Consider the following 121,896-nt stretch of genomic DNA (forward strand, 5'->3'; position numbering starts at 1 on the left):
TTCTGCTTCCTGTGTGACATATGTATTTAACATACCGTGACTCATTATGCAACACTACTTTCCAGTTTATCTGAACACGTTTCATCATTCCACAGGTTGTCTGTACCTGGTCCACTATAGCTATTGATTGGGCACAGGTGTCATGCGGGATAACTTAACCCACAAGGATAACTAAATACTGGAAACTCGGACACTACACCGTGAGCTGTGCACAGCTGCACCCCTGCCCAGAGATTCCCACAGTCCCTACCCACCGCACCTCTCCTCACCCACACCCCACCCTCCATCCGACCTCAGTCCCAGCCCATCCATTCCTACAGCCAGGTCAGGGTTTATTCCTTTCTATGCATTCTTATTCCAGGTTTGCATGTTTCTCTAGTCCACAGAATTTTTAAGGATTGGCTGCAATGAAACATTTCCACATGGCATCCCTGTTATATACCACAAATACAAAGTTGAAAAAGAATTTCTTTACTTAGCGAATAGTTTGCCTTGCTGGTAGAAATTTATTTATACTCGTTAACGCATATATGTGGAATCTAGAAAAATGGTGTAACTGAACTTGTTTGCAGAGCAGAAACGGAGACACAGATGTAGAGAACAAACGTACGGATGCCAAGGGGGAAGGGGGGTGGGATGGAGTGGGAGATTGGGATTGACATATATACACTAGTATGTATGAAATGGTTGACCGATGAGAACCTACTGTGTGGCACAGGGAACTCTACTCAGTGCACTGTGGTGACCTGGATGGGAAGGAGATCCAAGGAAGAGGGGATATATTGTGTCTGTGTGGCCAATTCACTTTGCTGTACAGCAGAAACTAACACAACATTGTAAAGCAGCTATACTCCAATTAAAAAAAAAGTTTATGCTCAAATATTGTTGGATATATTCCGGTATACCTTCTCACTGTGTTCACATTGGCAGTCATCCTAGCCATTGCTTTAAAGTGGAATGTGTGGACACCAATTACCAACATGATTTGTTTCAGCACATTGATTCCTCTTATCAGTTACTTCAAAGAAAAGTTTGATCACTTCTTTGCAGGTGGGTTTGTTCCCACACAGCTCAGCCTCTTCCCACAGGTACCTCCTAAACATATTACTGGGCATTTTAATACGTAAATAGAGTCCTTGGCTGCTTCTCCGCATAGAGGCCACCGAATAAGGGGAGGCTGGTACACACTCAGTCTTTCCTAAATATTAGGGTGTATCAGATAGTTAAAAAGTCATGCCATCTCTGAGAGAGGGAAGAGTCTCTCCTAGATATGATACATGGAAGTCCAGCCTTGAAGAGTAGCTGCTATTATCAAGAGGATCAGGAAAACATACTGGAAAAGGAAAATAAAGGATCAACTTAAAAGGTTGCCAGATCTTAAGTTATGTTTACCATACATTCTTTTATCTTGCATGTTCGGTACTACTTGACCATTAATTTTGCACTTTGTGGCTTAGTTCCTAGATAGTTCATTTGGACAAAGCGAAGTTTCCCTTTTTACCTAAATCTTTTTGGCACATGATAAGTTGTGAATTCTTATTCTGGTTTATTCGGTAGATTGCTATCAAATTGTTTCCCTGGTTTATGTAAACAAAAATGTGTAAGACTAAGCAAGTAAAGTTTGATTCTAATCTGAATAATGAATGATAAACATCAAGTCCATCAACTTTGTTAAAAATGGTTAGTAACTCAGTATTTGGTATGTGTTTTGTTTTTGTTTAATTGATGTAGAAAAATAATACACTAAGTAAATTTAAAACCCTTGTTTCTATTTTTTCTTTACCCAAGAGTTACAGTTGACCCTTGAACAACAGGGTTTGAACTGTGTGGGTTCACCTATATGCAGATTCTTTTCAATAAATATACAAAAATATACATGGAGAACAAAGTGTGTAAGACTTGTATTGAAGTGGATAGCCTATCCTTACATAGGCATAAGGTAAGTGATATTTAATATTTCCTTACTGTTTTATAACTTTGCTTTCAAAGGATTACAGTACAGTATGCCTCTCTGTCATAATTGGAAGAACTGCATGTCAGCCTACCATCACGAGTAAGTGTTCTTTTTTAAAGTGTAACAATATTTCCAGTACTGTATTATGAATTTGACTGTAATTCTGTGTGCCATGAGATTTTTATAAAGATTCATTAGTGTACAGGCTGAGCTACTGTGAAGCAATCGTACTGATTTCATGAGGCTACAATAGAGCAGTCATATTGCTGCTGCTTCGTTATCAGTGCTTGAATCGTTATACTTGTAAATATGAGTATTTTTCTCATATTATAATACAAAACACTGCATGTTATATGTATCATCCAAGACTATTGATATAGGTACTGACAGATGATCATTTTGTAAACAGAGGATGTAAACTTACTGTATCCATAAATACAGTTCAGCACTGTGTGTTTTCTCTTATGATTTTCTTAACACTTTCTTGTCTCCAGCTTTATTGTAAGAATACAGTATATAATACATATAACACAAAAAATATGTATTAATCTACTGTTTATGTTATCGGTAAGGCTCCTGGTCGATAGGAGGCTATTAGTAGTTAAGTTTTGGGGGTGTCAAAAGTTACATGTAGAGTTTTGACTGAGTTGGGGGTCAGCACCACATTGTTCAAGGATTAACTGTTTAAAAGGATGATTGTAAGTCTTCAAAAGGAAGAGGTGTGTTTTGTTTTGATTTATTATTTTGTTGTGAATTTCCACATTTTCTGCATTGTGGTCAGAAAATGTGATCTTTTATGAATTCTGTTTTTAGGGCTCTGTTTAAATTTTTTCAGTGTGGCCTAATCATCAGTTTGGTGAGTACTCCATGTGGATTTCATAATAAAGTACTATATATTTTTACACATTAAGAGTAAGTTCTGGGCTTCCGTGGTGGCACAGTGGTTGGGGGTCCGCCTGCCGATGCAGGGGATGCGGGTTCGTGCCCCGGTCTGGGAGGGTCCCACATGCTGCGGAGCAGCTGGGCCCGTGAGCCATGGCCGCTGGGCCTGCGTGTCCGGAGCCTGTGCTCTGCGGCGGGAGAGGCCACAGCAGTGAGAGGCCTGTATACCAAAAAAAAAAAAAAAATAGGTTCTATATGTCTTTTAATAAGAATTATTAATTATACTAAATTTTTTAATATCCTTTGATATTTTGATATCTGAGTTATAATAACCTTTCCTACTGTGGTTGAAGATTTTTCAATTTCTCCTCATTGTTCTGTCAGTTTTTGGTTGCTGTATATTTGAAGCTGTGTTGATAGGTATATTCAACTAGCCTTCAGTATCCATGGGTTTTGCAACTGTGGAATCAAATAGCCTGGATCGAAAATAATTGAAATAAAAATTCCAGAAAGTTCGAAAAGCAAAACTTGAATTTGCATACTGCCATAGCATTTACATTGTATTTATAACTATTTACATAGCTTTTATATTGTATCAGGTATCACAGGTAATCTAGAGATGATTTAAAGTATATGGGAGGATGTATGTAGATTATATGCAAATACTATGTCATTTTATATGAGACTTGAGCATCTGCGGATTTTGGTATCCATGAGGGGTCCTGGAACCTGTCCCCAGTGGATACCCAGGGACAAATGAATAGGTTCATGATTAAGGAATGACTATCTCATTAATAAAAGCTTTCTGCTGTATAGTCTAATTAGTTTTATATTTATGTTACTAACCTATCTTCTTTATATCAGTGTTTGCCTTGAATATCTTTTCCATGCTTACAATTTATAATTTTTTAATGTGTGGTTTTTAAAGACCAAAGAGCTGAAATTCGGTTTTTATCACAGTATGAATGAGAGCTTCTGTCTTTTAACAGAATGAAACTATCCTTTTCATGTTTATTTTGGTTTCTCATATGTGTCCATTCTACTTTTTATTTGTCCATCCTATGTTTTATTTTCCAGTTATCACTTTATTTCTTATCCCCTTCCTACCTTTATTGGCTTGAGGGGTTTTTTCCCCTCTATATTTAATTTTCATTCTCTTGTGGCATAGAAGATATGTAGGTATATATGCACATATATGTATTTGAAATTATGTATATTTGAAATAATGTATATATTATTGAAATTATATATAAGGAGAATATAGACATAGAAGCAAACCTCCAGGATTATGTCCTAATAGTTCTGTATTCCAATTCTTATACCTAGAAGCAACCTGCTCTTTCAGATGTTCACTTACTTTTAACAGCTAAAATATATATCTGTATGTTAATATATTAGCTATTAGGAATTGATGTTTCAGTGTTAGTGGTGCTCTCTTGCTTCTTGGATTTACTTACTTGGGCTTGGAGTTGCTGTGAAATGTGCTTGCCTTCATATCAGCTGTTCTGCCTATGTTTTGGGCTAACATTTCCTTCAGGCCTTTTTTCTGGTGGGGCAAAAAGCAGTTCGGCACCTGTGCACGTTGCCTACGTGCTTCTGAGTGTCTCAGAGGGAGGGGTCTGTTCCACTAGGACCTGCTTCAGTGAATTCCCAGCAGCAGACGGCCTGCCAGTTGAGTCACAGGTGGCCATGGGGAGTGGTGTCCAAGGCAGGAAGCTAAACAATCTGTTTTCACAGAGGCCACGTGTGCTAGGGTGGTGTAGTAGCCAGAACAACGACCTCCCAAAGACGTCCACGTTCCAATCCCCAGAACTTGAGAATGTGCACAGGCAACGTGCACAGATGCTGAGCTGCTTTTTTGCCCCACCAGAAAAAAAAGGCCTGAAGGAAATGTTAGCCCAGAACATAGGCAGAACAGCTGATTTGAAGGCAGGCACATTTCACAGCAACTCCAAGCCCAAGTAAGTAAATACAAGAAGCAAGAGAGCACCACTAACATTGGAAAGGGATTTTGCAGGTGCTGTTAAGTGAATGATCATGAGATGGAAAGCCTATTGCGTAATCCCAGGGTCCTCATAAGAGGGAGGGGACAGGTAGGTGTGGTGGCAGAAGCAGAGTTTAGAGGGATGTACTGAAGACGGAGGAAGGACCCCTGAGCCAAGGGATGCAGGCACCCTCCCGAAGGGGAAGGAAACGACGTCTCCCCCGGAGCCTCCACAAGGGATACAACTCTGCCAGCACCCTGAGTTCAGCCCATAAAACCCATCTCTGACTTCTGACCTCCAGAGCAGCAAGATAATAAATCTGTGCTGTCTTAAGTCACTAAGTTTGTCATACTTTGCTACAGCAGCGACAGGACACTAAGGCAGGTGGCATCTTTCTCCAGTAGTAGTGATCTCTGGGTGTGGTTTACCTGTTCTCCATGCCACCTTCAGTGAAAGGTGGTCCCAGCCAAACCGGCCAGAGCTCTTCAGGTAAACCTGCTTCCTCCTTCCCTGCCCCAGACTCAAGAGAACAGACAGGCGCCAGTCACTGCACAGATGGGGCAGCGTGGAGGTTTGCGTGCGCTTCCCTGGAACAGTGCTGTTGCGTTCTATTGGCTGCTGGAAATGCAAAACAGCCCAGGCATGGAGCTGGGGCTGGTGAAAGATGAAATATGGTTCAGAAAGGTGGGGGAAACGAAGCAAGCAAAGAAGGACCCTCTGCCCTGAGGGACCCATGCCTGCGAGCTGGGAGGAAGGCCTGGTCCTCCTGGCTCCCCCAGGGACTCTTGGCAGTGGGTCTACAGGGGAAGGAAATCTCTGGGATTATGTCTTTCCAGTTCTGCACCCGAGCTCCTACATCTAGAAACAACAGGCTCTTTCAGATGGGTGGGTGCTTCCCAATCACAAGGTGCCTTCTGGAGACAGGGCCCAGATGCACCATCCCTTCACCACTTCTCTCTGACTCAGTATCAGAGCTGGTCCCCCCTCTAACTTTGCAGTAACTCTATTTGATGGGGGGGCATTTTCTATACCTAGCCCTGAAATTTTATCTAAGTCATCATTTTGATTCTAGAAGACTCCATAACTTCAAATCTTAGAGGATTAGAGTATAGCTTCCTCTCCTCCAAGAAGTCTCTGACTTCTTTAACTGAACTTGAACTGGGTCTTCCTCCTGTGTAAGAAATCTGCTTCAAGATGATTTTTCCGTCCCTGGCTGTGACTGGAAATCAAGTGGCAATCTCTCTATATAAAGAGAAAAGTTAAACAAGTGTGGGTTTTGGTGGTACACCCATGATTGGGCTTAAATCCTCATCGTGTGACTTACCATGAATTTTTATGACTAACTTTGCACATCATATTCATTATCTCTAGTGACAGCAACCAAGTTTTACTTACCTTTGACAGTTTCTGACATTAAAAATGCTCAGTACACATTAAATATTTTGAAGTAATACTGTGGCAAAGAATGCCAATTGCCTGTCAAGATCCATTCTCCCTTCTTCTTTAATGTCAAAACCCTAGGAAATGTGCTTGGCTACAAGACGCTATTTCTTAGACCCTTCTGCAACTAGATGTGGCCAGTGAGATATAATTTAAGTGGTCTCTGAACTTTCTCAGAAGGCTTCTGTTGGGTAAGTGTGCCTCACGTGGCATATTGATTATTTTGAATTCAAGTTACTTAGGAAATGGCCAACACAGGAGGAATACTCTGACCCTCCCTTCTGTCTACCCAAAAGCAGGAAATATACTCATGTGAAAGGTGCTGTCCCTGCATATGGAGGTGGAAGGCCACGCTTGCCATCGAAGATCTGGATCTCAGGGCTGAGAAGCCTCTGTAAGTAAACCTTGTTACTTCTGTAATTGACGACTGCAAGCCCAAACTGAGTTTACATTCTTCACTAATTGGGCACCCAAATCTAAGCTTATTTGTCCTGTCAATTCCTCACAAATGTATTGTTTATTTGTCTAGAAAGTATAAAAGCTGCCTGCTTTGGCCACTTCTTAGGCCCCATTTCTATGAGGCCTCTGTGTGCACAATGAAAATTTTTCTTTTCCTCCTGTTAATCTGTCTTGTGCCAGTTTTATTGAGTCCAGCCACAAGAACTTGAGAGGGGCGGAGGGGGAAATTTCCCATTCCCCAACACTTCATAAAAAAGGGGGGCTTTTAGGCCCATCTGCTCTTCCTCTTCTTTCTGTCTGGGATGTGGATGTGATGGCTGGAGCACAGCAGGAATTTTGTATTATGAGATGATCTTAGTTCTGAATTTCTTTTATGTGAGAAAAAGTTAATGTCTATCTTATTTAAGCTACTTTATTTTAGGTTTCTGTTTACAGCTGAACACAATACTACTAAAGCCTTTTTTCTTTTTTCTTTTTGGCTTGTAGAGCAAAAAAGAAAAGAAACATGGAGAGAGGATTGAGGAAACAGGATGCAAAAAAACAAACCAAAACAGGGTTAAGATTCTAGGGGTGGTGTTTGCCCTAAAGTCTTTCAAAGGACAAAATGTATGGTTTGTTTTGCTATCACATGTTTTGGGAATGGGAATTAGCTCCTACACAATTGATAAATGCGGGGTGATATCAGTGTAATGATGCTGATGTGGGATTTCCAAGAGACCGGGAGCAAACTTTCCTCACAATTAAAAAGCAAGCCATAGCAATATGCAAACACCTTAAGAAAGAAATCCTACAGAGGTACCTTCCTTTAGTGAAAGCAAGGACTGGGTTAGTGGTTTCAGGAACTGCTATGCATTTCCCAATGTTAAGTTATCTGGTAAAGCCATGAAGACAGCAGGAAGTTACAAAAGTGTTTTCCTTTGTGTTTAAAAAAAAAAAAAAATGAAGGCTCCTAAATCAGATTGCTAATTTTGAGAAATCTGGTCTCTTAGAAACAAATGCCCCTATATCTCAAAGGGGAAAATGCAGGCCCTCAAGTTCAAAGGCTGCATAGGGCAGGCTCTAGTGGAGATTGACTGAGCTTTTTTTCTTTTGAATAGTTGTTTGTTGTTTTTGTTGGTGCTCGTGTTATAAAGTTGCGTGGTGTGGTCTGCCCCAACCCTGTTTATCCCATGTGCCCTGTTATTTTTAGTGGATGCTTTTGGAGAATGCAAAGCTTTAAATGAATGCACGTATGACTTTATAAAGAACTGGCTGTTCAAAGGAAATAGTAAGAATAGCATCAGAGCAAAGTATAACCAAAAAAAGACTCTTGTCACATCTCAACACTAATTCTTCAGTCAAGGTTGGCTTTCCAAACTGCCACTTCCCATGATTTTATTCTTTTGTCATCGAGAATAAAATCTTGAAAAATGCAAAGCCTTAAACACTTTACCCTTCACACTCCTTTTCTCAGGAAGCTACTGGAGGATGTAGCTCTTCCAAAGCCAGGAGGGTGTGTGAAGGAAGGGGTGCAGGAGGCCGGGATGCAGGAGACCAGGGGTGTAAGGACCAGAGCGATGGTGATGGAGAGTCCCCAGAAAACAGCTCTGAGGCTGACAGAGGAGTAAATTACTCAGATGGGGCTTGGGAAGGGAGGTCTCAGGGGAAATGGAGAGGCTGTGCAGATGCGAAAGTCACGCCGTAAGGTCTGTTGCAGCTGGATTGGGGAAACCAGGAAGAGTTAGCTGGAAGACCACTCGGAACCAGTTCCAACTTGATTTAGAAACGAGATAGGATGGTACTTGCGGGTCACACATCCTGCGTCGGCTCTTAGGATTTCAGAATGAAAAAAGCCATGTCATCTTGTCCCTTTTCAAGAGTTCCAGTAACAACCCTGTTCTTCAAATAGGAGATTTACTTGTACTACGCACGTGGAATATTTCCTGCTGTTGTGCTAGTGGCCAAGCACAGAGTGCGACTCCGTCTCCCAGAATCCTGGCTGGAGAGCCCCATCTCTGCACCTTCCCACGGGCGTAAAATTCTGATCGTTCCTGTGGCTCTTCCTGAGTATCCTTATCCAGACCTTTGGCTTCAGGTAACAACGGTGCACCTCCTTCGCCCAGTTTCCCAAGTCCAGCCTAGACCTGACACCTCAAAGTGTCCCCTGCTTGTTTGATCCACCTCTTTTACAGATGTTAGGTTTACGGTCACATATGCCCCCCTTGCAGAGGGTGGGCCTTCTTAGGGTCAATCTCTGGAGAAGAGGCTAATTGGAGGAAACGAGACCCTCTAAAAACTGCCCAGTGTGACAGAAAGGAATTCTGGCCTTTACATTCTCTCTGGCCTTGTTTTGTTGCCTTTAATTGCACAAGCCATCTGCTTCTCCCCTAGTGGTTTTGAGTTACTTCTCTGAGTAATCTTTTTGAAGGCATTTTCAGTGACAACGAGGAATCCAAATTTAAGTTAAAAATGTAACAGTTGGAGTGCTAATAATGCAACTAGGTGACTGTTCACAGGGTTGCCTGTGGAGCTGAAGGGAACACTGAGCTGGCAAAGAAAACTGTCTCAACTTCTTTTCTCCCGGCAGCTGAAATATTCCACTGACATTGATTATTACAGAAATCTGAAGTTCTGAGTTGTTAAAAATGTGGAAAACAATGTGGCTCATAGAACCAGGAAAATACGGTAATTCCAGAACTCCAGAAAACGTTTTTGTTTCTTGGGAATTGTGCCAGGCATCAAAGACGTTTTAAAGCATAGCCCTAGCCCTCAGGAAGTTTCTATAAGATGAAGTAATGATTAATACAGAAGAAACCACAGGGGAGAAAAGCAAAGACCACTGCTGATCACATGTAAAATATGGTAAGGACTGTAACAAGAGCTGCAGGACAAGGGTGAGGTCCAAAGGTCAAGTTAATACAATTGCCCTATTATCCACACACACACGGAACTAAATGAATGAAAATAGGGTTCAGAAGTTGTGCATTTTCCTGGCTGTGTAAACACAACTAATATGGTTGATTCTGAACATCTGGAACACTTTTGGCCACGTGTAACTTGGAACAGAACATTTGGCATCCTTTCTAAGGGTGTGTGTATTCACAACTTGGGAAGGAATCTCAACTAGAATTCCACAGTTCAAAGCAAATACAATTTTTAACATACTGAAAGAGAACTATCCTGTGTGGTAGAGAAACACCAGCCAATAAATGATGGAACCCAGGGCAACACAAATGTCCACGTGGCACATGTCCTGTGGAATGTGGATGTATTCAGAGACTTCAGTGACTTTAAATTCTTAATGGAACCCAGATGCTCTTAAGTATTCCAGATATTATTAAAAATTAAATGGAATAAGAAGTGGCCACAAAATACTGTAGTGTTCCTATAATAATTGTTTTGAACAGTGATGTACAAAGAGCTGCCTCCCTTTACCAACATGGCTGTTTCAAACCTGCACTAGTAAAATTTTATGTATTATTGATTACTTTTTTATATTTCCTGTTATAGAAATCCTGTACCAAGGGGGGTTAAGATATATTTAAATTTCTTCTAATTATTATCCATCATGGCCAATGCAAGAAGGTAGAAAATAGAACCTTGAAAATGACCCAAATGACAATTGAAGCTCCTTGTTTTTAAAGTCGCATGTTATTTTACCTTTGCTTTAAAATTTTACAGCAGCCCCACAAAATATTTTGTGGTGGAAAGAAATTTCTAAATATCATAAGATTTGTTTTAATTTTTTAAGAAAGCAGAATTCAACATACACCTTTGAAAGGGGAGACAAATGCCATACGATAAGTTAATTTAACTTATATTTGCAAGTTATGTTTGAACTTAATGGGATGTCAACCAACCATATTTGTATCAAATGTCAGAGTCATGGCTCATGACTGTGATGGAATCTTTAGAACAATAGATCACTTCACGAGGGGCAAAATAATCTCTGATGAAAGAACTTTACAAATAGCTTCGTAAAAATGTAAATACATGGGGAAATGGTAATTTAGGATGAGAGACTATCATCGTTTACAGAGGAATGTTTCTATTATTAAATAACCAGCTACACTCGATCCAAACTTAAAAAGTAATATTTACTAAGGAATAATTACTTGCCGTTCACAAATGTCTAGGCTGTACAAAATGATTTGCTTCAATGTTCTTTTTAAACAGCGAGCAGGCCTTGTGCATTTAAAAAGTGATCGAGTTGCCAAAATATCATTTACATTTCTTTTTCCAGGGACATATTCCCTTTTAAGTGAGATTCTCTAGAAGGTACATAAATTTGTTCCAGGAAAGTCAGCTGAGGAGTGTTTTGAGTGGCAGTTTCACTTCTGAACAAAGCATTGTTCATGACCTTGTTGATATAAAACCCTGAGGAGGGAAATGTATTCCGGAACAAAGGCTAACGTCATGAGTTTAGGGCAGTCTGGTTTGTCATGTGGCTGAGATTTTTAAAAGGAAGAAAAAGTTACATAATTCAAGTAGATCAAGTGGTCTGCAAGGGTTTGACTATTTTTGGTCTTGATGGTGAAGTTAAATCTTGAGAAATAACAACACTACTAATTAAGATAGTGTTCCTATTTCAGGAACCTTAAAAAGACAAAATTCTCAGTTCTGAAAATTGAATACAAATGTATTCGCCTCTTTACTCCTTCCCAGAGCAACATTATCAACCAGAAAGATATCTAAGAGGCATCCTTTTAAGTAAGAGGCACTGTACTTCAGGTTTCCACTATACATGGAATAGTAAAGAGATGTTAATGTGCAGTAATATCCTTGGGTAGTCATACCCTCCCATGGTAATTGTTAGCGTATATTCATATTTGTGGGTCTATTTTTGTATCAGACCACTGAAAGTTCTAAAGAAAGTAACATGTTCTGGAAAATAACTACATTTGAGCTGTAGCTAATATATTTATCACGGTTTGACTCTAAACCAATAATATTTTGATCTTACTATGTCTACACAAATACTATTCAAAGATGAGTCATGTAGAGTGATATGATTATGTCTTGGTCAGTTTTCCTCACTTATTTTTTCACTGCTTTGTACTCTAATTTCGTATCATTAATTCACCTCCCTGCTCCCAGAAGCAAGAATCCCTCCCAGCGCGCAAATTATTACTCTTTGGGGAATTCCCTGGTGGTTCAGGGGTTAAGACTCTGCACTGTCACTGCTGAGGGCGTGGGTTCCATCCCTGGTCAGGGAACTAAAATCCTGCAGTCTGTGTGGCATGGCCCCCCAAAAACAAAAACAAGTGATTGCTTTTTCTGGAGACATTCCTCTTAGAGGCTTCTATCACCCAGTTTCATGTGGGACTGCAAAGCCATCATCCGAGAATCTCCCTTCAACATCGTCCCTTTAACTCTTTGGGCCTCTCTCCAGTGCTCTGGGAACCTTCTCATCCCGTTTTCCTTTACTGTAGTGTTCTAAGTGCAGCAAAGTGTACATTTCCTTTGTCATTTACTTCCTGACAGAGGGAACATGAGAGAGAAGCTTGTTGATTCCTTGGTTGATATCAAAGTGTCTTCATTCTATCAAAGTGGAATGACATAGTTTAGCCCAGTAGAGACTTCCAGGTTAGACATCACTTTCCCTCATAATTTTGAAGGCATTGCTCCATTGTTTTCTAGCTTCAGGCATTTCTGTTGAGAAGTCCAATCTATTCTGATTCTCAGTCATGGGTATATGGCCTGTTTCTTCTACCTGGGAACTTTTAGGATCTTCTCTTTAATGTTTAAAATTTCACATCTTCAAATTTGCCTTCCTTGAACTCTTAGACTAATTTTTGTTCCCTTGTATCTTTCCATAGTCCCTTGACCTTTTTTGTTTTTTAATTTATTTTACTGAAGTACAGTTGATTTATAATGTTCATTTCTACAGTACAGCAAAGTGATTCAGTTATACATATATCTATTATTTTTCATATTTTCCTTTATCACAGGATATTGAATATAGTTCCCTGTGCTATACAGTAGGACCTTGTTTATCCATTCTCTATATGCCCTTGAGCTTTTTCTTTTTTTTTTTTTTTTTTTTTTTGCTGTACGCGGGCCTCTCACTGCTGTGGCCTCTCCCGTTGCGGAGCACAGGCTCCGGACACACAGGCTCCGCGGCCATGGCTCGCGGGCCCAGCCGCTGCGCGGCATGTGGGATCTTCCGGGATAGGGGCACGAACCCGTGTCCCCTGCATCGGCAGGCGGACTCTCAACCACTGCGCCACCAGGGAAGCCCGAGCTTTTTCTTAAACACCCATCACAGCTCTATTTGTAATTATTATATTTTAAATTAATAGACTTTATTTCTTAGAAGTTTTAGGTTCACAGAAAAATTGAGCAAATAGTACAGAGTTCTCAAGTACTCCCATCTCCCCACAGTTCACCCTTAATCTCTTGTATTAGTGTTGTACATCTGTTACAAATGATGAACCCATATTGATACATTGTTGCACATCAGGGTTCACCCTTGGCATTGTACAGTGTGTTCCATTCCATCAACAATTCTTTGGCACCACCTGGGTGTCCTACAATTTCATTCAATCTGGCCCTAGCTACCCAGAGTGAGTGTCAGATCCTACAGGTTAAGGACAAGGTCTCTAACAAGACTGCACCCATATCACACAGGAGCCACAGATGGCATCCTCATGATGTCAGCACTTCTGTCCAGCTTGGTTATAAATTCGGTGATTCCCACAATGCACCTTCAAATTTGGTGCTTAGAGTGACTCACTGGAAACACTGTACTTTGGATTACGGTTTTATTATAAAGTACACAAATAGCCAGATGAAGAGATACACAGGGCAAGGTCTGGAAGAGTCCCAAGCGCAGAAGCCTCAGTCTCTTGAGTTGGAGGTGCATCACTCTCCTGGTACACGGATATGTTCGCTAATCAGGAAGCTCCATCAAGCACTGGTGTTCAGACTTTTTATTTGGGGTTTCATGACATAGGCGTGATTGAGTACATTACTGGCCCATAGAGGAACTCAGTCTTCAGCACCCTCCCCTTCCTGAAGGTTGGGGAGTGGGGCTGAAAGTACCAACCCTGTAATCTTGTGCTTGGTCTTTCTGGTGACCAGCCTCCATCATGAAGCTTTCTAGGGCCGCTGTTCCCCCACTCACATTTCAGCCATGAGCTACCTCCTTAGCATAACAAGGACAAACTGGCACTCATGAAACTCCAAGGGTTTTTGAAAGACTAAATATATATATATATATATAAAATTATACCACGTATTGTCCGTAATGTCATGTATCTACCATTATAGTATCATACAGAATAGCTTCACCATCCAAAAAAAAAAAAAAATCCCCTGTGCTTCACCTACCTTATCCTTTCCTGTATTTTCCAACCCCCTGGCAACCACTGATTTTTTTTTTTTTTTTTTTTTTTTTACTGCTGCTATCATTTTGCCTTTTTCCAGAACAGCACATGGTTGGAATCATATAAGAGGTAGCCTTTTCAACTGGTTTCTTTCACACACAATATGCATTTAAGGTTCCTCCATGTCCTCCACGGCTGCAAGTCTTTGAGCAGATACGTATTTTGCAAATATTTTCTCCCAGTTTGTGGCTTGTCTTTTCGTTCTCTAAACAGTGTCTTTCATAAAGAAGAATTTTTAAATTTTAATGAAGTCTAACTTGTCAGTTTTTTCTGTCATGGATTGTGCTTTTGATGTTGTACCTAAAAAGTTATCATCAAACCAGAGGTCACCTAGATTTCCTCCTATGTTACCTTCCAGAAATTTTATTGTTTTGAGTTATAAATTTAGGCCTATGATCTATTTCATGTTAATTTTTGTGAAAGTGGTAAGTTCTGTGTCTAGATTCTTTAAAAAAATTTTTTTTTCTTTTGCATGGGGAGGTCCAGTTGTCCCAGTACCATTTGTTGAAAAGACTACCCTTTGTCTATTGAATACGTTTGCTCCTTTGCCAAAGATTCATTGAATGTATTTGTGAGAGTCTATTTCTGGGCTCTGTATTCTGTTCCATTGATCGATTTTTCTAGTCTTTTGCTGATACCCCACAGTCTTGATTACTGCAGCTTTTTTTTTTTTTTTTTTTTGGCAGGCAGATTCTCAACCACTGCGCCACCAGGGAAGCCCTGCATTGGGTCTTTGTTACTGTGCGCGGGCTTTCTCTAGTTGTGGCGAGCAGGGGCTACTCTTCGTTGCGGTGTGCAAGCTTCTCATTGCGGTGGCTTCTCTTGTTGTGGAGCACGGGCTCTAGGTGTGCAGGCCTCAGTAGTTGTGGCTCGCGGGCTCAGAAGTTGTGGCTCACGGCCTCTAGGGCGCAGGCTCAGTAGTTGTGGCACACGGGCTCTGCAACATGTGGGATCTTTCCAGACCAGGGCTCAAACCCACGTCCCCTGCATTGGCAGGCAGATTCTTAACTACTGCGCCACCAGGGAAGTCCCTACTGCAGCCTTACAGTAAGTTTGGATGTTGGGCACACACAGGCCCGTGACTTTGTTCTTCTTCTTCCAGTTTGGGTTGGCTCTTCTGGACTTCTGTCTTTCCATACAAACTTTCGAATCAGTTTGTTGATATCCAAAATATAACTTGCCGGGATTTTGACTGTGATTGTGTCAAATCTATCAGGTTGGGAAAAACTGATATCTTGACAATAACAAGTCTTCCTATTCATAAACATGGACTATCTTTGCATTTATTTGTATCTTTGATTTCTTTCATCAGAATCTTAGTTTTTCTCATAAATTTTGTACATATTTTGTTAGAGTTATACCTAAGTATTGTTTTATTTTTTTGTGCTAATATCAGTGATATTGTGTCCTTAATCTCAAATTCCAATTGTTTATTGCTGTTATATAGGAAAGTGGTTGGCTTTTGTATGTTAACCTTGAATCCTCAACCTTGCTATAATTGCTTATTAGTTTTAGGGGGTTTTTTTTGTCAATTCTTTGGGACTTTCTACATAACCATGTCACCTGTGAACAAAACCAGTTTTGTTTCTTCCTTCCCATTGCAATTATTTTTTTTCCATTGCAATTATTTTAAAATGTCTATCAGACCACATTCTCTCTGAGGGCAAAGTTTTCATCTTATTGTCATCTCTTTTATGCTCAGATTTTTATTTTACCATAGATTAAATTATTATGGCACTAAATAACTTAGCTAGAAATAAAATGCTTCTAAGTTAATGCTATTTTGTCAAGTACTCTGTTACTCCATGGTAAGTACAGAAAGCTTAGGCAAACTGTGCCTCAGTGTCTTTGCATGTTAAAGTTGTTGTATCTGTCTTTGATGTAAGGACCAAATAAGACTGCTCTATACATCAAGTTCTTCGAACAGTGCTTGGAGCGTAGTCCTTAAGAAATACAGTTTTTCAGTTTTTGCATTAGGATAAAGCTATTATTTTTGTGCACTACCACACATAACCTTCAACAACCGGCAAACTTCAGCTCAGACGGACAAAGAGTAATAAATGCCAAAAGTTGTAACGCAAAGAAGGCAGGAGTCGAGAAGGGTTAGCGGGAGGAACGTTGCAGAGCCCGTGGGTGTGGTGGAAGTTTAGGGCTGGCTGGGAAATGGGCGAACAGTAGGGTCTCGGGACTCTCGATGTGTCGGAGGTGACGGGGGACTAAGTGACCGTGAGTGCGGATGAACAGCAGTGAGCTGGGGGGCTCCCGGCCTTTAGGCAGGGAACTGTCTGGAGAGCGGAACAGGTGGGCGGGAGCGGCGGAGCAGGCGCACGCCTCGCCCCGCCCCCGCCCTGTTACCATGGGGAGCGGGTCACCTGACCGAGCGCGGAGACAGAAGGCGTTGGGGGAAGGCGCGGGCGGAAGGCGGGGACGCGCGGCTGCGGGCGGTTCTCGGGCGCGCACTGTCCTCTTCTCTCTGGGTCTCGGAAGTCTGAGCCAGTGACCGGCGGCGGCTGCTGCAGCGCGTGAGTCCCTGCGGCCTCGGTGAGCAGCCCTGGGGGGAACGGGAGACCCTCACGCGGCGTCCCGGGCGTGGGGCCGCTGGGCGGAGGGCGTCTCGGCGCCGCCTTCCCCTCTGTGGGCTCCGCTCCGCGCCCTTCCCGGCGCCCGGCTGGGCCCGGGGCGAAAGTTTGCGCGAGCGGCGTCCTTCGAGCGCCCACTACCCTGTGGGTTTCGGGGTCCCGTCCGGGGGTAGAGGGCGAGCCTGGGGCCCGGCCGGGGGCGCCGCCCCCAGTCCCCGTCCGCCTCGACCCTTTTTGTTCGTGTCGGGTGAGCTCCTCGGGGCCGGGGAGGGGAGAGTCGCCGGCCGCGGGCCGTCCCGGTGCCGCGTTCCCGGGCTGGGCTGCGTCGCCTTCCTCGGTGGCCGCTTCGGAACGTCGGGACGTGGACGGAGGAAGGTGGTGTTCGTTACGCGGGCGAAGCCTTCCCTTTAGGGAGGGGGAGGGGGAGAGGTGTTCGCGGGGCGCTGGCTTCTGGAGAAGTTGGAGGAAAGGGAGAAACGCCCCCAGCAGGGTGCGCTCAGCAGGAATCCTCCCTCGAGGGTCGCGATTCTCAGCTTTCGTTTCAGGATTCGCTTGTAATACGAGGCAGGCGGAGGCATGTAGATGTGGATAAAGTTTTCCCTTTTTACCAAAATGGATTTATTTAAATAGGGAGTCTCTGAAGGTGCTAGTGTTCAACGGGAGATTTCTAGGTTTACCTGGTCTGTGTATATTATCTGTACAGCTGTTCACGGTTATTTTTAATATTATATACTTCTCTTAGGAAGTACGTTTGGTTTACGAAACTCACAACATCCAGTTGTTTCAAAGAAGAAACAGTTGATTAAAAAGGAAAATTACAGGGGAACGCAGCCGCAGCCTGGTTAGCTTTATCGCCAGTATATACAAATGGTGAAATAAAATGTGTCCATTCTTTTAAGTTTTTCTCTTTGAGGTTGAGGGCAAATGGTAAAAATGTGTTTGTTTTTTATTTTCTGTTACCAATTTCGTTCTACGAACTTCTGTTCTTTGAATTGTGTGTAAATATTATAGATTAGATAGTTTGTGCTGCAGAATAAAAATAAGGATGTGGACTTTTTTTTACATCTTTATTGGAGTATAATTGCTTTACAATGGTGTTGGAATGTCTTTTAATAGGTTCAGGAAAGAGTCATTCTATTATAATCCACATTTAACTTTGGCACCATTAATTTTTAGTTACGTTTGGGCATTATAAGAAAGGATATGAAAATCGTGACTAAAACAGGAAGCATTTACTAATAGTTGGCGGTTGAGTGTGCTATTCAGTAAACAGTTCCTTTAATTGAGCATGACTCAACTATTTTTTCTTCCCTGTTTTTTTTCGTATTTAGGTACTTCTTTAGGTAGTAAATGCCATAAGTTTCTAAAAAGAAAGATTCCCCCCACAAAACAACTGTTACATCTAGTCATAGTTATATTCACATTTATTCATTTCTCTCCAAGTGCTGCCAAGATTTTTTGCACATTTATTTAGTTTTTGAGGAGGTAAGCAGTTACAGCGTTCAACATTTAAGCAAAAAAAGGGTATACAGTGTAAATTTTCCTTCCTTCAAGGTCCTCTAGCCAACCGTATTCGCTTCCTGTAGGAGCCAACTGTTCGGCATTCCTTAGGTATCGTTCCAGGGATATTTTTATTTTTTTATACCTGTACAAACATATAAATATATTTTCCCCCTTCTGTTTTTTTTTTTATTGTGGTAAAGTACACGTAAATTTTACCATCTTAACCATTGTTAAGTGTACAGTTCAGAGATACTAAATACACTGACATTGCTGTGCAGCCATCACCACCGTCCATCCCCTTGAGTCTTTTCATCTTGTAACACTGGAAGTCTCTGCGCATTAAACAGTAACGCCCCATTCTCTCCTCCCCCCAGCCCCTGGCAACCATCCCTGTACTTTGTGTCTTTATGATTTTGATACTGCAAGTACCTCATGTAAGTGGGATCACAGTATTTGTCTTGCTTGTGTTTGGCTTATTTCGCTTCGCATGGTGTCCTCAAGGTTCATCCATGTTGTATCAATAGCACATTGCAGAGTTTCCTTCCATTTTTTAGGCAGGATAAAGTTCCATTGTGTGTGTGTGTGTGTGTGTGCACGCATATATATGTGTTGACATTTTTTATCCATTCATCTGTCGATAGACACTTGGGTTGCTTCCACGTTTGAGCTGTTGCGAATTATGCTGCTGTGAGGGTAGGTATACAGGGCTTCCCTAGTGGCGCAGTGGTGTCCCGGTCCGGGAAGATCCCACATGCCGTGGAGCGGCTGGGCCCGTGAGCCATGGCCGCTGAGCCGGCGCGTCCGGAGCCTGTGCTCCGCAACGGGAGAGGCCCCAGCAGTGAGAGGCCCGCGTACTGCAAAAAAACAAAAAGAAAACAAAAAAAACCTTTTGTATATATTGTGTTAGGTAAGGGTCCACCTTCATTCTTTTGCATGTGGATATCCAATTTTCCCAGCGCCATTTGTTGAAAAGACTGTCTTATCCATTGAATGGTCTTGGCACCCTTGTCAAAAATCATTTGACCATGTATACGAGGGTTTATTTTAGGCTGTCTGTTCTGTTCCATTGGTCTGTTTGTCTTTATGCTAATACTATACCATTTTGATTGTTTTTTTTTTTAATTTTTTTAATTTTTGGCTGTGTTGGGTCTGTTGCTGCAGGTGGGCTTTCTCTAGTTGCGGTGAGCGGGGGCTACTCTTCGTTGCGATGCGCGGGCTTCTCATTGCAGTCGGTGGCTTCTCGTTGCGGAGCACGGGCTCTAGGCGTGCGGGCTTCAGTAGTTACCATTTTGAATACTCTAGCTTTATAGTAAATTTTGAAATCAGGAAGTGTGAGTTTTCCAGCTTTGTTTCTAAGATTGTTTTCAATTTCTTTCAGCAGTGTTTTGTGGTTTTCATTGTACAAGTCTTTTACCTTGTTGATTAGATTCGTTACGTAGTTTATTCTTTTTGATGCTATTGTAAATGGATTTGGTTTTGTGTTTTCCTTTTCAGATTGTTTGTTATTTATGTATAACAATGCAACTGATTTTTGTGCATTGACTGTATCCTGTTACATTGCTGAATTTGTTTTTTAGTTTTATTGCTTTTTTGTGGAGTCTTTAAGGTTTTCTAAACCCTAAACATATAAGGTCATATCTGAAAACAGAGATAATTTTACTTATTTTCCAGTTTGGATGCCTTTTATTTCTTTTTCTTGCTCTGGCTAGAACTTCCAGTACTGTGTTGAAGAGTAGTGTTGAAAGTGGGCATGCTTGCCTTCTTCCTGACCTTAGTGGAAAAATATTCAGTCTTTCACCATTGAGTATGATGTTTGCTGTGGGTTTTGCATATATGGCTTTTATTATGTGGAAGTTGTTTTTTTCTACTCCTGTTATGTTGTGTGTTTTTATCATAAAGCGGTGAATTTTGTCAAATGCTTTCCCTACATCAATTCAGATAATCTTGTGTTTTTTTCACTTCATTTTGTTGATATGTATTACTTTGAACAATTTTCATATGTTGAACCATCTTTGTATTCCAGAAATAAATCCTATTTGTTAAAAGGTGTCTAATCCTTTTAACATGCTGTTGAATTCTGTTTGCTAGTATTTTGTTGAGGATTGCATCAGTGTTCATAAGGGGTATTGGTCTGTAGTTTTCTTTCTTGTGTCTTTGTCTGGCTTTGGTATCAGGGTAATGCTGTCCTCATAGAATGAAAGTGTCCCCTTTTCAATTTTTTTGCAAAATTTTTGAGAAGGATTGGTATTCTTCTTTAAATGTTTAAATGTTCACCAATGAAGCTATCAGGTTCAGGGCTTTTCCTTGTTGAGAGATTTTTGATTACTGATTCAGTCTCTTTATTAGTTTTGGGTCTATTTAGATTTTCTATTTCTTTCTGAGTTAGTCTTGATAGGTTTTGCGTTTCTAGGAATGTGTCCATTTCATCTAGTTTATCCAATTTTTCAGTGTACAGTTGTTTATAGTGCTCTTTTGTAGAGAGACTTAATGTTTTAATTCTATAGAAACTCTGATAGTATTCCCACTTTCATTTTACCATGTTGAGTTTTCTCTTTTTATTTCTTAGTCCATTTAGCTAAAGGTTTGTCAATTTTGTTGATCTTTTTAAAGAACCAAATTTAGTTTTCACTGATTTTTCTTTATTATTTCTATTCTCTATTTTATTTATCTCTGTTCTAATCTCTGTTACTTCCTTACTTCTGCTAGCTTTGGGTTTAGTTTGTGTTTCTTTTTCTGGCTCCTTAAGTTCCCCCTTCCTTTTAACACAAATTTGAGCATACTTTATATACTGCACTAAATAATGCTTTGTTTTTTCCAGTTAATGTGATAATATTTTGGACCTCGTTCACTATTTTCTGTATCTAGTACTTCCTCCATTGTTTAAAGAATTTTGCTATTATAGTTGGTGCTTCAGTGAATAAAATTTTACATTTGTCGCTTTTTGTATGTAGGTATATTTATAGACTAAAACCTGAGTGGTATTGCTGGGTTGGAGGGTATCTGCATATACGATTTTAGTAGATATTGCAAACTCACTCTTTGTGGAAATTACACTACTTTACACTTTGACCAGTAATGTATGAGTGTTTCTCAAAGCCTCATTATCAGAGAGTGTTGTCCAGCCTTGGATTTTTGCTAGTTCAGTAGATGGGAAATGGAATCTTACGGGTAAAAAGAAGTTATACTTAGAGTAGACTTCATATGACCATATTTCTTAATTGCTTATCATCATAGTCTCCTGGGATATTTATTAAAAGAATAATTCCTACGTCCTTCCATGAAATCTGTGTCAGCTTGGTAAAGTATTTTTAATTAGTGCCCAAATAATTCTGATCTGGTGGTGAGCCAAGTTTGAGAAACACTGCCATGAAGACTGTTTAGGACTTTATCAAAGTGTGTTGCTTGACACCATATGTGAGTCGTCTGGAATGCTTATGAATCCACAGTGTGCTAGAAAACATCATTACTATTTATCCTCTGGGTCCAGTGGATATTTTTATTTTTTATAATTTAGGTCATTTTATGAATAAGTTGCAGAAGTGAAAATAAAGGCATAGGGAAACACGGTTTTACTAGAAACAGAATTTTAATAACAGCTTGAACATGAGAAACCGAAAATTTTATTCTAAGTTTTCCTGGTTTTGAAGGTATATATAGCTGAAACGGGCAACATCTTTGAGTACAACTAATTGCTCATCAACTGTCATCCATACAGTTGGGAGATATCCTTTTTATAAATACTGTTCCAGATTTCAGTTACATCTCTAGTATATCTTAGCTTATCATTACTTTTAGTTTTTTTTCATGCACTTGGTTGTAAAAACACAATACTGATTTTAGATTTCACATCCATCTCTAATAGGTTCTAACGTTACTGTTCGGTAATTTTTGTACTTGCGTTGTCAAAATGCAGTATTTTTGCAAACTTTCATGGTTCATGATTTTGCAGGGATGACCATCTAACTTAACATTTGCAAAGAATTTTCATTTATACTTTTATAAATACCAATTAGAATAGCCAGTGCAACAGATTTTTAAAATTTTCCCTACATTGCTGTTTTCATCTGGTCACCTTTGTTTAAATACCTGCCTTCATTTGGCTACTTACAAACCAAATCAAGTAAGTTTTGCTGTAGAGATATAAAAGAGGAAAGAAGATGTTAAATATCCCTTTAAAGAGGATCTAGGGACTTGTTTCAAAATATTGCATGATAAAGTGCTTCCTTCGGGATGACTAACTGAAAAATTGTATTTTTTAATTAAGTATAGGCATATTGTTTACTCATTGATCTGTAAGTTTGAGGAATCTCAATTAGGATATTTTCATCTGAAAACTCATAGTCTGAGGTTTGCTTTTGATCAATTCCCTCATCATAAAAGTCTAGAGTACAGCTATTTGTTTCTTTGTATTCATTTCTGATTTGTCTAATAAATGTTTTCCTCCAGTTTAGTCTCTGTGCCATCATGGGTGAAAAATGAAAAATCCCACATTTTCTACTGTGTTCAAAGAATACAGTTTAGAAAAAAGGCTGCAGGGCTTCCCTGGTGGCGCAGTGGTTGAGAGTCCACCTGCCGATGCAGGGGACACGGGTTCGTGCCCCTGTCTGGGAAGATCCCACATGCCGTGGAGTGGCTGGGCCCGTGAGCCATGGCCACTGAGCCTGCGCGTCCAGAGCCTGTGCTCCGCAACGGGAGAGGCCACAACAGTGAGAGGCCCGTGTACCGCAAAAAAAAAAAAAAGGCTACAAAGATGGTGTCTCCAGACTTTATACATTTTTGGAAGAGGATGCAGTACTTTGGGCAACACATACTGAAGGATGACATAATGTATTGCCAGAATGAATAAGAATGTTTCTACTTTTTGTTCCTATTGTCATTTTAGTTTTTTTTTTTTTTTTTAGCATACTTGGGAATAAGGGATGGATAATGATTAAGTAATCCCTAGATAAAGTAGCAAAACTGTTTCAAGATATGGGAAAAATAAGTTCACTAAGATTCCATAACAGATCTTAGATTTATAAAGGAGTCCAGTTGAACCCTTGTGATATTTTTTTTCCAGTTCATCCTTCCCTCCCTTTCTTTTATCTAAGAAAGAATAAAAGTCGTGAAATAGAACTTCTGAAAAAAGAAACTCAAATTTTAAAATTGTGTCCATTGGACGCTGATGGTATACAAAGGGTTAAAGGGCAGATTTCTGGACTCTATTCCAGACTCACTCTTTTAGTTTCTGGGGCCAGGACTCAAGAATCTGTGTTATTAACAAGATTTCCAGGTTATCCTTATGGACTTGAAGACACGATGTTTTAGGACCTTAAGAAGGTTTTTACTTTACTACCATATGGAAGTACTTTAGATTTCTTCTCTGATAGAGCATTTCAGTTGTTGCCTGTGCTGTGAGGTGTTATCTCACTGTGGTTTTGATTTGCGTTTCCCTGAGGATGTTGAACACCATTTCATGTATCTGTTGACCATCTGTGTCTTCTTTGGGAACATGTCTGTTCAGCTCCTCTGCCCTTTGTTTAATTGGATTTTTTATTTTATTTTTTTCGTTGTGGAGTTATATGAGTTCCTTTTTTAGCTTGGCTGTTAATCCTTATCAGATGCGTGATTTGCAAATATTTTCTACCATTTGGTAGGTTGTCTTTTCAATGTATTGTTTCCTTTGCTGTACAGAACCTTTTTAGTTTGATGTAGTACCACTTGTTTATTTTTCTTCTGTTGCCTTTGCTTTGGGTGTTAAATCCAAATAGTCATTACCAAGACTAAGGTCAAGTGGCTTATTGCCAACGTTTCCTTCTAGAAATTTTATGGTTTCAGGTCTTATGTTCAAGTTTTAATACACTTTGAGTTGATATTTGTGTATGGTGTAAGCGAGGGGTCAGATTTCATTCTTTTCCATGTGGTTGTCCAGTTTTCCCACTTACTGAAGAGAATGTACTTTTCCCATTGTATATTTTTGACACCTTTGTCACAAATTAATTGACCATACATGGGTGGGTTTGTTTTGGGGCTCTTTATTCTCTTCTGTTGGTCTATGTGTGTGTTTTTATGCAGTATCATACTGTTTCAATTACTATAGTTCTGTAATATAGTTCGAAGTGAAAGTGTGATGCTTCTAGCTTTGTTTTTTCCCTCAAGTTTGCTTTGACTATTTGGGGTTTTCTATGATTGCATACAAATTTTAGGGTCGTTTATTTTCTTTCTTTTAAAAATGCCTTTGGAACTTTGACAGAGATTGCATTAAATCGTTAGATTACTTTGGATAGTATGGACATTTTAACAATATTAATTCCTCCAGTCCAGGAGCATGGAATATCTTTCCATTTATTTGTGTTGTCTTTCATTTCTTTCATCAGTGTGCTATAGTTTCAGTGTACAGGTCTTTCACCTCCTTATTTAAATTAATTTCTCTGATGCAATTGTAAATGGAATTGTTTTCTTAATTTCTGTTTCTGGTAGTTAATTGTTAGTGTATAGAGAGGCAACAGATTTTTGTGTATTGGTTTTGTATCTTCCAGCTTTACTGAATTTATTAGTTCTAACATTTTTTTGGTGATTCTTTCAGTTTTTCTACATATTAGTAACATTTCACCTGCAAATACTGACAATATTACTTATTCCTTTCCAATTTGGGTGCCTTTTATTTCTTTTTCTTGCCTAGTTGCTCTGGCTGGGACTTCCAAGAGTATGTTGAATAAAAGTGGCAAGGTGGGCATCCTTGTGACTACATTTTTACATCCCCCACCCCCGTTTATACTTTTGATGTCACAGTTTACATCCTTTTATCTGTGTTTTCCTTAACAAATGGTTGTCGTTAGTTGTGTTTTGTTTTGTTTTTAACTTTTGTCTTTTAACCTTTATTCAAGCTTTGTGATTAATCCACCATGTTTACAGCCTTAGGTTACTCTGAATTTTTTTTATATATTTACTTTTACCATTGAGATTTATACTTTATATTTTCCTGTTACTAATTAGCATCTTTTTGTTTCAACTTAAATCTCTATAAAATTTCTTATAAGGCTGGTCTAGTGGTGATGAACTCTGTTAGCTTTTGCTTGTCTGAGAAACTCTTTACCTTGCCTTCAAATCTGAAGGTCAACTTTTCTGAGTGGAGGTTTTTTTTTTAAAGATTTAATTTATTTTTGGCTGTGTTGGGTCTTCGTTGTGGTACGCAGGCTTCTCCTTGCGGTGGCTTCTCTTGTTGCGGAGCACAGGCTCTAGGCGTGTGGGCTTCAGTAGTTGTGGCACACGGGCTCAGTAGTTGTGGCTCGCGAGCTCTAGAGCGCAGGCTCACTAGTTGTGGTGCACGGGCTTAGTTGCTCCGCGGGATGTGGGACCTTCCCGGACCGGGGCTCAAACCCATGTTCCCTGCATTGGCAGGTGGATTCTTAACCACTGTGCCACCAGGGAAGTCCCCTGAGTGGAGTAGTCCTGGTGGCAGTTTTTTCCTTTCAGCGCTTTGAGTTCTATCCTGCCACTTGCTTCTGACCTGCGGTTTCTGCTGAAAAATCTGCTCAGAGTCTCTTGGGAGTTCTCTTGTACATATTAAGTTGTTTTCTCCTGTCACTTTTTAAGGTTCAATCCTCGTTTTGATATTTTAATAATACGTATTGGTGTGGGTATCTTCATCTCTTTTTTGGAACTCCCTGAACTTCCTGGATCTAGATGTCTGTTTCCTTCCCAAAATTAGGGAAATTTTCAGCCATTGTTTCTTATGTGAAGGAAACTTTCTTCACGTAAGTTTTCTGCCTCTTTCTCTCCTTTCCTTCAGAGAACCTTACGATGCAGATGTTGGTTACATGGTGTCTCCTAAGTCTCTTAAGCTATCTTCACTCTTTTTGCTGCTCTGATCAGATGAGTGACGCTGCCCTGTCTTTTGGTTTGTTTCTTCCTTTCTTCAGATTCATTTCTTCCTTTATTCTGCGTTGTCTAATCTGCTGTTGAACTCCGTGTTTTTTAGTTAAGTTATTGTATTTTTTAGCCCTATGATTTCTACTTGGTGCCTTCTTGTATTTTCAGTGTCTTCTGAAATTCTTACTTTGTTCATCCATTGTTCTTCCGAGCTTGGTGAGCATCTTTATGACTGTAATTTAAAACTCTTTATCAGGTAAATCACTTTCATTAAGGTCTTTTTTACTGAGCTTTTATCTTGGTCTTTCGTTTGGGTCATATTCTTCTGTTTCTTCATTTTCCTTGACTCTCTTTGTTTAGATAAAACAACCACCTCTCCTAGTCTTAAACGACTGGCCCTCATGTAGACCAGCCTTCTCGTTGGGCCCTGCACTAGCTCTTGGTTGTATCTCATAAGCTTTCGGCTTTCCCAGCAGCCTACTTTATTGCTTTTGGCTCCCAGTAGTTGAGGGTGTGTCAAGGTCTGTCACTGGCCCAAAGGGGAGGATCGCGGTTGGTCAGCACCTAGATTCAGGCCGTTGGGAAGCCACACTCTCAGGCATCAGTTTTAAAAGTATGCGAATTTACCTGTTTCAGGGCAATATTGGGAAATAGGCATTTTTGTCTGCTCCCTCTGCACTGAGCCCTGTTAAGACTGCCAGTTAACTGAGGCTTTGTTTGCTACAGTCCTGTTGAACTGGTGAATACAAGCCCCACTGGCCACCAGGGCCAGGCTAGCCAGGGATGTCCCCTGTGGGCGGCAGACGTGTACACTGGCACTAGGTCCTTCCTCAGAGACGCTGGCTGCCTTGGGTGGGACGGAGGGAGAGTGCACAGATGGTACCTGCTGGCGCTTCCAGTTTCTGGAGAGAATTATAGCCCCTGGGGTGTGTTTAATTACAAGCCTGCTTGCTCTTCAGGCCCCAGCTTTGAAGATAAGGTAATCGACCTCTTTTATAGGGAGTCTGGGGTGCATTTCAGTCTGCTGTCTTTACACTGTGCCCTGGGGGAGAACCTGTTAAGAACTGTTTTCTCGGTAGGCCAGCTGGTGGGGCACCAACTTGTATGGGTTCCACAGTTAGACCATCACTGGGCCACACCTTTGGGCCGACGGAGCCAGATGATGGCGCCGTTGTCCTCTCCACAGATGCAGCACACTGTTGGCTTGTTGGTGGTGGAGGGGACTCAGGTCGGGTCTTCCTCACACCTGAAGCTGCCTTCGGGGTGAGCGTATCATACAGCTCCAGCCCCTTCCATGCAGCCGTCAGTAGGAGCCCTGTAGTCCTGTGGGACCTGTGAATGTACGCCCTGCTGGCAGCCAGAGCCAGGCGACCAAGGGGTTGTCCCCTGGGCGGCAGCTACAAAGACCGGAGCACCAGATGTGTTGCGCTGTATTTTTTTTTTTTTTTTTTTTAAGATCAGTGGTTCTGCAGTCCTGAATTTTCATCATCCCAAGATTTTTTTAAAAACAACTCAGACTAAATAAGCTGAGAAACATTATTTTAACTTGAACGATCGCACCATTTTTAAGAGGGGAGGCCAGTTGTAGTGGGTGGTTTGAGAGAAGGAATGAGTGAGTCGCTGAGAAAATGATAAGGGCTGCCATTTAGGTGACATTAACTGGACATCTTTACGAGCACGTTTTCTACTTTGTTAATCAGAGCATTGCTGCCAGAAAGCAAATTAACTAGTTGTTCCAAAACAACACATACAGTATCTGAATTTCAGAGTTCTTTGGCCTGTGCACATATTTAAGGACTAAGGAAGTTACCCTGACATTGCCCTGAGGAGGTGGAGGGTGAGATGGAAAACTTGATACTGAGGCAGAATAGTCAAAATTGTTTTGTCTTCAGTTGTTCTGGAAGAACCCTGAAACTGTTCTAAGCACTGAGAAATCTCTTAGCAGTAATTGATTTGGGGGGTTATTTTCTAAAGGCCTGCACCCCGGCGTGCAGAGGCGGTCAGTGAGGTGTGAGATGCAAGGCGGTTGCCGGAAGCATAGAGTGGGCCAAGCCTGGGTTTAGGGGTCAGTGAAGAGCACCGGTTCTTTCCAGGAATTAGACCAATGAAACAAAGTTGTTACTGTGTCAGGAATGTTGGGAGCAGACTGTTAGAGTAGCTGGCAAAGGTGCTGTGCCTGCTGATCTCAGGAGCAGCGGGAGCTGTAAGCTCTCCCTTCTCACTGGTTGCTCCGTCAGCTGAAGGGAAGGCCTGCAAAGAGAATTTTGTCTTTAGTTGGTACAGTCATAGTGTTTGATAGAGTTTTAAGTGAGAGTAAGATGGGAATTCTCACGCTGATGTAATGGAATTATTTTCAGAGTTCTCTTAAATCTCATTATTGATCATTGTGAAATTCCAAACATAATTGAAAGGATTTCGAGAGTAGCTTTGTGGTTCTTCAAAAAGGGCTAAGTATTTTTTCAAATATTTATTTATTTATTTGGTTGTATTGGGTCTTAGTTGTGGCAGGCAGGCTCCCCAGTTGCGGCTCATGGGCTCCTAAGCTGCGGCACGCGGTCTTCCTAGTTGTGGCATGTGAACTCTTAGTTGCAGCATGCATGTGGGATCTAGTTCCCTGACCAGGGATTGAACCCGGGCCCCCTGCATTGGGAGTGTGGAGTCTTATCCACTGCGCCACCAGGGAAGTCCCCAGGGCTAAGTATTTTTGACACTTAGCTTTAGGTCAAAGGTTTAAATATACCATACAAGTGAGTTAATGGAGTCCTTCAAGAAAAATAATACAAAAATTTATTATTTTCCGGGAACGCTTTTAACAGTGTTGTTCGAAGTAGTAGATTTCTTGGGAGTTCCCTGGTGGCTTAGTGGTTAGGATTCCAGGCTTTCATGGCCCTGGCCTGGATTTAATCCCTGTTCTGGGAACTGAGATCCCATAAGCTGCATAAGCTGGCAAAAACAAAGCAAAACAAAGCAAAAAAAAAAAAAAAAAAAACCCAAAAACAGAACAAAAAAAACAAACCCAACAAAGTAGTAGACTTGCAAGGTGAGACAGAACTTTCCAATAAAAGTTTAACCATATTTTATTTACTGTAATTTTGATACTGTTGGCTAAAATATTTAATAAACATTTGTTTCCTGTCAGGATAAGGTATTGTGTTAGATAAATAAAAAATTAAATGTGGGCCTTGATCTCAAGTAGTAGAGTTAAACATAAACTAGCTGTAATGAAAGGCAGAGTGAAACTGCTAAACTGAGAGAAACAAATAATGTCAGACTGAAGTCATCAAAGGTGACCTCACAGAAGTCACTAAGATTTTGATAGAAAAGTCCTGGGAGAATATTCCAGGAAAAAGACAAAGCTTTTATAAAGATGTGGAGACACAGAAACACTTGACCTGAGTAGGAAATGGCAAGTCATTCGTGGCTGGAACGTTGTAATGTTTGGAAAGAAGCTGGATGGAATGAGACCAAGAAATAGTTTGAAGTAAAAACATTGAGGAGTCCTTTGTACTTTAGAAGAATGATGAGATTTAATTAAGGTCAACATACTTAAAATGAACAAACTAAATTTTTTAAAAAGTATAAGTTGGTGATATTTGTTATTTTTTTTAGAATTCTGGAAAGCCTATTTCTTTTCTTGGCCTGAGTGTGTGGGTATGAGTGACCTCAGAGTTGTTGAGACAACTTCAGTTAATATTAGTTTGAAGAAAAGCTTCTATGGGGAAAAAAATTGAGAAAACTACTCCGTGAGTTTTGAAATGAGCCACTCATCCAGTTCATTTTTCATGAGGAAAAATGGGATCTTGTAGTGACCAGTGGCAGAACCAAAAATAGAAATAGCACCTGGATTACTGGTCAACATTAGTTACAGTGAATTTAAAATGATTGTGTTTATGATGTTGATAAAATGGTTGAAAGTTTAAATAAAATGTGTTTAAGGAGGAAGCTTCTAGGGAAGTGATCTTCTGAGACACAAAAGGTACTTCATTTTGTTTCCCCGGATTATTAGAGTTAAGCCATGTTTGTGCTTTCTCAAGAACTTGCGTTTTATTCACAAACCTAGGCCCTATTTTCCTCTTCAAAACTGTATCAGGCTACTGCTATTCAGCATTTTATTGGAGGTTCTACCATCCCAGGGCAATTAGGCAAGAAAAAGAAAGAACATGGGCAGAGGATTTAAGTAGACGTTTCTCCAAAGAAGATATAAAATAGCTCCTAGGCACATGGAAGATGCTCAACGTTATTAGTCATTAGGGAAATTCAGATCAAAACCTTGATGAGATGCTGCTTCACATGCAGTAGGATTGCTGTAATAAAAAACAGGCGAGAGCGAGTATGTACTATGCCGTTTTATGGAAGGGCCTTGAGCCTTCACAGATTTTAGTGTATGTGGGGCGGGGGGCGGGGGAGAGGAGCTCTGAGAACCAGTGCCCCCTGCAGATGCCGAGAGACAGCCGCACTGGCCAAGACAGAGGGAACCTGGAACCTCTCGTGCGCTGGTGGGAGTGTCACGTGGCGCAGTCACTTCAGAGACCAGTTCAGCTCCTCAGAACGTCAGAGTATGCCCGTGTAACCTGGCACGTTTACTCTTAGCTGTGTACCAAGACAGTTGAGCATTACATGTGTACACACACATTTGGATATACATGCTCATTAGCATTATTAGCAGCATTGTTCATAAGTCAAAGTGTAAAGCCATCCAACATGTTGTCATCGACCGATACCCAGAAGTGTCATATCCATACAATGGAATATTGTTCAGCCATTGAGAAGGAGTGAAGTATTGGTACCTGCTCCAGCATGAATGGACTTTGGAAGCATGATACTAAGTGAAAGAAACTAGACCCAAAAGGCCACATGTCCTGTGACTCCAAGTTAAATGTCCAGAACAGGCAAATCGAGAGGCAGAAAGTAGATTCATGCTTGCTGGGAGCTGGAGGGACGGGAGAATGGGTGGGCATGGGGTTTCCTTCTGGGGTGATGGAAATGTTGTAATATTAGACGATAGGGACGGTTGCACAACTCGGAATGTACTAAAAACTGTCAAATTGTATACTTTAAAAGAGTGAATTTTGTGGTATGTGAAGTGTATCAGTTTTAAAAAGAACTGTCATTTAGTATCCAACTAGGAGACAGAAACCATATAGTAATTTGAACAGTGAAAGTTTAGTGTACAGAATTTTTAACGATACCATGATTGAAGAAACAGGGATTGGCCGGTCAGAAGTAAAGAGGACTTTAAAGAATACAGGAAGAGCACATTTAGTGAGTGTCTGCTCACCCCAGGGCTGAGACAAGTGCCCCAGGATGAGCTGTCCTCTTCCTGTATCGGGATCCAGGCTTTGTTGGAGAGAGTGCAGCCGTCACTCAGTGGACGGTGAAGTTGCTGAGATACCAAACTTACTGGATAAGTCTCCTTTTGGGGTGCTGCACCTTGGAACTCGCTTCAAGCCACAGGAAGGGGTGCCAGGGAAAGCTACTCACGGGGGATGCCTTGCTGGCGACACCATTGCTGGGAACGTGCTCGACAGAGTATTGGGGACGGTTGGCTGCTGTGCACAGCAGAGGCTGGGTGCTTAGGCTGCTCCACGCTGGCGCCTGGCTGGAGCCGTGCACTGGAACTTAGAGAAGAAAACACCCCTTCTCCTGCGGTGTGCCTCCAGCTTCCTCTGCTGGCAGAGCTCAGCATCTTGCCACCTGGCAGAAGAGCAGATAATTAGAGGGCCCACCTCCATTTCCACAGAGCAGCCAATTATGGGTGGATTTTGATTGGGAGGTAATAAATTGATAGGTCAAACCCTGTACCAATTTAGAACATATTCTGTTTTGTTGGGTTTAAAGGAAGTGTTCATCTCAAAACAGCTAAACAAAATTTTGGAGTGTATATCCCTGTAATTCTTTTAGAGAATTTTGTTTTAAATTACTACAAAAAGCAATTCATGGTCACTAAAAGTCACTGAACAATATAGGAATGTTTAAAATATAAAAATGCCCCTCTTATCCCTCAGTCCCTTACCATCTATTTCATTCATTTCTCTTAAAGGTAGAACTATTGTTAACAGTTGTTGTGTGTTGTTTTTTTACCTATACATGCTTATGTAATATGTGTATATATATATTTTCCTAATAATAGAGGTTTTATACATAGATAACACGTATGAGCTGTTGCAGATTTTTGTTAGAAGGATGTAATAATACTGGCCCAGTTGCCAAGCCCTTGTGTAAGCTAGATGAGTCACATAATCGTTCTCTTTGACTTTCTAAACTTCAGAAATGAAGGGGCTTTTTACTAAGGGAAGTTTAAGATCTGTAATGGATGTAGTTTGATCACAGAAGGGAGGGAGAGGTAGTTTGGCAACCATTCATCAGCCAGCAGTTTTTAGTATAGCTGCACGCTCATATTTTTCCATGTGTTTTTGCGAATTAAATGTCCCTTGTGTTAAACATTTATACACGTTTATGTGAATGTTGCTGGCTGCATGTACTGTTTAAATTTCAATAAAATCTGAATCATAGAAATTTTTTATTTTTTCTTTAGGAAAATCCTGCAAAAATGTCTCTGTACCCATCTCTTGAAGACCTGAAGGTAGACAAGGTGATTCAGGTATGTTTAAGACCTTTAATTTAAGTACTTTTTTTTCCCATGTACTCTGCCATACGTTCTGGTTATAGGTGAAGTGAAGCAAGAAACTTAAATAGTAGATGTATTTGTCCGTTTTTACACTTTATAAACTTTTCAATTTTTTCTAAAGTTTTTCTAACTAAAAAGTTAGAAAAGCTAGAGATTCTTCATTTTACTGTGGATTAATGCGTACAGGTTATTATTTCTTTGAAACGGGACTTAATCTCTTCAAAGGTAGCTTGCTTTTATAACTAAGGTTTAAATTAAATACATTTTTAAGTTGGTAAAATATACTCCAACTTCTTAGACGTTCATTGTCTTGTTTAAAATTTGTACATTGTTCTTTTGGGTCTTTAACATAATTGTCTTCTCTGAAGTTAAAAATCATAGAAATAGGTACATGCTGCTTTAGGAAGAGTAGTAGTGTAAATGCAAAAGTGTAGTGATTTGTTTCTTTTTTTTTTTTTTAATAAATTATTTATTTATTTATTTATTTATTTATGGCTGTGTTGGGTCTTCGTTTCTGTGCGAGGGCTTTCTCTAGTTGCGGCGAGCGGGGGCCACTCTTCATCGCGGTGCGCGGGCCTCTCACTGTCGCGGCCTCTTGTTGCGGAGCACAGGCTCCAGACGCGCAGGCTCAGTAGTCATGGCTCACGGGGCCTAGTTGCTCCGCGGCATGTGGGATCCTCCCAGACCAGGGCTCGAACCCGTGTCCCCTGCATTAGCAGGCAGATTCTCAACCACTGCGCCACCAGGGAAGCCCGATTTGTTTCTTTTTAAATGTAAGCAGCAGTTTACTTGTTCCTGCTCTAAGTGGCTGTATTAGTACAGTTTTTCTAATTTCATTAAGTCAGAAATTTTTGTATTCCTTTATGTAAGTATTAGTTTTGAAGATAGATGCTTCTCCTTAAGTGAAAGTTTGCGATTGGGATCAATTCTTGCTGTTCTGTAAATTTTTATTTTTCTTTTTAACTAGAGATAATTGTATTTAATGAACCCATTGTGTTTCCAGTTTACTTTCAACTTGTTCTCTCAAAGTCAGAATTTTTTCAGCTGTCGTTTGTTCTTCTAATTTGACAAGATAAACTGAACTCCCGGTTATACTTCTTTATTCCTAAAATCTTTCTGATATGATAAATGTGATGAAATTCTTTCATTTTGAGTTGTTTAGTACTTCAGAGCTTCTTCCCCTAAAGATCATTTTACTTGAGGTCTTGACCTCAGTTTACTCTAAATGAGATATACTTTTTAACAATTATTTAATGAGCATAAAAACGTTTATTAGAAACTTATGAGAATACAAGAATACAAGTGTTTTTTAGGCAAAATGTTGGCCCTTTTAGGGTGAAACCCCCCCCCCAGCAAAAATAGTAACAAATGTGTAGCTGAAATTGTTAGCCGTGTAGCAGTGATTGGATAAAAAAGGTGGGGGGGGAGATCATGAGCACTTGTTTTCCATCATAGCTCCCCTATGGATGTTGATGGGTGGTTTGTAAAATCTCTGACATCCGTTCAGCTGCAAAGGCTTTGATGCCGGACTGTTTTAAGTGAACTGTTCGGTCATCTGAAATCTCTGGTTTTTTCTTTGGTATTTTGTCATTGTTTTTCTCATGGTTTTTATTTCCACAAAGTTCATCTGAACAGGCACTTTCTTTTTAAAAAGCTTTTATTTGAAATATTTACCCTTCAAGAGTAACAGTTAAGCCATTAATGTGATATCAGAGCAGTAAGTGATAGGATTTGCAGGTGGGTCTGAGAAAACGACTAATTTCTTTTTCTTCCTTTTTTTTTTTTTTTGGTTTTTATGGAATTGAACTTTAAATTAACCATAGTAGACTTTGAGCAGAGGTTTTTTTCTTTTGAAAGCAGCAGAAAGAGAAGGAACCAGTTGATACTGGCAAATGTTAGATTGGAAGATAAAGAGGGCTACAGTCTACATCAGGCTGACCTCTTTAAGGAGAAGCAAATTATATGGGTATTTCCATTAGAAGACTTTTTCTGTCCTGAGCAGAAAGCTAGCTGCCTGGAGATGTAACAGCAAGTAAGGAGGGGGACACACGGTTGTTAAATTCTCACCGGATTTAAAAAGACTCCTAACCCAGCCACTGCAGTCTGGGGCTGGTTTTGTTTTATTTTTTTTCTTCATTTTATATGGGAGGTGATACTCGGGTTTTTGTTTGTGAGATGCCCCTGTGAAGGTGGTATTCATTTTCTCATCTTCTGGCCTCCTCTACCACGGCAAGACTACATTGCAGCAGTGAACCGGCAGTTTCTGTTTTGTAAACTGTTTTACAATAACCATTAGGCTTGTGGCTTTCAGTATCATACAGTCCCTGCACCTCCCTGCCCACTATGAGTCTTTGACAGGAGCCTGTGGTTGCCACACCTACGCAAAATAAGCTGGTAAGAAACCGTGATTTCATCAGTTTCCTGTCACAGTGAGCAGAGATTGACCCTGCTGGCTCCACGAGCGTGGTGTCTCCACATGCTTTCTGTAATGGCAGAAACAACACGCTCTGGCATAACTGTGCGCTCCGTGGGGGCCCCCCTGCTTCCAGACACCATCCCCCTCCCACCCTTTTTTTAAAAATAGTTTGAGATTTCAAGTATGTGTGAAATGATGTGCTACATTCAGTGGCTTATAATCCTTAAGCCCTTATTGTACCATCTTTCTTTTGTTTTTACTACAGGATATATAGTAAGTATATAACTTTGTTTGCAGAGAGCTTTCTATATGTGTTCTTACTTCAGTATTCCTTGGATGAGAACAATAGCAGTGAACGAAAGAACAGAAAATAATAGATTGGTGTAAAAAAGGAGTAACTTTTTAAAATTAGTCAATTCTGTTTTTTCAGAGCAGTTTTTAGGTTCACAGCAAAATTGAATGGAAGGTGGTTTCCATGCCAGTGACCCCTCCCATGCACCTCCCCCCCACCGACTCCACCTACACAGTGCATACAGTGCCGCCTTCCCCACTGCAGCATCCTCACCAGAGCCGTGTATTTGTTACAGTTGATTAACCTGCCCTGACACAGCGTTGCCACCCCAAGTCCAGAGTTACACTTGACGTTCACTCTTGAGGTTGTTCGCTCTGTTGGTTTGGACAGGTGTGTGGTGACATACGGCCACTGTTGTAGTGTCGTGTAGAGTATTTTCACTGCCCTCACAGTCCTCTGTGCTCCGTCCATCCCCCCTCCTTTTTTTCAGATTGGTGTCTTTTGCTTAGTGACGTGCATTTAAGGTTCCTGCGTGCCTGTTCACGGCCAGCTCATTTCTTTTCAGTGCTGAACAGTATTTTTTTCTTAGAGATCAGCCAGGAAGCAGTCCACTGGCCACTAGCTCCTTTTAGCTGATAGTTGGTGAAAGAATTTTCGTAATTCAGCATACTTTGAGTCTGTGGATATGTTTAAAATTATAAAGATTTTCATGCTGCATTTTATTTCAGTTTAGATTGTGACAAATTATGAAACAGTAAATGTTAAAGAATGACTCAATAACAAGCATATCAGAACATTTACAGTCCAGAGAGTGAAGCACCTTCAGTGGTTTTGCAGACTTTCCTTATTTAATTAAGCTTCCATCTCTCCAGGCATCTTTGGGACTACTCGTAGCATTAATTTCAGTGCTAGGTTGATATGTAGGTATAAACTTCATTACTTAATCGACATATTTCTGACTAAGTAAAAAATGGTATTAGAGATGGATCTTACAACTTACTGCCAACCAATGCCATGTGTCTATTTTAGAAAGTCAGATGTATCTGTAAAGGAAAAAGGAGTTCCTTCAGTGGAACACTTAAAACGACACAGGCTGCAAAGGCAGCCCTGGGAGGAGTTCCTGGCGTGCTTGCGCATGAGTCGTACCGATAAGTGTACGCACTGGCAAAGTTTCTGCAAGTTTGACAGTTATAAATTACATTACTTTACCGTCATTTTTATGTCCGTGATACAGTATGTGTTTTGCATACTTTGTATTATTTATGTATTTAGTATAACATAACCCCTTCTCGTACTTGCTAAAATGTAGATAAAGGTTATTTCAGTGGGATATGCTAAAATGGCAAAATAAATATAAGTAACTTAATAAATATTTAAATTTTTAGGTGTTTTTCTGATATATGACGTTTTATATAAATACGGTTAAGCTTTTTTCATATGTAAATAAGATACTTAGACTAATTAGCAAAAGAATAATGAAAACGTAATGTCTGTAACCTTCATTTTATAATGCATTTTGAAAATATTAATTTGCAGTAGCACTGTGAAATATTGATTATATGTAGAATGGTGCTAAGTCACATTTTATACGATAGTGTTAAATATTTATAACATGAAATACATTTTTGATTTGTGGATTTTCTTTGAAAAATATATTGCTGAAAGTGTTTGGAATTAAAATTTCTTGAATAAAACTAAAGTGTTTTTAGTTTCTTTTTGGAATTACTGGATTTAACTTATAAATTATATAAGAAGTTTAAGTATCTGTATAGCATTGGTGTTAGAATTTTCTTCTTTGCTTTTTCAGGCTCAAACTGCCTTTTCTGCAAACCCTGCCAATCCAGCAATTCTATCTGAAGCTTCTGCGCCCATCTCTCAAGATGGAAGTAGGTTTATATTTTGGGTTCATTCTCCTTGAACAGAGATACTTGTTAGGCCTTCTTTTGCTGAAATAGGGAATCCAAGATTTTTTTTTTTTTTTTTTAACACATACAGCATGAAATGGTGGTTAAAGCTCTAATAGTAAGAAGAAAAAAAATGTTCATTTCAAAAAATAACCCTTTAATCAGGAAAGTGAACTGTGAATATGAAGGTGTGTTTTATGACTTAATGAAAATTAAGTTAAATGGAATTCGCTGGCTGAACTGTCCTCTGTCTTTGCAGGGCTCGGGGGTTGGTAGAGTTGAAATTTCCAGCCACCTCCTTTTGAGGGAACTTCCCAAATCCTGGAATCTCTCCCTGGGTTTCATATCCTTCTTCCTGGTCCCTTTTCCTTCTAAGTTCATAGGGATTCAGGACAGAACTCTTAAATAACATGACTTAAGATACAAAAGGAGTGTTAAGTGGGTTTTTATGGCCTGTCATCTTACAACATTGTTTCTTTTAGAAAATTAATTTTAAGTCACAAAGCATGTCAAAAAGAGCTTTTGGAAATAGTACCTGACTTTTACTACTCAGTTAAATACTGTCAGTATTTAAATGTACTGTTTCCAAGATTTCATTGGTGTGTGGTTAACATTCTTAAAATGATATGACACTAAATAAATTTACAAGGTTTCAGTTTGTTTTTTTGTAGTTCAGAAGGATCATTTCATAGCTGTGTCTCCTGGATGAATTTAAAAAGTAGCTGACTGGACAGTGTACATTTTGGTCAGTTGTTCTTAAGTGGAGAATCAGTGGTATGTTTACAAAATTCCTAATCAAATAGGTTTAAGAAAAAGAAAAGGCAAGGTAATTTGGAAAAATTATTTCTACTCGAGTATTGTGAAATCTGAGGTTTCAGTTCAAATGTCTTATTTTACTTTCATCTTTAACTTTTTCTGTATTTTCCGTTTCTAATTGTCATTACAGAGAGTGGGATTCTCCAAATTGCTAATTTAAATCCATCTTAGATTTTATAAGTTAAATGTAATTTTTTAACACAAGTAAAAGTCCATAATAACAACAGTTTTTGAATATTCTACCAATGTTTTTTCTTTATTCATTTATTCGTTTATATTAGATCTCTATCCTAAATTGTATCCGGAGCTCTCTCAGTACATGGGCCTGAGTTTAAATGAAGAAGAAATACGTGCAAATATGGCCATGGTCCCTGGAGCACCAAGTCAGGGGGTATGTATAGTGTGATTTTGAATTACTTTACACATCGATATAAGCTAACTCGTCTTTGTGGTTAACTCACAAATTTATAACTTTCGCATTGACCTCTTCTCAGGAATTTTAGATTGCCTTCTGGATATCACTTAGTCTACTTATGTGCTATGACCGCTTTTCTAATTTATTAGGAGTGAAAGATTCAGATGCCTCTGACTGGTCCATTCTCCTTCATCTTCTGCATTTAGTCAGTTGAAGACCTAGTGATTCTGTTTCTGCTGTGTTTCTTCTATTCATGTAATCCATTCCAGTCCTGGTATAACCCTATTCAGGGTTTCTGTACTTGTAACCTAGATTATTACAGTAGTCTCTGACTTCTCTAGTAACTTCTTATATCAAACAGTGTTAGGCTGTGCTGGACTCATCATTCTGAAATATAGGTCTGTCATACCTTCTTTTTGCTCGTAATCATCTAACATTAGTCTAAAGTTCCTTGTAATTAGACACCAAATTCTTGGCTTAAATATAGTGTATCTCGGTCTTTTGTTAAGGTTATTGCGATAAGACCATAGAACTTTATAGCACTTGTTATAATTATAGGTAAATGCTTAACTTCATGAAGATGGGTCCATGTCTGTGTTGTTGCCATGACCCCAGTGCTTAACACAGTATCTGGCTTTTATTTATTCACCAGATGTTTATTAGAAACTTACTTACATCAGTCAGGACAGTTGGGACAATAGAAGCCACACTAGATTTTTCAACAGAGATAACTTAAGAAATCACAGACAGGTTGTAGAATTTAAAAAAGCAAAAGTGGAACACAGATGTAATTGCAGAAAGTAGCTGCTTCTCCTAGGGCTGGGGCGCTACACAGGGTGGAGGTTGGAATTACCAGAGCTGACGAGCATGGTGGAAGAGCCCCGTGACCTGGGCCTTGGAGGCGGGGACCCTGGCTGTGGGTACTGGTGCCTCTGAGGGGTTGTACCAGGGAGGCTGGTCCTGGGAGTGTCAATAAAATCTGGAGAATGGAATCAACTGCTGTCGGCAGCATTAAGGGCTAGACCCAGGCAGTGCTGCCAGGAGCCAGGGGGCAGGCAGGAGGAACGAGACACTTGCCCTCTTCCGCGTGTGCTGGGGTGCTAACCAGAAAGCCCCGGCAGAGGAGTATGTCATTTGCACGGTCAGGGCCCAGCCGCGCCAGCTAGGGTGGGTTTGCAGCTGACAGTAGCTTACACCTGGTGCTGCCCACTCCTGTGACCATTCGGTACATCCACACGCTTCCTTATAGTTTCCCCTGAAAAGATGCAGTTCTTCCTAAGGTTGAGGTTCAGCAAATATTTCCTATTAAGGGAACCATGGTAAGTATTTTAGGCTTTGCTAGCCACATGTCAGTACAGAGAACTCGAAGGCCTTCAGGCAGAAGTGAACTTGGCAGACCCGAGAGACAAGGCCTAGGAGATGGGCAGACAGGGCGGAGCGTGGTAGCAGATGGCGTTGGCGGGGTGGGCGTTGGAACGGTGGCCAGGGCCAGCTGGTCTGCAGCCTTGTAGACCATGGTAAGGGATCGGTCGGGCTCTGAGTTGTGGGAGTGACATAATCGGATTTACTTAAAAAAGGTTTCTGCGCTTGCTGTGTGGCGAATGAACCGAGGGCAAGATGGAAGCAGGGAGACTATCTGGAAGGTTACCGTAGCTGCCCGTGGCAGGAGCAGGCAGGGGTCACGTGGTGGTGATCGTGCGGTCTCAGTAAGAACACTAGGCAAGTGCTTAACAGAACTTGCTGGAAAGAATGAAGATTGCTAAAGTAAAGCCACTCCAGAGCTGCTCCTTGTCTTGTCCTATATTCCAGCTAAACTAAATAATTCATTTGCTTCTTAAGTTTTTCTTTTTCTATCCTATTACCTCATTTTCCTGTGCTCTTATAGCTGTAATCATTGACTTCTTGTAACTCTTAAAGTTATATTTTCTGGTATTGTGTTCTAATTTGTAGTATAGCTCTGTGTGTGTGTTACTCTGATAGACCATCAACTTTAGAATATGGTATCATAATTACCATGAATTCTGAACGAACCAATTTGCAGTCTGTGGTACGTGTGTAACTGAGGTTCCCTCTTTCCCTGTCATTGCTGCTCTGAGCATTGCAATTATTAGGTACATCAGAGCTTTTTATGACAGATTCCAATTAAGAAGCCTTGATAGGGCTTCCCTGGTGGCGCAGTGGTTGAGAGTCCGCCTGCCGATGTAGGGGACACGGGTTCGTGCCCCGGTCCGGGAGGATCCCACATGCCGCGGAGCGGCTGGGCCCGTGAGCCATGGCCACTGGGCCTGCGCGTCCGGAGCCTGTGCTCCCCAACGGGGGAGGCCACAACAGTGAGAGGCCCATGTACCGCAAAAAAAAAAAAAAAAAAAAAAAAGAAGCCTCGATAATAAATAAGCTCTTCCCTCACTGTCTCTGGTAGAGGAAAGGGTCCACTTAAAACAATAAACCGATTTTGGTCAAGAAAACTTGGAAAAAATGAGGAACTTGAAACAGTGGTACCTGACGGAGTCCCTAGTATAGCTATTCTAGGGCTGTTTGGTGTGTCTATACAGTTGGTTAATCCATAGATGTTTATCACTGGGGACGACAAATACCATTTGACTGTCTTGTGTGTCCGCACTCGTATAACGTGCACTTTTCATCCTCACAGTGGAGCTGGGAGCTAAGAAGTTTTCCCCTTTTATAGAAATTCTGAAAGCGTAAGTAGATTGTTGAAGATCAGGCCCTATAAAAGAACCCTCTGGAAAATGCTGAGCGAATTTCAAAAGCATGATATGGCCTTTATAACGTACAAAGATAATTTGAGTTGAAGACAAGCCAAAGTACGCATGAAATAAATGCCAGTGAATTCAAGGCAGCAGACAGAGAGAGTCCCTTGGAGACATATATGTGGGAATAAGTTACCTGAAGAATTAGTTTTTAAAAAAAAAGTCATTTTTGCAAAAAATCAAATTTTATCTGAAGGAAATAATTTTCAGATTATATTTTGGGAAGCCACAACTGAATATATTCAAGTAAATGATCATTTTAGATATTTTCAGGGAGAATGTTTCTAAATATTAACAGGTTGTGTATGTTTCTGCCAGCAGGTGGTAGCAAGAGCTTCCAGTGTGAACTACATGGTGGCTCCTGTAACTGGTAATGATACTGGACTCCGCAGAGCAGAAATTAAGCAGGGGATTCGGGAGGTCATTTTGTGTAAGGATCAAGATGGAAAACTTGGGCTCAGGCTTAAATCCATAGATAATGTAAGTATTTTTTTTTTTTACTATTTCTTTGAATTTGTCTCAATAGTTATTAAGTGATCAACGTTAGAATAATTTAAAATGTAGATGCTTTAACTGGTTTTAATGGTGCTCCGTGATCGAGAATGTTTTAAATCTGACTTTCCACTTGGAGATGCCGCCCTGTTCTGAAGAGGCAGTTGGCACTTCCAGCTTTACCTTGAATGAAATTGTTTTTTTCTTTTTTGAGTCCTTTTCTTGGAATAAAGTTGACTAGTCTGCATGTAAACACAACATAGTTTATACAGGTGGAATTCTGGCACTGAAATAGGGCAACACGTGTGGAAGTTAAGGGAAGACTGACCAGTGGGAATCAGTGGTCTCGTGATGTGTGTTTTTCAACTAAATGAAGATCATGTACCTTGTTGTAACGTGGTTTTACAGGTCTGTTATTTCCATCCTTCAGTTTGGGTTTAATGAGGCATTTTCTAGGCACCAGTGACTTTCAGAAGTACTTTGGAGTTACTTTTGCCTCTCACCTTACCAGATGGAAGAAATGAAACCCAGTTACTCTGAGGAAACATTTAGGAATGTTGAGGATGTGCCGAGTCTTTACCCTGATTTGTGGGTTTATGCGTTATTTATTGGATTCCTTTTCAGTCTTCGGTCTTCTTAGCTCAGTGTGACCACCTTTGCACATAGAAGAGGATGGTGTGGCCCATGGCAGAAGGGGGCTGAGGGCATTGTGTTTGTCTTCGCACACTCGTGGCTTGTGCAGGACACGTGAACTTGCTGCTCTGGGAAGCTCGGACTTCTCTGCTCTCCCTTCCTGTTCGGTGGATAGAGTACAATGCTGCCCTTTCCTCTGTCCTAAAGGAGGACCACACTCTTCACAGCCCGTCCCCCACAGCAGTTATCCTTGCAGCCGGTTTGTCCACTTGGCCGAAGCTCGTTGGTCCAGCCACTTCGCTGGGTGCCGCCTAGTTTTCAGGCACTGCCCTAAAGTGTAAGACATGCGACATCACGTCTGACCCAGCTTAAGATGAGAGAAAGGATCTAGCCTTATAAATGCTTCCTTTTCCTTTATGCTTACTTATTTATATTGTGCTCAACATCTGAGACTGAGAGTTTACATAAGTAAAAATATCCCTGTGGGTTTAGTTCTCAGTTAATTGTACAGTTTTCTGTATTTACTTCATAGTAGATTCCTTTAAGAACTGGAATGGTATTGAATGTGCCCACCTTTTTAGGCTGTTAAATCTAATTGTAGTGATTATGCATCATTTAGCAAGTGGGTAAAGGAATTCTTCAGCTCAAAAGGTAGAGTTCTGACCTTAGACTCTCATTTTTTAAACTGTAAGAGAAATCACATAACTTCTAACACTTCACTCCCTTTCCCCTAAATAATGATCAGGTGCTAATTACCTGTTTGGTATTCTATCAAACTCATAGAAGCTTACCTTTATTATAGTAATCTGACTTTATTTTCCTTGGTCTTTTTATTCCAAGATGGAGGGGGTGATGGAGGTTGGTTGGCTGGGTCATGATTTGAGGTAGAAATTACCATTGAGATCTCACTTTTTTACCTATTTCTTAGGGTACTGCCTTGATAAAATTTTTAGTTTTGTTCTTGGGGATAATGACACAATACTCATGTAATTTTTTTTTTAATAGGGTAGATTCCTAACCAGTTGGTTCCTAATTTTCCAGCATTTTTAAACATGCAGCAGTGGTAAATGACCAGTGATTTTCCTCTTCTCTAGGGTGTATTTGTTCAGCTAGTCCAGGCAAATTCTCCGTCCTCGCTGGTTGGTCTGCGATTCGGGGACCAGGTGCTCCAGATCAACGGGGAGAACTGTGCTGGCTGGAGCTCCGACCGGGCACACAAGGTGCTCAAGCAGGCTTTTGGAGAGAAGATTACTATGACCATTCGTGACAGGTGAGCTGGCTAAACCGTTCACCGGGAAACTCAAAACTGGTTTTCCTTTTCTTGGGCTTTTAAGATTCTGTGAATATAATATTTTGTTGCAGAAAATGATCAAATGTTATTGATTAGCCTTATACTCTTGCAGTTGTGCAGTGCAGATTGTTCTTTCATAGTTTGACTTTTTTAAAATAGCATTCTGGTTTAGCATACACTTTATTTCAGAGCTTATAGAAATTTGTCCTCTAAGAAGTACTTTCTGTTTCTCTAGAAAACAGAAAAGAAGGATAGAAAGGTAAGTAAGCAGCAGGCAGGCTTCTCAGCCTTGCTTTCCGGTGTTCTGCTCAGGGTAGACACGTGGTGCAGGGCCCCTGCAGAACTCCACAGGGTCTGCCGGTTCAGAAAACCCAATCTGGCTTTTTGGGTGGATGAGGCTCTAGTTGTGAGGTGGGAGGATGGAACGCTTTCTTTAGCTTGTTTATTTATAATGGAAACATTCAGCACATGTACTGTGGGCTTCCTTCCTGGCCACAGGGGTGTTGAGGGTGGACCTGTATCAGGTTTGGGGGTTTTATTTGTCTTAGTTAAACTTGTTTTATCTACCTGTGTGTTTCCATTTCTCACACATGGTAGGTGTTGAGTAAACATTTTGTAGACGAATGCCACCTTTGCTTATATCTAAGGGAAATTTCAAAAAGTAACTTGGACTAACACGAAGACATAACTGTTGTGATGTTTATAACGTGCAGTTGGTATTTTGTCGTGAAACCTGTGCAGTCACGTGGCAGAGTTGTAGAGTGGGCAGGTGCGGCTGGTGGGCGGCGCGTGCAAGCACACGGCCCTCTTTCTGAACCGCCTTTTCTCCTAAGGGGCTGGGGAGCTTCCGTGGTTCTTCTAAAACAGAGCAAAAATATCTTCTATAAAGTTTTCAAAATCAAGATGTGAGAAATATTTTAAAGGTTCTAAATAAGTATTTCCTAAGAAAAATTAAGCTCCGGGAAATATTAAGGAGTTAAAAAAGATAAAAATTCATTTTTAAGACTGATTTTTGTTCAAACCTGTCTTCATGTTAAATTACAGTGAGTACTGTAATGTCAAGGAAAGAGCATATTGATAAACTGCATGAAGCGTTAAGTCTTTGATGCTTATAAGAAGGAAATTGTAAGTTAGGCAAACCATAATGGAGAGAATTTCTTAGAAAGTCATCTTTTGCACTAAATCCGTGCCATACGTACTAAGTAGCTCTTACTGGAAACAGTGAGTTTATTGTGACAAAGTATCCAGTATGTCAGAGTGGAAATCCATGAAAATGCTTACTTTGGAATTAAAGTTTTAATTGAAGCCATTATGTTTACAGGCCCTTTGAACGGACAATTACCATGCATAAGGACAGTACTGGACACGTTGGCTTTGTCTTTAAAAATGGAAAAATCACATCCATAGTGAAAGATAGTTCTGCAGCTAGAAACGGTCTTCTCACGGAACACAACATCTGTGAGGTCAACGGACAGAATGTCATTGGACTGAAGGTCAGGAGCAGAACTTACGACTCATTCTACTGCGGTTTTATTTTAGCAGGCGTCTTTCATGTCTATTTCACTGGTGCTGTTATTGACCAAAATGTAGAACTTCCGTGGGGTCCTGGGCTCTGGCTGTGCTCTCAGGCTGGCACTACCAACCTGGAATTGTGGCTTCTGTAGCGGTGGGGGGGGGCTAGGCTAGATCTCTGAAGTCCCTCGACCTAGAACTGTGGAGACCTGAGAGCATTGAAGATTTTGAGGACACTCTGGATGAATGATTGCTTTTTTCAATCCAGGAGTTGTAGGAAATGCGTAATAGCTTATGTTCAGATTAGTACTTCATTCTTATGGCTTATTCCCTCTACCTGTTCCTAAATTATAGAACTATTTTGAGGTCTAAAGGTTTTCATTAAGACCTGCTCGTTTCATTAACCTGGGTTAAGAATACACAGTCAGCCGAGGGACTATGGTAATACTGTATATGGGGACAGTGATTAATTGTAAGTAATGAAAACAATGATTTGTTGACTGATATTTTCAACTCAGTTTACTTAACAGTTACCACTGATGAAATTGTGATTCTGTTGAATTAAAACTTGGTAAAGAAACTAGAAAAACTATAAATACCAAGGGTCAGGATTTTAGAGACATTAGCAAAACCTGAAAGGACATTATATATATATATACTTTTTACCAAGAATAACTTACGTTTTATATGTATTTAATAAAGCCTCAGTAGAATTAATTTTCATTGTTTTCTCAACAGGACTCTCAAATCGCAGACATACTGTCAACAGCTGGGAATGTAGTTACTATTACAATCATGCCTGCTTTTATATTTGAACATATTATTAAACGGTAAGTAGACAAATTCTTCAGCTTGATGCTGCGTTCATGTGACTTCCTAGAAGCACTGTGCTGCTTGTAATTCTCAAACCTTTGGGTTTTTTTACCTAAGCCATGACATTGGCATTATCTAGACACTTGAAGTAAATTATTTAAATCAGAGGAGTTGGTTGGTGAGGATGACCCCTCACAGATTCCCAAGTATGGGATAAAATGCACTTCCTACATTCTGATGTTTCCTAGTAGACAAAGGTACACAGTAGTGGCGGGCAGGCTCCCGTCTCCGTTTTCAGTGACGTCGTGGATTGTGGTCTGCCTGCAGCTCCTCCACACCTGCTTGTGGTTCACGAAGAATTCTTGCATGTGGGGTGCTGGAGGAACAGTCGTCTGTTTTGTTTTTTGGCTGCGTTGGGTCTCCGTTGCTGCGCGCGGCCTTTCTCTAGTTGCGGTGAGCGGGGGCTACTCTTCGTTGCGGAGCATGGGCTCTAGGCACGCAGGCTTCAGTAGTTGTGGCTCGGGGGCTCAAGAGCCCAGGCTCAGTAATTGTGGCTCATGGGCTCAGTAGTTGTGGCACACGGCCTTAGTTGCTCGGTGGCATGTGGAATCTTCCCAGACCAGGGCTCAAACCCGTGTCCCTGCACTGGCAGGTAGATTCTTAACCCCTGTGCCACCAGGGAAGCCCTGGGGGAACAGTCTTGATTCCCGGGAGCATCTCAGGAGGCGGCAGAGCGTGTGGGGGGTGCTGTCCGTCCTCAGGAACGGGGACTGGAAAGCTGAGGAGGGAGAACAGGAAGGGGGCGGCGGCCAGGGCTGTCTGCCCAGCAGCGTTTACACTCTGGCTTGGCTAAGCCAGTGTAGAATTCTTCTGTCAGAATCTACCTTGCATGTGGAAATAGAATTTAAAATATTAAAAACATACCACCTGTAAATGGTTTGTTTCAGCTTCTGGGTAGAATGCAGCTAGCCGCTCTTGGGGTCTTCACGGGGAGAGTTGTCAGGACTGATCCTGCAAGAGCTCACTTTTCTTAAATGTAATAGCTCCCACCCACTTGCTGCCAACAATAGTGGCATTGTCGTTTTCTGTCTTTCTTCTTAACTATCCAGCCTTACTATACAAAGATACAAGGACTTTTCTGTATCTTATCTAACTTCACTAGCGAGGATGCAGATAGCTTTTCACACTGGGTATTTTGCAAACAACTAGATTACCTGAAACCCTTAGATCTGAACTCATTAAGAAAAAAAAAAACCTTCCCCCCGCATTCCAACTTGATGCTAACAGTGCTAGTTTGGATTGGAGTTTTCTGGGAACCCAAACCTCAGTATTTAATGAAAGTGACTCTCTTGTAGGATGGCACCAAGCATTATGAAAAGCTTGATGGATCACACCATTCCTGAGGTTTAGAAGTCACGGCACAGTGGAAACTTCACTGAAGTCCTCCCGTTTACGTCTCTGGCAACTTACCTTATATTATGCACATGAAGCTTTCTAGGAGCCAGCAAGCATATGCTGCATGAGGACCTTCCTGTCTTACAGTAGGGCTGGGAATCTTACTGTTTGATCTGATATCTTGTTCCGACTTCAAGATAGTTGTAGCCTTATCCTGATTTTACAGTTGAAAGACTTACTTTCATAGACTAGTGTCTTTACTGGAATCCAGATGCTTTTACAACCCGTGGCATTAGGATGACTGATGCTTTGCTGGAACCTGGGTATCCAGGTAGTGCTGTTCATATCACTTTTTAGTTCTATGGTATATGTGCATTTTTACTGTTACCATAGTACATTTAGAATGATTTTTTTCTTTCAGTTCTGTTTGTATAAAACACCAATTAAGTAACACTGGTTTCATTCCATGTAAGCATTATACAGTGTATGTATGTAGGCTGCAAGAGAATTGACTATCATTACGTTTTAACTACCTTTACTTAATATGCTTGGACTGTCCCCTTAACAAACAACGTTAAGCATCTAGAATAAAGCCAAACTCTTGCTGCCTTTCTAAAACCCCAAATGCAGTTCTCTGTTAAACTGAAATGGACACTAGCCCAGAGCAGTGTAACGGGTCCATACTGAGCAAAGAGCACAGTTGCATTTGAGATTTTCTAGTCCTCGTGTAACGGAAGCTTTTCCTCTGAAAGTTACTGGTATCACTTTCTGAGAAATGAGTCACTATACGTAACGTAAAAATTCTTGTACTAAATAGGATAAACTTTGACTTCTTTTTCATGTGTAGATTAAGCGGGATCATACCTGGTTTGGCACTTACATGTAACCTAGCTGCTCTGGGATGTCTTACAATGCTGGCCTGGGAATTTGTTCCATTTCCTGACCCTTCTCTGCAAACAGAATGACAGTGACACTTCATCCTGATTTGTTTTCCCTTCTCTTTGGTTTATGCCTATTCTATTTTAATTGAAGATGTATAAATAAACTTAGATTTTAGTCTGTCTGTTATTTGCATCATTGGAAACACTAGGCCTGTGGGAGAGCGTCATCTCCCAGAGCGGCCGCCACCCGGGAGCCTGAGGAACGCCCCTCTGTACTGAGAGGGCCTGAGTGTTGGGAGAAGGGCCTCCAGCCGGGAAGCCCAGCCCCACTTACAGCTGAGCAGCGGGACCGCACCGAGCCTATTGATTCTCCCTGGAGGCACCCAGGCCGAGTCACAGTTAACATTCAAGATCCACCAGGGTTTTTAAACAGTGTAGAAAAATCTTACGTCGCATACTTTCTGTGGTTCAGAGGTGGTCAGTGCTACTGCTGCACAGCTTACCTCGTGCGAAATGCAGAGAAGCCAAGCACGGCACGTGTCTCAGTTTGATTCTCTACCTCGTTATCTGGACCGGTCTGAAGATAGTTACAAAAGTACAGGATGATGTTCACGATACTCAATATGGTTTTCTAGAAGGATCAGTACTTAAAGTACCCAGTACTTTGTTAATAAATCATTTAAATGAGAAAATGAAAACTGCTTTCATTACAGAAAAATATTTTTAATGTCATAGAAAAGATAAGCATTAATAGCTATAATGAAATAAACTGTTCCCATACACAGTAAACTGTTCTAAGAACTGCTAATCCTTCCCCAGGTTCTTAGAATCTGGGGCCAGTCGGTTATAGAAAAACCACTCTGTGGAAGCACACATCCCAAAACCCAGTGAGCAGCAACTGTGTCGATTAGGAAGACATAACAGAGTGACTGGGCAGCAGAGAATACTCACATTTTCTTGGAAAGTCCTTAAATTGTTCGGTGCTTTGGGAATTCCCCAGCTGGTTTCGTATCTCTCAGCTACGCTCTTTGCCACCCAAACTTGTCTTCTGACTGTCGTCCTGGGAGGACCACCTGCCTCACAAACGTTAAGTTTTTCTCCCCAGTGCTGCCACAGCTGCATCTGCCTTAGAGGATGACAACTAATGGCTTTCAGTGAAGTCACCATGATTTATAAAGTTTAAAACCACAGATTTCTCATGTGGTAAGACTTCTAATTACTATAATTGCACATTCACCAGTTCATTTAAAAGTTTGGTTTAAAAATGCATTACATAGAGTTCAATAATATTCGAGGAAAAGGCACTTAATACTGCAATTTCCAGAACATAATTTGTCTGTCTTCCCCTCCCGTGATGACACTGCTGCACTGTTCGTTCATCCACATACACGTTACGGCACCTGCGAAAAGAGACGTGTGGTTAGGGGGTGAGCTGACCAGGAGCTACCACGTGGTCTTGTCCTATAATACAATCTGCATGAACCCAGAATAACTACTCAGTACAAGGAACTTCGGAGGAATAAGAAACTATTTGAATGTAAAGCTAAAGCAACTGGGAATTGCAGAACAGAATACAAATATTATATACACCTGTGACAAAAGTCAGGCAGCAGATGAGAAGTAGGGAATTGGTGTGAGTTTGCCGGTTTACTTCCATTTCTATCAGGAGTCAAAGTGTTATTTAAAGCTTGTGAGCTGGGGAAGAAAGGCATAGACAAGTCACTTTAATGTATAATGTAACGAAGTAATAACCACAGACAACAGTGACAGAGGGAACAGAGTAAGGTGGGCAGTCAGTAGATACTTAGAACCGTAGCCATTACAAGAATTAACCATAAATCCTCCAAGGGCTCTAGAGGAGAGGAAGATGTGCAAATGTAAGCAGAGTGAAAACCCGACGGGCAGGACGATGACGCACACAGCAGCGCGTCCTTCAATAACACGAGACACCTCCAGAAACCCAGCTGCAGAGTCTTCCCAGGAGGAGGCCCGGGAGGGGGGGGGGGTCTGTGGGAGGAAGACTTCATTTCCACTGTAATTCATTACTTTTGTACTGTTTCTACCCTGTGCATGTATTAAATGTACATGCAGCTTTTACTTAGCTTTTAATTCTCCACGTGGAAGTTAAAAACTTCCATTCTGGAGTCTAATGTCTCTCAACCCAAGAGATGCAGATGGCCTGGCCAGCCAGGCTCCGGAGGGGAACGTCCACAGCACAGAGGACACACGGGGAGTTTTCTGCTTGAGAAGGGCACGTCCGCTGGTGGGAAAAGCAGGTTTGGTGGAGCCAGGTCAGCGGCAGACAGCTTACCTGTGTGGCCCTGGATTCTCTCCCTGATCTTCCCCCCGAGAAGGTCCCAGACAAGCAGCTCACCGGACTGACTCCCGGATAAAACAGAATTTCCGTCCCAGAGAAAGCACCTGCAAGAAGGATTCAGAAATCATCGTTGGTCGTGAAGGAAAGGCCAGAGCAGGCCCTGCGCCGTGATCGTGAGCCTGTCCGTAAATGTCTGCACCCCGAGTAACTCGAGAAAGTGCACCTCTGGGGCTCGTCCGAAGTCACAGAAGAGATGAGCATTCCTGTCTGCACATCGACGACATTTAGACAGCCGTCTTCTCCTGCGCTGAGGACGTGGCGACTGTCTGTAACACAAGGCGGAACGTGGATACGGGTTACAGCCTCACAAGTGTGGTTTAGATTAATCTGAGATTTTACTTCTGAACCCAGGGGCCAAATGTTCACTTGAGCTGCAGCTACTTGTTGTATTTAACCAATGATGACTAGCCTCTCCCTGAAATGCTTCTGTTCTTAAGACACTGGGCTGATGACCCTTTGGTGTGAATTCATTTACACCTTATAAATTAATTTCTCCAGTGAGGTGAGGAATTAAGAACAGTACCCAATACTGCTTTTCTAATAGATACAAATACCACATAGACCGTATTTTACCACGAAGCAGCCTTACCCATAGGCAAAACCTTTTATCAGCAAACAGTGCTTTTCTTTTTATATTCTTATATATTTCAAAATAATAATTCCAGTTCCCCTGGTGTTATCTGTATTAAAAAGGCTAATATTACCTGGGCTGAAAGCAGTATCACATACAGTCCCTGAGTGACATGGAATCTGGTGCAATATGGTGGCTGCAATAAGGTCCCAAATAGTCACTGTGCCTTCTTTGGTGCCTGAAACCAACAGTGTGCTTGCGGCGCTTAAACTGATTGTATCGACCTAGAGAAGAAAACGGACGGTACTCCAGTTAGAGTCATGGTCATTGAGCTGCGTTTCCCCAGCCCATTCTTTTAACACCACCTACTGAATGATAATTCATTTAAAAGTGAAATTCTTCATATGTCAGTGAATACAATGAAGTACTGCTGGGGTAAATGTAACACTGTTTTAAAAAGAGCCTAAAATTGACAGTCTCAGAATGATAACTCCATGAGTAATAACTGGTGGCAGGGTGCAAGACTGCCTGAAGCCCAGCGGCTCCACGATCATCTGGGGAGGTGGGGACCTCTCCGGGTTATACTCGCATGCCCTTCTTGAACTACACAGTAAATAATACGTCTCAACCCCAGTCTGCTGACCGTGCAGATCAGGCACCAGTTCACAACCTCAGAGGAAAGGCAGTACTGCAGGCCACGGTATGTGGCCATGACCTCGTGAAGACAGAGTGGGTGAAGAGGACGCGGTGCCAGCCTTGTGCGCCCACTGCATGCACCATGCAGACAGGTTGGTGTCCTCACCCTAGACAGAGGGCCCCCTTCTCCACCCTTGGTGTCAGAAAACACATCTAGTTGCCCCAATAGTGTGAGGATACCCAGGTATTCAACGTCGTGCTCAGACACTGGTCTTTTGGAAGTCTAGCTGGATGGTAGCTAATTCTCAAAGAAACAGCAAACTGGAGGAAAAAAGACAAAGAAGACTTGGAAGCCCAAAGAGTCAGCTCCAAGAAAAGAGCTGAGAGTTCGCCTGTGCTCTCCCCTCTGATGAGCAGAATAAGCAAAGCAAAAGATCATAAACACACAAGTGAAGCCAAGAACCTCCACCACCCTGGACGGTTCAGCTGGGCTCCCGTGTGGCTCTGTTGCCGGTACTCACACCGACGTCGTGCTCCAGCTCGGCCAGCAGGTCAAACTGGTGTCTCCTGGAGCCTGGCGTCTCTGCAGGAACCCCGGACCACACCTAGGACGGGACCCATAGCAGAAGGTAGTTGCAGACACTATAAAAGCATTTCTAACACGTGCAGGAAAAACTCTCCTGACTGACCAACTCCCCAGCTGCCAACAAAATGAAATGCCGTGAGGCTCGGTCCCTCTGCCACCTGCCTGAGCTTTTATTCCCACCACCACGTGCTTCCCGAGAGTCCGCTGTACCCGTGTCTGCTTCCGTCTCTTGCACTTGCTGCTGTGACTTAAGGATTGTGTGAACTAAAGAAATCAGAGTGCGGAAGTGTTGTGTCTTAAGGTTTTGAGAAAACTCAAAAAGGCAAGTCACCAAAAAAAATTAACTGAAATCACACGTAGGCAAGAAAACTTAACCTACAAGAATGCCCCCCTCAGGGGTGGGGGCACAGAGATGATGAAAACCTCTTGAAGGAATTCTAATGGTTTTAGGTTCTTGCTTTCTGTTTATATAAATGCAAATTGGAAACCAAAGAGGATGAATACTGCTGTGGTTTATGCAATAAAGTTGTGCAGAATTCCGAAGAAAAGGCCAAGTATGGTCCTACGTCAATAATGGTGAAGGAATGTGTGTTTCTGTGTTCTGACTTTAAATACAGTGTCTTGCCTTTCAGTGATTCTCCACTTTAACTTGATATTCACTGATCAACTGCTAGTTCCGTAGCTGCTGCGTGAGGTAAGAGGGGCTGCTGTATGTTTCCCTCTAAGTCTGCTGTCTAATGAGCCACCCAACCCCCAGTGGAACACACAAGACAAACTCAGGAAAACGTCCTCTTATATTAAGACGTGCACACACTAAACACAGGCAGTAACCTTCCACATCCTTATACATCATTCACACTTTGTGAAAAAGTGACTGAACAGCAGGGAGCTGAATGGCTTATGATATTTGTATTATCCAAACATTTTAATTTAGAAATTGTATATAGACCTTCACGGTAGAGTCCCATGACGCAGAATACAGCCTGTTGTCACGCCAACAGATCTTACTAACAGCATCATCATGTCCCATTAATGTGTCTTGGCGTCTTCCAAATGCAATGGAATAAAAATAGCTAACATAAAAGATAATGAGAACTATTAAGACAGCATTCCAGCTTCATGTTAAGACTCTTAAATACATTTTCAAGAAACTTTAGATCATTTAATTCTATACTTATTAAGGCCCACTGGAATTACAGATTACTTGTTCTCATGTTATTAAACCAAATACTCAAAATATGAATTTAAAACTAGAAATTTCCAGGTCTGCCTCATCTGTGTCTTCACCTCAATTTAAAAGCTTAGAGGAAAATAGAGTCCGGCTGGAGAAATTACTAGACTCAGATAATCGCGTCCAAATCCAACTGTCCTCATCGGCTCCCTTTGAAAACAACGGGAGACCCACCCTCTCCTGCTTCACATCCACACAGGGAGCTGCGCTGCGTGTGGGGTCGCGAGGGGGCCCGCACAGATACATACATGTTGTTATCCCACGAAGAGCTTACGACGGTGGCATCTCCCGGTAAAAGTAAACACGATGATAAAGCCTGAAATACAAATGATCCACCATTAATAATTTACAAAACTTAGTGAATCCTTAACGGGGTAAAGCTATCTTACAAGTTCCCCCAAAATTAATGCTCAAATTCCGTTTATGTTGGCCTTCCTCATATTCATGAAGTGTCTTTTCATCTGGCTAATTCCAGATGCCTAGTTTCTTCCCAAATGTAGGAAAGTTAAAGGGTGTCGAGTGCATGAGGACCTAGCCTGACGGTCCTCACTGCCCTGGGCTGAGGGACCCCTACTTACATCAGAGCGAGTCGGGAGGGGTGCAGGTGGGGACTGTCCTCAAGAATCCAAACACCGGCTCTGGGTTACAGACTCAGGTGGGGAAGGAAAGCTTCCAAAAGTCCTTAGGGAATTTCAAAATCTTTCGGATGCTTTACATTAACAATAAAATGTATTTTTTCAGAAGAACTGATTTTCTAGTATTAGGTATCCTATCAACTCAGAAATGCATTAAGTTATATAAGCAGCACACAGACATTTAGTCTGACAGTTCCAAAAAAGGCAAGATTTACTAAGGAGAATTCTACTTTTTAGGTTACAAATAAAACCACAATAACATGAGAAAGAGGCAACTTGAAAAAATTTCTAGTTTAGAAGGAATCTAAGGCATTTGGAACAGAAATAAACCCGACTGTTTGGGAAGAAACAAAGTGTCATATATGTGTGTATATAAAACAAACTGCTACATGAAATTCCACCATAACACTGATGTAAAATTAAAATGAACTCACCATATTTGAAAATGATATACTTCTTTGTAGCATCTTGGATTCTTTGGAAAACATCTTCAAGGTGGAATCTAATTTAATAATGACAAAGCAAACATATAAGAAAGATTTCCTGACCCTTACAGATGACCAGCACACGCAGAGGTAACAGGTGAGGTGACCGAGGGCCATGTCCCCGACGAGGACGCTACGGTCTGTGGAGTTCTGTGATCTGTGGCTCCACCACAAGGAGGTCAACTTAAAGCCATGACTGAAGGCAGAATGAAGCCTAATTACTGACAGAAGCTAAAGAGGAAGAAAAGAGCAATTTTAATATTAAAGAAAACAAAAGGATTTGGGCAGTGTAAGTTTCTCTTTTTCACATAGCCCAATCATGGTGTGATATCCTTGTCGCGCATGACCATTTATGGAAGAGAAGCACTAACTTTCTAAATAATAATAAACTAGGGATTACAACGTCCAAGCTCTTAATTTCCTTGCCTAACAGAAGCTTTTAGAAGTGCATCAAGGTAAACCTCTTAAACGACAAGACTGCAAATTACAGTGTGCTCCAAACATCCCATATTTGCAATATGTAACATTACGTTTCCTAATTTGAAAACACACAGCATGATAAATAAAAGGTCAGATGAGCTTTAAATAATGTCTTCTGTATAGTAAAATCTAACATTTCCACCTAATTTTTGCCAACACCAACACGCAGACATGCACCGGGACGTCCTACAGAAAACGGTCAGCCAGCCTGGTGTGTAAAGCTGCTTTTCTCAAAATCAGAGGTTCCCTCTTGTACTAGAGGTAATCACGTCAGAGGCTGCTGAGAGCTGGTCCCCCAGGTGATGGGGTCACCCGTGGGGTCGCCCATAAGCCTGGATACACACCACCTCTGAGGAAGAACCGTAACTCTGGGGTGATCATCAGGGTATACATAAGTCAGTAATGCAGGTGTAAACAAAAATGCATATAAATCGGCAACATGAGTTATTAACAGTGAAGAAACAAACAGAAAAAAGACCCAAAAGCTTTTGACTGAAAAGAACCCCCCCATGCCCCCTTATCTGGCAAGTTCACAAAGAAGTGCTAGGCTTAATAAGCCTCAGAGGATTAAAGCCCTGATGCTCGTAAAACTCAGGTTTACAAGGTCAGACCAGTACAGGGAACGGAGGGATTTAACAAACCATGACAGACAAATCCAGCCAAGAATGCCGGCTTTGCTAACAGGTCAGGGTCTCGTCTCGGGTGGTGGCGCTGGCAGGAGCCCTGGCAAAGCGCGACTGCTCGCTCGTGCCACCGCGTTGTCGTCTCGGTGACCCTGGAGCGGCCCCGTGTGTACGCTGCGTGTGAACCAACTCTGGTCCACAGTGGGATCATTTTCTGTGCTTTGTGGAAAACTCTGGTTTACGAAATCTGAGCTCATATTTGAAAGAGAAAGGAAGGACGCTACGGATGTGAAGCCACGATCCCAGAACCTAAGAGCAGTAACTGACTTACCCGGAGGTGTGCAGTTGGACAGCACCTTCCCTTAACTTAATGGATGAAAAGTAGAATTTCCTACGATGACGACCAAAGCGCCAGTAGCCAGCCACTCACAGCCAGGTACGAACCCTGTCCAAACCAGGTGTCTTAAAGCTCAAACAGGGCAGCTAAGCTACTCGCTTCTCATCTCCGCTGCCCCCGGCGCGCCTGTCAGCACGCTTCAAACAGGACGGGGACGAGATAAAGAATGACTTATGGTGTAGACGGCCGGGAAAGGCAGCGCTGTGGCTGCCAGCAGAGGCTTGACGCTTAGCCCTCTTGTAGGATCAAAACAGTGAAGTTCCGGTGTGTCATCAAGCTACAGTTACAAGTCCTATCAACCAGCCGCTGCAGGGCTTCTGCGTGATTTTGGTAACGTGTAAGACATTAACAATGTGTGAGTTAGCTTCTGAGCTAAATCCTCCAGTCAACACCCAGAAGCACACACCAAGTGACGAGTGAAAAGCTGACAGCACGTGTGCCCTGTGCCGGCGACGCCCCGTGTGTGGCTCGGCCCTCAGGGCGGGAAAGGTCCCAGCACACGCTCTCGCCGCCCCAAATCCTGGGAAACCTTCTCAGCAACAGAGAGGCATTTTTCATTACTGTTTTTAGCTAATCACAGTGGAATGTTACGCAATACACCACAAACTAACTGCTCAAAGTTTATTTTATGTGGAGGCGGCACATGAAGGTACAGTCCTGGACCGAGTGAGGAAACTTGGATATTTGTGATTCCAGGTAACCCTCCTTTCAGGTAGGAAAACCTACCTTGTGAGGTTGTAAAGACGGACGACCCACTGCGAGAGACTGCTATGCCCGTGACTGCCCTGTTGGAAAACAAGGTTTCATAAATTACCGTCAACCACGTGCTAGGACACCGGTCTCCTTCAAGGCCTTGATTTAATTTAATTCAGCCCAAGTTTCTGTCATCTTTTTCGTCACAGCTTGTTCTGCGGGACCTGTCCCACCTTCCAGGAAGTCATGGCTTGGCAACTCCTAATTCTGTCCTGGCAACGCCTGCGGCTGGAAAACACCCCGACCCTTAGCTCCCGGGCTGCCCTGCCCAAAGGCTGCCTGCCCACGTCTGCCCCCTGGATAACCAGTAATGCTAGGTGACCGCCACCCAAACCACTGACGCCCCCCGAGCAGTCACTGCACTCGCTTCATCACTTAGCATCTGGCCAATGACGATGTCACCGTCTGGTCCTGAGGCAGGCTGGGACCGGGGACCCTTTGCTGCAGTGCCTGCACCTGGACAAACGTCTCCTCCAGCCACAGATACAAAGAAACTGTGAAACTATAAGGGACTGAAAATAACTGCATGCGTGCCCAGCTGGGGCACATTATGGGCAGCAAGATACAAAGACCAAAAAACCCAAAGGCCACTTCTGAAGAGCTGGGAGCAAAAGCAGGGCACCGCCCGTGCCCCCTGCACACAGCACCACCCAAGGGGTGGGCACGCCACCTAAGCCCCACTCCAGCCGACCCCTGGACACGCCCCTGCCCTCACCCCAAAGAGGGGACCAGCTTGCCACTGCCTGGTGGGCCCAGCAAGGGCACCTGCTGTTTGTTCCCCTTGCCCCGCGACAGCAGGAGCCCCAATAAAGCCTTGCCTGAATCTCCTGTCTGGCCTCTTATCAATTTCTATTGATTAAGGAGGCCATGGACCCTGCCTGGCATCAGTCCCGGCACGTCCTCTTAAAGGTTCACTCGTCTTCACTGCCTCGGGTGACAAGGCCCCTTTCTACGGGCCGTTTAGAGAAGGTGACAAAGGAAAGCCGTTGTTACAACGAATAAGGTGGGACTTTGGGTTGCTTTGCAGGAGGCTGTGCTCTGATTTGGAGCCACCGATCGGAAGGGGACCGGCCCGTTCCGTTCCACCCATGACCAAGTGTACGTGATATCAGACAGGACGTCGGTGGCCCTGGAGCAGAACAGTGGGCCTCGTCCCTGGCCCTGAGTTTTCTTTTCTGGAACAGGATGGGTCAGCGAGGTCAGTGCTTCCCCAGCCTTCCCACCAAAGTCCATCACTATCCCTGCAGACAGGGGACCAGGGACACTCATGATCCCTCTAGGGCCAACAGCAAGCCTGATTTTGGGGAAGAAAAGGTTTGTTTGTTTTTTTAATAGATCTTTATTGGAGTATAATTGCTTCACAATAGTGTGTTAGTTTCTGTTGCACAACAAAGCGAATCGGCCACATGCATACACATGTCCGCATATCCCCTCCCTCTTGAGCCTCCCTCCCACCCTCCCTATCCCACCCCGCTAGGTCATCGCAAAGCACCGAGCTGATCTCCCTGTGCTATGCGGCTGCTTCCCACCAGTGAACTATTTTACACATGATAGTGTATATACATTGATGTCACTCTCACTTCGCCCCAGCTTCGCCCTCCCACCCCATGTCCTCAAGTCCATTTTCTACGTCTGCGTCTTTATTCCTGCCCTGCAACTAGGTTCATCATAACTTTTTTTTTTTTTAGATTCCATATATATGCGTTAGCACACGGTATTTGTTTTTCTCTTTCTGACTTACTTCACTCTGTATGACAGACTCTAGGTCCATCCACCTCACTACAAATAACTCAATTTCGTTTCTTTTTATGGCTGAGTCATATTCCATTGTATATATGTGCCACATCTTCTTTATCCATTCATCTGTCGATGGACACTTAGGTTGCTTCCATGTCCCAGCTACTGTAAATAGTGCTGCAATGGACTTTGCAATGTTCTGTGTGTGTATACACACACATCTGTTACCATGTTTTAAAAAAGATACATCTTCCCTGACAATATCAGTAAATGCAACACGTGGGTAAGACATATCCTGTTCCTCCCCGAAGGTTCCCACCATCAAGGACTGGAGGGCCGTGTACTTCTCTGAGAGGCGCACAGCCGCCTGCTGTCTGCAGACCCCATCCCGTGCTCTAGAATGACCGACAGCAGAAATGACACCCATTTTGTGCCAAGCCTTCCCGTGCCACGCTGACCCCTGGTGGCTGATCACTACTATGGACAGTTTAGGGGGATAAAAACCAATCAAGACCCCCAGGCCAAGACCCCGGCATGTGCAAAGCCGCGGCCGAGATGTTCTTACTCTTTGTGGATTTTGTGCTGCTCGTGGAGCTGCAGTCGCGTGATGTTACTCCAGGCCAGCGTTCTGCTTTCTTCAGTCAGGTCTTCAAAAGACTCTTCACCTGGAGAGACTACGTTAAATTGCAGCTCAGTCAGTCAGCTAAATTTCTGACCAGTGTCGGAGACGACAAGCGTCAGAGGCACAAGATTTTCTATTAAAATCAAATAACCAAGAAAGCAAAATGCCCACCGAAACAGAACTGCTTCGAAAGGTACTTGTTAGATAGCTCCATGTTAGTCAAGGGAGAAGAATGAGGTGCATGATCGAAATAAAATAGCAATCATTGGGAGAAAGATTAAAAAGTATCTTTGAATACTGTGGGTCTTTGTATACTTTTATCAATGTTTGCAGAGTTTTCACTCCGTCCCTAAACTGGGAACTTCAGGAACTATGTAGCCATTTCCTTGTCAGCAATCTTTGTAACCACCTGACAGTTCCCTAAGAACACTGCCCTTTGCTTTTGGTTTCCAGACAGAGAAAGAAGAGATGAAACCAATTACTACCGCGCTCCTGGACAGGACTAGCTAAGCAGTCCCTTCACTTCTGTTTTAAGAAAGGCTGGAACAATTTCCCTTTTAAGCTAATCCTCGTGGATGGGCCTGGTGACTAAGCAGAGCACGGGTTTAAGGGCATCACGAGATAATCTCCAGCCTTCATGACTTAACCTGTGGGGCTTTCTCCCCAGAGAAGCGCTGCCGGCCAGCCCTGGGTCGCGTGACCGCGAGAGGCCCAGCTGTGTGGCCCAAGAAGGCTGGACGCTCCTGGGACACAGCGCAGAGCGGGAGAAAATGAGAAATCCAGCGATCTGCTCCCGAGGTTCCAGACAGTGTCAGACACCTGGGAGCCTGGGGGGCTGAGGCTGTCTTGTGTGAAATGTAAAACGTGGATTGACTGGATGAAGGCGAGCATCTCCTCCTCCCTTTCCAAATACCAGATGTGAGACGGAGTCAAGTTCATTCTAGCACCTGGCATAGACACTCTGTAAATGTCTGTCAAGTGACTGAATAAGAAAAGAGAATCAAATGAAGAAAACAGAGCACCCCGAATTCAACCTCTGTGTGTCGGGGCAGAAGAGGAGAGTGAGGACGCCAGAAGTCATTCCTGGGCAAGAGCAGGAAAGAGCAGGGTGCCGGGGAGCTACAGCAGCCACGGCCAGGGCGGGCCAACAAGAACACAAGAATGGCTAGGAATCAACCACCAGCCGGGCAAACCTCCGAAGAGAAAGAACATAACAACAACAGTGAAAAATACTGCCAAGTCTCATTAAATTACCAGGAAGTAAAAGTGATTTGATTCCTTTAAGGTCAAAAGTTAAACAAAACAACAAAACAACAAATAATAAAACAGAAAAGATTTGTTTGTTTGCAGGAGAAATGCAGTGAGACAGGAAAACAGAATCATCTCTAAGCTGCCCAGGGTTCATGACTGGTCTTCTCTCCAGAATCCACAGAAACGTCTTAATCAGACAAGAGAAACAGAAGGTGCTCACACTGTTTATTCTCTTTTCAAAATTTACCTGGAGAATCTGCCGTGGAAGCGTTATAACTGGAGGGCTGGGACAAGCTTTTAAACTTTGGGGCGATCCTTCGAGGATGCGGGGTCACGAAGAGCTGCTTCGGTGTCTGCCCAAACTCCAAGATCTGGGTGAGCATGGCTACCTTCTCGTCAGGATCCTCAATGCTTCAGGACAGAGCACAGACCACGTGGTGACCTCTAGGTGCAAAGCTCCTTGATCGGTATCACTTGAAATTCGTGCACTCGACAGGAGAGAGATTAACCCTCAAACAGTAATAGACGCTACGTGCCGGGACTGTCTAGACCCTATCACACATCTTTAATTTCTGAGGCTCGGTAATTTACATAGTGGTGAAAGCAAGCTGTAATTCACTGTAACATTTCCATACCTTAATATCATCAAATGACTGCACTAATCATTTAGACAAAGAGGTCATTTATCCTCAAGTAGAAACTCCTTACTGACATATAAATACCTGTTCAAGTCGACACCTCCTTCGTAGGTCAGGGGATGAAACACTGAAAAAAAGAGATGTAAAACACTATTGAAAGATATACTGTTTTGTTATAATATACAGTCTTTATTTTAAAAACTCAACAACTTTAAACTTTTATTCAAAGAAACTGATTTTCACTTTGCGAAACAGCCTAATAATATCCAGCTTGGGTAAATATCAAGCTGAACTATTATCTTTTCTGAGCAGCGATCTAACTGGCCGTGAGACGGTCCGCTCCCTCGGTGTACTTCTCGGTCAGCATGCCTCTCCCCGGGAGAGCACAAAGCACCCTGTGCGGCGTGTGAGGGGTCAGGTCCACACCCATCCCCTGTCGCCAACACTGAGAAGCCTGGCGGAGGAAGGACGGGCCCCGAAGAGGAGAGGGCGACCGCGGGCTTCTCTCTGCTCAGTCACAAAGACGCTCTGGGGCCTCGTGGGAACCAAGGCCACCGTTCCATCCTACGCTGACTGAGCTTTAGTAAAAGTGATGGAATGGGATGGAGAGTACATGCTAAAATTAGAAGACTCTAGCAAAAGACCTCCTGGGACCACGGCGAAGCGGGTATTTTTAGACAAAAGCACTTTCTCTCCCGCCTTTTATTCAGTATCTAATCTGGGGTCGCTGAGCCAGGAGGCACCGCCTGCTGAGACAAGATGCTTCTGCTAAGGAAATAAGCTGCTCTGAGCTCCGTTTGGGGGTTGCTTTTGTTTCCATCAAACGCTAAATGGAGTTTCAGCGGCTGCTACACACCATTGTGGGCTCCAACAGCATGCCTCCCCTCCTGCTTGTAGCCAAACACGAGGTCGATCCACTCGTGAAGGTGCTCTGACACGTAATCGCTTTCCAGTGCGTCTCTGCTCTTCTGGAGAAAGTCCTCGGGACCTAGTAGGTTAGACCCGATCAAAACACCCCAAGTCGCCACTTTACTTTCTCCCGTTCCTTTCATCTATTCATGTGCAGACAGAGCTTCTGGGACAGGCACGAGGGACATATTTCTTAATGAGTCTCCCCCCAATCATATAAAATATAAATTTGGGGGGTGGGCGGAGAGGCAAAAACCACTGTTACAACACTGAGCTCTCTGGAATGCATAATTATGGTTTTACATCACAGACGCATAGAATACTTATAATTTGGAATAAGACTTTACCATCTCATTTAGATAGAGGATTATACCGTTATTTTGAAAAATCTAAGCAACTAAATAATAATGCTGAAATTGCACGACTAAGCAGAGAATTTCTGTAATTCAGTGCTTCCAAGGTGGTACTCACTCCGGGCCCAAGGGGGGAGTTCTACGTCATCAACCATCTGCCCTCCTTGTCTCTTTCCCAAATCCAGCTTCAGACTATTGACTAAAAAGCTGACATCATCACCATAGAATTCCGGAATCAGCTGAAAGTTTCAGGGGAAGGAAAAAAGAAGAACAGTAACAAACATTTTTTAAAGCAGTTACAAACCACAAGCCCAGTGAATCATTGGCTTGGTAACTGCTTACCTCTTTAAAATCAGTTGCACCATCCAAACAGTTTTTCCAAGTTTCTGCAATACTAAATATGAAAAAAAAAAATTCAACTGATTTTAAATCCAGGGTATGGAAACAGCAACAGCAGCACTTTCGAGGCTCCTGGGTGCTATTCTACACTTGACCTAAATTACGTCATCTCGCTCATTAATTCACAATCCCCAGTATTCACATGAGCTGCCCCACCGGAGGAGCTCGTGTGGATATTGGAGATTCACAGAAAACTCTGGGCCCACATAGGGAGTGAGCAAGGAGTCGGGATGTGGACCTGGGGGGTGTCCCCAAGTCCAGGCCGGGGACCTCCCCCAGACATGGCCTTATCGAAGGGCCACTCGGGGCAGGTGCTTAAACATGAAAAATCAGCAGTTCTTTTAAGGACTCATTTCGAAAATGGATTATAAACAGACATGTGCAGAGCTTAGAAAAAGACTGGAAAGACACAGACCAAAAGATGAACAATGAGTGTTATCTCAGTGTGGTCAGGTGCCACATGAAATTTATTTTCTTCTTCATATTCTGATTTTTGGGGGTAAGAAAAGATTACCTTTATAATAAAAAATATTATTTAAACACTGACAGGGATTGTATTCAATTCACAGCAAGATTATTTAGAATAATGAGATGTTGGAAACAGCCTAGGTGTCCAACCATAGAGAAATAGTTAAAATAGTTAAATTATGGCATATGTTAGGATGTGATACATTAAATTAAAAAAAATCACCATTTTGAAGAACATCCAATAATATGGGGGAAAACTTCAAGATCTAACAAAAGGCTATAAAATACAAAAGGCAGGACAAAAATACTGTATTTAAAATTTGTTCTCCATCACTAATCACTAGAGAAATGCAAATCAAAACTACAATGAGGTATCACCTCACACCACTCAGAATGGCCATCATCAAAAAATCTAGAAACAATAAATGCTGGAGAGAGTGTGGAGAAAAGGGAACCCTCTTGCACTGTTGGTGGGAATGTAAATTGATACAGCCACTATGGAGAACAGTATGGAGGTTCCTTAAAAAACTAAAAACAGAACTACCATGCGACCCAGCAATCCCACTACTGGATATATACCCTGAGAAAACCATAATTCAAAGAGAGTCATGTACCATGATGCTCATTGCAGCACTACTTACAAGAGCCAGAACATGGAAGCAACCTAAGTGTCCATCGACAGATGAATAAAGAAGATGTGGCACATATACAATGGAATATTACTCAGCCATAAAAAGAAATGAAATTGAGTTATTTGTAGTGAGGTGGATGGACCTAGAGTCTGTCATACAGAGTGAAGTAAGTCAGAAAGAGGAAAACAAATACAGTGTGCTAACGCATATATATGGAATCAAAAAAAAATTGTTCTGAAGAACCGAGGGGCAGGACAGGAATAAAGGCCCAGACGTAGAGAATGGACTTGAGGACACGGGGAGGGGGAAGGGTAAGCTGGGACGAAGTGAGAGGGTGGCATGCACATATATACACTACCAAATGTAAAATAGATAGCTAGTGGGAAGCAGCCGCATAGCACAGGGAGATCAGCTCGGTGCTTTGTGACCACCTAGAGGGGTGGGATAGGGAGGGTGGGAGGGAGACACAAGAGGGAGAAGATATGGGGATATATGTATATGTATAGCTGATTCACCTTGTTATACAGCAGAAACTAATACACCATTGTAAAGCAATTATACTCCAATAAAGATGTTAAATATATATATATAATACTTACACAATTGAACAAATATCAAAAAGAAAAATAAAGATGTTAAAAAATAAAATATGTTCTCACATTTACATACACACACGACTACACAAAGCCTGAGAGGAATAGATACAACAATTACTGTAGTGGTTTTTTTCGTTTCCTTCCATTTTTGTTTAAATCTGGTTTTCTGAAATGAACGCATCGCACGTGCATGATGAGAAAGTTTACAAAGCGCCAAGTGAGGTGTTTATGCCCAACCTGTTGAACATTCTGTCTGCGTTGTCGAATCTTCCGTTCTGCAGACACAGCATATACTCTGGTGCTAGAGGGGAAAAAAGTCGGAGTTAAGCAAGACCACAGAATCACTGAAGAGTCCACGTGAAGTAACATGTCCCTGGGAGAGACGGCGAGGAATCTTACCAATCCTGACCAGATAAAACAGCACATAGCCCGGGGAGGAGTAGTGGCTGCCGTACATGAACTTGGGCTCCGGCATCTCCTGGTAGCGTGCCTACAACACAGGGAGAAAAAGTCCTGAGTGCTGGCTGTGAAGACAGTAACCGACTCCAGTAGTAAAAGCCTAAGGAAATCATGGCCTGGATACATTCTAGCCCCTGATGTCTCTCCTAAAGAGGAAAAAGGGAAGATAAAAAAGCGGGGGGAAAATCTGAGCAAACACAGCATTCTTGCAATAAGCATCTTGGTTTTCTTGGCCTCATGGTAACAATGTCTGCTGGGGCAGGACTGAAAAGAAGAAATTTTATGCATCTCTTGTGCAGTTCACCAGAGAGCCCCTTCGTGAAAATAAATGGGTAAACCTGTGACTGGCTCAGCTTCCTACCTCCTGAATTGTAAGCAGAAATGCAGACGGTGAGCAGCTAAATTCATAGGGAAGGCAGCGGGCAGAGGGAGAGAGAGAGAGAATACGTTCAGAAACGTCGGTCTCTCCAGATATACTTCCCCTAAGTCTTGAAGAAACGAGTTTCAGGTATATAAAAACACAGGGGAAGGGGGTTCAATCCCTGGTCAGGGAACTAAGATCCCACATGCTGTGTGGTGTGGCCACAGAGTAAATAAATAAAATTTTAAAAACCAACAAAAACAATCAAACAAAACATATGCCAAGGCTCCTGGGTTGCTTAGACACCAGGAATCCCTGAGTCCACGTACCAGCAGCCTCTCCAGACGTTCCTTGTTGAGGGCCCCTACTGGCTTACTGAGATCCCGGAAGGTCCCTGGATTTGACAGATCTATAAAAGAAATAAATTTTTTAAAATTACTTACAATAAATAAAGCAAACAAGCTTACCCTTAATAACATTATCTCCCTGAATGAATTCACATGCACACATCTATTTCCAAATAATAAACAGCTTTTTAAAAATTGAGACAGATCCATTAGAATTAATATTTCTGATGATTATTAATATAGCTGTAAAGGTTAGAATTTGAAGACCTACTGATAAAAAAACTATATTCCAAGTTAAACAACGAAAAATAAATTTCAAAAGCCATTATTGTACCAAAATTTACTTTTTAAGTTTGAATTATAGTGACTATTATTATTCTGTGATAATAGCATAATTTGAGAACTGGGGACCTGAATATTATCAGATAAATAAATTATATTCCTAGAAAATCTGCTACCTCTGTCAATGACAAGGGTGCAATCAGTGAACTGTCAAAAGTAATTCAGTGTTCACAATATCTAATTTTAAGATATTACAAAATAAAATTACAGTACAATCACATTTTTGGTAAAATAATTTGAGAGAGAGAAAGAAGTATATATACCACAAGTTAAAATGGTTCTCTCTAGGTAATGTAATTATTGATGAGTCTTGTTTCCTCCTTTCAGTGTTTCAGTACTTTCTAAGTGTTCTTTAATGAACAGCTATTATGTTTGGTAATCACATATTTTAATGTGAATTGAAAAGTAATACGGTAACCTGAGGTGCAATTTTCAAAGTGAAAACTTAAGTATTTGGAAACATAGTACTTATTGGTAGCAGTGGTAACACTAGCTGAAGATCCCATGCATGTCTTCTGGGTGTGGCTTTCAAGAAGTATGTGAGTACTTTTTTTTAGAATTAAAAAAAATTCAGAGACAGTAGAGAAAACATATAGAACACACGTAATTCCCATAACACCCATCCAGTATCGTGGCACGGAGACGGGCCATCGTCAGTAATAAAATCAAACGAGTTCTACTCTGTTCACGAATCACAACGTGGTTCTAAGAGGGAATGTGTTCTTTGCTCTAAAAGCCTGGCTCTGTGGCACGCACCCAGCTCGGAGCTGCTGTAGTCGCCGACAACCCAGGGGAACACAGGGTACTGGGAGAGGTCATTGCAGCTGCGGTCGGCCAGCGTGTTGAGGTGCAGCAGGTACTGGTAGTTGGACAGGAGCCCGCGCTGCCACTGCAGTGTGTAGCCCTCGGCCGTGCGCTCCGCCACGTGGTGCTCTGGGGGGACAGGTGAGGACAGGCCCGGGTCACACTGAGCTCCACGTGTGCGGGCAATGGTCACTCAGCATGTGAGGGCGCTACAGAGGCTTTCAGTGTAAACCCTTCAACCCATTTTTGAAAAGTACATTTTAAAAAAAGAAAAGTAGGCTACAGTTTGTTTTTACCAAAGAGTTGTTCTGTCAAGTATGAATGAGCACCTCCAAGATCCAGGAGGGAAATTATTAAATGTATGATATAAAACATATCTATTAAATATATAAAACATATCACATCTGTGAAATATATGATATAAAACAAATATTAAAGTATGGAGCAAATACATAAATATGACATGGTAATATATATAACATTTGCTATATTTATATATAGTCTACAATATGTACTAACAAAGAATCCTTCCAAATGTGCTTGAGTTTTAATGCCTTTAAGAAGCCATGACCATTTGTAAAAGCTCATTTCCTCCATTTCTTATGAAAGTAAAATGAAACAATCTTTTAGTTTTCTTTCAGATCTGGAAGCAGGGTACACTAAGGCTGATTTGTCACTGACTACGTACTATTTATGCAAGTGAGGAATAAGGAAAAGAATAGAAACTGCTGAAGGAGAAAACAAGTATCTCTCAGAGTTCTCAAACTAGAAGGACCAGAAAGACTGCCCAGAAATAACCTCAGGAAAGATGGAAGCACAGATGGTGTGGCACCAACGATAACGTTCCTGTAAAATGAGTCAACTGTTCTATTTTGTTTAGAAAATTCTGCTTTCAGCTTTGTATTGGCTGCATCAAACTTATCTAACTCATTTGCTGGTTCAATATTTATTCTTATATACTTTGCCAAGTTTCTTCTCTAATCAGCTACCAGGAAAGGGCTTAAAAACTCAAAACACTTATCCTCTGATTTTCTGCTCTCAGAATGTCTCAGAGAAAGTCTGAACAATCTCAGGAATGAACTCAGAGAGAATAAACGCTTCACAGAATCAGACCTTTTAGGCCACGGCAAGTTTTTTGACTTGAGATTTTAGGACTCACCATGAAAGTTGAGTTTTTTGTTGTCATCTTGTTATAGTTAGAAAAATTAAATGAAAAACAATTAAATCAGGAGGCAGGAGATAACAGTAAACTTATACCAAAGCTATACTTAAGCATTAAGTTAAAGTGAACAGCTTAGTGTGAGAAGAAAAAAAATATGAACTCAAACCTACTGTAAAATACGCTCTTTATTGAAAATAAACTATTCCTCCTTGAGAGAAAACTTCTTTTCTAAGGGAGTAAGTCACTACACATCTCATAAATGATTTCACTGCACACGGGAACAGCAAACTAAGATGGTATTAATAAAATCCCAACATTGATTTTTAAAAATTCCATTCTACTCATCTGGCAATTTTGAAAACAAGAATAATTCAACCATACAACTTAATATGTTTATGCTTGAAAAGAAAAATACAGGTGTTCTCTCTGATAAAAGTGGGAAAATTCACATTTCCCAAGGAAGACTGAGGAAATATTAGTTATAAGCAAACTGAGTCCCACGGTACCATACTGAGCATAGAAGGTTCCTATGTTCCTTTTGTACCGTTTTCCAGCTTTGTGATGAAGACCACAATTAATGATCACAGACACACGACTGGGTAACCCACCGTCTCACAGAGAGAAACTGAGTCCTGGTTTTCATAAACTAACAGAAAACAGGACTGGACATAAAAATAATTAGGTGGATTCGTATATAATCCATTCAACTTGGGGGTTGTTAAGATACAAACAACATTTAAATATGTTTATCAAAAGTTTTTAAAACACAGGATGGGAGTGAACTATTACCAAATCTCATTTATATGTCCCGTAATTTTCAGTGTGCCATTCTGCTAACTGAAGCTACTGATGAGAAGGACTAAGTGGGACCACAGAGATGATTCCAGATGCAGCACTGCTGTGCTCCCACTTCCCACCCCAGTTGCTCGGGAGCTGAACCACCTTCACACGACAGATACAACGAAGAGTGAGCCCCAAACCTAGATATGTAGCAATGTAAAAATAGAGGTCATCTCGGTCTTGACGTTCATAGAACTTCAGGTAGACGTCGGAACACAGATCATCTTCTGTGCAAAACACTTCCAAGCCCTACAAATCCAGAAAGAGAAGAATAAAACGAACGGCATCTCAACGTGAGTGACGCAAGTACAAAAGCCTTTCAACTAAACACTTGCATTTTTTTTTTTTTTTTTTTTTTTTTGCGGTACACGGGCCTCTCACTGTTGTGGCCTCTCCCCTTGCGGAGCACAGGCTCCGGACGCGCAGGCTCAGCGACCATGGCTCACGGGCCCAGCCGCTCCGTGGCATGTGGGATCTTCCCGGACCGGGGCACGAACCCGCGTCCCCTGCATCGGCAGGCGGACTCTCAACCACAGCGCCACCAGCGAAGCCCCTGCATTTTTTATTTGCAGGTCTTGTATGCATATTCCCCAGCAATGAATTTGATTTATAAGGACAAGACGTGTCTCAGCTAAACTTTACAAAATCCCTTTTGACCTCGAGGATCTTTATTGATGACAGCATTTGTGAGTTTAGTATGTTGAAATTCAAAACTGGCTGATCCACGTCTTCACCTATCTTCTTCAGAGACAAAGGTTTAGCTTTCTTTTACAAATTAAGTCATAATTATGTCGACTTAAACTGATAATTGAATAACTCATTTAATTAGCAGGATGCAATTATTTTAAGAAAACTATGAGCTGCGTGAATGTTGTGAGGGTGAAGCCGAGACAGGACAGGAATAGACAGAGAAAGGATGAAAGTGCAGCACTGTCCTAGGTTCAGATACAGGCTTCCAGCGTTACTAGCGAGGGAACCGAGGGAGTGAAGTCCTGGAGTCTCAATTCCTTTGTAAAATAGGGTATCATCGACCTCACAGGGATTGCGCTGATAAACGAATACTGTACATAAATTGCCCAGTAGGCAGAAGGTACTTAATCAATGCCAATTTCTTTTTTTCTGACTGCATCTCTATACCCAAAGGAGGAGGAGATTTTTAACAGAATCTGTTTCCCTAATCCTCTGTTGGCACTCGAAATGGAGAATTGCCTTTTAAGTAAAATAGGCAGGAAAACAGTTAAATTTCATAAACACAAAACACCACAATGAGATGCTGAAATATCCACAATGCTCTTGTAATGCCACCTACTGGTTAACCTCTGAAGGAGAACAAATAGATTTATATCGACGTCAAGCTAAAATCCCTTCGAGTCACACCTTCCGTGGCGACTGGTTTCTACAATAAGCGTGTGAGACTCACAGAAGTGTGGACACGGGCTTATTCAGGAGAATGGCGGGGAGGGCCGCCCAGGTGACTGAAATGGTTATTTTATCCATTTCTCCCTCGCACCAAGCCTGAAGGCTGAATTAATACAAGTTAACCGTGAGGATGTACAGTTCCACTGAGACCTGCCGTCGCAGCTTCCCAACTTTGCCTGGAGATGTCGCCGCTGTAACTGGACCAGTTCTGCGTCCATTATCCCCACACAAACCCAGGAGGACCCTGAGAACTCGGCAGGGAGAAACTCAAGGGCACTTGGGCCCTCCTGCTCTTGGAGCCACAGCCTCTTTCCCAACAGCCCTCCCCCCACAGGAGGAGTCGCTCCTTGATAGATAAACCTCCAGCGCAGCCAAAAGAAAGGGCAGCGGGCCTCAGGGCCCCTCTGCTCACAACACAAACAGCCGCGCCTTTCAGACGAGCCCGAGTGGCCAAACTGAAGACAAGACAGTCATCCTCTCGAGGGGATGTTCCCCTCGAACTCACCAGAGGCATGAGACCATGTCTCCTCTTGTAAATGCGGCGGACGTCGTGGAGTGTTATCTGGACCATGGGTTTCTTTAAAAGTAGAAAGACAACCTCAAACGTCAAGATTCTGACACAATTAGAAGCCGCCCTTCGGCTGCCCCACCTTAACTTCCTGACGGGTCATACCTGGACACCTGGAAAGTGAGCTCTGAGAACAGGGCATGCCTCACTTTACACGCCGGTCTGCCCTTTTCACTAGCTGTGTGACCGTGGACCAGTCGCCCTACCCACACCCCCGGCCGGTACCCCACAGGATGATAATGCAGGCTTCTAGCTTTCAGGTTTCTGCAGGGTTGCTGAGTGGTAAGAAATATTAAAGGATTGGTGTAGACCTCCGCTCAGGAATGTTCCTATTTTATAGACCTACGGTTTGCTCAGAACTGACATACAGCTTTTTTTTTTTAGAATCCTGTCTTTTAGCTCCTTAAACTACAGTGTAATAAGGCTCATAAACAGCTATAGTATAAAGCAGGGCCTCTAAGCTTTATAAGGAGGAAAATTTTCTCACTTCTCTGGAGCCTTAAAATGCTAGTGAGAGAGGAGCAAGGTCATAAAAGGTACTGAGATTGGCTAAAAGGCAACAGGTCCACCCTCCTCCCTCCAAGTAAGAGGGAGGGAGAGCCTGCAGACACAGGGTATGTAGCCGTGGAAGCTGCCTGAAGACCGGCCAAGGCCCCCAGCCCAGACCTGGGACCCTGAAGCTGTGGCTTATACTCAGATATTGTTGCTCAAGTATTGACCCAAGCCACAGCAACAGCGTTGGTCCAGCCAATTGATGAGGCCACAAAGAATGCCATCAGCAACGTGTACTGTGTCCGCTGGAGGGCCCGGCGAGTGTGCCCTACCACCTGGTGGACAGAATTGTTATAGCATCACCTTTCACTTAGGAAAGTGTTCACGTTTCAGTGACAGGTAATGCCTGACCAGCCTGGAGAATTTCTTTCATGGCAGAGAACACTCCTGTTCTTGAAGCTACCTGCCAAGCGGTCCAACTGCACTAGCAGAGTTTCAGGGTTGCTGTTCTTTCAGTGAACCACTCTGAAAAGGGTCCGTATCTAGATAAAGCCGCCAATCTTTACAAGTTTTAGTGCAGAAATCTGAATTCATCTTTACTGTGTGGCCTCGTGAGTCTAAAGTCATCGTGCAAGAGAAGGTGTTTCCAGCATCACAGCAGCAGAACTGCAGCTGCCCAGTGACAGCAATGCCACATGCGGCTCTGCACTGGCTGGAGGGGCCACTTCACACTGCTCCTCTGGGACAGATGCAGATCTGCTGATTTGGTTTGTAATTAAGGGAAAACGAGAAATACAGCTTAGGTGTACATATAAGCAGATACACAGAAAACATCCATCTCTTCTTAACCTTAGTATATTTCATTGCTCTCTTGCAGATGTGCTTCCGAGTAGAAAGGCATAAACCTCTAATGACCCTTTACTAAAATCAGAGGGGGCAGGGTTTCTTTTCCCCCGAAGTAACAGAAAGTAAATCAGAAGAGCTCAAACACGGGTGAGGGTGCATCAGGATTACACGGGGAGCCATTAAATACCAGATGCTAGATGGGGACAGGGGGTAATTCTGACCCTCCCCAAAATGTGAGAACACTCTAACCGTCAAGTCAAGTTCACAGGAAAGAGAGCTTGAAGACACAAATGGGAACACCAAAGGAGTCCTCCGCTGGCCTACAGACTACTTACCGGGTACCCATTGAGAGGCTGGAAATACAGGTTGGTGTCAGTGATGCACACGTGGCCAGGATTCGTCACCAGAGGTGTCACCATTTCTGCTTTGCATTCCATGTGCAGCTTTTCAGAAACACTTTGGAATCTGAGAATATGTTTTTTCCAGCAAAAGCAAGAAAAATCAGAAATCGATCTACTTTCTAGATTTAACTTTATCTGAGGGAGCTACAAAGTGACTCTGCAGAACAGGTGTCTAAACACTGCATTTGATACAAGAAAACTGGTGATAGAAATCAGTCACCTAAATAAAACTGACTTTCTTTTCAATGGTATAATGAATACTTGATTTTTTAAAAAGCAGATGAGGTTACGTATCAAAGAAGAGAAGACAGACAAGTAAAAAATACCAAATAACCCTGTTATTGGCACTCTTCATTCCTCCCCAAATAAGCAAGTCGGCCTTGAAACTATTCTTACATTAACATAATTTTCTATTTTTGTGTCATTAAGACCTATTTTATTGTCATAGAAACTGTTTTGGCATGGGTGGCACTTACTTCACACCACATTCTATAAGGCTATGGGCACATAATTACAATTACTTGCATGTCAGTTCCAACGTATAGTCTTTTGTGGATCTACTGCAGTAAAACCAGTCAAAGGTGACCACCACTCCCTCCTAAATTATGTTAACTCATCAAAAAAGTCCATTTTCGTTCTGCTTCACTAATTTTAAAAAAAATAGAAGGGAAATAACCAAATCATCAAGAGTTTAGGCAATTACTTAGTTAAATAACTGAGCTAAAAATAAGTCTCCCCTGGGACTTCCCCGGTGGCGCAGTGGTTGGGAAACCACCTGCCAATGCAGGGAACACAGGTTCGATCCCTGGTCCAGAAAGATCCCACATGCCGTGGAGCAACTAAGCCCGTGCGCCACAGCTACTGAACCTGCACTCTAGAGCCTGCAAGCCACAACTACTGAGGCTGCGCGCCACAACTACTGAAGCCCACGTGCCTAGAGCTCATGCTCCACAACAAGAGAAGCTACCACAATGAGAAGCCCATGCACCACAACAAAGAGTAGCCCCCGCTTGCAGCAACTAGAGAAAGCCCACGCACAGCAAGGAAGACCCAACGCAGTCAAAAAAAAAAAAAATGTCTCCTCTGTAAGTAGTAGAACAAAAGCAGGGCTTCCCTAGTGGCACAGTGGTTAAGAATCCGCCTGCCAATGCAGGGGACACGGGTTCGAGCCCTGGTCTGGGAAGATCCCACATGCTGTGGAGCAACTAAGCCCATGCGCCACAACTACTGAGCCTGCGCTCTAGAGCCTGCGAGCCACAACTACTGAAGCCCACAGGCCTAGAGCCCGTGCTCCGCAACAGGAGAAGCCACCACAGTGAGAAGCCCACCACCAAAACAAAGAGCAGCCCCCGCTCACCGCAACTATAGAAAGCCCGTACGCAGCAGCGAAGACCCAACACAGCCAAAAATAAATACATAAAATAAATAAATGTATTAAAAAAAAAACAAACACAAAATCACACAGAAGCAGGCTCCCTCTTCCAGTTTGGACGTGAAGGAGACCTCACAGCTCTCATCCCAACCACAAAACCTGCCAAATGAGCTACACAATCCTTGCTATGTTTAGAAACCCATCAGAAAGCTCAGGTGCAGAGAAACCTAAATGAAGGGACCAGCAGTTGAGTGGCAGGAGGAGGGGCAATCTTCCACAGGGGGCAAGGGCTGCAGGATGAGAGAGACGCCAGACAGCAGGAGTCAGGCCTGGAGGGCAGAGATGCTCCATGGGCGGAGAGCTGGAGGCTCAGCTGTGAAGCACAAGGATATCTCCAAATCCTTCAAGGGCACCGACCCCAAGCCCCACTGAGGACAGTTTTGCTCACTCCCGCCGTGGAACCGGGCATGCGGACCTGGATTTAACCCAGCTCCACTCATTACACTGACAGAGTCCCCAGGGCAAGCAGCAGGCAGGATGGGAGTGGGCATGACCACCTCCAGAGGCAAATATTCCTTAGGTCAGTCTCTACAGTTCCTTTAAAACAAACTTCCCAGCACACAAAAAATTACAAGAAACACAAAGAAGTGAGTAAGTATGACCCACACTCATGAGAGAAGATTCCATAGAAGAGGACCCGGACTCGGATCCATCAGAGGGAGACGTTAAGATAACTGTAATAAATGTACTAAAAGATCTAGAAGAAAAGATGGAAAACACATGTGAAGGGAAGGAAAACTTCATCTGAGAAGTAGAAACTGCGAAAAGGAACTGAAAGGAAATGCTAGAAATGAAAATCTGGGCGAGAGGAAATGAAGAATGACTTAAACAAGCTTAATAGACTGGGCACGGCAGAGGAAAAGTCCAATGTGGCTGAAAACAAGGCCAGTAAAAAAGTCCTAACTGAAACAAGACAAAAGAAGAAGAAGAAGAAGAAGAATTTAAAAAAACAGAACAGTGTCTGAGATCTAAGCGAAACTATAAAACATACTAACATGAGTGTAACTCAAGTCACAGGAGAAGAGACAGGAGACGGGGCAGAAGAGACACTGGTGGAAAGTGGTGAAAACTGTCTAATATAAGACACCAGTTCACAGGCTCCGTTACCCGGAAACCCCCAGCAGGACAGGCGCAGAGAGACTACACCTTAATTCACAGTAACAACAGGACAAATGATGCGACTTTTCACAGGAAACAATGGACAGCAACATACAACGGAACAAAAACCCTTCAAGTAGTGAAAGAAAACCCTGTGAAGCTAGTATTTTATCTCCAACAAAAACACCCTTCAAAAATGAGGGTAAGATAGAGGTATTTTCAGAAAAGCTGGGAGAATCCATCCTGACCAGATATGCAACGTAAGAAATGCTATAGGAAGTTCTTTGGGCTTAAGAGAAATGACACCAGATGCAACACCAGTTCTGCAGGAAGGAAAGACAAGCATCAGGAAACATAAGTATTCAAATATCCAAGTAAATAGAAAAGAATTATTTCTCAGTATTTTAATTTATGTACCTATAAATGCATGTATCTCAATTCTTGGGACTGGGAGTTTGGGACTGACATGTACACACTGCTATATTTAAAATAGATAACCAACAAGAACCTACTGTAAAAAAAAATCTTTAAAAACCTAAAATAAGAACACCATATCATGGGTTTTATAGTATATGTAGAAATTTAATATAAAACCACAGATCAGGGCTTCCCTGGTGGCGCAGTGGTTGAGAGTCTGCCTGCCAATGCTGGGGACGTGGGTTCAAGCCCTGGTCTAGGAGGATCCCACATGCCGCGGAGCAACTAGGGCCATGAGCCACAACTACTGAGCCTGCGCGTCTGGAGCCTGTGCTCCGCAACAAGAGAGGCCGCGACAGTGAGAGGCCCGCACACCGTGATGAAGAGTGGCCCCCGTTCCCCGCAACTAGAGAAAGACCTCGCACAGAAACGAAGACCCAACACAGCCAGAAATAAATAAATAAATTAATTAATTTAAAAAAAACAACACAGATCACAAAGGGCAGGAGGGGTTATGTGGAAACACACTGCTGTAAGGCTCTTGAACGACTGTAAAGGAGTGTAATATACTCTTACCTGAAGGTACACTATGTACCAGGTGCATATTGTGAGCTCCAGAGTGACCTAGTACTAAGAATGACACCAAGCACTACAGCTAAAAAGTAGAATACTTAAAAATACCAGATTTACCCAAAAGAAGGCAAGAAAGGAGGATCAGAGAAACAAAGAACAAATGAAATGCTAGGAAACAAGTACTAAAATAGTGGGTTTAAAAACCAACTATATCCATAATTACATAATTATAAATGAATTAAACAATCCAATTAACAAGCAGAGACTTTTGGACTGTATAAAAAGACTCAACTATATAAAGTGTGTTTTCTTGAAACAGAATAAGACACAGACAAGTTAAAAGTAAAAAGGATAGAAAAAGATATAGCATGCAATCACAACATGTAAGAAAACTGGTGTCTTATAAATGTATGTAAACCTAATAACAGAGCCTGCCGGTGCACAAGGCATAAATTGACAGAAATACAGGGGAAAATAAACAATTCCACAATCATCACTGGTAATTTTAACACCCTTCTCTCAGTAATTGACAGAGCAAGTCAACAAAAATTTAGTAAAGTACAGATGATCTGAACAACCATCAGCCAACTGGCCCCAAATGATGTGTACTGAGCACTACACTCCACAACTTCAGAGCACACGTTCCCTTCACGGGCCTGGGAAACCCGTGTCAGAACAGACTGTACGCAGAGCCATACAACACATCTCAACAAACCTCAAAAGACTGAACCAGGGCTTCCCTGGTGGTGCAGTGGTTAAGAATCCGCCTGCCAATGCAGGTGACGTGGATTCGAGCCCTGGTCCGGGAGGATCCCACATGCCGCGGAGCAACTCAGCCCATGCGCCACAACTACTGAGCCTGCGCTCTAGAGCCCACGTGCCACAACTACTGAAGCTTGTGCGCCTAGAGCCCGGGCTCCGCAACAAGAGAAACCACTGCAATGAGAAGCCCACGTGCCACAACGAAGAGTAGCCCCCGCTTGCCGCAACTAGAGAAAGCCCGCACGCAGCAACGAAGACCCGACACAGCCAAAAATAAATAAATAAATTTATTTAAAAAAAAAAAAAAAAAGACTGAACCATGTACTCTCTGAACCAAGGGAGTATTAGATTAGAAATCAATAACAATACAACAGTAACAAGATCCCCAAATACAGAGAAGATAAACAACATATTTCTAAATAACCCAAAGAAAACCCCAATGGGTCAAAGAAGAAATGACAAAGGAAACCATGAAATATTTCATATGAATGATAATAAAAACATATTAAAATCTGAGGGATGCAGCTGAGCAGTGCTTAGAGGTAAATTTATGTTCTAGTCCTACTTATAAAAGAAGGTCTAAAATCAGTGATCTAAACTTTGTAGGAAGCTGGAAAGAGAACAAGTTAAACCCAAAGTAAGCTGAAGGAAGGAAATCATGAGCATGGAAATCAATTTTGTATAAAATGATTTTTATATAAAAATAGAGAAAAATCAATAAAGTCAAAAGTTGGATCTTTAAAAAGGTTAATAAAATTGGCAAACCTCTGGCAATACTGATAAATAAAAAACATAAACCATCAACGTAAGGAATGAAAGAGGGACCATAACTGCAGACCCTACTGAGGTTCAGAGGACATTAACAACTTGATGCCAGCACCTGACAACTTGGATGAACTGGACAAAGGTTTTGAAAAATGCAGCTTGACAAAATAGACACAAGAAGAAACAGACAATCTAACTAGTCCTATGTGTCAAACAAATAGATTGACTAAGTAAGAACACCTCAAGCCTACATGGCTTCACCAGTAAATGTGGTTAAAAATTTAAGCAAGAAATACAATCCTACACAAACTCTTTTGGGAAAAAGAAGATAAAGGGAAATTTCTAAACTCATGTTATGTGGCTAGCATAACCCTGATGGCAAAACCTCACAAATACACTAAGATTTACAGAGTAATATCCATAAACAGAGATGCAAAAATCCTTTACAAAATACTAGCAAAGCAAATCCAGCAATATGTAAAAAGAACAATATATCATAAGCAATTTGGATTTATCCCATGAATACAACGTTGTTTTAACACTGAGAAAACAACATAATTCACGATATTAACAGAATTAAAGGAAAAAAAAGATCATCTCAATAAACGCACAAAAAGTACTTAACAAAATTCTAAACCTATTTTTGAAAATACTCTCAGCAAACCAGGAATAAAAAGAAACTTCCTCACTCTGATAAAGGCCATCTATGAAAAACCTACAGCTGGTAACATTCTTTAATGGTGAAACATTAAATCCTTTTCCTGTAAGACCAAGAACAAGGCAAGAATATGTCTGCTCCCGCTGCGTCTATTAATCAAACTGTGCAATGAGGCAAGAAGTAGAAATAAAAGCCACAAGTATTTCTGTGAAACTGTCATTATTCACAGATTAAATAATTAGGGATATAGAAAACTCTATGGAATCTACAAAAAAAACCTGCTAGGACTAATGAGTAAATTGTGAATTTGGAAAAGTCACAGGATACAAGGTCATTGTTTCTAAAGAACAAAAAAACAAACAACAACAACAACAAACTACTTCTATATACCAGTAACAAATAATTGGAAACTAAAATTTCAATAGCATCAAAAAAACAAAAAATCTAGGATTACAGCCAACAAATCTAGGATTACAGCATCCACACCCACTAAACATATAATAACGGGGGAACTGGATGAGGGGAAAAGAACTCTTTGCACTCACTGTCTTTACATCTTTTCTTTAAATCTAAAATTAGTCCAAAGTATTTTAAAGAGGACATTTTGGGGTACAAATGGGGAAACCTGAATATGGAGCTATAAATTACCCGGCATACAGAATATTGCTACTTGAGTGTTATAACAGTACGGAGGAATGTCACAGAACTTTCTTGTGAGAGATACATGTTGAAGTAGTTATGGGTGAAGTGTCAGGAAGTCTTGCAGTGTCATTTCAAATGGTTCAGGGAAAAGTTGTATGCATGTATTTTATATGTATCATACAAACATACATATATATGCACATCAGCTATACATGTATACATACATACAACATATATACAGACATATATGCATTATTTATACATGTACACACACACACACAGAGCAAGCATGAGCATGTAAGAACCAAAGCAAATTCAGCAAAATGTTGATAAATTGACGCTTGGTGACTCATAAGGTATCTGTGTTCACTATATTATCTTTCAACTTGGGAAGACTTGAACTTTTTCAGAATGAACAACAGGGAAAAATAAATATAGTTTCAATGAAAAAGCATTTCCTTGGAAGTATGATGAAAATTTATCTCAGCAAAAGTTTACCTTCTTTCTTTTAGAGGAAGTATACAATCCTGAAATATCTCACTTCACGCTGCAAAAAAGTCTTCCCCAAATTCTTCAGCCTAACACTTTGGAGACTGGATAAATCAAAAGTTTCATAGTGAACCATTTTTAAAATTAATGTCATGCTGAAGTCCAGGATTAAAGTCTAAATCGCTACTTAGAAAAATTACACATTCTAAGTGGGTCAAAAGAAACTAATTCTTATTACTCCTTTTCCTTCCTAAAATGGAAGCTATTGTTTCCTCCCAACAATCCATTTAACTAATATATCCTACAAGTACAAAAATGAAAAGAAAATTAATGCTATATAGGTGAAACAGAAAAAGAAGTAAACAAACATAAACACAGAAAACACGTTATTGGCCAGATGGCTTTTCTGGCAAATTCTTTAACATCTGAAAATGTAGTGTAAGGGTCACAAATCTCACAAAGGTAGCAATAAAACAGAATATTACAAATGAATCTCATTTATACACATAAGCTTCTAGCAAAAGCCTAGAACATAATAATCCATAAATGAATCTATTCAACCAATACTTTCTACTTTGTCCTAAGCCTGAGGATTCCAAATACAAAAATCTAAAAATAAACATCTAAAATAAAAATGATATCTAGTGATTAGAGACTGAAACAATCGCTACATAAGATTTTGTACATATTAGAGAATCTATATATAAAGTTAACGGAATGGGTCACAATGTGTAGCAGGGTTGCAGGTTTACACAAAAATCTACTACATTCTAAGTATCAACAATAAAATGAAATATTTTAGGATATCATTTACAACACCATCAAAAATACGAAGTACTTGGAATAAATGTAGCACAAGAGAAGAAAGAACTTTATAAAGAAAAATCATAAAGAAGACTTAAATAAATGGAAAGTTTCACTGCAATCACAGTCAAAATCCCAGCACGCCTTTCCTTTATGAAACTTGAGAAGCTGATTCTAAATTTATACAGAAGTGTGTAAGACCAAGAACAGTGAAGACGTAAGTTAAGAAGGGGAAATATGGTGCAGGACCCTGTACTGCCTGATATTAAGAGTTGTCCTAAAGCTACAGTAATTCATACAGTGATACTGCAGATGGAGACAAATAGCCCAAATCTACTTAACAGAAGGAAATCTACTTAAAATAAGGCAAGAAACGAATAAGAGAACAGGTTAATATAAAAGTATACTTACTTGCAGAAAATATATTGGATACTTAGAAAAGCCAAAAACCCCCCAAAACAAACAAAAAACCCAACACACCCCCAAACCAAAAACCGAAACAAAACTCCACTAGATCAGTAAGAACGTGGTCTCTAGGTCCCTGCAGGACACCTTAGGAAGGGACCTAACAGCCTGACGGGTCGGGAAAGACTTTCCAGAACAACTGCCAGCTCAGCTGAAACGAGAAGAGCAGGAAGAGCTGGGCAGGTGCAGAGGAGGCAGGAGGCCGAGCATTCCGAGCAGAGGCTCAGAGGCACGAGGCCACAAGGCGCCTCGGGAACCGCCCAGAACGCAGAGATCCAGAGCAGAGCCTTCAAGAGCCACCGGCGGCCGGAACAGTGACAGAGGCTAAACCAGGGCGCCCCGTGTGCAGGTGAGGTGAAGACTTTACCCCGAAGGCACTGGAAGTCTGGAAGAGTTTCCAACAGACAAGCGATATAAAGAAATAAGTTCTTTAGAAAGAATGGATTTTAAAAGTACATTAGAGACAGTGACATGGACATATATACACTACCAAATGTGAAATCGATAGCTAGTGGGAAGCAGCCGCATAGCACAGGGAGATCAGCTCGGTGCTTTGTGACCACCTGGGGGGGCGGATAAGGAGGGTGGGAGGAAGGGAGACGCAAGAGGGAGGGGATACGGGAACATACGTATATGTATAACTGATTCACTTTGTTATAAAGCAGAAACTAACCCACCATTGTAAAGCAATTATACTCCAATAAAGATGTTTAAAAAAAAAAGTACATTCGACACAGTGCAGAAGACAGGATTGGAGCAGGGAAGGCTGGAGTTGGGGACAACCTAAACGCTGTCACTGTGATCTTAGTGGCAGGGGCTGGTGGCCTGAAAGGAGGCGCTAACGTGTGAAAGGACAGAAGCTCATAGACTGGGAAGATCGTGGAGAGCAGCTGGCACCAGGCTTTTCTGATGGACAGATGTCAGCTGGGACAAGTGGCAAGGAGGCCCCAGACTCTGCTCTGGCACTGATGCCAGGGCCGTTCCCCCAGACGAGCAGGTCTGGGGTGAGGCACGTGGTAACACCCACTATCGGTTCTGGACACACTGAATGAGGCACCAGGGAACGATGCCACTGCTTTCGTAATCAGGGAACAAAATCATTGAAAACTTACCTGTTTTTGTCAAATGACGTCCTAGCCAAACGGGACTGCAAAATGGCTGTTATCTTTAAAACAGAATCATTTAAAAAGTATGGATATAAGGATTTATAAGTGACATATCGATACACGTTCATTCACAATAAAGATACAGATCTTTAGAAACTCTTACCATAGCAGTTTGGTCCCCAAGTTTGTCCAGACAGGATGCTCTGTGAAGCTACGATTATATAAATATACATGAATTTATTTTTTCTCTCAGATGCTTTGAAGATGTTTCCTTAGAAACAATGAAACACAACCACCATTCTGTTACTTAGTAACAGGTAAGAATGACTCATAATATCTATGGCTTCTTCCTAATGTATAGTTTTCAAGTTCAACATATTCAAGTAAATCTGTTTCAGATTTATAAAAAAGGTTATGGTTTTGGTAAGACGTATGAGTATGAAATTCTTTAAAAAAAAACGTTTATGCCTCAGTTTGCCAGTGAATGTCTGAGAAAAGCCCTGGCTTACCTGAAGCAATGTCTCCACGACACCTTCCACCTTCCCTGAAACATCCAACTCGAAGACATATTCCATCGTGCCCTAAAAAAGAGGGAGACCAAGCACGTCAGGACCCATCCCTTTACGACATTTGCAGCCCCCGCTGACCTGTGCAGGCGCCTGCCTGGCGTGTCCTCTCACAGCCCACACGGAATGAGGGCCCCGGGGGAGCAGTCTGTTGGATTTACTGCTGTATTTACTATTTCCTTCCTTCTACTAAGTTTGGGCTTAGTTTGCTCTTCTTTTTCTGGTTCCTTGAGGTGTATAGTTAGGTTTTTTAATTTGAGATCTTCAAGGTAAGCATTTAACACTAAACTTCCCCCTCTTAGGACTGCTTTTGCTGCATCTTTTCAGTTTTGGTATGTTCTGTTTTCGTTTTGATCGTCTTGAGGTCTTTTGGGTTTTGTTCTTTTACTTCTTTATTGGATTATAATTGCTTTACAATGTTGTGTTAGTTTCTATTGTACAACAAAGTGAATCAGCTATATGTATACCTATATCCCCTCCCTCTTGAGTCTAATTTCTCTTTTTTATTTCTTTGACCTATTGGTTGTTCAAGAGTGTTGTTTCATTTCCACATACGTGTGAATTTTCGTGCTGCCATGGATTTCTGGTTTCACTCCATGGTGGTTGTAATCTTCTTAGATTTGTTGACTTGTTTTGTGACCCAACACGTGACCTGTCCTGGAGAACGTCCCGTGTGCACGTGAGAAGAGTGTGTGTCCTGCTACTGCGGGGCAGGATGTTCTGTGTCTGTGAGGCCCATCTGGCTGGAGTGCTGGTCGAGTCCTCCGTCTCCTGAGTGACCCTCTGTCTGGATGATCTACCCACTGTTGAAGGCGGGGCTCGGACGGAGTCTCCTCGGTCCTGTGCTCCTGTCAGTCTCTCCTTTCAGTCCTGTCAGTGCTGGCTTCATACACTCAGGTGCTCTGAGGCCGGGTGTGCAAGTGTTGTGACGGGTAATTTTATGTGTCACAAGCTGCACTCTTCTCTTTCCCGAGGGTGAGTCTGCTGGGTTGTATCTGCCCGTGTCTCTGGCGCAGGGTCCCCTGGAGCAGCTGCACAATGCCCAGCTCTTTCCTGTTTTCAGGGATCCCCAGGCACCTAGAGCATTATGGGTCCTGTCAGAGGTCCAGGACAGGTGAGACAGAAGCCAGTCCCTCAGGCAGCTGCCCCCAAAAGCCAGAACATTGGACCTACGGTCCCGTCTTGTCTTTCCCTCCCCAGGGAGAAGATGGGAGCTGGGAGTTCCCTACCATCACGTGACACAGTGCCACGGGAGGGACTACAGTGAAAGGATGCTACGGTGTTCCCACAGCCTCAGTGTGGCTCATTTCATGCTCACCTGGGGCGCAGGGCACTCTTAACTGGTTTCTGGATTTCTCACAAAGGGAACTGAGTCAGTCTCTCCATTAGGGGAACAAGGGTCTGGGGCTCCTAGTCTATCAAGTCTCATGATCATGGTCCAAGTCACAACCCCGCCCCTTTAAACCTGAGAATCCTTTGGTGTCCTAATTCACAAGAGCTTTTCTTTGCTTCAGAAAACCTTACTCGTTTCCTTTTATGTAACTTTTCAGCAGCTTTGCACTTCAAGTGGGTGACAGGAGAGCCTCTGCAGGGAGAGTACACCAGGCAGCGGTTCTCAACTTGGGGGCAGGGGGGAGTTCCACCACCCCTGCGGGGCACTTATCAATGTGTGGTGCCACACAACAAAGGGGGACAGTGCAGAGGGGGCACTCCTGCGTGGGAACAGCCTGTAACGTAAGGGACAGCCCCTCACAGTGAAGAACCGTCCTTCCCAAACTGCCAGTAGCACCACCTGTGAGTGACGAGATCTCAGTATTCACCGTTTCTGAGTGACCGGCGCATGCAGACGTTTCTTGTACATAAAACTCAGAGGGGGCTGCACGTGGCTGGCGCGTCCCCTCCAAGCTGCTGAGAACCCGCAGGCTGGCCTGTGACCGGAACTGCCATCCAGCCTGTAGGACGTCTGCTCAGAGAGGGTGGCTTTTCCTAATTCAGAGGTGTCGTCTATAGGAGCACTAGTCCCATCTCTAGGTCTCGTAAAAACTCTTCTGCTAGGAGTTATCCCTTTACTGCATACTAAGCTGCAGCATAAAGCATTAATTAAAGCACAGAACGGTTGGATGTAACGTCTAGTTACACGTCTTGTGTTCACGGCCCCTCAGAGCTTCTACCCAATCAGCAGCATTTATAAATTATTACTGAGCTCTTAAATAAGGGTACTTTATAGCCTATAAGTATTTCTCAAACATTTAAAAGGAGTTCTCATTGATATCCAGTAAATAATCTTTTAAATGATGCATATTCTGATTTCAACTTTTAACCTAATAATTTAAGCTTTTTTTCCCCCTAATAGATAGACACACCTATTTTAAAGTTAAAAAGTTAATTGAAATCTCTTGGACTAAAGTCTGTCATTCCCTTGGGTAATTTTTTTTTATAACTGCTAGGGAACAAGCTTTTAAATACCCATTATATTGCATTAAAGAAGTTAACAGAGACACAGAATCTTATTGCTCAAAATCACTATGTAAATTGCTGGGGATAAATGAAAAGCTTTACTTACCCTTTCTATTTTATATGGTGCAACAATGTTGTGTTCTTTAATGAAATATACCTGAGAAAGACAAATCAAGACTTGTAAAATATTAAACATTATCACAGTAATGAGTTACTGTTAATTAGGATGTTATGAATCGAATTTAAATCGTTACATAATGTTTCCAAAAGCAGTTGCATTAATATTAGTATGGCTTTAAAGTTCTGATGTTAAAATAACAAACATTAAATTAAAAAGAGATTCATCAAGGCAACAAGGTAGCAGCCACTGCTGGATAAATACAATGTCTAAGATGTCTTATGAATGTCATCACTTGTACCCAGTAACCAGACAAGTGAAGGAAGCTAATCTAAGGCTGATTTTCTAAGAAATGAGTAAAACAAAGTCACTGTGGTATGAAATCCATTCATCAACATAAAGAAAACTCTCTTCTCTAGACAGACAGACAGACACACACACACTCATTCCCCTTTATTCTATCAGCAAAAGAATATTTGGAAGCAAAACTCTAAAAGCCTAAAGAACCATAACATATTTCTGAAACACTGTGACCTGGTAATCAAAAAACACAAAAGTTGTGTTTATTTGGTTGTGTGCTTAACCCAGGAAGCTTAATACTTGAAAGAGTAGCTTATATCTAGTCACGCCTTGATGTAAAGCTGATTTTGAGTTTATTTGATATGAGACCTCTTATACAAACTACTGAAAGGAGGTGAAAGGATTTGGGGGCTTTATTCTTAAGTTTATTAAAATTATACTAAAATGTATATTTTTATAATGGAAACCATACATTCAACTGAAAAAGTACCTACTCCTTTCAAGATAAGGACTTTCTAGAATAAAGCAACAGTGTAGAATGATACACTAGAAATAATGAGAACACAGGTGTGGACTGGAATCATCAATAGTGGTGTCCTTCCCCAAATAGATGGCCATAACTGCTTTCATAAAACAACATGAAGTCAAAGATAGCCTCTGAAATGTTTTCTTCCCTAAAATTATTAGAATCATGGAAGGCAGACTTAGAAAATCACCTAATCTGATATCTCCCAGGCTTCATAAAATAATTTTCAATATGCATTAAAAAGAGCCATGAACAAGAGGGCTAAGTGATCCAAAAACCACCGGAGGCTCTCTGCTCCAGACCACTCACCCCTTGAGAACCTCAACGCTTCGCGTCCAGTCCTAGCGTAAAGAAATCTCTGCCTCTGTGTTTCCCACAGCTTTTCCCGTGCTTGCTCGATCACAGCACTTGAGCACGTCAAGAAGCTGGAGATCCGCAGAGAGTGGAGCCAACGCCGACCTCCTCCACCCTTTCATTTTCAAGGTGAAGAAGGTGAGACTCACAGCAAAAAGGCAGTGGTATGAGCTCTAGTCCTCTCTCATCTATAATTTTGTAAAGATCTACAGGTGAATTAAGGACAGCTAACCCTTGAAGAACGTGGGGTTGAACTGCATGGGTCCACTTACACGTGGATTGTTTTCAGTAAATATATTGGAAAAGTATGTGGAGATTTGGGACAATTTGAAAGAAGATGAACTGTGTAGCCTAGAAATATCAGAAAAATTAAGAAATTGTCATGAGTGCATAAAATATATGTAGATACTAGTCTACCATATCATTTACAACCATAAAACATACACAAATCTATGATAAAGAGTTAAAACTTATCAAAACGTATGCACACGCTAACAGACCGTACATGGATGGCACCCATCTTAGTCGAGAGAAATGTAAATAACTAAAGATGCAGCATGAAATCACAGCTGCATACGTTCACCGTGGTTCACACTGTATCACGGTCATAACTTCACAGCCGCCTCCTGGGATACTGCGCTGAGGTCGAGTGCTGAGAGGAACCTCCGAAGCCCGCGGACGCTATTCATCTCCGCGTAAGCAGCAGTGAATCGGGCATCGCGGTAAAAAGTGGCCCCTCCTGGTTCTCGTGCATTTTTCATCGTGTTTAGTATAAGATCGCAAACCTGGAATAACACCATGGGACCCACACAAAGTGCCACTAGTGATGCTGGCAGTGCTCCCGAGAAGCAAAGTCATGACATGACGAGAAAAAGCTGAATCACTTGATATGTGTACCACTGATTGAGGTGAAGTCAGCAGCTGCGGTTGCCACCATTTCAAGATAAATGAATCCAATGTGAACACCATTGTAAAAAGGAAAAGGAAATTCATGAAGCCATCAGGCAGCTACCCAGCAGGCGGGAGAACCTGGCACTTTTTGTCAACTACCTTTTTATCACGTACTGAAAATGCAGCTTTTATGTGCGTGCAGGGTTGCTGCGTGATGACTAAATATGAAGTCATCATATGACAACTTAAAGCAAAAGGAAGGTGAAGGATCTGAAGCTGGAAAATTTAATGTCAGCAAAGGATGGTTTGATAATTTTGGAAAGAGATTTCGCTTTGAAAATGTCAAGATAACAGGAGAAGCAGCTTCTGCCAACCAGTAGGCAGCAGACGAGCTCCCAGACACCATCAAGGAAATCACGGAGGAGAAAGGGTATCCGCCTGATCAGGTGTGAATGCAGATGAAAGTGCCCTCTTCTGAGAAAAAAAAATCCACGAAGGACATTCATTAATAAGGAAGAGACACGAGGACCAGGATTTAAGGCAGGAAGGGATAGGCAAACTCTGCTGTTTTGTGCAAATGCAATGGGGTCGATGACCAGGACTGCCCTGATCTATAAAGCTGCTGACCCCCAGCCTTGAAGGGAAGAGGAAACCCCAGCTGCCAGTCTTTTGGTTGGACAAGAAGGTCTGGACAACAAGAACACTTTTTCTGGATTAGTTCCATCGATGCTTTGTCCCTGAAGTCAGGAAGTATTCTGCCAGTACAGGATTGCCCTTTAATGTTCTTTTAATTGGACAATACCCCTGGCCACCTAGAACCCCATGAGTTCAACACCAAAGATGTCCAAGTGGTCTACTTGCCCCCAAACCCAGCATCTCTAATTCAGCCTCTAGATCAGGGGTCATAAGAACCTTTAAGGCTTATTACATATGGTACTCTGTGCAAAGGACCGTCAACACTGTGGAACAGAACATCATGAGAGTCTGGAAGGATTACACCATTGAAGATGCCACGGTTGTTATAGAAAAAGCCATGAAAGCCATCAAGCCCAAAACAATACATTCCTGCTAGAGAAAACTGTGTCCAGATGCTGTGCATGACTTTACAGGATTTACAACAGAGCCTATCAAGGAAATCATGAATCAGATTTTGGATATGGCAAAAAAAGGTAGGGGGTTGAAATGTCTCAAGATATGGATCTTGGAGAAATTCAAGAACTAATGGACACCACACCCGAGGAATTAACAGAAGACAACCAGATGGAGATGAGAGCTTCCAAACCAGCGACAGATGATGAGGAAGTAGATGTAGAAGAAGCAGTGCCAGGAAACAAACTGACATGAGACCACCTAGCAGCAGGCTCTGATTTCTGAGACTGCTTTTTGACTTCTTTTATGACATGGACCCTTCTAGGACACAGGCACTGAAACTAAAGCAAACGGTGGAAGAAGGATTGGTACCATATAGCAACATTTTGAGAGAAATAAAAAAGCAGAAAAGTCAGCCAGAAATCATGATGTATTTCCGTAAAGTTAAATTGAGTGTGTCTGCCTCTCCTGCCCCACCCGTCTCCCCTCCATCTCTGCCACCTGCGACAGCAAGACCAACCCACACCCTCCTGCTCAGCGTGAAGACAGACAACAGGAATGAAGACCTCTGTGACGCTCCACTTCCACCTAATGACTAGTAAACAATCACCCTGTCGTGCAGTTAATAAATTCACCTGTTGTGTTTGTCTTCATGTGAACATCTAATAACCATGTGGAAGAAGTGTATGATACATTTCTGTGTTCATCACTGTCATCACCACCTAAGTATTCATAGTGTAGAACATCGTGTGCAAGACTTGTACTGAAGTGGACAGCCTATCCTTGCATAGGCATAAGGGGAGTGATTTTAATATAAGATTAATCATGTGTTAGTTTTCTGGTTTCATAACTTTGCTTTCAAAGAATTACATTACTGTTCAGATGTCTTTCTCTATCATCACGGGTTTAAAAAAAATGTAATCATGTTTGGGGCTTCCCTGGTGGTGCAGTGGTTAAGAATCCGCCTGCCAATGCAGGGGACACAGCTTCGAGCCCTGGTCTGGGAAGATCCCACATGCCGCGGAGCAACTAAGCCCGTGCACCACAGCTACTGAGCCTGTGCTCTAGAGCCTGCAAGCCACAACTACTGAAGCCCACACGTCACAACTACTGAAGCCCGCACGTCACAACTACTGAAGCCCGCGTGCCTAGAGCCTGTGCTCCGCAACAAGAGAAGCCACAATGAGAAGCCCGCACACCGCAACGAAGAGCAGCCCCCACTCGCCGCAACGAAGACCCAACACAGCCAAAAATAAATAAAATAAATAAATAAAGAAAAATTTTTGAAAAATAAAATGTAACCACGTTTCCCATACTGAATTACAAATCTGATACAACACTGTGTGCCATAACACTTTTAGCACGATTCACTCAACAGTGTACAGGCTGGGCTACTGGGAAGCAATCGTATTGATGACACAGGCTACGATCAAGCAATCATCCTGCTGCTTCTTCATGATCAGTGCATGAATCACACTTGTGAATAACACGTTTCTTTTTCACATTCTTTTCATTTTTGATGTCTAATGTTAGTAACACATCTAACATCTACAGTGTTTTGTATCACATTAAGACAATACTGATGTAGGTACTGACAGACATGATTCATCTTATAAACAGATGACATAAACTTACAGTATGGATAAGTACAGTACATACTGCAAATGCATTTTCTCTTCCTTATGATTTTCTTAATAACATTTTCTTTTCTCTAACTTATTGTAAGAATACAGTATATAATATATATAACATACAAAACATGTGTTGTCAACTGTCTATGTCATCAGTAAGGCAACAGTAGGCTATTCGTAGTAAGTCTGGGGGAGTCAAAAGTTATACATAAATTTTCATCTGTTTGTGTGTGTGGGCGCGGGGGTCAGTGCCCCCAACTCCCGCTTTGTTCAAGGGTCAGTTGTGTATGACAGGAGGAAAAACGTGTGATTTATCTCCGTACTGCCAGTGTTCACACAGTACTGGATGCACAAATCTATATTGAGTAAATGTGAAATGAAGAAAAGGTCACGACCCCAAGCATTATACTATAATTAGACAAGGCTACACATCTTGAGCCGTGGCCTCGGTTGTCACCATGAGTCCATCTGAGTTCACTGAAGCGGGGGGCACTGGCCTCCCACCTTCCAACTGCAGTCCTTTATCTCCACCCTCACACACTGTCAGGACTCCTCAGGACGGACCCACACAGCCTGCAGGCACCACACGCTTCATGAACATTAAGGAACGCATCAGGGATCACAGCTTCTAAGACATATAGTTCTCAATGACTAACTTTAAAAGAATTTAAACATCATTCCCTGTGGCCTTCATTTGAGATTTCTACAAATAATTTCATTGTGCTTAAAAAAATGTGTATATATATGTATGTATATACACACACACATACATATGTATGTATTTATTCATTTAAATGTTCGTTCAGGTCAGAAAAAAATGTTTACTAGGTGCTTCTTACCTGACTGAAAATGAGTGAGATCCCCCCGGATACTGCCCTAAAATGCAGATAAAAGTTATTAAATATATGTAATCTTTTGGTAGAAGTAAAATTACACAGTTGTGACAATGACATACTTTGCGAAGTGTCTATTGGCTCCATTTTCTCCATGTTTTCCTATTTTTATACAATCTCTCAAAGGAATCTGGATAAAATTGAGAGAGAAATATTATAAAAAATAAGCCAAGGTAAAATATATACAAAAAAATAGGACCGTTTCTGTTCACATTTAAAATGCATTTACCTTAATGATGGGCTGGGATATTGCATCTGGTTCAAAAATAACTGATTTTGAACATATTTTTAAGGAGCCTCCGATTTTCCTAGAGATGAAAGTACAAAAGGTTATTATTAGTGAATGTAACAAAAGTCACAAAAGAATCATAATACATTTTAACTAGAATGTAGATGACTAAAGTATCAACTAATAAAAGATCAACAGAGAGAAGGGTATGAAAGGCTGGAAAACATAGCAAAAATATTTTCCTCATCTCCCCCTCCCTAGAGGTTAAAGAATCTGCATGTGTTGTAATACGGCCTCACTGGTTGAGCAGTGTCTCACGTATTTTATTCGCATTACTTCATCTGGTCCTCACAACTACTGTGAAAGGGAAACAGTTTTCTGATCCTTAAGAAACGCGGATCCATCCTGTCTGTGGTAAATTCTTTTGACTTTTAATTTCCTATATCTTAAAGAACTATTCAGAAAGCAATACTAAGTATCTAACGTTGATTAGGTAGGGGATTTTTTGTTTTCTTACTTATAATCATGCAAAAATAACAAGCGTTTGAATTTAGAACACAGAACGCTTTTACCGGTGATTCTGGGGTACAAAGGAATTCCAGGAAAAACTGGTTCTATGATAATAAGCAATTTTAAAGACTATCTGCCTACTACTATAATATCAAATAAATCAGTTATCGGCTTCACCATTCTCCTTTCTTGGGACATTTATAAGGCTCCAATGAGTTTTGGGGAAAAGCCTGCCTGAACATGTTAGAGGCCCATATGCCTCACTTGCCTGAAGCCAATAAAAATCTATACACTTGATTGTCTTTTATTGACTAGATGACTTTTATCAATTGATCAAACCAAGGCAATAACTTATTATATAATCAAAACACGGGTTAAGAAATGCTGGAACATCTTATAAAAAAAAATCACCTTAAGATTAGTTTCCCAGAGTACATTTTATCTACAAGTGAAGCTCTAAGGATCTTACGTTTTTTAAAATCACTTGTATGACATCTGGACTTTTTCTCCAGTCATTCCTCAGTGTCCTAGTGAACGCTTCTTACTCTGGCCGTTCCAGGGCCTCTTAACTGAAGCAATTATGTTACTTATACTCTAGAAAGACCAACCTGCTCTTCCTGCTTCTGTACCCACCCCACCACCACCACCCCACCTCCCACCCCACCCCCGGCTGAGTCAGTTCTTCTTCTATCAAAGAAACCTCACATCCTTCCTGGCTTACAAATACACCAATGGCGTTCTAACCCACAGGATAAAGTCCCATCACAGTCTGAGAAAGGCCTACCTCTGTGTACGTAGATAATATGTACCCAGTGCACAAGAAGGCTGGTCATGCTGAAGGTCATGATTTAGCCTGCAATTCTTCTTCCTCAAAAGCTCTTTTAAATTTTTATTTTATATCATTTCTTTCCATGCTGTTACCTGCATTTACTTTCCTAACACCCTAAATTACCTAATAATAACTTAAGTACTTTTATGGCAATTGCTAAACAAATACAAATAGAATAGAAAATTCCCAAGTATCAATCACCTAGTTTCTGCAGTTGTTAACATGCAGTCATTCTTGTTTTGTGTACAACACCTCAGAACCCTGCTGGATTTTAGATAAATTCCCAGACATCCTATACTTCATTTATATATACTTTAACATGAATCTCTGAAGATAAACTCTTTCAATAAATGACCTATCATTGTTATACCTAAAAAAATTAATAATTCCTTAATATCATCAAGGATACAGCCAGGATTCAAATTTTTCTATTTCATAAGTGTGTTCTTATAGTTGGTTTGTTCAAATTGGAACACAAAGTCCATATTACATTTAGTTGACATGTCTCTCAGTATCTCTTAATCTAAGGCAACTTTCATTTTCCCGCATTACAAACTTTGCTAAACGCATCTCTGTGGTTTTCCTCTATCCCATTTCCTTTATATAATTGGTAAGATTAAAAGACTTGACCAGTGCAGGTTTGATTTTCTGGTAAGGGTTCGTCAGAGGCAGTGCACATGTACTTCCCTCATATCAGGAGGCCGCAGTGGGTTCAGGTAATGCCTATCTTGATACGTGCATTAAAAAATTTCTCAGCGGCTTTTCATCTGCTGGTTTAGCAGCCACTGAAGATTCTGTCTATATCAGAGGTTGGCAAACTTCTTCTATAAAGAGCCAGATAGTAAATATTTTCGACTTTGCAGGCCATTTGGTCTCTGTCACTATTCAGTTCTACTTCCGTGTTGCAGGAAAGCAACCACACACAATATGTAAACAAGTGGGTGTTCCAATAAAACTTTATTTACAAAAACAAGTAGCAGGCCAGATGTGACCATAGTTTGTCAACTCCTGATATAGATCCATTATTCACTAGGGGTTGAAATTTTTAACGTTCCCTCGGTGTTTATTATCTAGAATTCAACAAAGAACAGCTTTAATGATCTGTGATTTGGTTACCCTAAAGTACAATTTGTACAAGGAAAGCAGGAAAAATGCTTGATTCTTTACGTTTATCAAGTTTTAGAAAAATGAGGTGGTGTCCTAGTATCCTTCGAAGGTAACTGATACACATATATATATACACACACACACATGAAATAATATATCTCTATTACATATGTGTCACTATGAACTCATGGATTTAAGCCCTTCGGATACACTTCGATCCACTGCCCCCATTATTCTTTTCTGGTGTTCAATCTGTCCCATATTTTGCCCAGCTCTTCAGGGTGGCCTTGTGCCCTTTTAATTCACATGCAGTCATTTTTGATACCTTCCTTCCTTGCCAGTCTGACAAGATGGTCCAGGCTCACCTCCCACATTTCCTCCCCTGACTGAGACACTTCTCCAAAGAGCCCTCGCGTCCCTTTTAGTGGAGAGTCGCATGCAGAGTAGCTCACTGCTGCTGAGTTCTAACCAGGCCTTTTCAGAGATCCGAAAATCTTCCTTACCTTTCATTCTGACTGCCCTTGTGCTGAATATGACTAGCTGTATGCTGTTCAAAGTAGTACTCCTCCAAGTTAAGCAGCAGCAAGGAAAATCTTAATTTGGAAAAAAAAAACAAAAAACACGTTTATTTTTTTTTTAAGTATAAGAAAACAGAATATTTCAAGCATGTGTTCCCACAGTGCTTTTCCATCCATTACATCAACAAACACTTATTAAGTGTATATTATATGCCAGGCAGTCTTCTCTATCAAGACAGACCTGCTCAGCTATGCCAAAAATAAAATTGTTTACCAGGTGGATTTATTATTCCTTTACAGAAACTCCAAATTTCATGAAATAAAACCATGTGTAAAACAGATAGCTGGTGGGAACCTGCTCTGTGACGTCCTAGATGGGTGGGATGGGGGTGGGTGGGAGGGAGGTCCAAGAGGGAGGGGCTGTATGTATACATACAGCTGAGTCACTTCACTGTACAGCAGAAACTAACACATCATTGTAAAGCAATTATACTCCAATAAAACAACAACAACAACAACAACAACAAAACTTACTGTTGCCTGAACAGAGCTCGGAGCTTTCCCACCTACAGAGTGCTCCCCACGACTACACACGAGGCTTCCCCACCCCTCTTCCCCACTACACACCGTTCCCCACTGTCATGGCTCGTGGGTGGGTGAATTTCTCTTGCTACTTCCACAAGACCAGTGCCTCTGAGAGGCAGAACTTTAGATATTCCTGTTACAACCAATCTAAGGCTTTGCACACAACAGGTATTTAATAGATAAAACAAGTAAGCTGAACCAAATGGGAATGAAAATCAGTTCTTTTTAAAGCTTTAAGTGATTTAAACTTTTAAAAACAAAATAAAGACAAGATAAAGTAACAGGAAAAGTATTAATTTAGTTGCATGGCCACAGAAACAAATATATGGCAAAGAACTGAAAACAACGGTTTTGTTTGTTTTGTGGTAAGGACCAGGAAACATCAACGGCATCCAGAGTTATGGGGAGAAGTTTTCATGAAAAGTGTGGTACTTGAGATGCATCATGAAGTTCCGGTGTATTAGAGGAAGAAGACACCTAGATTAAATACGGCAGAATAAACATAAGTATTTATTTCTGCTCCCTCTGGAAAAACACTACAATGTGAACAAAAATATTTTTTAAACAGTACCCCCACACACAAAAAATAGTAAAACCCACAGACTAAAGGAAATTGGAGAGACGTAAAAGCAGATGAGAGATACCAATAAATTTGTGAGACACGGAAAGCAGATGGGAGGAATCAGCAGTGATCAGAAGCCAGAAGAGCAGATGCCTCCAGAAAAGGTACCAACCAGGAGAAAACCAAAAGTTCCACAACTGCAGGTATCAGGTACCAAGAAGGTAGGGATGGAGCCTAGGGGGATCGTTGAAAGTCCAAACAAGGCCAGCAGCCAAGATTCCTCCCCTGATGGTTCACCCTACACATGGTTTTTCAGTACCAAAATTAAACAAGAGACTCCAAACTAGGCATCAAGCACAGTGGAGAGCAGCGCTACTGCATGAAAAGATAGTGATTAAACAGAAAGCAGGAAGACATGTATAACACTCTAAGCAGCAGACTGTGGGTTATTTTTGGAAAAAACTAAATAGCCCTAGAGAAAAGACCTATGGATACTAACATTTCAAAGAACCTTCTACAACATCATCCCACAGTTGAAGCCCAACAGAAAAGGCCTACCCACAGTGACACAGAATTACATGCTTCACCCTTAAATATGAATGGACACCCCAAGGTCACCAGCCTCTAATGTGAAAGAACTAGACCAAACAAGCAGAAGAACACAGCTTGAAGGACTAGAGAAAATGAAAAGAAAAGGTCAAAAGACTATAATTAATACCCTTACAAAGAAGAAATTATATCCATGAAACAAGATACTGCTTGCTTTAAAACAAACTGAACCAACAGAAAAATAACTCATAAATTAAAAATGATGACAGCGGGAACTAGCTTTACCATCAAAACAGGCAATTTTTATTGGCCTGTTCTACATTTTAAAAGCCATGAACAAGAATTAATCATAGGCTAAACTTCCAGAGCTCAGTGTAAAATACTCACTATTAATACTTATTCTGAATTTCAGTGCAACCACAAAAGTTCAGATTGGTAGGAGCGTTCTTTGATGCCCGAGATAATTTCCAAGAAGGTATGAATCAGGGAGATACTAAGTACCTTGGCCCTTATTTTTAGCTTGTATATTAATAAGGTGAAACCTTTTGCTTGGGCTGGAACTATGCAACCCTCTCTCCTCCTTCTTCCTCTCCCCACTCCTCCTCTTAGAGAGAGGGTAAAATAACTATTCGTCAATAAGACAATGGCATAATTTTGTTGCTATAAAAACAGCCTTCATATGGGCTTCCCTGGTGGCACAGTGGTTGAGAGTCTGCCTGCTGATGAAGGGGACACGGGTTCGTGCCCCAGTCCGGGAAGATCCCACATGCCGCAGAGCGGCTGGGCCCATGAACCATGGCCGCTGAGCCTGTGCGTCCAGAGCCTGTGCTCTGCAACGGGAGAGGCCACAACAGTGAGAGGCCTGCGTACCGCAAAAAAAAAAAAAAAAAAAAAATAGCCTTCATAGACAACCAGCACTTCCATATAATTTTTAAGATATAATCCTATCTTTAATACTGTTAAAACATCCATACCAGCCAAAGTCATCTACAGATCCAATGTAATCCCTACTAAAATCTCAACGGCATTTACTGCAGAAATAGAAAAAAAAATCCAAAATTTATACATAATCAGAAAGTCAAAACAATCAAGAATGAAAAACAAAGCTGGAAGCCTCACAGTTCCTATATCAAAAGATATTAAAGCTACAGTATTAAAACAGTGTGGTACTGGCATAAAGACAGACATAGAGACCAAAGGAACAGAATGGAGAGCTCAGAACTAAACTCTCATAACTCTGGATCTTTTTGACAAGAGATTCAAAGCCACACAATGGGTAAAGGACAGTCTCTCTTCAACAAATGATGTTAGGAAATCTGGATATTCACATGCAAAAGAATGATATTGAACCCTTCATACTATATATAAAAATTAACTCACAATGGACTAAAGACCTAATTTTAAGACCAGAAACTATAAAACTCCCAGAAGAAAACATAAGGTGAAAGCTTCATGACACTGGATTTGGCAATGATTTCTTGGCTATGACACCAAAAGCACAGGCAACAAAAGCAAAAATAGATAAATGTGACTACATCAGATTTAAAAACTTCTATGCAGCAAAGAAAACAGTCAACAAACTGAGAAGGCAGCCTATAAAACAAGAAAATATTTGCAAACCATATCTGATAAGGAGTTAATATATAGAATATATAAAGGACTCCTACAACTACTCAGCAACAACAACAATTAACCCAATTAAAAAATGGGCAAAGGACTTGAATACGCACTTCTCCAGAGAAGAAGATACGCACATGGCCAGAAAGTGTATGGAAAAGACACTGAACATCACTAATCATCAGGAAAATGCAAATCAAAACCTCATACACTATTAAAAAAATAACAAACATTGGCGAGGATGTGAAGAAATTGCAGGTGGAATTGTAAAATGATACAGTTGCTATGGAAAACAGTATAGAGGTGCCTCAAAAAATTAAGAATAGGGCTTCCCTGGTGGCGCAGTGGTTGAGAGTCCGCCTGCCGGTGTAGGGGACGAGGGTTCGTGCCCCGGTCCGGGAAGATCCCACATGACGCGGAGCAGCTGGGCCTGTGAGCCATGGCCGCTGAGCCTGCGCGTCCGGAGCCTGTGCTCCGCAACGGGAGAGACCACAACAGTGAGAGGCCGGCGTACCGCAAAAAAAAAAAAAAAAAGAAAAGGCTAAAACAGTAAATCTTAGGTGTGTGTTTTTTTTAAGTTTTTTTTTGGATTTTTAAAAATTTTATTTAAGTATCTTATGTGTTTTTTATGCCAATAAAAATATAATCACATCAGCTCTTGTACAACTAAAGTCATTACTTTGGTAAATGAATTCTATCCTCCTTAATTTACCAATATGCCTATTTTGTAAGTAATGTAAAACACATGCTAAAGGGATATAACAAATCATATTATTCAAAGTCAAAGGACTCAGAAACTTTTTTGAGTTTTTCTTATTACTGAAGTATTCAGTTATACCTACTTGAAAATTTTTGTATGTAAAAAGTATTAGTGTAAAGTTTCATGGTGTTGTGAACAATGATTTTCAAAGTGCATTCCATGGAGTAAAAGGTTCCCATCTTTAAAAAAAAGTAAAAATAAAAACAGTTTTATAATTTTATGATCTCCCTCGTTAGTGGTGCCTCAGACTGTAAATTATCTCTTTAGGAGACTCGGGGCCCTGCTCCTGGGTATTCCTTCGTTTACTCCACCTTTTCAGAGGTGTAGTGACATTTTCTTCAGATAAACTGACTCATTCTGCAATTTAACTTCCCTGAAGAAGATGCTGCCCCATCCTCATGTCACCTAAATTGCAAAGCATATACCGTTCAACACTTAACCAACAACGTAAAACAAGTCCACTCCAGGCCAGCCCTCAGAGTTAACCCTGCCTTCACGGCCACCCAACAATTATTCAACACTGATGATAAACAGTATTTATGATGGAGCCAGAAGATGTTGCTAGTCAATCATTTCTAGTTGGAGATGTAAAACTAGCTTCACTGTGCTGAGGAGGATGGAGAGACCGCAGGAAGTGCCAGGACACCTTAGTGACATGTGCATGGCGGGAGAAAGGGCCCGAGTGGCCTGTATGTGCATCTCTCCTCTGAACACCCCACTATCCTTGGATTAAGCTAGACTATAGGGCCCCCACTACCTAGAGAGCTGGTTGAACTAAACTGGGCATTTTTGGTAAACTTCTTAAAATGGCCTCTGAAACAAGGAATGAATTAAGAAAATGTTTAAGAGACAAGAACACGGTCCTGTGACCCACTGTTAGAAACGTGCCCCCAAGGATACATCTGACAGCAACCTCTGAATAGTCAAACAAATCTTACCTAACTAGACGAACATCAACTTCTCCTTTCTCAATTCTGCTATTAAGACATCACAAAACCAAACCTTTTTCTCTGCCAGAGTTCAGCTGAACTAAATCTACTGAATTTTCCTGACCTACCAGTCAGAACTCTGTCAAAAAAGATCAGATTAGCATGAGATGACTTCATACTGAATTCATGCTGGAGACGGATGATGACTTCCTCTTCTAGCCGTTTACAAAAATCTGTCTGATCTAGAATTAGCACTGAACCTACTTATGCACATATGCTCTTTCTGCACCTTTCCAAGTTCCTAGATCATGGAAACAAGCTGTGGTTCCAAACTCAAACTCTCCCAGGAGTTTACACCAGGAGACCTAGGCACGTGGGTGCCCTCTTCATCTTTACCCATCTTCTGAAAGTCTAGCCTGTCACTTTCAGTCTGATGGTATCATTAATAGAATACAAAATAAGAGCCACTTCCTCTGTCATGAGTAATATTTTACACTGCTGGGCTGGGCCCTAGGCAGGAGTCTAGTTTTACACACAACTTCAGAAGACTTAAAAAATATATATATATATATATATATATATATTTTAATCTGTAGCATCGTTTAAAGCAAGCACTCGTCTGGGGCTTTAACTTGCTTGATGCTCACTTATAGGAGTGTGACATAATCTGTCCTTGGTTGTTGCTCTTCTTGCTTTATATATTTTGTTTAAAAATTATAAGCTCGGAGGAACACTACGTGTACCACCATTCTATGTTTATTTGCTTGTCTGATTATTTTGTAACTCTTCACCAAAGACCATTTGGATTGGACGTTCTGAATTATATTTCTGACAGTTTGACAAACTTCCTAGGTCAATATCCTTTTCAGAACTGTCCAGTAATGATCCTGTTTTTTTCCCCTTCCTTGAAACTTATATCTGCCTTCTGAAAAATTTAGTTTCTATGCATGTCAGAATCCTTCTTAATCCCCCTGGGCTTCAACAATAAATAACTTGATAGGACTGCCTTTTCTGATGGTTTCTGTCATTGCTACTTGGTTAATGACTCTTTAATATTCAGAATTTTGAAAAGTTCTCCAGTTCTCTGCCTTAAAATAATTTAAAACTTCAACAAGGGAAGGCAGGAACGGGAACTAGATCTCATCAAGCTTTGGCTAGGTAAGGTCTCTCATGTTCTGTGTTGCCACTTCCTGTTTTCAATCTCTATCAGGTACACATCCACCATTTTTTTCCACCCACTTAGGTGGCCTGTAACAAATGAACACAATTATGTTATCTCTGTTCCTCTTTCCAATAAGTCCTCTGGGTTTTCCCATGTGGCTCATGGACTCCCCCTGCAGACACAGATCTTCTTGGCCTTCAGAGCCCACTGCCTCCCCTCCTAATGGGTCTCCCCTTTTTGAATAGGTCTACAGCTTTTTAGCACTAGATTCTGATCTTGAGTCCCATCCCATCAAGCTTCAGTGACACCTAAACACATATTAATCCCCTTTTGTAATAAAACTTGACTCATTTTATTATCCATGTTCTATGCATTTTTGCATAGAGACATCTGAGTGATTAAATATTATTTCTAGCCCCTGAACCAACTGTTTTCTCATGTAAATTACTGGCCCTTCCCCCCTGGAGCAGCATTTCATGCCCACTGTCCCCCAGTGTAACCAATTTCACTGTTTCATCTGGCCTTCTGATCCCTTCCCTTGGGCGTAAGTTTACAACTCTCTCTATCAGACCCTAGGAAATTACATTCTCCTTTGACTATGTGAGATGCAGTTACTTCCTGGCCAAGATGGTTCAGATACCCAAATCCCTTTCACTGACACCATCCATAAAGCCAGTCGTTTCTATTTTCAAGTCTCAACAACCTATGAGAACAAATGGCCAAAGTATCACCTATGCTCTCAAAGTCTTTCAATTTCTTCACCAAGGGTCACAGCCCCAGGGAGGATACTTCCATGAGCCTTCTCTACACTATCAAGAAGATAAAAGGTGGAAGATAAGTTTGAAGGAACAGACAACAAGAAATCTAGATGAATGCTTAATTACTATAATCTACAACAGTGCTTCTCGAACTTTAAGCATCTGGGGATCTTGTTAAAATGCAGATTCTGGGGCTTCCCTGCTGGCGCAGTGGTTGAGAGTCCGCCTGCCGATGCAGGGGACATGGGTTCGTGCCCCGGTCGGGGAAGATCCCACATGCCTCGGAGCGGCTGGGCCCGTGAGCCATGGCCGCTGAGCCTGTGCTCCACAACGGGAGAGGCCACAACAGTGAGAGGTCCGTGTACAGCAAAAAAAAAAAAAAAAAAAAAATGCAGATTCTGGGGGACTTCCCTGGTGGTCCAGTGGTTAAGACTCTGTGCTCCCAATGCAGGGGGCGTGGATTCGATCCCTGGTCGGTGAACTAAGAGCCCACGTGCTGTGTGGTGCAGCCAAAAGAAAAGAAAAAAATCAAATTAAAAAAAAAGACAAAAAAAAAAGCAGATACTGATGCGGAAGATCTGAGTGGAGGCTGAAATTCTGTATTTTCTAACAAGTTCCCAGGCAGAGCTGATGGGATGGCCCATGGACCACACTTAGTAACAAGGTACTAATGTCGCCATAAACCAGGCGTGGAGCATTCCTGAATCATACTAAGTTTCAGAGATACCATAAAAATAAGCACTGGCCTAGGATTTAAAACAGAAGCAGCATGCTGTGGCAGAAAAGGGGCTGGACTGGATCAGAGGACATTTGCTCTAGGCTTAGTGCAGCCATGTCTTGGCTTTGGACTTTTAGTGAAACCACTTTGCTTACTCAGGCCTCCAACTATAAAGTGAGGGGAGGGAGCTATAGATTAGATTACCTCAGAAGTCCTTCCTTAACCAGTGGGTTTATAGATTAAATAAACCTGGGCTTAAAGAAATCAGCAGGGATTCCATTTCAGGCATCACGGCAGATTAGATGTCCAAAGAAACAATCTCGATACAGATCCTCTAAAACTGCTGGATAAATTGCTAAAAATTTCAAATGCTTGGCTGAGGTGATAGAAAAGTAAGGGAAAGTCTTAGAAGAGAGAAACAAAAGTCAGCAGGCACTGGAGCAGTCTTTTCCCAACTCTGAGTAACAGAGCCTGAATTCAGGAGGGGCCAGTCATGGGGGGAGGAGGAGGGAGTAGAAAAAGCTAGGATCCCTAAAGTAACACCCTTTGAGGGTGGAAATAAAAAGCCACCCACCCTACTTTCCCCAGAGGGATATGGTAGGACCTTGGCTCTGGCTGGGGACAAAATAAGTTTCCTCTAGAGTCTGAAACCACAAGCCTACCTTGACACACGTTCGGGGCTAGAATTCACACTACCTTTTTAGCCAAATAAAACTCAAAACAAACCACTGTGGTCTCTCCCCCAACCCCAGGCAGATATACATGCAAACACTTTCTGGAAAAATACACTTTAAACCCAGATCTCCAAGAATTCCCGAAAATAACTCAAGGAACAAAAGGCCACAATCCAAAATCATAAATCAAGTGAGGAAGTAAGATTACTGAATGGCGGTCAGTACAAGTAGCAAACTACTCAATGAAACCTGTAAAGGCTACAGATAATTATTTTCTGTATCTGATCATTACAAGGATAAGTTTAAAGAAATAGAAGGACATCAAAAATACAAGAAAGGAACACACTTTTATCAAAAATGATCAGGCAGGGCTTCCCTGGTGGCGCAGTAGTTGAGAGTCCGCCTGCCGATGCAGGGGACACGGGTTCGTGCCCCGGTCCAGGAAGTTCCCACATGCCGCGGAGCGGCTGGGCCCGTGAGCCATGGCCGCTGAGCCTGCGCTCCACAACGGGAGAGGCCACAACAGTGAGAGGCCCGCGTACCGCAAAAAAAAAAAAAAAAAAGAGATCAGGCAATTGTGAGCCACCCAAACAAAACTAGAAATTTAAAAATGTAATAAGTGAAATTAAAACTTTCGAGGGTTAGACAGCAAATTAGGCAACTAGAAGAAAAAAATTAGTAAACTGTAAGATGGATTTAAATAAGCCACAATGCAGCACAGAAAAAATCAAGTATTAAACAGTCATTTTGAGATATTAAAAGAATGGGGAGAAGCAATATTCCAAGAGCTAAAGGCTTGGCTACAAATTTTCCAAAAGTATTCCAGCTTTAGGAACCCCATCCAGGAGAGAGGAATAGAAGGAAATGTCTGTATAGACAAACAGCAAAACACTACAAAGAAGAGATCTTAAAAGCAGCCAGGGAAAAGGCAGATTCCTTACAAATAGCAATGAGACGAATGACAAGGGTTTGCTGCAGGCTGGTCTCCCAGAACGGAAGGTGGCCGCCCACAAAGCTCCATAGAGACCTGCCCTGCCCTGTGTTAAACGCAACAGTCTGGTTCAACAAGATTGAACCCCTGGGACTTCCCTGGTGGCGCAGTGGATAAGACTCCGTGCTCCCAATGCAGGGGGCCCGGGTTCGGTCCTTGGTCAGGGAACTAGATCCCACATGCATGCCGCAACTAAGGAGCCCGCCTGCCGCAGCTAAGACCCAGCACAACCAAATAAATAAATAAATACATCAATATTAAAAACAAAACAACAAGGTTGGACCCCAGTACCTTGATCATGCCAGAGGACGTGTTGGCAGCTCCCTAACCGTGAACACAGACACGTGAACCTACCCGGCCATATTATGCAGACTCAAGTGCAATGCTTAGACAGCCCCCAGTCAAGCCAGGGAAGGGACCAGGCCAACCCACAGCCACAAATGTTGCACTGGGCCTGGCGAGCAAGGGTCCATCCATCACAGCGTAACTCCGCTGTGTCCCAGCCCTGGGTCACCCCATGGGGTCCGGGCTTCTCCTGGAGTCCGCAGCCTGACCCTGCCAGGGAACTAAGAGCCACACCAGGAGGGCACGGCGCATCTGTTACTGACCTCTCTCTCCTGTGTTGAGTCTCCCCCACCAATGTTGCTCCAGCAAAAGCCTGATGCATATTACTGGCCATTTGACTTCATTTGCAGAATCTTCAAAAGGCTGAGAGAAGTATACATCCAGCAAAACCGATTTTCAAAACAAGGGCAATATAGGGACATGTTCAGACAGACAAAAACAAACATAGTTTACTATCATCAGACCCTCATCAGGGGAACTTCTAAAGAACATTCTTCAGGAAAGAGAAAATTCTGGAGGGAAGATATTATATGCAAGAAGGAATGCCAAGACAATGGTAAATATGCATGTAAACTATACAAGCATTAGTAATTATAATGTCTAATTTGTAGACTTAAAATATATTGAAAATACTGGACAATAACAGACTATAATTTTTTTTTGTGTGTGTGGTACACAGGCCTCTCACTGGCAATTGTAAGCAACCCAAACAAAACTAGAAATTGAAAAATATAATTTGTCAATTTATTTGAGTTGTGGCCTCTCCTATTGTGGAGCACAGGCTCCGGACGCACAGGCTCAGCTGCCATGGCTCACGGGCCCCGCCGCTCTGCGGCATGTGGGATCTTCCCAGACCAGGGCATGAACCCGCGTCCCCTGCATCAGCAGGCAGACTCTCAACCACTGCGCCACCAGGGAAGCCCCAGACTATAATTTAAGATGGGCCAACAGGAATTAAGTGTTCCAAGGTCCCAATATTGTTAGGAAGGAGGGTAAAGAGAATGATTAGCCTCAGACCTTAAGTTAAATATTAATGTTAAAATTTCGAGGGTAAGCACTAGAGAAACAGAAACAGTATATAACTTCCACACTCTTCAGGAAAAATGAAAGGGAACAAGGGGATCTTAGTTAATCCAAACAAAGGAAAAATAAGAAAAAATTAAAGAACAAAATCAAAAAGTAAAAATGATTCCAAATTGGTAATATTAACAAACGTAAGTGGACTAATCTGTCAAGACAAGAAGTATCAGAACAAATTAATAAAAAGTCCAACTACAAACTATTTATAAGAAATAAGCCTAAAATCTAAAGACAAGTTGGAAGTAAAAGAATGAAAAATTATATATAATGCAAATAACCAAAAGAAAACTAATATAGTTATATTAATATCAGACAAAATAGAAAAAAATCATTACTAGGAATGAGGAGGTTGTTATCCACTGATGAAAGATTCAATCTGCTAAGAAGACATCAATTCTAAGCTTAAATAGACTTAATAACATACTCCTGAAAACAGTTACAGCAGAAATTGATAGAAATACAAGGTGAAGTTAGCATCATGAACCCTCTCTCAATCAGAAAAAATTCATTCAAGATCTAAACTAACAAGCTTAACGTAATAGATATATATACAGAATCCTGTACCAATATTAATATACATCTATTTTCCACCTCACATCAAACATTTGTGAAGACTGACTACATACTAAGTCACAATACAAAATTTCAGAGTATTAGTATTATACAGATCCCAATCACTGAACACATGTTAAAAATTTTTTTTAAAAAGATAACTTTCAAAATCTATGAGTTGGAAATGTTAAATATCTGATGAGCAAAAGATGAAATCACAGTGGCATTTAGGAAAAAAACAAGCGATGAATTCCTTAAATGCCCATTTTATATCACATTTGAAAAACCATACAGCCAACACACTCAGAATCCATTTATGGAAGATTCTGGTGTCTTCTTAAGTGGTAGCCATTTTGGAAGACGCTAATTTGAGACAGTAATAAGGGAATAAGGTGATAGGCTAGTAACGGATTTTGGGTAAAGCCAGTATAAATTCTAAGTTAATCAAAAATTAGCAACATCTATTTCCACTTTCACTGTTTTTTTTTGTTATGTAAGAATAACTATGATGTAAAGAAATAGGATTTATGTCGATTTCTCTCAGCCCATCAGCAGTCCTGACTGAGTGCTGATTCTGCAGTTTATCTCCATTTTCGACACCTGGCAAATCCCAGAGAGGTATTAAAGGAATAGGATGACCAGTCTTAAAAACGAAAGATTAAACCAGAGTCTAACAAATCATTTTGCCATCTCAGCAAGTATTTTCAGTATAACAAATACAGAATCAATTGACAAAATAAACCTATTAAGTAAAAGATATGTAATATCAGCCAAGAAATTTAATATCAGCATAAGCAAGAGAATTATCCACATGGAATGTTTGAAGCAAAGTTGAAGTCTAAGGAATGCCTGTAAAACGATTCATGTAATATGTGAGCCCAATACAGAACTCATCATCATCATGTTTTATCCTGGAATGGCAGCTTACAAGCCACAGCTAAGTAATTTGTTCTGTGACACTTAGAGAGAAAACTGACTCTCTTCCAGTGCGGACATGCCTCAACTATCTCAATTTCTATATCATCCAAAAAGAAAACAGCTGTGGTTCCACCACACCACTCTTAGATGTGAAGGTAAAAATATACAATTAGCTTACTCCTAAATCTTGAAATAGAAATATCTTAAATAGCAGCTGTTTGTAGAATATCCTCATATGCTAGCCCACTGTACACATCTGCCATTCCCAACAATTCCAAGGGAAGCTATGTGAATTGTCTTTTTAGATTTTTTTGCATTTATCTTAACACCAGCAATGGACATTCTAGAACACCAGTAAGATCAATATGGTTCCTTCCCACTAAGTCTTAAGCGGGATAACAGGTTACTTAATCTGAACAGCCAGTACCTCTTGTTTTCTAATACTGAAAACTACCCAAAGCATTTCCTTATAGCATCACCAATAAATGATACCACTGTATAGTTGTTTAAATCAGAAACCTGAGAGTAGGACTGCTATGTTTAGCAAGTAAAAATACAGGACACCTAGTTAAACTGGAATTTCAGATAAATTACAAACTTTTTTTAGTATAAGTACATACCAAATATCACAGGGGACATACTTATATAAAAGGTTACTCACTGTTCATCTGAAATCCAAGTTTAACTGGGCATCCTGTATTTTATCTGAGAACTCTAAGCTGGGATTCTTCCTCTATTGCCTTCTACATGCAGTCCACTCCGCTAAGACTTATCAATGCTACTTCCTAAAAACATCTAAAATCCATCCACACGGGCTTCCCTGGTGGCGCAATGGTTAAGAATCCGCCTGCCGATGCAGGGGACATGGGTTCGATTCCCTGATCTGGGAAGATCCCACATGCCGCGGAGCAACTAAGCCCGTGCGCCACTACTGAGCCTGCGTTCTAGAACCCACATGCCACAACTACTGAGCCCACGAGCCACAACTACTGAAGCCCGCGCGCCTAGAGCCCGTGCTCTGCAACGAGAAGCCACCGCAATGAGAAGCCCGCGCACCGCAACGAAGAGTAGCCCCCGCTCGCCACAACTAAAGAAAGCCCGTGTGTAGCAACGAAGACCCAACACAGCCAAAAATAAATAAACAAATAAAAAATAAAAATAAAATACATTCGTTTTTCTCCATTTCTTCTGCCACCACCTTGGTCTAAGCCACAATCTAAGAATCTCCCAACAGCCTCTCTGCTTCTACTTTTGTAGAAATATCACTTATTCTAAATATATCAGCATTTATTTCTCTTAGTATGAAGTTGATGCTAACTTCAAGTTTCTCCTTTCTGGATCATTATTGGGTAGCAGTAGAAATCTCAAATCTCTAAAGCAGTGTGACAGGGACCAATGAAACTGCAACTCTGAAGAGGTGAGGCTTTCACAGTGACCTCTGAAACAGTTCCAAGGAAAGTAACAGTTCTCTTGGGTGTGCAGGAGTCAATGACCTCTGTCAACCATTTTGCTAATTGGTGTTTATTGCCACAGAGAGATAAGCTAGGTGGAAAAACCTGTGCAGCCACGGTAAATTTGGGGCTCAATAAAGTTGGTTTAAAATACTCGTCTTGAGACTTCCCTGGTGGTCCAGTGGTTAAAAATCCGTCTTGCAATGCAGAGAACGCGGCTTCGATCCCTGGTCAGGGAACTAAGATCCCACATGCCGCGGCGCTACTGAGCCCTTGCACTACAACAAGAGAGCCCATGTGCCTTATCTACAGAGCTCATGTGCTCCGGAGCCCATGTGCCACAACTAGAGAGAAGCCCGCACGCTGCAACAAAGAGCCCACTGCAACGAAAGATCCCATGTACTGCAACTAAGACCCAATGCAGCCAAAAAAAAAAAAAAAAAAAAAACCAAATAAATATTTTAAAATAAAATACTCTTGTCTTTCAGAGAGAATTCTAAGATTTAGAAAGAGACTGCTTGTGAGACATATTCCTGTCATTTAAACTGCTATTCTAGGGACACCTGGTTAGTGTACCCATCAACCCATGGCTGCAAAGCCACGGGGCAGGGCATTAGAGAATTTGGGCAGTCAGGAAGTAGGATTCAAATAAAAATATGTGGCACTGACTTTGTCCAATTACCGATGCTTAAGAACAGTTGCTGCCTCCTGACTGATGAATAATTATTTTGTTGGGAGAGCCACAGTCATCCCTGAGGGCTGCTAGCCTGGCACGCTGCCCAATCAATGGACACCAACAAAGCAGCTTATACACAGACATGCCAGTGCAGACTTTAAGACTTGTGTGACGCTGCAGAGCCGTACAAGCTAACCAAATTAAACACAAATTACTGTCGTAGAAATAACTGGCAGGTCTAAAGAAAGCAGGATTCCCTGTATATCAAAGAAGCCATAGAATTGTTACAAATGACTCTTAGATCATAGGACATGATGGCAATTCAAGTGTTTCAAAGTTCTCACAATGTAAATTTGAACATTCATCTATTTAATACAGAATACCAAGTCAATGTTGTTGGTACTGAACAAAGAAACTATTCATACTCTCTCCACATGAAACAAGCATTACAAACGAAGTCCCAAAAGCCTCTTACAAGAGTGAGTTACTTCATTCAGGATCCAGTTATCATTACTCAATAAACAAGCCTGTTTGTGGATAAAGCCTAATCACGCTACCAAAATCGTTCTTGGAAGCCCTATCCAAGATACGTTTTTTTGGTATATCTCCTTCTCTACAGTGGAAAATGAAATGCCAGGCTATGGATATCCTGGCAGAGGCCAACATTAGAGATGAGAAAAGGGTATGAATGTTTGCACCGGGGTCCAGTCAATCCCCAAAGAAGTGTGGGCGCTGCGAGATTGCACAAGCCTTAAAGTCTGCACTTGTTATCTCATGTATAATCTGCTTCGTTGGTCCCCACTGATCACACAACATCAGGGCAGGCTAGCAGCGCTCCGAGATAACTGGCTCCCACATCCAAAATACTCTGTAAAATGACTCATTCCCAGCTCCTTTTGGCACCTGGGACCACAGACCCAAGGACCAGCAAGCTGTTTCACTAGAAATGCACTGGAAGTCTACTTAGAAGTGAGCTTTCTCATAAGGGACTTCCCTTGGAGGCTGAGGATCAGAAACTCTTGAACCGTAACTGCTTCGAGGCCATTTCAGCCTTTGCTCGTGGGACCCCAAATCCTCACCGGGATGCCGGTGATCATGACCGCTGTGCCTCAGGGCTCAGGAGTTCAGAGCCTCCACATGCGCTTACAATAAGGTCCACTGCTCGGCAGACAACGTCTGGCGGGTTGGACCCGGGCTTTTCTCAGAATCAGGCCTCCCTCAGAGGCCCTCTCCCAGCCCAGGAGGGCTGGGATCTACCCAGGCATTTGCTTGAAGGCTAAAGTCCGCGGTAACAAGACGCGGTGATGGGGGGCACCTGCGTCTACCCCGCAGGCGGGGGGGTCCCCGAGCCGCGCGCTGCCGCCCGAGAGTACAAGCCGGCGGCAGGGGGCCGAGCGCTGGAACCCGACGCCGTGGGCCTGGGGGTGCGCATCGGGGGTCCGCCGAGCCCACTTACACCCCCACGCCCCCCACACACACCCGCGCGGCCCCTTCCGGGTGAAACGCGCCGCGGCGGCGGGACCCGCGTGGCCGGCCGGGCTCCGCCTGCGCTCGGCTCCGCCGCGGGATGGGCCCCGGTCCGGCTCCCGCTGCTGCCCCCGCGGCCTCGGGCCCCCAGCGGGCCCGGCCTCCGCCCGCGGCTCGGCCCTTCCCCGGGGCCGGGCGCTCACCTCTCCTTGGAGTAGAGCTGCAGCTGCAGCTCGCGCGGCTTCTTCCGGATAAACGCCATGGAGGGAGGGAGGGAGTGCCGCGCGGGCGGGGCGGGGCGCGCGCGGCTCCGGCTCCGGCTCCTCCGGCGCTCCGCTGCGCCGCCGGCCGAGGAGGTCGGGGAGCCGCGGAGGCGGGCCCGGCAGCCGGCCTGCGAGGCCCGGCCGGGAGAGCGCGCCTGCGGCCTGGCGTCCCGAAGCCCACGCTGCGCCCGGCGTCCGGCAGAGCTCACCGCCGCATCCTCTCGGCGTGGGGACTCGGGGCGCCGTGACTCAGGCCGGAGGAGGGGCGCGCAGTCACCCGAGGCGCCCCGAGCTCAGCCGCCGGGTGCCCGGGACTCAGAGGCCGGCCTAGGGTCTCTCCTTAGGCCCCAAACGTCCGCGACTTCACCAGCTACCCCGCAGCTCCGTTTTACGCTTGAAGACGGAAGGCGGCCCGTAACCTCTGCCAATTTGTTGGCCACAGGGGTTCCGAGTAACATTTGGGCCTTTAATCTCTTGGTAATTGAAATAATTAGTCACATGACTTTCTCATTTTCTTAACAGCTTTATATAACTCACATGCCAAATAATTCAGCTATTTATAGTGTACCATTCAATGGTGTTTAGTATATTCACAGGTATGTCCAATTATCATTAGAGTTGAAACTAAGCAGGACCCGCGGGGCTGGAGGATCCTGGGTGCCAAAGCCTTGTCGTGCTCCTTGTTTTTTGTTTGAAGAAAAAGGCTTTGGTCTCCTAGGCCTTCGCTGAGTTGCAAAGGGCAGATTCAAACAGCTACTAATCAGGGAAGTGAGGGAAGGCAGAAACAAAGGAAAAGCGGTCAAACAATAGTGCTTCTACCAAGCAAAGGCCTAGTTCCTCCTCAAGGGAAACACATAACCTATCTTTGAGCTCAGAATCCTGTAGGAACTAAGGCCCCCAACCAGGTGGAGGATGGTAACTTCAGGCTGAGCCCAGGATTCCTGGAGCTCCGCCCTGTGACCTCCACCAACCAATCAGATAAGTCACACACCCTTCGTCGCTCACCCCAAATTTCGCCTATTAAAAACTCTTCCCTGAAAACCATCCCGGGGGTTCAGGTCTTTTGAGCACGGGCCACCGGTTCTTCTCGGCTGGCCCCTGCAGTTAGCCTTTCTCTGCTCCAGACGTTTTCGGTTTGCGCGGCCTTAACTGTGCGTCAGGCCCGCGAACTTGGGTTTGTCAGCGCATTTTGGAACATTTGCACCACCTGAAGAAACCCACCCACTAATACCCTTTAGTTATCCCTGCAAGCCTCCCAACCCCATCAAACACTAATCAACTTAGTCTCTAGGAATGTGCCTATTCTGGACATCTCATAACATGCAATCATAGATTATATAGCCTTTCATGTCTGGCTTCTTTCATTTAGCATAATGTCTCCAAGGTTCCTCTCCATACTGTAAACAGATAGGGTGAGGGGGTCCACAGAGAAAGTGAACCAGGCATGGCTTTCTAGACATAAGCCTAAGCCCTTTTGTGATCTAAGCCTGGACACAATGCTTGTCCTTGAACCGGTCTCAGTAATAATGAACTTAAGAGAACAAAAGGACAAACTTGTCAGGCAGGAGAAGCAACAACAGCAAAGATAACAAATCAGTTGTAAAGACTCCCAGTTCTATTTCAATGGTAAAGACTAGCCTAGAACACTGCCTTGAGCTGTTCTGCAGAATTTAAATCCCCGCCCCCGGTGCCCAACCACCAGATCAAGTGGAATCTAAGGGATGATGATGGTGACCTTTTCTGACGCTCGACTTCAATCAACTAAAGTTTGCACTCTGCCTACGGCCCAAGCCCCTTCATGAATATGCATGTACCCATAGCACAGGACTTCCCTAATTTTGTTGTTTGGAGAGACTGCTTCAGGAAACACTCGCAGTGTTCTCCTTATTCACTGCAGGTCATAATAAACCCTTTCTTCTCCCAGTCTTTGGCTTGGTTGTGTCTTTTGCCTCTACAACCACCAAGAGGTGAACCCAGTTTTCGGGTAACAGTACGTCATTCCTTTTTATGGCTGAGTAATACTCCATTGTATGGATTTACCACATTTTGGTAATCCATTCAGCAGTTGAACACTTCAGTTGTTTACACCACTTGGCTATTATGAATAATACTATGAACATTCGTACAAGTTTTTGTATGGACATGTGTTTTCATTTCTGTTGACTACACACCTAGGAGTTCCATTTCCACCAGCAGTCTATAAGGATTCCAATTTCTTCACATCCTCGGCAACACTTGTTATTATCTGACTTTTTGATTATAGCTATCCTAGTGGATGTGAGTTGTGACTCCTTAATATATCCTAAGAATGAGCCTGTGGTGGTTCACCTTTGAGGGATTCTTAAATAACAAACTTTAAGTTGTATATATGCTGACACATACCTAATATTGTCTTACAGACCAGGTTCTGAAGGGTTAAATTTTTAAAGCTTCAAGGGCAATGTGTATTTCAGCTCTCTAGTATGTGGAAAACAATATGCATAAGGTGGCCACCATTACAATTTTTTGGAATGAATAAAGGTACATGAGTGCCCTGTGACCTGGATTGAGTCTAATTGAAACCGTGGACCTCATATTAGGACTTGAACCCATGTGCCAGGACTGGAACTCAGCCAAAACCCAAATTGGGACTTGAACCCAGAACCTTTTGAGATCACACACCTGGTCTCAGGACTTAATGAAGCTCAGGTTCTTTTTTTTTTTTTTTTTACATCTTTATTGGAGTATAATTGGTTTACAATGGTGTGTTGCTGCTGCTTTGTAACAAAGTGAATCAGTTATACATATACATATATTCCCATATCCCTTCCCTCTTGCATCTCCCGAAGCTCAGGTTCTTTATGTCTCATCACAGAAAGAATTCAGTGAGTGGCAAAGTGATGCCTAAGAAGTTAATTTATTCAGGGAGATACACCCTCCATGGACAGAGTGTGGGCCATCTCAGAAGGCAGAGGGCCTGAAATACGGGCTGGGTAATTTCATAGGCTAATGAGTGGGAGGACTGTTCCAACTATTTGGGGGAAGGGGTGGGGTTTTCTGGGAATTGGGCCACTGCCCACTTTTTAACCTTTTATGGTTGGCCTCAGAACTGTCATGATGCTGGTGGGTGTGTCATTCACCTTGCTAATGTATTACAATAAGCATATGAGGCTCAAGGTCCACTGGAAGTTGAATCTTCTGCCTACTTGGTTCTCACCAATTTTTGTCATGTCCTATGGCTAGATCATTCTTTTAAAGGTTGTACCCTGCCCCCTTCCCTTCTGTTTTGTAATGACCAAGTGCTACACAGAGTCTATAATGTAAAAAGTTGTTGGCAACATTAGCCCAGTGTTCCTATAGGAAACTGTGATGTAGTCGGGTAGCCAAGACAAACATGAGCAGGTACATGATGAAATAAGATAATAAAATTTGCCAAGAGGTACAACATGATAACTTCCTATATGAGAAGTACTACAATAGATGCTATGAGTTTGGAAGAGAGAATTCACCTCAGCTGGAATAAGGCAAGAAAACAGCATGCAAGTTTTCTCCATTTAGTTAAACGATAAAGGATGATGTGACCCTGGTGGGTGGAGAGTGACAACGATTCTTTCCCTGACTGAACTCTAGCCAAGCCCCTTTGAGCTTTCTTCTCAACTAGGCCTCAGCCTTGGCCTAGAAAAACTACAGACCCTCAGCACAAATGATTTTGCCCATCACCCTCCCGCCACATTAAAAGACTTATACAAACACTAACAGCTTCTTTTTTCTTTTTTTAAACAACTTTTTTTTTTTTTTGGCTGCGTTGGGTCTTCGTTGCTGCATGCAGTCTTTCTCTAATTGTGGCGAGCGGAGGCGGGCTCCTCATTGCGGTGGCTTCTCTTGTTGTGCAGCACAGGCTCTAGGCATGCGGGCTTCAGTAGTTGTGGCACTCCGGCTCCATAGTTGTGGCTTGTGGGCTTTAGAGGACGGGATCAGTAGTTGCGGCACATGGGCTTAGTTGCTCCACGGCATGTGGGATCTTCCTGGACCGAGCTCGAACCCGTGTCCCCTGCATTGGCAGGTGGATTCTTAACCACTGTGCCACCAGGGAAGTCCCAACACTAACAGTTTCTGACAGCTCAAGGCCTCATCCCTAAGATGACCCCAACCCCCCTTAAGTGCCTGCCTGAGAAAGCGCAAGGCTGCCCAAATAATTTACTGTTTGTTATAGCCAACACCTGACATGGGCCCCTGACTGCTGTTTCTTGGGGCATTTACTAAAAAGGGCTTACAGCTGTGAATTCTTTCTCTGAACCCCTGAGATGTATTTGTATCTCTTACAACCCAGGAGGGCCTTTCTCAAGGAATTGAATGCCATTCCTTTGAAATACAATCATCAGGAAGGACAGGGCTTCTGTCTCCTGGTCTCCATGGGAAGATAACTGCCAGCCAGCAGATGGAGACACTGCATTTACACCCACTTTTTGTGATTTTGCACTTCCCAGCCTTATCTTCGACAAGAGAAGGGGAGGAAACTCACTCCAAAGGATTTTCTTGAACAACAGCTGGGAAGGATACGTCTCTGCTGTCACAGGGTGTGTGTCTGTGGAGACCTACGCGAGGACGGAGGCAGGAGCCCCTCACCCTCCCACCCCAATCACCAGTCCCCGGCATCTGCTCCCTTCTCTTCATTCCTGCTGTTTCGAAGTATATTTGCTCCCATCAAAGGCAAACTTCTCCTTCCCACTCAACAACTCAGCCTTTGTAATTATCCTCTCTCTTCCCTCTCTCTCTTGCTTTGTCTATTTCTCCCTCACTTTTGAGCCATTCCCATCTGAATATAAATATAGTTTTCTTTTTTTAAAACATATTTTTATTTATTTGGCTGCGCCAGGTCTTAGTTGCGGCATGCGGGATCTAGTTCCCTGACCAGGGATTGAACCCCCTGCATTGGGAGTACGGGGTCTTAACCACTGGACCGCCAGGGAAGTCCCTAAATATAGTTTTCAAAAAATGTTCCCTTTATCCCACATCTCCCTCCATCTCCCCATTCTCAGTGAAACTTCTTGAAACATCTGCCTCCCATGCTGTCTCCATTTTCTCTCCCTGCCTGGTCGTCGATCCATCCCACTTGGACTTCTGGTTCCACTCTGATGCTTCTTGTTAGTTCACCACAGTCACTGGTCACTTCTCCACCCTCGACTCTTGTGAACTCGCTGCAGAATTCAGTGCAGTTGAACATGGCCTTCAACACCGCTCCTCGTCGGACCTCTTCCCCCTTTACTTCTGAGACCCCACAGTTTCCTTGCTTTCCTCCTACCTTGCTTCTTCCTCTTTCTCAGTCTCCCTGGTTGGTTTCTCTCCTGCATAACGTCTTAATGTTGAGTCTCTGTACTCACTGTACAGGTCATTCCAAAGAGTGCTGTGATTGGGTGGCAGGCGAGGGGAGGATAACATCTTCCGTTTGTGTGTGAATTAAATTTAGTAGCCAATTTCCATGGTTTTCTCACATGGATATCTACCAGGGGAGACATGGGGGAAAAAGTCTCAGGATATACAGCCAAGTAGAAGTTTTCAGTGGAGGCTGGGTGAGAGGTTACTTTCAAATGGATGTCCCTCAGGAAATAGAAGTTTTAGGACATTGGACTTCCACTGAAGCTGAGGAAAACCTTGAGCCAGTCTTGCCTTGACCTTGACTTGCTGACAACCATAGTTTGAGGTAATAATACTTACCTCAAATGAAGGTGATTGTGAAACCACATAACTCAGATTGGGACTCGAACCCACTGTCTTTTCTATTGAGATCACACACCTGATCTCAGGACTTAATGAAGCTCAGGTTCTTTATGTCTCATCACAGAAAGAATTCAGTGAGTGGCAAAGTGATAGGTAAGAAGTGGATTTATTGAGAGAGATGCACACTCCACAGACAGAGTGTGGGCCATTTCAGAAGGCGAGATGCCCCGAAATATAGGCTGGGTAATTTCACAGGCTAATGAGGGGGAGGATTCTTCCAACTGTTTTGGAGAAAGGGCAGAGATTTCCATGCATTGGGTCACTGCCCACTTTTTAGCCTTTTATGGTCGGATTCAGAACTGTCATGGTGCCCACGGGTGTGTCATTTAGCTGACGTATTGTAATGAGCGTATAATGAGGATCAAGGTCCACTGGAAGTTCAGTCTTCTGCCATCTAGGGCCTAGTTGGTTCTAACCAGTTTTTCTTGTGTCCTCAACAGCTGTGTCATTCTTTTAAAGGTTGTGCCCCGCCCCTTCCTTCCTGTTTCAACTGCACATCGCAGGAGATACTGTAAGCTCTGGGAGAGACCTTATCCCTTCCTCCTGGCCCCCTGATTCTCATCACCATAAAACTCAGAGCTTTGCTCTCTTGAAACAATTTCCATTCAGAGCTGTTTTGCATACACAAAACACATCTTTGAGCTCTTGATAATGTTTCTATTTTCACTTCACAGACTAAGCTCTAAAAACGTTAAGGAGCTTTGTACTCATCAGTCTTTAAAAATTGCATCTGGTTGCAGATGAGGATATGCAAACTTATGTACCTCCCATTTGCAAGGTATCACCTGTCAGAGTAAACAAGAACATTGTTTTCACTGTATTCTGTTTGCAAAATAAATATTTTTCACTAGTGTGTATCTGCTTAAGTTAATTTTTAAAATCTTATGAAGACATAAATATTTACCTATCACCCTTTCTTAAGTTAGAAGCGGTAGCATACATTTTTTTACCGAGACAAAATGCCTATTTTTTACCTAGAAAAAAAGGGCAATCTCCATTCTCTTATGTATGTTACAAGTTCCTTCCATGAGGCCTTTGAGCCTGTGTTCTCTCTGCCTAAGCTGCCTGTTTACCTTTCTCCCACCATTTCTCCCTGTTGAAATCCTACCCATACTTTAAGTTGCCACTCAAGACTCTGAAGTCTTCCCCGATGCACCCAAGGGGAGTTCATCTCACATCCATTCACTCAGTACGTTTATTTCACACCTGTATACATCAGGCAAGGTGGTGGGCACTGGGTAGTGACTTCACAAATCTCACAGTCAGGTGGGGACTTTAGCAGTGATCTCATTCCACCTTATTAGGGTATGTGTCCACATTAGGTTGGAATCTTCGGGGACCAGGAACAGTGAGTTGTTGGTCATTGCAGCCACAATGCCACTCACCACAGCGTTGTGCACTTATGATGTTCAATAAATATTTGTTAAATATTGTACTTTTTTTTTGTCACCACTCTGTTATGATTTGTTGCACTATAAGTAATAGAAAACTCAGTCAACAGTTGGAGTTCATTTTCTCATTATTGGCATTGTTTGAATAGCTCAGTCATCTGATGACTTTTCTCTTAGTCCTGTAGTCTTTTGGTCACAAGATCACTGCTTCATCCCCACGATCAACCTGGCTTCTGAGCTGAAATAAGAGGAAAAACAGTCAGCCTTGCTTGTTCCTTTTGCCAGGCAATCAAAAGCATTCCCAGAAACACACTCCAGACTCCCACTTACGTCTCATCAGCCAGAACTATTGTATTGGCAAGCTCATAGCAGCATTGAAGACTAAGAAAAACAAGTATTTAAAATTTGCAGGCATGGGACTTCTCTGGTGGTCCAGTGGTTAAGAATCCACCTTCCAGTGCAGGGGACGTGGGTTTGATCCCTGGTCGGGGAACTGAGATCCCACCTGCCGTGGGGCAACTAAGCCCACGGGCCACAACTAGAGAGAAGCCAGAGCACCACAACAAAAGATCCCACATGCTTCAACTAAGACCCGACACAGCCAAAAATAAGATAAATAAATAAATAAATAATAAAATTTGCCGGCAGGATAGTGGAAAACATCCAAGAAGAAGCGGGTAGGGAATGTTCTTGGGTCACCCGACCAGCAGCGTGTACCCCATTACTAAGATAAAAATAGCCAACAACTGGACATTGATAGCTCTTCTTAAGGAAGATCACTCTTTGAGACGTTTATTTTCTTCTTTATTTTCTCTTCAGTAAAAATTTACTGACTATTTACTGTATGCCAGGAAACGTTCTAGGTGCTGGAGACACAGCTGTGAATAAAGTCAAGTCTTTCCTTTATGGAACTTACATTCTGGTGAGATTGACAGATTTAAAGAGCAAGTGATATAAATTCAGGCAGGGATACGTACCAAGAAGAAAAATAGAGCAGAGTAAGGGACAGAGTGTGAAGGGGGTAGGTACTGCTTTAGATGAGGGGGTCATCGAAGCCCCTCTGATGACTGATAGTTGAACTGGTAAATGAAGGAAGTCAGAGACTTACATGTGAAGACCCTGGGCAAAGGCACTCCAGACAGAGGAATAGTAAGTGCAGCAGCCCTGAGACAAGAGCTGTAGCAGCTGGAGCCACCGAGGGAGGGACTGAGGCAACAAGGGGCCAGAAGGCGTGTGGCCAGGGAGGGTGCTAGATGATTCAGTATTATTATTATTATCATTATTATTATCGTCAATGTTAGTAATGTGTGACAGAAGCCACTGCAGGATTAAGAGCAGGGGAGTGACATGACCTGATTTAAATTTTAAAATTTGACTACACTGTAACTAGCCTGATAGAAGCTCAGAACCTAAATGGACAGCTTTAAAAGTTGGATGGGGGGCTTCCCTGGTGGCGCAGTGGTTGAGAGTCCGCCTGCCGATGCAGGGGACGCAAGTTCGAGCCCTTGTCCGGGAAGATCCCACATGCCGCGGAGTGGCTGGGCCCGTGAGCCACAACTGCTGAGCCTGTGCTCTAGAGTCCAGGAGTCATAACTACTGAGACCACGTGCCACAACTGATGAAGCCTGCACGCCTAGAGCCCGTGCTCCGCAACAAGAGCAGCCCGCGCACCGCAACTAGAGAAAGCCTGCATGCAGCAACAAAGACCCAATGCAACCAAAAATAAAATAAATTTTAAAATAAAGTAATTAATTTTTTAAAATCCATATTAATATTTTCTTAGTCATTTTAGGTCCACTGCTGAGGATTCCTCATGTTCTTCCATAAAGAGTCCATGCTCACAAATTCCCACCCCCCTTCCATCTAGCCTCTCCAGGACTAAGTAGTTCTGCCTCAGGATCAACTGGGAGCTTGTTAGAAACACAGATTGCTGGGTCCACCTCGTTGTTTCTGATCTAGTAGATCTGAGGTGGGACCTGACATTCTGCATTTCTATTAAGCTCGCAGGTAATACTGATGCTGGTCTTCTGACCACTCTTTGAGAAACACTGCTTTAGAAAAACAAATTCCTTTCCAGTCTTAAAGAGAGCAGTTCCACTCCCTTCTATTCATCCTGGTGTCAGCAAACACGCAAACCCTGGGGTGCTCACATTTTACTGCAACTGCAAGCACTTATCAGCACATTTTCCCCAACAGATACAGCTCCCTTTCTAAAAGGAACTGTGTGCCAGGTTTAAAGGAAAGATGCCATTTTTCCCCCACTGTGTTGCCTCATCATCATAATTGTCAATATTATTGCCAGCTGAATTTATGATGTGATTACTTTGTAGAAAACACTACACTTAGTACTTTGCATTCATTTATTCTTCAATCCTGTTGGGAGCTAATTCTCCATGACTTGCTCACATTTCTCCATGTTAGGCATCATCAGTCAATTTGTTCAGAAGTATTTCCATTCCAGGAGAGTAAAGATCCAGAGCATCCTCTCCCTGGAGACATCCAGGAGAGTAACAATGAAGACCTCACCCTCCCTGCCCCAGGGAAGACTTGCTAACATCTCAGGATAATTAATGTAATAGTTCTCTCCAGAGCACAGAGCGGCCAGGTTTGCCAGCAGCCTCTGGATGCGGTTGGGGGTTTCTGAAGCTCGGTATTCCTGAGCTGTGACGCAGGACCACTGTGCACCCGCGTCCACTGGGCCTCTTCATTTCTCCCATGTGACTTGAGGGGCAAGGAGACTGATGCTGACTCAGGCTGCCTGCTCCGTCGTAAGTAACACACTATCCAAATCCACGTGGGCGCATTGTCCCCATACCAGCCAAATCTAGGGACATTTGCCACGCCGATCTAGCAGCTGTCACCGGCCACTCCTGAGGAACTGCTTGACTTCTTGGCAAGTCTCTAAGATTGTTCTGTTATTTCCATTCTTTGGAAGAGAACAACTGAAGCTTTAGGCAGTTTAATAACATGTCCAATGGTAAGTGACAATGTCAGTTACTAAGTGACAGTGACAAGATTTGATCTGATGTCTGCCTGACTAGAGTCTACTTTCTTTGCAATTGTACATGTCTAGTAGCAATTCTGAGGTCTTTAAAAAAACTAAGAATCACAAGTCCTCATTCCTGTAGTAAAGCTCTAAGTAACCTCACAGGAAGAAAACAAGTTTTTCCACTCCTGTCAATACACCCAGGGGGGCCCCAAAGAGTGAGAGGTGCTCCTGGACAATCTTCCCTGACAGCAGTGGCTTCAAAGGGAAGAAGGTAGGAGGGGGAAGGGCAAACTCATGTTTCTGACATCATCTTAAAGTTTGCTTTTCCTCTGTTTCTCTTAGTAATTTATAATATTTGTAAATCTGTACAAATATTGTAAATCCGTAAATCTGTATTTCAGTCAGGTTTATCGAGGTACAGTTTACATACAATAACACTGATCAATTTTAAGTGCGCCACGCGATGCGTTTTGACAAACGTGTACAGTCCCGTGACCTCCACCTTGCTTGTGATACAGATATTTCCATCACCCTAAAATGTTTCCTTGTGCCCCGTTGTAAGGAAGCCCTGCGTCCTTTCCTGGTTCCTGGCAACCACTGATCTGCTTTCTGTCTATTGATTCCTCTTGTCTAGGCTTTCATGTAAATGGAATTATGAAGTATGGACTAACTCCTGTCTGACTTCCTTCCCTCGGCACCGTGCTCTTGAGATTCATCTATGTGGCTACCTGGACTACTGGTTCATTCCTTTTTTTTTTTCCCTGAACAGTAATCTTTGTATGAATACACCACAATTTGTTTATCTCTTCAACAGTTGATGGAAATCTGGGATGTGTTCAGTGTTTTGGGCTATTATGAATAAAGCTGCTATTAACATTTTTGAGTACAAGTCTTTGCCGGAATATATATTTTCCCCCATGTCCTGGGGGCTATCTCCTGGAGGTTCCCAGGGTAAAACCCAGCTTTTAGCATGGCACATGATACTTTTTTTTTTTTTTTTTTTTTTTTGCGGTATGTGGGCCTCTCATTGTTGTGGTCTCTCCCATTGCGAAGCACAGGCTCCGGACGCGCAGGCTCAGCAGCCATGGCTCACGGGCCCAGCCGCTCCGCGGCATGTGGGATCTTCCCGGACTGGGGCACGAACCCGTGTCCCCTGCATCGGCAGGCGAACTCTCAACCACTGCGCCACCAGGGAAGCCCACATGATACTTTTTAAGAGCCTTTCTCTGTCTATCTTTCCCACTGTATCTCTAAATATTTTCTGACACAAAAGTTTGTAGTCCATTCATTCATTAATCCAACATCTGTGCACCCAAACAATGCTAAAGACTGGGGATAAATATGAACAAAGCAGAGACAATCCCAGTCCTTACAGAGCATCTAGTGGGTAAAACTGACTATAAACAAACAAACATATAAAATGATTGCAGGGAATTCTCTGGCGGTCCAGTGGTGAGGACACCGCGCTTTCACTGCCGAGGGCCCAGGTTCAGTCCCTGTCTGGGAAACTAAGATCCCACAAGCCACATGGCACGGCCAAAAGAAAGTGACTGCAGATCATGAGTGCTACAAAAGAAACAAGAGATGAGATGACACTAGCTGGCTGTCATAGGGCAGAGGAAAACACGGTTGGAGGTGAGATCATAGAACAACAGACTGGGAGGTCGGCGGGGTCTGCCGTGTGGGTGCAGATGTCATCGAGAGTAACGGTAGGGTAGGAAAGAGGAACTCGGTGAGCGCAGGGCCAAAGCCTTTCAGGAAGCAGGCGGATTCCCAA

The 121,896-nt window shown here is 42.3% G+C and overlaps 2 protein-coding genes across 8 annotated transcripts; one reads left to right on the forward strand and one right to left on the reverse strand.

Moving 5' to 3' along the window:
* The first annotated feature begins 16,481 nt into the window (after positions 1–16,481).
* On the forward strand, positions 16,482–47,927 carry SDCBP (syndecan binding protein). 4 transcript variants are annotated; one of them, XM_081258142.1, is made up of 9 exons: positions 16,482–16,628; positions 32,556–32,621; positions 37,164–37,242; positions 38,358–38,467; positions 41,578–41,739; positions 43,479–43,654; positions 44,997–45,168; positions 45,926–46,017; positions 47,356–47,927. In XM_081258142.1, exons 2-9 carry the CDS (start codon positions 32,571–32,573, stop codon positions 47,408–47,410), a joined length of 897 nt encoding a protein of 298 aa, XP_081114268.1. In that variant the 5' UTR covers positions 16,482–16,628; positions 32,556–32,570; the 3' UTR covers positions 47,411–47,927. The 4 variants fall into 4 exon arrangements, with proteins under 4 accessions (XP_081114268.1, XP_081114269.1, XP_081114271.1 ...); XM_081258143.1 differs by having other exon boundaries at positions 41,581–41,739; XM_081258145.1 differs by lacking the exon at positions 16,482–16,628 and adding an exon at positions 16,780–16,913 and having other exon boundaries at positions 41,581–41,739.
* A 23-nt stretch (positions 47,928–47,950) lies between these two features.
* On the reverse strand, positions 47,951–110,060 carry NSMAF (neutral sphingomyelinase activation associated factor). Of its 4 annotated transcripts, none has more exons than XM_081258139.1 (32): positions 109,923–110,005; positions 103,839–103,938; positions 93,911–94,000; positions 90,962–91,040; positions 90,795–90,862; positions 90,679–90,715; positions 85,037–85,087; positions 82,417–82,488; positions 82,071–82,118; positions 81,914–81,966; positions 72,631–72,760; positions 70,895–70,966; positions 69,111–69,219; positions 66,921–67,097; positions 65,805–65,884; positions 65,055–65,145; positions 64,893–64,956; positions 62,903–62,954; positions 62,679–62,799; positions 62,155–62,286; positions 61,383–61,425; positions 60,908–61,071; positions 59,353–59,452; positions 57,024–57,082; positions 54,747–54,814; positions 53,926–53,993; positions 53,396–53,519; positions 52,382–52,465; positions 51,358–51,508; positions 50,817–50,919; positions 50,588–50,697; positions 47,951–49,676 (listed from the first exon to the last, which is right to left on the reverse strand). In XM_081258139.1, exons 2-32 carry the CDS (start codon positions 103,907–103,909, stop codon positions 49,582–49,584), a joined length of 2,766 nt encoding a protein of 921 aa, XP_081114265.1. In that variant the 5' UTR covers positions 103,910–103,938; positions 109,923–110,005; the 3' UTR covers positions 47,951–49,581. The 4 variants fall into 4 exon arrangements, with proteins under 4 accessions (XP_081114265.1, XP_081114264.1, XP_081114267.1 ...); XM_081258138.1 differs by having other exon boundaries at positions 59,353–59,461; XM_081258141.1 differs by lacking the exon at positions 103,839–103,938 and having other exon boundaries at positions 109,923–110,060.
* Positions 110,061–121,896: the final 11,836 nt, after the last annotated feature.

Source organism: Mesoplodon bidens (assembly GCF_964165515.1).
Source record: "Mesoplodon bidens genome assembly, chromosome: 16".
NCBI lineage: Eukaryota > Metazoa > Chordata > Mammalia > Artiodactyla > Ziphiidae > Mesoplodon > Mesoplodon bidens.

What these genes read in the sequence shown, in the direction of transcription:
- NSMAF (XM_081258138.1), bottom strand. Translation starts at nt 103,909, where the DNA reads ATGGCCAGTAATATGCATCAGGCTTTTGCTGGAGCAACATTGGTGGGG. An exon ending in ACTCAACACAGGAGAGAGAG is followed by an intron (nt 94,001 to 103,838) that starts GTCAGTAACAGA and finishes TTCCAAATTAAG; the next exon opens with ATTTTCCTTGCTGCTGCTTA. An exon ending in CTACAGCAGCTCCGAGCTGG is followed by an intron (nt 65,885 to 66,920) that starts GTGCGTGCCACA and finishes TTTCTTTTATAG; the next exon opens with ATCTGTCAAATCCAGGGACC.
- SDCBP (XM_081258142.1), top strand. Translation starts at nt 32,571, where the DNA reads ATGTCTCTGTACCCATCTCTTGAAGACCTGAAGGTAGACAAGGTGATT. An exon ending in CTGGAGCACCAAGTCAGGGG is followed by an intron (nt 38,468 to 41,577) that starts GTATGTATAGTG and finishes TGTTTCTGCCAG; the next exon opens with CAGGTGGTAGCAAGAGCTTC. An exon ending in ACTATGACCATTCGTGACAG is followed by an intron (nt 43,655 to 44,996) that starts GTGAGCTGGCTA and finishes TTATGTTTACAG; the next exon opens with GCCCTTTGAACGGACAATTA.